Source organism: Prionailurus bengalensis, chromosome B1 (genome assembly GCF_016509475.1).
Source record: "Prionailurus bengalensis isolate Pbe53 chromosome B1, Fcat_Pben_1.1_paternal_pri, whole genome shotgun sequence".
Lineage (NCBI taxonomy): Eukaryota > Metazoa > Chordata > Mammalia > Carnivora > Felidae > Prionailurus > Prionailurus bengalensis.
The window spans coordinates 176015506-176155622 of NC_057344.1; the positions used below are offsets into that span (position 1 = coordinate 176015506).

A 140117-nucleotide genomic window follows, 5' to 3' on the forward strand; every position below is an offset into this window, starting at 1 on the left:
CACAAACTGGTATCGTCGGAGACAACATCAACAGTGTGTAAATGCTATGACTATGTTGATCATCATAGACTTCAAATAGGCTGTGACTGCAGCTTAGCTCCTTTGCTTCCTGGTTACTGGACCCTGATCAGTCCTGCTAAGCCTTACTTTTTTCATTCTAGAATTGTATAAAACTTGCCAAAAGAGAAACTATCTCAAAAGTTGTTATTAAGAAGAATAATAAATGTTTGTAAAAACCCAGCACACAATGTCCAGCACGGAGTAAGTCCTCCATAAACATAAGCTCAGTGCAGGCAGGAATTTTTATCTGCTTTGTTCATTAGTAAATCCTCAGCATCAGGCACTTAGTCAGCCTTTAAGATAATTAATTAATTAATGGCATCTGCTTGTATTGCTGTTTTGTATTTGTTGTGAATGTGAGGTGATGAGGTGGACAATATTCCTAAGGACAGATATCACATTTTTTTAAATTCTCAACCCACCTAGGTGTTTAAAGGAATTTAGAGGAGATAGATTTGCTGTTGGATTTTCGATATAACGGGGTCTCTACATTCTGAGTGGAGTCGGTCTTTCTTTTAGCATTCTTATTCCTCAAGAGCACTCCCCACCAAAAACCCTTCACATGAATGCTCTCTTAAAGCCTTGTGGTGGTCACTTTAGATTTTTACTTCTGACCTCGGGCACTGTAGCATCTCTTTGCTGAACAAAATGCTGTTATTTCCCAGCTCTCAGAAGCTATTTTATAACACTTGCAGTCATGTGTCATGCTGCCTTCTTTTTTTTCCTGTTAGCTCCTAGGAATAGCAAATGCCATCGTTGTTTCATGTTACCCTTGCAATATCTTGCATATAAAGTGGGGACAGAGTGTGCCATTCTAAAGGCTACAGCCATTTCTACAGTCTGGGGTGAATGTCAACATCCTCCCTTTGCCCTTATAGGGAGTGGTGAACTGAAAATGCACATGATTCTGATAGAGCTGTTGCTGTGTATGTAATCACGCAAAAGGCTCTGCTTAGTTTGAATTGAGTTAGTCTTTGCAGAGATTTTTCTGCTTTTAAGATACATGGATTCTCTCTGGTAAGGACAAGTAGTGAGGGTGAAATTAAAAGCTGAGAGAAAAATGAATTCACCCCAAAGAGAGAGTCAAGCCCCAAGTTGTTCCAAGTAATATGGAAATAAGCCAGCACCTGAGAAAGATGTGACTCATAGAAGAACTTGAATCAAAGAGAACAGCCAATACATTAGAGAAAGAACATTATCAGAGAGCCAATGTTTAACCTTTTCTTTTCTACATTACAGTTTCCTTCCGTTTAAGACAAACTCCCTGGTCAAACTGCCTGTTACAAAAGCCTGAATTAATCACTTATTAGTTATATGTCTTTGGGAGTTCATATATCCTCTCAATGCTTCAGTGTTTTATCTAGAAAATGGGGATAATAACGGCTATGTCATAGGATTGGTGGGATAATTAAGTGACTACACACACACACACACACACACACACGTGTCTCGTCCTAGCAAGTGCTGACTATGAGGTTGTTATTATTACCAGCAATGTGATTATCCCCAAGAGCTAATAAATTCTTAAACATGAGAGCATTGCTCTAGCTGTGTTTAGGCACCTTCGTCCATGTTTTGGGGTGAAGCATGCTCAGGAATAAGAAAGTAGTGAGAGACAGCTGGAGGTATTCTGTAAGGGAGAAAAAGCAGTGACAAGCAAGACAGGGTGGCTTTTGAGGACACATAAGGAGTGATCTCAAAAAAACTTGGGAAGAGAATTAGACTTTCTAGAATTAGACTCCTATATTCAGTATGGGAGTTCACATATTGTTGTATGTATATTTAAAGTAACAAATACACTAGAGGCCTAGAGAAGTTGGGACACTAAGGTTTTATTATTTTAATTAAGATTTATTTATGTCACAAACATTATTTATTGACCACCTGTGTGAGCCTGACACTTTAGTAAGTGTTGCACATACAGCTAGAACTTAGATTTGTTGGGGAGAAACATAATGAGCAAGTAAACAGATGTATAAGATATTTACAAATCATGATAAGGTCAATGAAAGTGCATAATGATAGAGAGTAATTTCTGAGTACATATTAAGGTTATCAGGAAAGGATTTTCCTTTTTTTTTAAACTTTTGTTCATTTTTGAGAGGGGGAGGGGCAGACAGAGGGGGACAGAGGATCCAAAGTAGGCTCCATTTTGACAGCAGAGAGCCCAGTGCAGGGCTCAAACTCAGGAACCATGAGATCATGACCTGAGCCAAAGTCAGATCCACCAGGTGCCCCTATCAGGAAAGGATTTTCTGGAAGGAAAAAAAAAAGACTTTAGCTGAAATGTAAAATATGTAAAAGAGAAAGTCAATAAAAAGCCAAGAAAATAGTTAACCAGGCAGAAGGAATAGCAGTGCAAGTTCCTGAAGCACAAGAAAAGCTCAGTTTCAGGATACAGAAAGGAAGCCAGTCTGGTTGGAGTTCGGTGTGGCAGGAAGGGTGGTAGGAGATGATGCAGCCAAGAAAGACAGAATCCAAGTCAGATTCAACCTGGAATATAAGGGTAAGGATTGTGGATTGTGTTCTAAAATAAAGAGAAATCATTCATAGGTTTTAAGTGGGGAAATGAAATAATAGGCTTTATGATGTAAAAATACTGTCGATGAATTTTACATATTTCTAAAGCAAATCTCTCCACCTTTGCCTTTGATCAAGATGTCAAGTTTTCCTCTCTAGTGGATTTTTCCAAGCAACACACAGATACACTGATTTTTTCCCCTTCCATCTTTAAAAAACAAACAAAAAAACTATCAACCCTTCTTCCTACTTCAGTTATCATATTTCCCTCATTTACTTTACATTATAAAGAAGGAAAATGACTGAATGGGAGAATATATTTGCAAATGATATATCTGCTAAAGGGTTAGTATCCAAAATATATTTTAAAAAACTTATGTAACTCAACACCAAGAAAAACAAAATCCCACTAAATTATGGGCAGAAGACATGAACAGACATTTCTCCAAAGACAGAGATGGCCAACAGACACATGAAAAGATGTTCAACATCACTTATCATTAGGGAAACACAAGTGCAAACTATAATGATATATATCACCTCACAACAGTCAAATGGATAAAATAAAAAAAAATACAAGAAATACATGTTGGTGATGATGTGGAGAAAAAGGAACAATCTGTCATTGTTGGTGGGAATGCAAACTGGTGCAGCCACTGTGGAAAATATTAGGGAGGTTCCTCATAAAATTAAAAATATAAATACCATATGATCTAATAATTCCACTACTGGATATTTAGCCAAAGAATATGAAAACACTAATTTGAGAAGATACATGCACCCCTATGTTTATAGCAGCATTATTTACAATAGCCAAATTATGGAAGCAGCCCAAGGGTCCATTGACAGATCAATGATAAAGAAGATGTGGTATATATACATATATATGTGTGTGTACACACACACACACACACACACACACACACACACACACACACAATGGAATATTACTCAGCCATAAAAAAGAAATGAAATCTTGCCATTTGTAATATCATTGATGGATCTAGAGGATATAATGCTAAATTAAATAAGTCAGAGAAAGAAAAATACCATATGGTTTCACTTACATGTAGAATTTAAGAAACAAAACAAAGAAAGAAGAGACAAACCAAAAAACACTCTTAATTATAGAGAACAAACTGATGGTTACCAGAGGGAAGGTAGGTGGGGATGAAATAGGTGATGGGAATTAAGATTGCCCTTTTCATGATAAGCACTGAGTAATGAATTACTGAATCAGTATATTGTATGCATGAAACTAATGTAACACTGTATGTTAACATGATAACTATACTAGAATTAAAATTAAAAAGAAAATGATTTGAAAGTTGTCTGTACTCTCTGCAGTTTAGCTACTTCCATTCTCTCTCTCTTTTTTAACCGAATCATGCATCACTGACACACAATGTTATATTAGTTTCAGGTGTATAACATAATGATCCAACAATTCTAGGAGTGCCTGGGTGGCTCAGTAAGTTAAGCATTTGACCTTTGATTTCAGTTCAGGTCATGATCTCATGGTTCCGGAAATTTTGCCCCATCGGGCTCTGTGCTCTGTCAGTATAGAGCCCGCTTGGATTCTCTCTCTTCCTCTCTCTCTGCCCCTCCCCTATTCTTTCTCTCTCAAAATAAATAAGCTTAAGAAAATAATGACACAACAATTCTATACATTACTCAGTGCTCACTATGTTAAGTATAGTCACCATACAACATTATTGCAATATTATTGACTATATTCTTTATGCTGTACTTTCCATTCCTGTGACTTATTTTATAACTGATAGTTTATACCTCTCAGTCCCCTTCACTCACCTTCTCTCAATCTCAATCTGAGTAGATTTTCAACTGCACAACTCTGCTCTTTGTCATGGTCGTCAATGACATCACTGAAGCTACTTTGTCTGTTCTCAGGCTTTGTCTCAGTTGACCTATTAGCATCCTTTGCCATTGTTTATGCCATCTCCTTCTAGAAACCTCTTCATCATTGGCTCCCAGGATACCACACTCTCCTGGTATCCCTCCCACTTTTCTGGATCTTCAGCCACTTTTGATGGTTCCTTCTCATTCTCTAAATGTTGGCATCTCCTGTACCATTTCTGTATTCTATATAGAGAATATATTCTCTATTCTGTTCTATATATTCTACCTTTTCTATTCAACACTCGTTTCATTATTTGATCCATTCTCATGGTTTTTAAATATCATCTGTATTCTGAGGTCTCTCACATTTATATCTCCATCTTGGACCTCTAACCCTGAACTTTAGACCCTCATTTATAACTGTCTACTTCACAACTGTGATGTCTAATAGGCATCTGAAACTTAATATGTTACAAACATTGCTCCTACTGTCCATCCCCCTCAAAAGAAACAGCCTCATTATTTCAGTTGTGTGAGCCAAAAACTCGAGGTCATTTTTGATACCTTTTCTCTTTCTTCATCCAATTTATTGGCAAAATATATTCACGGTTTCACTAGTTATTACCTACACTGCTACTACCCTAAAAAAATCACCATCATCTCTTTCTTGCCTGATTACAACTAGCTCCTAACAGATATCTCTAGTTTTGTTTGTGTCCTCCTAAATATATTCCAAATACAGCAGCCACAGTGGTACTTTTTAAACAAAACTCATGTCATATCAATCCTCTCGTGACTTTAGTGGCTTCAGTGGCTTCCCTTAGCACTAAAAAGCCAAAGTTCTTTGTTTTCCTGTAAGTTAGAATGCCATGCGTGATCTGACCTTTTTGGAAATCTCTAAATACTTGTTCCTCATTTACTTTTCTCCAACCATTATGAGTCCCTTGCAGTTTTTCAAATATTCCAGGCAATGTTTATACTTTAAGGGCTTTGTACCCACTCTTTGCACTGAGTGGACAGTTCTTCACATAGACATTCACATGGATAGTTCACTAGCTTGATACAGACAGTTATCAGTCAGAAAACTTAAGAATATTAAATGAAATGTCTTGATGAAAGACATTAAGCCTTTTAACAGAGAATATTCAATGTAGAATTGGTGAAGCAGGTGTTGAAGGACAGGAACAGCCAAAGGCAACAGTAAGGTTAACACTAGATATAAAGGCAGGAGGCAGCTAATACCTCTACAACTAGAAGAAACAAATGCAAGGGTGCAGAGTTCTCAGAATCTAATAGCTCAGGGGAGTGGACATGGAGTCAAGGCTCAGACATCTGAAGAGGGGACACAGATCAGGTGGCTTGGGGACCTTGGGAGTTCAGAGGAGTCCTATAAGGCTTGGTCTCATATCTCAGAGGAAGAACTGTTGCCTATCTGCATTGATGCCTCAGAGGATCGATCCAATGAAGTACCTGGAGAACTGAGACCTGGTTCTCTGAGATGGGAGCTCTCAGGAATCAGAATGAGACTGATTCTAAAAGTGCCAATAAAAGTTAAGGACTGGAATCAACTATTTCTTCCAGGGTGAAAGGGCCATTTCTAGAGTGATGCTGACAGGAGCAGAAAGCAACTAGGAAAGAAAGAAACCCCCCTTTCCTACGGCCACATTTCAGTCTCTTCCTAGTGAACTCTACTGGAAGAAATGGTAAGAAACCAGCTGACAATGGAAAAAAATATAGCTTGCAGAGTCCCAAACATCATATGCAGCATATAGAATCAGAATCACTTATTTCTGGACTCTGTGGAATGTCTGATTCAGTGGACCTCAAATAAACACCAAAAATCTATGTTTTTAAGGCATCCAATTGAAGTTCAGCTACATTTGGAAAACACCGATCGGGAACAAACATTTTGTTTTGTAATGAGGAAACTGAGCAAGAGAAACGGGTGTTAGGGTCTGTGATGTTTATTTTATGTGTCAGTCTCACCGGGCTATGGGGTTCCCAGATATTTCTGGATGTTTCTGTGAGGATGTTTTGGGATGAGTTTAATACTGAAATTGGTAGCCTGAGTGAAGCAGACGGGCCTCAGCAATGTGGATGTGCCACGTCCACTCAGTTGTTCTATTCAGGCCCAGATATAACAGAAAGGCTGACCTCTCCTCAAATAAGAGGAAAATCCTCCTTCCTGAGTGCCTTTGAGTGGGGACATTGGCTTTTTCCTGCCTTTAAACCATAACTGAAACAACAGTTCTTCCTGAGTCTCGAGCCTGAAGGGTTTGGGACTAAATCTATACCATTGGCTCTCCTAGTTGTCGGTTCTTTATACTTGGACTAGAACTACACCATGAGCTCTCTTGCAGCTCCAGCTAGCTAAATGCAGATATTGGGACATGTCAGTCTCCATACATGTATGATCTGATTCTCGTAGTACATCTTTCTGTATATACATCCTATTGGTTCTGTCTCCCTGGAAAATCCTGACTAATAAATGGTCTGTAACTCTGACATTCTGACTAAATGCAATATATATAATATATTAATTATTAATTAATAATAATTAAATATTAATTAATATTAAATATTTATTAGATATTGATGCTAATAATATTAAATATTAATTATTAATATATTATATATTAAATATATAATATATGTATGAAGACCTAATAAGAATACTATCCTAAAAATTTGCCATCAACAGTCACTGCTTGCTTAGCATGGAGCATTTGGTCTTCCATTATTGGTTTATTGACCCACTGAATATAAACTCTGTGTTTCACATTAGCTTGAATGAAAACATAATCACATATATTAGATCATAGTGATGCATTTTTTCCCCAAATATTTAGGAGATGGCCAATAAGGTAACACAAAACCTAGTTCTTAACCCAATGATGTCTATCAAGTTGCTAAGGATCTTGAAGAGAAAGGTAATAGTAAACTGCTAAACTATGGGAATGATGTAAAGCTTATAAATAATGTAGCTGACAGCAAAGGGGAAAAATGGATTAAACATAATCTTCAGGGAGGTGGGGTGGGAATTTATTCAGAACGAACAATGTAGGATTCAATATGAAAAAAAGTCCCTAATGAATGTAGTATTAAATGAAGAAAAAAAATCCAGTAAGATATGAGCAACCTTAGACCAGGAAGTGACTGTCCTTTTCCATGTGTCTGTGGAAAAGCTTCTCTTTCTGAAGTTTTGTTGGGGAATAATAGCATTTCTTCTGTATAAACCACATGTCATAAATCTATATGATTTATTTTTTTAAATACCCAGACCATTAATCAAACAAACAAAATCGATGCCAATGAAAGCCATCCTAAATTTATCCTGTCCTCCATACATAGCATACTTACTAAACTATAAAGGCTAGCATACCAATGGAGAATAATTAGAACAACTATATATTTTTTTTAATTTTTTTTTCTTTTTTTTCAACGTTTTTATTTATTTTTGGGACAGAGAGAGACAGAGCATGAACGGGGGAGGGGCAGAGAGAGAGGGAAACACAGAATCAGAAACAGGCTCCAGGCTCCGAGCCATCCGCCCAGAGCCTGACGCGGGGCTTGAACTCACGGACCGCGAGATCGTGACCTGGCTGAAGTCGGACGCTTAACCGACTGCGCCACCCAGGTGCCCCAGAACAACTATATTTTAAGGTTAAGATACAAATGTAGGAATATCTGTTTACTTCTCTTCCTGATTGCTTCTCTTCTCCTAAAGGTATTATATATCTGATCCCTTCTCTTTCCCTTGAGTATATTAAAATATTAACTATTTTTATTAAACTTGTTATTTCTTAAAAAAAATGTAGGTGCTTCTTAGTGTTATAAGCCTTTTGGAATTTTTCTTTGAGTTTCATACACTATTGTTATTCTACTGACAACAATAAGCAGAAAAACACATGCACAGGACTTTGCATGACATCTGCTGGTTAAGAGTGTACATGATACAAATGTTCATTTTTTTTTTTCCAAATACATCAATGGTAACTTCCCCAAGGCTACCCATGTAAGGACAGTTCTCACAGGACTGGGAGGCTCCCTTTCACCCAAAGTGTCCCATAGACACATTCTTTATTTTTTTTAAGTTTCTTTTTTTTTTTTTTTTTTTTAGAGGGAGAGAGCACAAGCATTGAGGGAACAGAGAGAGAGAGAGAGAGAGAGAGAGAGAGAGAGAAATCCCAAGAAGGTCTGTACTGGCAGAGCCCAAAGAGGCTCAATCTCAAGAACTGTGAGATCATGACCTGAGCTGAAATCAAGAGTTGAACGCTTAACTGACTAAGCCACCTAGGCACCCCCACCTAGATCCAGTCTTTATACCACAGTTTCATTTTACACAAATAAATATTAATAAATAAGGAAAGAGAGTTTGATTGGGACATCCTAATGGCACTTATCTCATTATTTTCTGAACACTATGGCATTTATTCTGAAATATTAACCTATCTAACTGGCAAATGAAGCTGGCTTAAAAGTTAGTGAATGACCTGGGTACCTGGGTGGCTCAGTTGGTCCACTGTCTGATTTTGGCTCAGGTCATGATTTCATGGCTGGTGGATTCGAGCCCCACATCAGGCTCTGTGCTGACAGCTTAGAGCCTGGAGGCTGCTCCAGATTCTGTATCTGCCGCCCCCCCCCCCGCCCCTTCCCTGCTCACACTCTGTCTCTCTGTATCTTAAAAATAAATAAACATTAAAAAAATTTTAAATAAAAAAGTTAGTGAATGACTGAATGCAGGCAGTGAGTTCTAGTAACACAGGAATGTGGGAGGGTTGATAACTTGGAAGAGATCAACAGTGATCTGTAGCCCTCATCAGCCCAATGTGTTTAACATTACCTTTCATTTTACTACTAGAAGATTATATCTTCCCTCTATTAATATGTAAATAATATAATGGATACATTTGCAACGTAATTTGAATTATTTTTATGCTGGTAACTCTCCATTTGCCTCAGATCCAGTCCCTGAACTCTGCAGTCCCAGGTATTGATCACAGCAGTCTGTATCAGTCAGGCTCCCTTGCTGGCTGGCTTCTTAGTCTGGCCAATGGGAGGCACCAGCATGAGAACAGGTGACAGGAGGAGGTAGATCATCATGGTCTTTTTCCTTACTGCCTCCCTGCTTGGGTTCTGGGTCTTTGGCAGGAGCTGCGTCTCTCCATGAGCATAGCTCCTTATCCAAAGCCTCTTCCTTTAGGATTCAGGAACTTGTCATTGTTAGTTCTGAATTCCCCCACCATCCTTGGTTATGCCCGTAGCTTTAATCATGCCTCTTTAAGTAGTGGCTTCAATAATGGCTGTTTATTTAAACCCTATCTTTATTTGCCTGGACCTTGAATAATCTCTTTTTAAAAGAGACCCACTTTACATGAAGGGGAAGAAGCATAAGAACGATAAGAGGAATATAAGAAGGAAGAAGGGCAATAAAAGGTCAAGAGGCTACAAAGGTGGAAACAATACTGATTTTATTTGGCCATGGGCTTTCCCAAAATGGCGACATTTGGTTATGTGAAAGTCTCTACCCTTCAAATTAATGTTTTGTGCCTGGAATAATTTTTCTGTATTGCTCTATTAGCACTTAAGCTCTATGAGAGCCTGGTAGTTTTAGGGTTTTTTTGTTGTTGCTTTTTTGATTGTTTTGTCCACTAATAACCAACTGTCTAGAGCTGAGCTCATAGTAGCTCATCAGTATGTATTTATTAAATTGAAGAAGTAACTATTATTTTTTGAATGCATAAATTAATAAATGGATGGATGGATGAATAATCACTGACTGACTCTCTATTTTCTTCAAATGGCCTGCATATCCTTGGATACCATCCTACTTCTTGAGGACACAGTGGTATACACTAAGGTCGTGCTGAAGAAAAACAGGGGACTCTGAAGAAATGAGCTGTAATAAGCAAGGGTTCTATGTAAATACATTTAACCTAGTAAATACATTATTTTTTTTAATTTTTTTTCAACGTTTATTTATTTTTGAGACAGAGAGAGACAGAGCATGAATGGGGGAGAGTCAGAGAGAGGGAGACACAGAATCCAAAACAGGCTCCAGGCTCTGAGCTGTAAGCACAGAGCCCGACGCGGGGCTCGAACTCACGGACCGTGAGATCATGACCTGAGCCAAAGTCGGCAGCTTAACTGACTGAGCCACCCAGGTGCCCCCCTAGTAAATACATTATACAGCAATAAAGCAATAAATTAAACTTCCTGGTTACTGCAAAGATTAAAAACATGCTTATTTATTAATTACAATGGAAAGTTTTATGAAGATAATTGAATCTCCTGTCTTTTGGTTAAGTTACTTCTCTATGTTTCTATTCATGTATTTAACAGGATACAGCAGAATATAATGGTTATGAACAGTGATGTGCTAATAAGTGTTTAACACAGTCTCTCCAAGAGCAAAACATGAAAGCCAATTTATTCCATTAACTGATTTCTGTAGTGTGAATACTGCCACTAAACTCTTACTTTTACATTGCTGCCATAGCAATTTCTTTCCCATACTGCATCTCATTGGCCCTACTTTTGTTTTTACTTCTCTTTCTTTGACTACAGGTGGGAAAGATTCTTCACTTTTAAAGATTCACACAATTAGATAATTTGCCTGGGTAAACTAGGATAATCTCCCCAGTGTCCTTAACTTTAATGACATCTACAAATTCCACTTTGCCATGTAAAGTAAGGCATTTACAAATTTCAGGGATTAGGATATGGACAACTTTGGGAGACCATTATTCTGTCTAAAACACCCATCATAGCCAGATTCAAGTTACCAATTGGCTCACAAAATTCCTGGTAATCTAACAATGAGCTTGTAAACCAAAAAGAACTAGTTTTTGCTATCAGAACTTTATTATCAGAGCATGAGCTCTAGAGTCAAATGCCTGGATTTGAATCTTGATCCTGCAGTATACCAACTATGTAACTGAGCAAGTTACTTCTACATATCTCTATCCCTATCTGCATAATTACAATAAAAAGGTAGTATTTCATTGCATATTTGTGAGAATTTATAACAACAAAGATAATACATGTAAAGTATGTAATTAGAAAATTTAAGTACAGTACTTGATATATGTTAACTATTGTTATATTTGTATAATTTTTTTTTCATTTCATCATTGAGATTAAGAGAATAAATATTCCTTATTGCAGTATACTAAAATAGTAAAGCCCCATATATATAGTGATCAAAAACTTGGAGACTCAAAGCACTTGTTTTCTTCCCAAAGAACATGTAATTTATGTTCATAATAATTATTCTAAAATTTATCAAGAGGTTCATGGACCTTCTGAAATTTCAAAGAAAGATGCAATCAATTTGGCAGTGTTGAGTTCCTTCCACTTTATGCTAGACAAGTTCTTGGATACACCGTTATTAAAATTTTCTAGTAACTACACTATCAAGACTCAAGAAGAAAAAAGGACCCTAAAGTAGACAGTAAAATTAGAGTAAAATGGTAGTTTAGCTAGTTTCTTCCTTGGAAGAAAGAACTAGTTCAATATACTAGAGTTTATTCCTCTCAGTTTAGACATGGTGAAATAGGAGGGAGAGGCTGAAGGAGGCAGGGAAGAATACTCTTCCAGGTTCTACAAAATTCTGACAAAACATTATCTTGAGCAAAAGCTGAATTACAACATTTTGCATATTTGACAAGAAGTCAGGGAAATCACCTTCTGTTTCTTGCAAGACTTCTGACCAAATAAAGTTTCCTTAAGGATTTTCCTCAAATATCCAAAATATTTTGTGTCTTTGGAGCCATCACAAGACTTCCAGATGAGGTAAAATTCATTTATTTAATTGTTTAACAAGTACATATTATGAAGATGCAGAAATTATTCATTAAAAAAGCCAGAATAGGACACGGGATGTATGAGGCTCAGATGGAATATGCAAGTGTGCTTACATTCCAGCTGGATCCTAAATCTATTTGACCTAAATGTGGAGAGTGGTTTCTCAGTTACCCAAGGTCATGGAGCGGCATTTATTCTCTGTTCATTCCATGTGACAGATATAGAAATATGTGGAAGAGCTCCCTCTCTCTCTACCCCTCCCCCACTCATGCTCTGTCTCTCTCTCTCTGTCTCTCTGTCTCTCTCTCTCTCTCTCTCTGTCAAAAATAAATAAACATTAAAAAAGGTGTGGCGGGGCGCGCCTGGGTGATTCAGTCAGTTGAGTATCTGACTTTAGCTCAGGTCATGATCTTGCAGTCCATGAGTTTGAGCCCCGCATCGGGCTCTGTGCTGATAGCTCAGAGCCTGGAGCCTGCTTCGGATTCTGTGTCTCACTCTCTCTCTCCCCATCCACTACTTGTGCTCTGTCTCTCTCTCCCAAAAATAAATAAACATAAAAAATAAATAAATAAATACATGGGAGAAGCATCCCTGATGCCTTAAAGTTTATGACTGACGTGGGAAACGTATGAAAAATGTACTCTTGGGAGATCTAAGTCATGTTAAAGGAAAAGTCCAACAATCATAAAATTAGAAAGATCTAGTAAACTTCATTCACTGATTCATGAATTGAGAAGCATCCAGTCTAGAAAATTAAAAAGAGCTTCCGAGGGTTGTATAAAGTGAGAGAATGTTATAGTGCAATGTGAGAAGGAACCAGGAAGTTATAGTGGTCATTTGCTGATTGGTTAAAGGAAGGTCACTTTCCTTATATGGCACTCACATGGAGGTCTTGGAGCAGGTCAGGTAACCTGTGCTAAGCAGATAAGCCTAGGCTTTCCTTTTTAGGGGAGAGCAGAACATAGAAATTTAACTAATTTCCTCTGGTCTGTGATGTAGGGCTTAGCATAAGTGACTCTATCTTGAGTCCAGTCTGGACACTAAGAGTAATAACAAAGACGTGGTCCAAAAAGTCACAAAGTGGCATAGGATTAAATGGAGAAACGGGTGATAGAAACAAGTATGAGTTCAGAGGAGATCACTGTGGTTGGAAAAGCCATAAAGGAGGGAAGATTTGAAAAATAGGTCGGAAGGGAAGAGTTTATTTTAGGTAGAGATGATTAGCATGTGCAACAGACCAATGCTGTATGTGACATGTTTGCAGGACAGTGAGGAGAACAATTGGAAGACCTCTCCTTTTATTAAGAATTTTCCCCTTTCAACCCAGTTTAATAGATTTTCATTTCAATTGTCTCAACCATACTTTCCAACTTTTCTTCTGGAAAAAAAATCAGAAATAGTTATAAAAACCAGCCATAGTTTTTATTTTTCTCATGTCACTTTCTTGATATGTCCTCTACTAAAATATGTTATTATTATTTTTAAATTTCTATCTTCTATGAACAGTGTAAGATAAAGAAACCCTAATTCTAACTTCCTGCTCAGATTTTTAGGAATGCCAAATGTCACAGAACAATCCAGTCTGCTGGCGGGAGGTTTCCATGTAAAAAACCTAGCTGTATCACTGTTCTATTTCCTTTTAGTCCCTTTGTCCTGTTTAATGTCATTTCAGTGTAAAAAACAAGTATCTTATTTTTTTTTTCCAACGTTTATTTATTTTTGGGACAGAGAGAGACAAAGCATGAATGGGAGAGGGGCAGAGAGAGAGGGAGACACAGAATCAGAAACAAGCTCCAGGCTCTGAGCCATCAGCCCAGAGCCCGACGCGGGGCTCGAACTCACGGACCGCGAGATCGTGACCTGGCTGAAGTCGGACGCTTAACCGACTGTGCCACCCAGGCGCCCCAAAACAAGTATCTTAAAAACAATATTTATTAAAGAGACTGTTTTCCATTGGATATTCTTTCCTGCTTTGTCAAAGATTAGTTGGCCATACTTTTGTGGGTCTAATTTTGGGGTTTCTATTCTATTCCATTGGTCTGTGTGTCTGTTTTTGTGCTAATACCATGCTGTCTTGATGATTACAGCTTTGTAGTAGAGGCTAAAGTCTGGGATTGTGATGCCTCCCGCTTTGGTCTTCTTCAAAATTACTTTAGCTATTCAGGGTCTTTTGTAGTTCCATACAAATTTTAGGATTGCTTGCTTGTTCTAACTTTAAGAAGAATGCTGGTGCAATTTTGATTGAGATTGTATTGAATGTGTAGATTGCTTTGGGTAGTATTGACATTTTAACAATATTTATTCTTCCAATCCATGAGCATGGAATATTTTTCCATTTCTTTATATCTTCTTCAATTTCCTTCATAAGCTTTCTATAGTTTTCAGCATACAGATCTTTTACATCTTTGGTTAGGTTTATTCCTAAGTATTTTATGCTTCTTGGTGCGATTGTGAATAGGATCAGTTTCTTTATTTGTCTTTCTGTTGCTTCATTATTAGTGTATAAGAATGCAACTGATTTCTGTACATTGATTTTGTATCCTGTGACTTTGCTGAATTCATGTATCAGTTCTAGCAGAATTTTGGTGGAGTCTATCAGGTTTTCCATGTATAATATCATGTCATCTGCAAAAAGTGAAAGCTTGACTTCATCTTTGCCAATTTTGATGCCTTTGATTTCCTTTTGTTGTCTGATTGCTGATGCTAGAACTTCCAACACTATGTTAAACAACAGCAGTGAGAGTGGACATCCCTGTCATATTCCTGATCTCAGGGGGAAAGCTTTCAGTTTTTCCCCATTGAGGATGATATTAGCTGTGGGCTTTTCATAAATGGCTTTTATGATTTTTAAGTATGTTCCTTCTATCCTGACTTTCTTGAGGGTTTTCATTAAGAAAGGATGCTGAATTTTGTCAAATGCTCTGCTAGGAATTTACCCAAGGGATACAGGAGTGCTGATGCATAGGGGCACTTGTATCTCAATGTTTATAGTAGCACTTTCAACAATAGCCAAATTATGGAAAGAGCCTAAATGTCCATCAACTGATGAATGGATAAAGAAATTGTGGTTTATATATACACAACGGAATACTATGTGGCAATGAGAAAGAATGAAATATGGCCTTTTGTAGCAACGTGGATGGAACTGGAGAGTGTTATGCTAAGTGGAATAAGTCATACAGAGAAAGACAGATATCATATGTTTTCACTCCTATGTAGATCCTGAGAAACTTAACAGAAGACCATGGGGAAGGGGAAGGAAAAAAAAAAGATTAGAGAGGGAGGGAGCCAAAACATATGAGACTCTTAAAAACTGAGAACAAATTGAGGGTTGATGGGGGGTGAGAGGGAGGGGAGGATGGGTGAGGAGTACTGAGGCGGGCACCTGTTGGGATGAGCACTGGGTGTTGTATGGAAACCAATTTGACAATAAATTTTATATTAAAAATATTTAAATAAAGAGGGTTTAAAATATTTATTACTGTGTCTCTGAGTTTTTCCATCAGTTTTATATCTATAATTATACTTTCCAGAACTCATTCTGCATTGAACCTAATATATGTCTCAGCATAACATAACTGATAATGGTAAATATATATCAGATTAGTCAGTTTACCCAACAACCTTAATTTCCAAGGCAAAGATTGTGATTCTTCTCCCATGTAGTAAAGAGGTCCTTCCTTCCTTCTCTCCCTGATTAGTTGTTGTTTTTATTTTTGTTATTTGAGTATAGTTGACACACAGTGTTACCTTATGTTTCAAGTGTACAATATGGTGAATGGACAAATTTATAAGTTATGCTCTGCTCACCACAAACGTAGCTACCATCTGTCACCATACAACATTATTACAGTACCATTGACTGTATTCCTCATGCTGTGCCATTCTTTTAAAGTTTATTTGTTTAGTTTGAGAGAGAGAGTGCATGAGAACAGGGGAAGGGCAGAGAAAGAAGGGGAGACAGAGTATATCAAGCAGGCTCCATACTGTCATTGCAGAACCTGATGCAGGGCTCGAACTCAGGGAGATCATGACCTGAGCTAAAATCAAGAGTTGAACGCTTAACCGCTTAACTGACTGAGCCACCCAGGTGCCTCAATGCTGTGCCTTTTATACCTCATGACATTTCATTCCATAACCTAGGATCCTGTACCTCCCAGGATCCCTTTTTTCCACCCATTTTTTCCATCCTTCCCCGCCCCTCTGGTAACCATCAGTTTGTTCTCTGTATTTGTAGGTCTGATCCTGCTTTTTATTTTTTTATTCATTTTTTTTAGGTTCCACATATAAGTGAAATAATATGCTATTTGTTTTGCTCAGTCTGACTTATTTCACTTAGTGTAATACCCTCTAGGTCCATCCATGTTGTCTCAAATGGCAACATCTCATCCTTTTTTATGGCTGCATAATATTCCTCTGTGTGTGTGTGTGTGTGTGTGTGTGTGTGTGTGTGTGTTCCATATCTTTATCCATTTGTCTATTGATGGACACTTGGGTTGCTTCCATTTCTTGGCTATTGTAAATAATGCTGCAGTAAACATAGAGATGCATATATCTTTTCAAATTAATGATTTTATTTGGGTAAATGATTTGGGTAAATTAATGAAATAACTAGATCACACAGTATTGATATTTTTAATTTTTTGAGGAAACACCATACTCTTTTCAACAGTGGCTCTACCCATATACATTCTAACCAACAGTGTATGAGGGTTTCTTTTTCTCAACATTCTTTCCAACACTTGTTATTTCTTGTCTTTTTGATTTTGAACATTCTGACAGGTGTGAGGTGATATTTGTGGTTTTGATTTACATTTCCCTGATGATGAGTGGGATTGAATATCTTTTCCTATGTCTATTGGCCATCTCTATGTCTTCTTTGGAGAAAGGTCTGTTTCAGTCCCCTACCCATTTTTAAAAATAGTTATTTATTTTAAGAAAGAGAGAGAGTGTGTGAGGATGGGACGGGCAGAGAGAAAGAATGAGAGAGAATCCCAAACAGGCTCAGTGCTGTCAGCACGGAACCCAACATGGGGCTTGATCTCAGGAACCACAAGATCATGACCTGAACCAGTATCAAGAGTCGGATGCTTAACCAACCAACTGAACCACCCAGGTATCCCTGCACATTTTTTAATAAGATTGTTTGAGATTCTTTTGGTGTTATGTTGTAAGAAATTGTTTTGGTTTTTGGTTTTTGGTGTTTTTTTTTTATTTGTTTGTTTGTTTGCTTGCTTTGGATATTGATCCCATTTGCAAAAATCTTCTCCCATTCAGTAGGTTGTCTTTTGTTGTTGTTATTGATGGTTTCCCTTGTTTTGCAAAAGCTTTTTTACTTTGATTTAGTCCCAGTAGTTTATTTCTACTTTGTTTTCCTTGCCTTAGGAGACATATCTAGAAAAATTTTCCTACAGCCAATGTCAGAGTAATTACTGCCTGTTCTCTCATCTGGGATTTTAATGGTTTAAGGTCTCACATTTAGGTCCTTAATCTATTTTGAGTTTATTTTGTGTATGATATATTTTTAAAAAATGATCGTATTTCATTCTTTAACATGTAGCTCTCCAATTTTTCCCAGCACCATTTACTGAAGAGACTGTCTTTCTCTCCCTGATTCTTTAGTTCTAAAAGAGTGAGTTACCTTGCGGGCAGCATCTAGTCTCCTTCCCCAACTGCAAGCCACAGGCAGAGAACTTGATAGATTTTATTATTATTCTTGGTGAAATATTAAAAGAAAACTCCAAAATAATGGGGGAGAGGTCTAGTCACCTCTGGCTTTGCTTACTGTCCTATCCTCAGAACCTAGCATTGATTACTTGTAGTAGACATTCAAATAATATATGCTGAATGAAACAATTAATGATGAAAGCTTCTTGGGAAAAGGAACTTTTTCAAAATGTTGAAGTCACAACATCTAGTACTGCATCTGACTCTGAACTCGTTGGCATTTGATGATTAATTTAATGAAAAAAAATCAGTTATTGACGAATGAATAAAATTATCTCCATTGAAAAAATGCACAGCTGTTCAAAAGTCATGGATACTACCTCTGTTTTCTTCCGATATTTTGTCTAATAGAAAAATATCCAAAAATTTTAATATATTTGTGGGCCCTATCATCCTAATATATCCAAATAAATACATTCCCATTTGCCTGGTGGCCAGAGTGCTACAGAAGTCCCAGGCTGCAAACTGATGAATGGAGTACTTCCCATTGACGCTCACAAACTACCCATGGCAAGATTGACTCTGCATCTGTTACTATTGCTCATGGGGCCAGTGTCATCACAGGTACACTCATTGACTTCAGCAGCCAAGGAAAGTATGTTTGCAGATTCCAGGGAGAGATGGATATGTTTTCAAGCATGTCTCTGGTGTTCAATTGTTAGATTAATGAATGGAGCAGCTATGTCTTCTAAGAAAGAAAAAAATGATAGAGTGGGTATCCTTCTCCAAAGCAAGGACTATGTCCATCCATGTCATGCTTCTGCTAGAGCTCAGGGCAAGGCATGCTCCTATTCCTATCTACTTGGCCTCAAAATTGATCTAAGTGCTTCCTACTGGATAGGAATCATCATTCAGTTGGAACACCCTTCATAGTTAGCCATAAGTTCTCTGTACTTTGACTCCCAATTTCTAGGCAGATCCTGCCCAGAAGTAATGTTTCTTATAAAAGCATTGACATCTAGACATCTTTCCCTGATCCCTGGGCAGACACGAATTGCACTCCCCTATCTGCAAAAAGCTGAAGTAGAGGTATTATAATTCTCCCATACTAGAATGTGATCTTCTTGAAGACAAAAACTGATGTATTCATCTCTTTGTGCCTGAAAATAATAGATGCTCAATAAATGATTCATTAGTGTGATGGATAGGGAGATGGACAGATGGACAGATGAGAGGGAACCTGCAAAGACCAGAGCTAAGGAGCCCTCCGTATGGAGACAGTGTGAGAATAAATCTCATTTATTTGCCTTAGGTCCCAGAGATGTAGAGATAAATAAAACATCTCTCCAATTCTCAAAGAACTCACAATCTAGCTGATAAGTGACACAATGGAGAGTTTGCTCACTCATTCACCTTCTGCAAATACTTCCTATAAATGGAAATTCTAAAAGTCTTTTGGAGAGTTGCACCTGGTTGGTGATCACAGCAAAATCCTTCTCAGTCAGGAATAAGCAGGGTGGTAGGTGAAGTGAGATAGGGAAGTAATTGACTGCTGTTGGCCTCGGTTAAGATGAACCATACTTAAATTGTCATGCATGCTAAGTCACAGGTGATTCAGAGCTTTCCCAGAAATCAGGCCTGGGATCATTGCCAGGCTAACCAGAAAATGTTTTTGTTTGTTTGTTTGTTTGTTTGTTTTAATTTGAAAGAATCACATTTGGTCTCTCTTTTCCAATAAAAAATGTACTGTACTATATAATAGAAATTTTTTCTCTTTGTTCATCTAAATTTTTTGTCTTTTTCCATCAGTAATGATAATGGTAATATGTTTCACTCATAATTTTTATCTAATTGAATTTTATATATGTATCATAAAAGATTTTGGTGAAAATATATGAAAAACCACCAAAACGGGTAGCCCTACCATCTGCCACCTGCCAAAGTGTCTGAATTTGCCCATAGAAATCTATATATTTTAATATTATTAAGTTTTTCAAGCTTTCAGAGGCTCCTTTTGAGAGTGGTAACATTTGTTAGTGTCAGTCTTCAAAATGAATTTGCCAGGTATGTGACACATGAGCCATCATGGCATTATCATTCTTTCTCCTTCACCCTTAAGCCCATCACAGCTCACATGGCCTCAGACTCCTCAGGACAGATTCCTGGGCAGCCATCATGAAAGGACTGGTATTGGTCTGCAAAATGATACCTATTTGTTCTCCCAGCTCTAAGCAGATTTAGTAAGAGCTGACAGAGATCAAGAGATTGACCTGCCTTGGTCTTGAAATAAGACAATGACAATTTTGTGATTGTTAATGTTCAAAATCTTAAAGTCGCTCTAAAAAAATAAGCTGTAATACGAGTTTCTTAACACTTGAGAGAAATCAGTAGTGTAAAAATAAAGAAAAGCACAAAGAAGCATTTATCTTCATATGAATCAATTTTGTGAATAAATGTTTCGTTTCCATTTTGAACATTGTCATACAAAATCCCAAGGGAATTGAAGACAGGCATAGGCTCTGCCCTAATGAAGCTTCTAATCATAGAGAAAGTTCTGCTATTGAGCTACAGGACCATAAAGCACCACTAAGGAACTCTGTACTAATATAGACTCAGAAAAATTCAATTTTTTTCTCATATAAATTGGCAAATAGCATGGCATGGTATGAACACTTAATTGTTTTAATGAAGTGTTTCCCAAACCTGAGTTATTCTCATACTCCCTTCACAATGTTTTTATCATTTATGCATATATTACATATTATTTGAGGTTTAAAACAAAATTGTTTAAGGTATTTCATTTTAGAATAGTTTTAGATTTAGAAGAAAATTGTGAAGATAGTACAGAGTTCCCATATACCTCATACTCAGTGTCCCTCTTATTGACATCTTTCATTAGTATGATACAATTCATGAACTGTTACTCATATATTATTAACTAAAGACCATAGTTTATTTTAAAATTATTAGTTTTTATTTAACATTGTTTTTATGCTGCAATGCCCCATCCACAACCCCACCTTATGTTTAATCATATATCCCCCCAGGCTGCTCCTCTTGGCTACTACAATTTCTCAGAATTCCTTATTTTTGAGGACATTGACATTTTGGGAAAGTATGATCCAGGTATTTTGTGGAGTGTCAATTTGTCTGATGTTTTTCTTATGATTATAGGCTTTTGTGAGGAAATAGGATTATTATTGGCTTTTGTGAGGTTATAGGCTTTTGTGAGGAAAACCACCGAGGCAAAGTGCCCATTCTCATCACTTAATATAATCATATTAAGATTATATAATTTCAATATGATGTCTCTGTTAATATTAACTTACTTACTTTTCACTGCAACCTTATCTAACTAGTAGAATTAAGATAACACATTTAGCTAGCTGTTTATGTTTTTCTAATCCATTTTTCACTCTATTTTTGGTGTTTCAATTTGGGCAATTTCTGTTGATGTCTTCTCAAGTTTATGGATTTTTTTCCTCAGCTGTGTCAGCTCTATCAATGAGCCCATGGAAGGCATTCTTGTCCCTGCTACTGTAATTTTATTTCTAGCATTTCCATTTGACTTTTTCCTCTACTTTTCATCTCTCTGCTGAAATTCTCCATTTATTCATCCATATTGCCTGACCTTTCCACTAGAACCTTTAATATATTATTTAAAATTATTTTTTGATATATTATTTAAAATTGCTGTCTGATAGTTCCAAGTTCAGGGTTATATGTGAATATGATTTTATTTATTGCCTTGTCCATTAACAGTGTGTTATTTGTTGTTTACATCTTTGTGTGTCTTGTAATTTTGGTTGAAAATTTAACATTGTTATAGGACAGTAGAAACTGAAGTAGATAGTATTTATTCCTGGAATAATACTATAATAAGAAGGGCACACCTCTTCTTCTGCTAGTCTTTTAGTGAGTAGAACCAGGAAAAGGATTTTATTATTGCAGTGGTACACTTTCAGTACATTGCTGGCTTCAATTTCCTCTCCTGTCACCTTGTGCTTATAGTGTGGGTTAGCTTGCTGGAGGGGTTCACACAATTCTCCTGTTCCACCTTCAACTTTAGGTCTTCCGTATACACCTATATTTCAGAGAGGCTCTCTCTCCAAACTTTTGTCCTTCCTCCAACAGAATATTGCAATAGCATGTTACTAAGTGCTTGCTAGTCTAATGGGCAAGGGAAGCAGAGTCTACTCTTCACTTGATTCAGCCTCAGTCTGAGACAGACTATGTATCACTGCATCTCAGGTCTTTCTCAATGATCCTTTCCCTCCCTCGGGGGGAAGAGATTTCTTATGGTCTTGGCCTATGAGATTTCCTGCCCCTGCCAAGATATAGAGAGTGTTTTTCTTTTCTGCTTTCTAAGCCGTGAAGAGCCGTGGCCTGTGTGATAGGATTTACTGCCCTCCCTCAATAACATAGGGATACCCCCCCCCCACACACACACACACAGGGAATAGCATCTAGGTGGAGTTTCTGCCTTTCTTATGGTTGTCACTCCTCCATTTTTCCATACTGGACCATGAGGAATGATTTTTCTCTTTTCCCAATTGCCCTTAATCTTTTCATCTTTCTTGTGAGTGCCCAGTGGAGAGCTGTGGAGAAGAACATCTGAGCGGGTGCAAATTCCCCTTGCATCTTTGTTTCTAGGGGTTCTATACTCTCACACTTGCCCAAACTCCATCTTTAGCAACTTTTCATTAAAATTTATTTTATTTGTGGCTGAATTCTTCCTGAAAACTTGCATGGAAGTCCCATCTTCCACCCATGATATTTCACTTGGGTCAGTGCATATGACATATATCTCTTTGAAGCTACCTGTTGTTCCTTTAACTTCAGACTAGTTGATGTACCGGTAAACTCATCTCTCTTATGGATGTAAGAATATTTATGATTTTGTAGATTATTGTGCATTTTCTGATTTTGGGGTTATAAGCAATGCCTTTCCCAGATTTTTATATCCTAAGCAGAATCCAGAAGTCCCTAATCATTTGAAAGTGAATGCATAGTAATTTTTTAATGTTTATCCATATCCACCTGGAATCATCTACTTTGCCACCAGCATTATAAGAATCAGACTTTGAAAAAGGCTACTATACTGTCAGATAAATGAACTGGATATCAAGAAACCTGGGTTCTACCCCCTGCCTGGTCGATAATTAGGTTGTACAGGTTGTGAAAAGTTATTTAAATACTTGGAACTGTAGTAATCTCATATGCAAAATAAAGATATCATATTACATTGATCTCTAAGATTCTTTCCAGTTCCAACTTCTGTTGTATTTCATATTTTTGGTAGCAAAACATGTATTTTTATTTGCTTATAATTGAACGTACATTGTTTACTGAATAGGGAGTTAAAGTTAGACTTCAGAAAGACAAATCTTTCCCATAAGCAAACTACTCCTGGAAGCAAGTTAGGTACTTGATAAATTGCACTGAATCCTAAGTGTTACTTTAAGAAGTAAAGATATTAAGCAGACCATAAAAAGTGCCTGTGCTTTACTGGCTGAGGAGTCCATTAATTTCAACAATTGACTATATTTTTGGCAAAATGTAGGCAACAGTAATTCCACAAATGAAAAATTTAGTAAAAAGTAAGTTTTCCCTGGACATTATCCATAGAATTGTACCTCAGATTTCCAAGAGGAAGGTGAGTTTATATTTCACATGAAAGATCACATTATCCAGAATCTGAATACTTTCATGAAATATACGTATTTATGTGTTCCCTTTATTACCATTTTTCATACTAAAGGGAGTATTCAAATAAATACTACACTTAGTTAAGTGTTAATATTAATCTTCAAGATTTCAATTTAAGTCTTGATTTCAAGCATAAGTAAAAATGATTTTTTGAAGCTCTCCTAAAATAGGAAAACACAAGATTTAATATAATTTATCATAGTAGAAAGTATGTGCTAGCATATTTTTTCCTTAGCTTGCTGTTTCACTGGTTATCTCCAGAAGCAATATCACATTTTAAATCTACATTGAGTCTTATTCTCTAACTTTATTTGATAAATGTTAACATAGAATTTATGTGAATGCCATATAATATATGTGAGAAAATATTTTCATTTATGCAGGTAAAATACAGGTTTTTAACTGACCATATCGCTGTCTTGTCATAGTGAGCATTCCTTAATTATCTGAAAGAGCAGTGATCCTGATTAATCTACAGAGTGGGTTCTGGGTAAAATGTGAAGCAATATCGCTTTGTTACTGAAAGCAGATGAATCTTCCAGATGTGCTGGTCTTAACCCCCTTTGTGGTGTTATGTCAAACTCAATCAAATTTGTTGAGTGCACATTATTCACAAAATGTCAAGCATGATGATACGTGAGGCATACACAAACAGAAGTGAAACAGCTTTTGCTTTTGACATGCTAACAATTTTAGGAAAAGCAAAGAGAAGCATGTACCCAGTATTGTAAGGATGACTATCTGACCCGATACAAACATGCTCTGTGGTTTCAAATATTTTACCATACTTTTTTTTTTTTTTGCTGTGCTTTTTAAGCAATGATTCTGAAACCTACCTGATTGTCAGAATTAACTGAGGAACCACCTAAATCATAGTCACCAGCTCTGGGCCTAGGAATCTGGATTTTTAGAAAACTCAACAATGATTCTGATGATTGGCTGGGTTTGGCAGCCAGAATTTAACCAACTGGAAAGGACTGTGTTTAACCTATTCTTTTCTTCTGGTAACATAACTATAACAGTGTGGAGGGAAATTCCTTTCATAATGCTTAAGTGGAGGAGAAAGGTGAATCTCTTACCCAAGGCTGGGCTGGATGTTACCAGAACTCTAAGGGAGAAGAGGTGATGGTCAGCATTAGAGTGGGTGATGTGTTGATTGCTTTGTTCCTTGTCACGAAGTGCCGCAGAACCTGGCACTCTCCTGGTCATGAGAATATGTTCAGGATGGTTCAAATACTGTGAGATGAAGGTTTTTTTATCATTGCTTTGGAGTGAGATTCCTTCCCTTCAGATACATGTGAAAGAAGCTAGTATGCTACAACCATGGGTAAAGACAGCCTGTGGACAAAGATAACTCATTAATAAAAGTAGGTTTGAGAGAATCACCGAGAATCAGTATAAGAACTCTAAAGATCTCCTTTATAGGAGAGGATGCTCTAAATCTCTCCCAATCTATGCACTTATCAGTATGAGAACTAATAAATTCACTCTACTGTCTAATCTCGCTTGAGTTAAATTTTGTGTTATTTGCAATCTAAACTGACTTAATCAATTATTCATTCATTAAATATTGAACAGTTATCAGTTATGCACTGCTTTCAGCACTTGGGAAATATGAATGAACAAAAAGAGAGAACTCTCTGGGTTTTGGTAACCAGTTGTCCACAGCTATACCACAAGTTATTAATAACAGGAAATAGTTATCTAGTTGCTTCTCTGAGGATGAAGCTGCTATAGTGTTTGTACCTGGCTAATAAGTTTAGTCATTGGATTAATAGGATAATTCATTCAATAATGATTTATGGGAGTCTAATGAACCAATTGTATTAATTAATCCATTTTAATGTACTTTTTAGGTAATGTGCTCCTTTTACCAAATAATAGATTATTGTAACACAGTTCAAATACCTCTGCTTCCAGGAGGAACTTCGAATGAGGATAAAGAGTTTTACGTATTTCAACTTCCTACAGAAGATTTCCTCCTATATTATAAAAGGACAGACATTATTTTAACTCTTCGTCATGATTTTAGATTTGCCAGTGTTTGCAGAAAACATTTTGAAGCAGATACAGGTTGTGTTGGACTCTGCTCTTTCCCACTGGCTGGCTTTCCCCTAATGGGAATTACATCATCTTCTACTCAATTCTATCAGAACTTCCTCAAGAGGAAGGATCGTTAAGATGCATTGCTCCCTGGGAAGACTGTAGCCAGGGCCCTTTGTGCTTGGGCAGCATCTGAACGAGGTCCAATCTGCTCACACCCCTGTATGTCCATCACCACGAGGACTTGCCCTTCCATATTCCCTGCTGGCTCCTCAGGTGTGTGGCTTTCCACTGCCCAAAGATAATGACTTAATGACAATTATTCATACGTTAGTGAGAAATTTTTTCAATGTATTTCATGTCTGGAATGTTTGTACTCTGTCTTATTTCATCTCCAATAATAATAGCAAGCAGGTAAAAGAGACTCGCAGGGCAGGAAAGCATCCTGGGATGCTGGCTCACACCCCAGGTGTGGCCACCAACTCACCCTGTATGTTCCAACCCTGCTTCCATTTAACCCTCATATCTCCTACAGGTTTTCTAAAACTTCTTTCAATCATTAATGTTCACTGTTTGATCTTTTTCTTTGTTTTTCATATTAGTTCTTGTCAGTGTAGATGGTCTTAGTACATTCCAAAGGACCTGGCAACATAGTCACTAAAAGGCTCTTTGATATTTTAATAATTATATTCTTTGGGCTACAAATTCTCTAAGGAAAAATGTTTTGGTTCAAGACCTCTTTCCAGTCTTTTTAAAAATTTTTTAAGTTTATTTATTTATTTTTAGAGAGCAAGTAAGCACAAGCAGGAGAGGAACAGAGAGAGAGGGAGAGACACAGAATCCCAAGCAGGCTCTTCAGAACCTGATGCAGGGCTCAAACTCACAACCGTGAGATCATGACCTGAGCTGAAATCAAGAGCCAGATGCTTAACCGAGTGGGTCACCCAGGTGCTCCTACCCCTTCCACTCTTAAGAATGAATGACCTCAAAGTGCTTTTTTCAATGTTGGTTTTATCTAGCTGTATTGACCATATTATAAATTAAAACAAATTTTTGATACATTTACTGATTAATTCATCTCAAAAAAGGCAATTATAAATCCATTCTATGTTAACCTAAATAACATTTTCATTAAAAATAACTATCCCCCCCTCCCCAAATATAGAAAGCTGGCATTGTTTAAATTATAGCAAATCTTTTAAATATCTGGTATGATTTGAAAAAATATACCTGGAGTCTCCTATGTACTTTTGCATTCAATCATCACACATGATGTACCCTCTGGAAAACTCCACTGCATACTAATTGGAGAAAGGACAAATAAAATATTAGTTACATTGTAATGAATTTTTACTTCTTCTTCTCAGATCCCCTGAGAGAGTTTCAGGGACCCCACCCCCACTACCACATTTTGAGAACCATTATTCTAAGTGATAATTAAACAGAAAGAAATATCAGTGGTATTTCACTGTAGAGCCATCTACAATAGCAAGAATGGCATGGAAAAAGCAAAATTTAATGTATGGTGTCATTTGCTCAGTGATGTAGCTTGATATTTTTCTGCTCAGGTGCAAAGATGATTAGAGACAGACTTCACCCAGCACCTCCAGTTCTGTTGCTACCAGATCCTTAAATGGTGTTTGCACCACCAGAAGGTTCTGGTAGATGGACTATGACTTGATCCTCTTAAAGTCTTTATTATATCCATCATTTAGGAAGGGAGTTCATGTCTTCTGCCAAGGATGCTTCAGGCAGATAAAGTCTATAAATTCCATTCAAGGTGATGTTTTCCACATTTAAAATAAAATACATAAAATTACAAAGGAGAAAATATATTGAAATATAGGCATCAATATATTTTATGTTGGGATATAATAGTCCTTTAGTAGCCCGTAAAGTAACAAAATCTAAGGAGAGGAAAATAACAATATCACGTCAAAGTCATCATGTGCACAAACCATATTTCAAGAGATCTGAAACAATGGTAAGGTGGTATGAAAATATCTCTGATTTCTACTGGGACAAAGTCTGGTGCTACTACTGTTTTTGTGGTTTGCTGGCTTCATTCAGAGTGGCTTAGTAAAAATGTGACTGCTGTTCTTTAATCCATATTTTATAAATTTTTAATTTATTTTTTTAAGTTTATTTATTTTGAGAGAGAGAGAGAACGTGTGCTAGTAGGGTAGGGGCAGAGAGAAGAACAGAGAGAGAATCCTAAGCAGGCCCCACTCTGTCAGCACAGAGCCAGGGCTAGGGTTCCATCTCATGAACCACAAGATCATGACTTGAGCTGAAACCAAGAGTCTGAGACTTAACCGACTGAGCCACTAAGGTGCCCTTTTTAACCCATCTTTAATAAACTCTCTGAATTCTATCTATAGATGCCATTGCGTCTATGAACGCTAGGTTAAGGAATGTTCTTCTAAATTTTTTTTTCAACGTTTATTTATTTTTGGGACAGAGAGAGACAGAGCATGAACGGGGGAGGGGCAGAGAGAGAGGGAGACACAGAATCGGAAACAGGCTCCAGGCTCTGAGCCATCAGCCCAGAGCCCGACGCGGGGCTCGAACTCACGGACCGCGAGATCGTGACCTGAGCTGAAGTCGGACGCTTAACGGACTGCGCCACCCAGGAGCCCCAAGGAATGTTCTTCTAAAGAACAATGTTTCTCAAAACGTGATCCTAAGACCAGAAGCATCACAGTCACCTGGAACCTTGTTAGAAATGCAAAATTCTTGGGTCCTACCTCAGACCTACTGAATCAGAACTGGGGGTGAGGTCCAGTAATCTGTGTTTCAACAGATACTGATGCACACTAATGTCCTAGCAGTTCGTTTTCCTCAGGAGCAAAGTATATCAAGGAAAGTGGAGGCAAGCAAGGTACACAGTCAAGACCTGGAGAAAAATGGAACCTTTGTTAAGGTCAAGTAAAATTCCTTGCACAGAAAGATGCATGCAAGACTCATGGAACACTAGAAAAAGGGAAGAGGACTGAGAGCATCCATTCCAGGAGTGGTATATTGTCTCATGCTAAATGGTAATTTCGCTGGGTTAATAAGTACTTTGAAAACTGCTGAGTTTGAACATGAGGATTTTGGTTGAATTTTGAACAAATGAATGAATGAACCATGTTACCATAACTATCTGTTATGGATATACATAGGGATGGGAGAAAAATAACAACCCTCAAGTAATATATATGTTATCCCTAATATATCCAATCTTTTCATCTTTAAAGTGGAAAAAAAATGACACAGATATTAAGGGACTTGCCAAAAGTCAACGGTGAATTCGTCTCAGAGCCTGAATAGGGACTCAGGACATCTGATCTGTTGTCTAATATGGATGCTCTCATATGTCAGAGGTTAGTAGCTTCACAGCCTGTAGTAGGCAACTTTTATATACTCTAATCCAGAGTAATTAGCAAATGTCAGTTTGCAATCTCTGGAGCTTGCCAGGTAAAATCTGAAACCAGAATTCCCCCCTGTGGACATAGGGCAAGGAGAGACTGCAGAAAGAGGCAGGCCACTCCATATTGGTATGTGGCAGGTTTAAAAAGCAAGGGAACTTACATAGGAGGCTTGTCTTGGGAGGTGCAATGGGAGTAGATCTCTGCACACGCCCACCAAGTCTGAAAAGTTTACACAGAGGCCTTAACTGGGTGCAGTCATGCATACCATCCAGATGGCCTCAACCACACATTTCTATCTCAAGGCGGCATCCTTGGGCAGCTTCAAGCAGGGAGAAGGTAAACAGAACATAAATTCTAAAAACCAAGGAAGGAGTGAGGAACCTCCAGATGTTGGGTCCAGATCACAGATCTACTTGCTGTCACATCCTCTCAATGACCTCCTCCAGCAGCAAGATTTTATACACTCGGTGAATAACTTTAGAGCTGCTTACGGTATTCTATTCACTGACTTAGGACTGGCAATTGAAATTCTTCATATGCTAAAGAGAGAAAACCCCCAAACAGACAAGACATGAACAATTCTCTTCTAGAAAGACATCATGGGACATTAATTGAAACAATGTTACTGAATCCAAAGATAATTACATTCTCAAACATAGAAGAAGAAGCAAGAAGGAGATTGTTTTCTTGAACTGAGACACATAACTCAATGGGACAAGTTAAAATGGAAGAAAGGAAAGTGAACCTGGAGGGAGGGCAGTAAATACTAATGAATAATGAAGTGCTCTTCAGGGAAGACACTAGAAGATCCATTACTTAGGAAACAGAATAGTTTTCTCATGGCCAGATTTTATTTCATAAAATTGTAGGTCAGATGACCCATTTGCAGCTTTTGTATCTTATTTGTGAACTTGGTAAACTTTTTTTTTAATTTTTAAATGTTTATTTATTCTTAAGACGGAGAGAGACAGAGCACAAGTGGGGGAGGGGCAGAGACACAGCATCTGAAACAGGCTCCAGGCTCTGAGCTGTCAGCACAGAGCCCGATGCAGAGCTCAAACGCACGAACCACGAGATCATGACCTGAGCCGAAGTTGGATGCTCAACCGACTGAGCCACCCAGGTGCCCCAAACTTGGTAAACTTGTAAGATCATGTTATTTAAACCCTTTAAGATAGCATGTTGTTCAAACCCCTCTAGTAATACCAAGTAACATTTAACATAGGTCTTCAAATAGGGAAAGAACTGTTTTAAAGGTCATTGATTTCCATAGATTTTATTTAAATGATATTTTCTTACAGATACATATTATGAGTAGGGAAAATTAAAATTATTCATGAAGACTTTGCCACAGAAGAATACTAAGGTTAAATTAAAAAGGATCCTGCACGAGAATTAAGGGGACTTGTCAAAAATATCTCAAATGGTCAAAGAATATTTAACCTTTGCTACATAAATAAGAACAGAGGAAAAGCACAGTGGGGAGAGGTAAGGTTAGTGTAGGAAATATGTGCATTGAAATAAAAGACTATAACAATGAAAGTGCCCTTATATTTGTTCATATTATTCTCATGAGAAAGGCTTTTGAATAGATTTTTGAATCTCATATAAAAGAAAGAATTAAGAAGTTTCATCCAACTGCAGTCATAACAATTTTTTTAAATGGAAAAGTCTAAATTAAATGAATCATGACCCTGAAAAATATCTCAAGTTCATAGTCATTATATTTTGAATGGACCACAACTGCCACAAACCTTCCCCTAGAGTCAGCAAATAACTCAATTAGAATCTCTGGCAAAATTAGTCAAACCCATCACATAACTTTGAAAAGAAAGGACTTGAGTAGTCATGAAATCATAGAAAATATAATCATAATCTCTGGATTTAGAAGGGAGCTTAGTGATCCAGTATTATAATAATTTCTTATCACTTTTTTTCTTTTTTTCTTTTTTTTGCCTTGCTTTCTATTGTCTAAGGGTATTTCTAAACTCTACCATCATACCTGCCTACCTTCTAAACTAGATAAATCTGAACATAAATTGTATTTTTATTAATGACTCAAACTTGTCAACCTAAAGATGAGTGCATTGGTTGTCTATTGCTGTGTAACAAATTATCACATACTTAGTGACCTGTAAAGCACTGATTTATATGCTTATAGTTTCCATGGGTCAGGAGTTATCACATTTTAGTTAGTCCTTGGTGCAAACTTGGTTTCAGAAGGCTGAATTCAAAGTGTTGGCTGACTGTATTCTCATCTGGAGCTATGATTAGGAATATTCTGTCAACTAACTAGCTGCTGGTAGAATTCACTTTCTTGTGATTATAGGACTGATGTCCCCAATGTCTTGCTGGCTGTCTTCACAGACTGCTTTCTTCTCCAGAGACTACACTTGGGTCGTTGCCATGTGGTCCCCTCTATTTCAGGGATTGAGAACGGTTTGCATCTCAAATCTCTTTCATGCTTTAATTCTTTCTAACTTCCCTCCAAAACCAGCTCAGGAGATTAGGTCAAACCCACTTGAATAATCTTATTTTAAAGCCAACTGTGTCTTATAGCATAGCCTATTCCTGAGAATTAAATCCACTATATTCATCACATTCATAGAGTGTTTATGACAGGAGAGTGGGAAATCTTTTTTTTTTTCATTTTTTTTTTTACATTTTTATTTATTTTTGAGAGACAGAGAGACAGTGTGAGTCGGGGAGGGCCAGAAAGAGAGGGAGACACAGAATCCGAAGCAGGCCCCAGGCTCTGAGCTGTCAGCACAGAGCCCAACGCGGGGCTTGAACCCACGAACTGTGAGATCATGACCTGAGCCGAAGTTGGACACCCAACCAACTGAGCCACTCAGACGCCCCAGGAGAGTGGGAAATCTTGAGGGTCATCTTAGAATTCTGCCTACCACAGAGTTGTAGGGAACAGTAAGAACATAGACTTTGAAGTCAGATAGGAAAGGGTTTGAAAAACCTAACTTCATGATCTGGTACGTAATAGGTGTTTAATAAATGCTTGTTGATTGAATTATGACTATGTGAATAAATGCACAAATAAACAAGGAAATGTGCAAATAAATGAACTTAACTTTTCAAAACCTGTTTCGCCCTCTAGGAAAGGAAAGTAATGGCATCTAATTGAAGAACACTTACAAAAATGAAATGAAATTATACATAAAAAGCTCTTGGTACATAGTTGGCACTCAATAAATCAGTATCTATTCTTAATCTTTCTACAGTGACATAATATCTGGGCTTACCATTTCTGTAATGACTTCTAATTTCCCCCATTTGCTGTGGCAGTCTGCTGTTAAGATCAATAGGGATGCCAAGTTCTGAATTTTTGCTGACCTTCTAATCACTTTTTCTTCTTTTGCTTTGTTTATAGACCCTATGGTTCAACGACTTTTATTAAAGTCTCATAGCATTAACAGCCAATCATATTGTTTTCTTTTTTATGCTTGGGAAATTAATTATATAAATCAGATGATGGGAAGTTACAGCAAAAATATATATTTTTCATCTCTAGTTTTCATGCAATGTGTTGCAAGTAGGCTGTGGGTCTCATCCATGAATCAGGATCCAGACTGATGGAAGAGATTTCACTGGGACAATGCTGATCTCAAGGTAGAGAAAGGAGAAACATGGTACGACAACTCAATGGCTCTTAAGCTTCTGCTCAAACATGGCACTCAGATTTCCTTGGGGACTCTAAATCACACCATCAAGGGTAACGTCAATGGGATAGGAATATGTAGTCCTTCCACAACGAGGAGAAGCAAACGTTTAATATACTCATCACATTTCAGTGTCATTTTTGTGTATTTGACTATTTTCAGTTGTGCTGTTCATTTTTGCTATATATTCAGGGGCTGTTCTGTTGCCATCACAATATCATTGGTGCATGTGTGTTTGTGATGCTTTGTGGAAGTAGTAATATTGAGCTTATTTTAGAATTTACCTCAGGAAATATATTTTTTTAATAAAAATCACAGCTAACACAAATATTCTGAAAAATATCACTTGATTATTTTTAAATAATAATCAATTTAGAGATTTATTTTTAAAGCATGCTAGCCACTTTTGTTCACTGACAAACCAAAGCAACACTCCATTCAAAACCTTTCAAAAATGAGAAGGCAATTCTTCAGAAATCACATTCGTCAATAACATATATTGGAAAGTAAAGTGAGTCAAAAGTACATTTGTTCCATGGTACTATCAATAGTTTATACTCTCAATTTCTATTTCCTGATAATTTCAACAATATTACACACATCAGTTCCAATGATCAATAATAGATTGCATTGTTATTTCTATTGCATTGATTGAAGAAACAGAAGGTATGATATAACATAGAGACCTGGATAAATGCAGAAATTTCTATATACTTTCTTTCTTCATATCAAAAGGGAATCAGATGGGGGTGCCTGGGTGGCTCAGTCAGTTAAGCGTCAGATTTCAGCTCAGGTCTTGATCTCATGGTCAGTGAGTTTGAGCCACACGTAGGTCTCTATGCTGATGATGCGGAGCCTGCTTGGGATTCTTCCTCTCCCTCTCTCTCTGCCCCTCCCCTACTTTCTCTCTCTCTCTCTCTCTCTCTCTCTCTCTCTCTCTCTCAAAATAAATAAACTTAAACAAAAAGAATCAGAGGTTTCTGAATATTAGAGAAGTTAGCCACAAAATGATGTATTATTACGTTAACAATATATTGACCATAGATCAAATTACACCCTCTACCCTAAAATAACTTTAGTTTTTTAAATCATGCAAAACACTTGTTTGGCAACATAAAGGATTTTTCTCCATAAAGTTTTAAATGATTCCTTAATTTTATCTGAAACACAGAGGCCCTCTTGTGGCCATCTCTAGGCATTTGCACTAACAATTTCTAAAGAACAGTTTGACTTTGCAGGAAGCACAGGGCCATTCAGGTGGAGCATAGCCTGGGGCACGTTGAATTTCTGAGGTCCTCAGTGTCTGCAAAAAATTACCAAAAAAGAAATCTAAAAATATATAATATATGATATGATATAATATAATACAGTGCATTTTAAATTCTTTAGCACACACAAACAAAAATACAATGGAATATAGTTTCACTCTTTAAAATGAGAGAAGAGATTAAAAAGAACTATTAATTCACAATGTATGATTGGTGTGCAGTCTGTTAATAGGATCAAATTTAAAGGTGTATGAGAATCAGCTTCCAGAGAAGTCAGTCCATCTTTGTGATTGCGGCACAGCTCTTTTCATTGAGACTTTTAAAACTTCTATATTTGGGGGCGTCTGGGTGGCTCAGTTGGTTAAGTGTCCAACTTGTGGTTTTAGCTCAGGCCATGGTCTCATGGTTCGTGGGTTTGAGCCGGGTTTGAACCCTGTGTCAGATTCCATACTGCAGAGCCTGCTTGGGTTTCTCTCTCTCTCCCTCTCTCTTTGCCTCTCTCTCTCTCTCTTTTCTTTCTCTCACTGTAAAAATAAATAAATAAACTTAAAATAAATAAAGCTCCCATATTTATGTTCCTCTGTTCTTATGAAGCCTGGGTCAAGTGCTCCTCCCTCCTAACTATCCCAATTCCTTGCCTCAGCTCCCAACCCCACCCTGCTTAGTCTTGTGAACAGATAAATTGTCTCAAAATGCAACCATAAACGGAGAGAAAAAGTCTTGTATATTCAACACAGAACAGAGCCTTCTCTGTTCCTTTCCCTTTTCCCTCTCCCCCGCTATGTTACTCTTGATTCTGTGCTAATCCTGAAAAACAAAAATAGAAATGGATAGTGCTCTGGACAGGAAATAAATAGTAGGCGTTGTCCTTAAACTTCCATGTCCACTAAGAATACAGATTCCTCCGTTCTGCAGCCAAAGACCCTGATTTACGGGGCTGACTTGTGGTTCTGTGAAACTGGATTTTAACATCCCTTCCAAGTTTTTCTGGGGCCAGTTAGCTAGACAAAATGATTCTTTGCCCCGGCTGCAGAATCCACTGGAGACCTTTGAAATTCTCATGCCCAGGACCCACCACAGACCACTTCAATCAGAATTTCTCAGGATGGGTCCGGGCACCCCCCCCCCCCCCCACTGACTCTAATGTGCAGCCAATTTGAGAACTACTGGGCCACAGCACAGAAGGATGGATGTCAGACTGCAATCTGCCTCAAACTACCAGAGATGCACCTGAAGTTCCACACAGTCAGGTTTACGGACTCATTGCAGTGAGGGGGATGGCATGCCAAAGGAACAGTGGTGTCCCACAGAACAAACGCAAATTGAGTTATTTTAAGACACAGAAGTAGGGCCGGGTTGAGTGTCTGAATGGGCTCGAAGCAAAGCAGAGCGTGTGCAAAGGAACCAACATGGGCCTGCACTGCAAAGTGGACCCCAAGTCCTGCTCCCTTGAAGACAATAATGTCAAGATAGATGTGCAGTGCTGTATCCAGACACCCTTCCTCTGAAGCTCTGCACCCTGACTGTCAGTGAGGACTGCTTTTCTGTGTCAAAGTGTGTTAGATCCTCCAGGCAAGAGAGGAATATCTCTTTCTCACTGATAGGATTCCAAATGGCAAAGTTTGTGATAGACCGTGATTTTGAAGAACAAAGTTTTTTCAGTGTGTAAAAAAGCAGCTGTCACTCAAAGAGAGGGAAGAGACACTTTACAGATGCAGTATGTCCTTGGGAGAAATATTGAATCCTGTTAATTTTGTAGCCGGCTTCCTCTCTATTATTCTAGCCTCATAAATGGCAGGGCAGTGTTTACGTTCCAAGCTAATTTTTAGTTTTTTAGAAATGGCATCTGCCCCACGGGGTTGCTTCCAGAAGGAAAATGGAACAGGAAAAGAGGGTCATAGCATGTCAGCATGTAGATGTCACCCATGCATTAATTCAGCAAGACTTATTGAGTGGCTACTTTGTGTTGGGACCTTGGCAGCATCGGGAAACTTAACAATGAACAATACTCAGTACTTGCCCTTGAGATACTTACATGCTGGTTGGAGAAAAACACATACAAGCAATTGCAACAGAGTATGGAAGAGCTGTAACTAGACTTTAGAATATCCATGAACAATGAACCCAGTCTTGGGTATTTAGGGAACTGGAAAAAAAATGTTACCTGAGATTATAGAAGATGGACGATTATGGGGGTGGGAGTGGGGGGTGGAACCAGGACCAGAAAGTGGTAGTAGATGGAACAAGACTTTGAAAACAGAATTATCTGGCCTCTAATCCACTGATTGGGTATCACTCTAGCTCTGAGTTGCAGCTTCTCATCTGGGAAGTAAGGGTAACAAAACAGAGGAACGTTCACTGAGTGCCAGACAGAGTTCTAAGTAATAGGATTCCATCAACGAACAAGAGACAAGCTCTCTGCCCCTTACAGAGCATGCACTAAGGTGCAGGGTTACCAAAAATAAATAATAACCATCATTGAGATGTAAATTTTTTGGTATGTTAGGTCATAAATGCAGAGTGAAGGAAGTTGGACATACCAGTAGAGAAAACCTAGGAGAAGAGGCAGGTTGAGGATTCAATGATATGACGTCCGTACAAATGCCTAGACATTACACAGGGACATTCTCATGATATTAAGTCACACAAGTTATGTTTGCCTCGGTGAAAGGGGAAACCCTACACCTGCACATCACTTAGCCACGACTTTGACCTCACCCCAGTATTTCCCTTTTCTTGTGAACTACCACTATTCTAACTTTAGGGAGCCTGAATTTGTACCTTAGCAAAACTCTCATTTTACAGCATAACCCTGGGGTACAACTCAGAGGAGATTCCTCTCTGAGAATATTTCTGGGCAAGCTACCAGACAACAGTTGACAATTCTCGTAAACACTGGTACCAGTTGGAGGATTTCAAGTTGGGCCTTTTTTTTTTTTTTTTTTTTTTTTTTTTGCTTATAATGCTCTAAATTGCCCTTGGCTTATTCTGCCCCCTTTCTTTGATTCTCTGCTTCAAGCCAAAAATTTGACTGAAACAGTGGTTCTCAACATGCTCCCTTAAGGTCTATAGCACTCTATTCTTGAGTTCAGTAATGGCATTTCTGTACCCTCCCAATACCCGCCCCATGACTCAAACTGTGTGGAAGGAATTTTACTTCTCACATTTACTAAGGTGAGGGAGTGCTCTGTGCATTTGGTGGACAGAGGTCAGGGATGCCAAATGGACATGAGCCAGTTCAAGTCACTTAAAAAAATATATATTCCATTCAAAATGTCAATAACACCTCCTTAACAAATACTGGGTTAGGAAAATAGAACTTTCTCCACAAAATTTGGATATTTCTAAAATTGGATTATGATACCCTCAAAGTCTACTTAACTTAGTTGTTATGATGTTTCTATTTTACCTTCAAAATAGGGGCACCTGGGTGGCTGAGTTGGTTGAGCATCCAACTCTTGATTTCAGTTCGGGTTGTGATGCCAGGGTCATGGGATTGAGCCCTGTGACAGGCTCTGCACTGAGCGTGGGACCTTCTTAGGATTCTCTCTTTATCTCCCTCTGCCCCTCTACACCATTCTCACTCTCCCTCTCTCTAAAAAATAAAAATAAAAATAAATAAACTTAAATAAAATACTTTAGAATATACAATGTGATATTGCCTATGTGTTCATTTAAGCTACATTTTTTTTAGAAATAATCAATTGCTATAATCATGAATGAATAAGCATTTGATTAAGATAACTATGGTTAACATTGTACGTTTTGTTAAATAGAATAATAAATGTTAGAATTTTTTATTTGAAATATTTAGTGCTTAATAGTTAGCAAATTGATGGATATAATGGGCTTTCCTTAATGAAATTGATGTTATTCAAGATAAGGTAAGATTGGTCTGAATTATAAAATTTTATAATTTTATAAAATTATGAAAATAATTTTATACCACAGAGGGGTAAGAATTTTAATAATAATTAATAATTATTATTAACATTAATAATTATTTATTATTAATTGCTAAATAAATGGTCCTGTTTTGCAGCCACTACTCTGAAGCGTTCTTGATGTTCTTGGGTAGCTAAATTGTGGCAAAGTAGCTCTAATTATAACTCAATATTTATGCATCACCAATTTGTGTTTGATCAATTTGCAGTATTATCCTAAACTGTCAGTCTCTTAAACAAGAATAAGAGAACATTTAACTAATTGAGCTGGGACAAATATCAATGAAGTCAACATCACACTTCCCTCCCACCTCCTGCTCTTTTCCCCATCCCTGTTCTTAAAACTCATGTCTATTTGTATTAGATATGAATTAGAAATTTTGTTTCGCAAAATAAGAAATAAGATAATGGAGAAATAGATACGTCCATTCCCTTCCTTTCTTCTCCGTAGGTTGGTAGCAACATGGTATGGTGGGAGCCAAGCCAACATTCTACATTTGAATCCTGGCTATGTCACTCACTTGTGACATTAAGCAAGGTACTCACTCTTTCTTTTTTTTTTTTTTTAATTTTTTTTTTCAACGTTTATTTTATTTTTTGGGACAGAGAGAGACAGAGCATGAACGGGGGAGGGGCAGAGAGAGAGGGAGACACAGAATCGGAAACAGGCTCCAGGCTCTGAGCCATCAGCCCAGAGCCCGACGCAGGGCTCGAACTCACGGACCGCGAGATCGTGACCTGGCTGAAGTCGGACGCTTAACCGACTGCGTCACCCAGGCGCCCCTGTACTCACTCTTTCAACACTCCAGTTTCCTCTCATAAATTGGGGACAATGTGCCTACCCCACAGAGCAGTGAGAGGATTCAATAATTCAGTGCTTATAAGGGCTAAGCATAAAAAGCCTGGTTCATTCTAGGCGATAAACTAGATGTTGATCTCATTTATTTTCCCTTTTTGTATGCAGAAAACATAACCCTAGAGAACTGGCTCCTACTCTCTTTTGTGCTTGTACCATTTAACAGACTGCTAGACCCAGAGTTCGTGTTCAATGTATACCTATTGAATTTAACGTTATTTTCATTGGAATTTGGCTATAGTTTGACACTAGAAACTGACATTTTGGAATCTGTCCAGATGTCTGCTGTATTATTTCTCTTTCTGATGCTTTTTAAAAGAGCAATGTCAATGGAATATACTCTCTTAATTAGTAAAGGAATTACTGTAAAGATTTAAGCCAATGTCTTTTTTTTTTTTCAATAGAGCAATTGAAGACAGTCCAGGCTTACCCAGGATGTAGAGTTTCATGTTATGTGCCTCAAGTTAATTCATTTTTATGTATTCTTAAAAGTACCATTTTCCTAAGAATCTTCATGACCTAGTGATTATAAGATGGCAATTTGGCAATGTGTATCAAGAGCCTTAAAAATGCTTTCAGTAAGTAATCTCTTTTTTTATTTAAATTTTTAAAGTTTATGTGTTTATTTTGTGAGAGAGAGAGAAAGAGCACACGAGGCACGTGCTACACCCAGACTGATTCCTTTGATAACCTAGGTGAGAGGCCACACCCAAGACGTGACCCATTTTTTCTATATACACTTTTATATTGTTTGACTATTGCAATAATGTATGCTATTTTTTTTTTTAATTCTGGAAAGGTCAGAGAGTGTGTGGGGGTGAAGGGATGGGTGCCTGTGAGGGTAGGTACATGAAGCATGTGAATGAATTCATGCGTGAGAAGAAAGTGTGTGCGTGATGGTGTATGCATGCATGTGAGGATGTACACGCGGAGGTAAGACTGTGTGGGGATTTGCAAGATGTGCGTGGGAGGGTGTGTGTATGCGTGGGGGTGCCTGGGGGGCAGGGTAGGAGGACACGGTGGGGTGAGAAGATGTGTGTAAGTAAGGAGATGGGTGAGTGTGCAGCATGTGTGGATTTATAGATAGTGTGTGGGTGCCTGTGAGCACATAGGTGAGTGTGTTTATAGATATCTATACACGGAGAAATAGAAATATTTCCTTCCAGGAGCAAAAGAAAAACTGGGAGAAAATACTCCAAAATGTTCAGAACAGTATTCTCTAGTGTTGGAACAAGAATCCTGGCTATGTCACTCACTTACGACATGAGGCAAGGAACTCAATCTTCTGAATCTCCTTTCCTTTCTTGTAAATTGCGGGGAGCGTACCTACCTCACAGAGCAGTTGGGAGGACTAAACAAGTCAGTGCTTGTAAAGGACTAAGCATAAAGCATTACAGGCGAATAAACTTCACTTTTCTCTTACTTTGTAGTTCGAAAAACTGGATATTCCAATCTGTTTTCTTCATTCCAAGGACACCTGGAAAATATCGTACCTTTCCGGAAACATGTAAAAATAGTACAAAATTGACTAAGTGTTTCTTAACAGGAATGTGTTTGAAAATTGGAATCCTCTTTTTCAATGTGTAACCAAATGGGAATCTAACTCCTCGGTTAATTTGTAGAAGGAAATCTGGTCTTTGAAATTCAGAGCCCTGTAAGTGTTCAACTTTTTGTGTGATTTCATTAATTCTTCTGGTATTTAATAATCAAAGCTAATCACTACTGATGCTGACAAGCCCAGGCCGTGATGCTTTTGTATGAATGAAATGGTAATACTCATGTCATACTCCATTCATATCACGTTGTTTTGGCTAAAGCTAAAGCCTCAGGTTTCCCAAAGTCTCAAAGCTTATGCACTAGACATCAACAGGGTTCATCAATGATGGAGGGGCTTTGGTAATTGTTATTTTTTTTTTCTTTTAGTTTTGTGGTTTTTTACAGCTTTTTTTAAACGATGAGTCTTACTTAAGGGCTTACTTAATAAGACTTCTGTGAAACCTGGGGCACCTGGGTGGCTCAGTCAGTTGAGCGTCCAGCTTCGGCTCAGGTCATGATCTCACAGTTTGTGAGTTCGAGCCCCGCGACGGGCTCTGTGCCGACAGTTCAGAGCCTGGAGCTTGTTTCGGATTCTGTGTTTCCCTCTCTCTCTGCTCCTTCCCCCGCTCGTGCTTTCTCTGTCTCTCTCTCACAAAAAAAAGATAAACATTAAAAAAAAATTAAAAAAAAAAAAGATTTCCGTGAAAACTGATTTAAGAGTAGGTTGTTTTCCAAAGGTAAAAAGGCCCTGAATTCTTCCAGTGCTACTTCATGTTCTCTGCACTGCCTCATTTCACTACTAATAAAACACGAGATTTTCCCTATTTCAAGATACCTTTTTAAGAAAAGAAAAGTTGGTGGCAGCGGATGGTGGATGTTATTCTATTTTTAATTTATTCCAAGCTTCTCTGTTTTCTTACTGATTTGCTATCATCAGCATCAGGTCGCTGCAACCCAGTTTATTTTGTATTGTTAGCTGCAGGCTCTACAGCATGTGCATAATGTGAATTTGTTGCTTGGAGTCTGGCACAACTAGTTTACTTTTATGTAGATAATGATAAAAAGGGGGGTTCTGTATAGCCTATCTTTCCTTTCCACTTAGAAAACGACCTCAACTGTTAACATGTAAACAGAGCAAACTCTATCACAAATGCTATTAAATTTGGCTGAACTCAAGACAATAATTCTTGCAGAATGTATATCTCTGAACCACAGAGGAGCCCTCAAACCCAAGAATGCCTTTTATGATCTGCTTCATGCTTTTCCACCTGTCTCAAATAGCACATCTATCAAAAAGACGCCCTTCAAACAACTTTACTTGGAAACCGCCAGTAAAATGTTGGCAGAAAAAGCCTTAAAACCTACCATGACCCCTCTCTAGGGCAAAAGAAAGAGTGACCCGGCTTTACTAGGTTGTATCAAACCAGTGCTGTGGCTCAGGGAACACCTATTATCCCACTTGAATCTGAGCTCTTCAGAAAGATCATTCCTGCCGATCTTGCGGAGATGACGAGACAGCAGGCGAAGTTTATCGGTGGAATTTGGGAGTGATTTTTTCCAGAAGCAAAGGAGTTCATGGATCTGTTCTGTGAGGTCACCAGGGGTCTTCAGTTTGATGAGCTGGACGGTGCTGTGGCGAAGAGGGAGGGAGGAGGAGAGGCGGGTAGCATTTTCTTCAGAGAGTTCCTCTGCCAGCCAGTACAGCAAGTTATCCCATAGGGCTTCTGTCAGGCACACAGGGACACGCAGGGTTAGGACACTTTCTCGGGCCGTGCGCTTATCTAACCGTCCACACCTGTGCACGGGAAGTCTAAGGGCTTTCTGCTTTGGCCTCTGAACAGTGGAAAGATTTGGAAACTCCCCGGCCCACTGTTGAAAGCCTTTCGATCCCTGCCATTTCGGGGGTCTTCTCCCCGAGGGAATCACCTATTGCAGGGGGACTAGAAATGCTCCTCAGGTTTTAACTCCCCTGAGATCCAGGAGGCCTTGTTGAGATGGATTTTAGGCACTGCCCCAGAGACTCTTATGAAGTAAAACTAGGGTAGGGGTAAAACTTGGCATTTTTAACAAGTTCCCAGGTGATGCTGGCACTGGGGTCCCCAACCATACTTTGAGTAAGTAGCACCATGGTAAAGGATACTTCTAGGTTCAAAACTATTTTTCTTAATTAGTACCGATCTGATACATAACTTATACCAGCAGAGGAGCGCTTGGGAGGTTCAGACAGTTAAGTGTCTGACTCTTGATTTGGGCTCAGGTCATGATCTCACAGTTTGGGAGATCGAGCCCGGTATTGGGCGCTGCTCTGACAAAGCCTACTTGGGATTCTCTCTCCCCCTCTCTTTCTCTGCCCCTCCTCTACTCACACTCTAAATAAATAAGCAAACAAACTTAAAAAAAACTTATACCCGCTACACAGTCCTCTCATCACCACCCAACTATACACACACACAAACTCCCCAAGATTCAACCCAAAAAGCAGTTCTGTGGAAGGTCCTTTATGCCAACATTTCCCCTGACCTTTGAACTATTTGGAACCACAAACATCTCCTCTGAATACATCCTGGAAGATGGTTAGGTCTACCACCTAAACTCATGATTCCATTTTTCTATTGTTTGGTTGTTATCTTTTTTTTTTCCATTGTGTTACTCCCAGTTATCACTCCCAGTGAAACCCCTAAGTCCTCCTATCTTCCTGCCTCTGTGCCCCAGCCCAGGCCCATACCACTATCCCAACTCTTGTCTGGTCTGATGTCAGTAAGCATTCTGCATGTGTACCTTTCACTCAACGATTCCTTTGTGAGTAGATACCTACTCACATACACTACACTTAACACACTGTGAATCATGCCACTTTGGTGTGAAAACTACTCAGGAAACAGAGCCAACACATCCTCGCTCTCCATTGTCACTTTCGAACCAACATTCTGCTTCCCTCATGCAATATACTCAGGCTACATGGGTAGGCCTTCCTCTCCCCGTCTGCTAAAACTCTGCGGAATCCTTTCTTTCTGGTCTTCCTAGTGCTCTCCTAATTACATCTCACAGCAAATGATTCTCAGTCTGCACCTTCTCTGATTTCCAGAAAGCATTTCACTCCTTCCCCCGGGTTCCGTGGGCTGCCCTCGTTCTCTGCACCTCTCCTTCCCTTTCGTTGACTCTCTTCCTCCTGATTCTGCTGAATTACTACTTCCTCTATCTGGCCTTTTCTTTTTCTGTCCTCTCCCCTGAATGAATTCATCAACATTCACTTTCATAACCATTTCCTCTAATGTGAAATATCCCAGCCCTGGTATATCTTCATCCTCGGCTTTGTTTCCCTAAACCCTGGGACAATTCATCTCCTAATTATCTTTACCAGTATATATCACAGCCAACCCAAGCTCCGTATTTCTCAAGTCACAATCAGCTTTGGGCTTTTTCTGTCTGCACCTGATCCTTCTTCACTCTGTGCACTTGTTAGTGAATATGACCACTCAGCTGAGTAAGCTGAAACATGTAACATTATTCAAATTTCTCAATGCCTATTTCTTAACCCCCACACCCATGTCCTAACTCTAAATATAGCTCAGATATTTCCCCTCCTGACCAGCCTTACTGACAATCTCAGTCACGTCCCACCTCTCTTTTTCTGGAGTATTGCAGGCACCAGGAGTCTAAATCCCTGCTACCCGTGCTGACCCACCTTAGTCCTCCATCAACTCCTAGACGGTTGCAAAGTCTAATCTGATTTTACCCATTTCTTGTTAATACGTGTCACATAGCTTCCTCCTATTGCTTGAACTTCTTAACTTGGCATTTAAAGCTTCTAGTTTTAGCCTGCTGTAACCTCATCTGCTGCCATCCTTCCCGCAGCAGCTTGGTTTTGAGAGATGGCGCACTGTTGCAACCTAGGACTTCCTAGTACACATAGGAAAGATAATAGCCTTGTGGTCTCTGGCGGTTGTTGACAATAGTAGAGGGAACGCTTTTCTGTGGGGATCAAACTCTTCAAACATTAACAACGCTACTAAACTTGCCAGGCTTTCATCTACCACTGTTGCTTTTTTAGATTTGTTGTTGGGTTTTCTTGGTTTTGGCTTTGGTACGTTTACTTTTGTTTTTGCCACATCATCTGCTCTTTCTTTGAAAACGGTTTTTATTGCCTCTGCGATGGTGCATAACACTAAGGTGTATGCCCATCCTCACTTTGAAAGTAATTCAGCAAAGCCTGCACATTTTCTGTACAAATTCACAAAGGTGACCCCTGAATGGAATGCTATGCCATCAGCCGTGGGCCTGACACACAGTAGTTGAAAGATACTCAAGTTTTGAAGGCCAATAAAGTATTGCCTTAGTGACCATTAACATTATAAAATGAATTGTTTCAAAGCCTAAAGCAGAATAAAAATGTTAAATTCTACCCTGAAGCCTTTATCACTGTTATGTAACTGAATGATGCATAACCATGATCAACTCCTAGATGTTTCTTTCCTTTTTGTGGTTTCATACCAATATACCTCTCTTGAAAATCTACTGGCCTTGGGGCTCCTGGGTGGCTCAGTTGGTTAAGTGTCCAACTTCGGCTCAGGTCATGATCTCACGGTTGGTGAGTTCGAGCCCCATGTCGGGCTCTGTGCTGACAGCTCGGGGCCTGGAGCCTGCTTCGGATTGTGCCTCCTCTCTATGCCCCTTCCCAGCTTGTGCTCTGTCTCTCTATGTCTCTCAAAAATAAGTAAATATTAAAAAAAAATTGAAATCTACTGGCCTCAAATGTAGAATTGAAGTGACCACATCTTAACTCACAATTTAATAGAAAACATTTCAGAACAAACTGTAGTTATTTACCAAACTAAGCAATTACTAGGTATCTTTGTAAAATAATACTTAGCAGGTTCATATTTCTTGTAGATTTTAACCATTTTAATTACATTCACATTTGAGAATGTTTTGTGCACATGGTTTATGTGCACATGACTTCCAAAGGAAAACTCATTTATTTGTTGTTTATGATTGTTTGTGCAAAGTCACTCCTTCTATCCTTTTGTGTACAATGATTCATATACATATAAAATATAAGAGGAAAAATAGCACCACTGTAATGAGGACAAAGCAAATATTTCTTACCTACAGGATCTGTAGAAATTCTTTTGGTACTCTGTGGACGGCTGATTAATTTTTTATGCTATTGGAGGAAAGGAACACAGAATAAGCAGAAGAAATCATTAATTTGTGAACAAGCTACAAGTAAAAATCCATCTGACCCTCACCTCTATTTGAAAGGAGTACTGAACTGCACACTTTGCAAAAATAGATTCTGTATTTAGGCATGCATGCTCAGAATTGCTTTCCAATGATAAAGCAAAATATATTAACCCAGATCTTTCAGCAAATTTAAAACTACATATTTAAATATTATTATAGCAGTCACATTAACTCTGAATAAATATTTTCCAGTTTCAAATTTGAAGCTGTTAAAAAATAAAATTAGAATAGAATATAACATAGTATAGTATAATATAATATAATATAATGAAATAAAATTTGAAACTCTTAAAAGCAGCAAACATAAAGCAAGCTACCTCTGTGCAACAAATGCAGTATTTTGTAAAAGCCCTCATGGGGAGGGCACCTTGCCCCAGCACTCAGCACAGGGCCTGAGTACTCAAACAGTAATTTTTGTAAATGAATGAATGAATCAATGTGCATACACGATGCTAAAAATAATCATGTTTTTGAGCAGATATTATTCTAAAACCAATATTTTTTTCAAGAATATTCAAATATATAATCATTACTTTTCTCCACTGTCTGCAGAATGGTTTGTTCTCCGTTAACAGGGGATCACGGAAATAGCACAGGAGATAAACTAACAATGCCTGGGTTTGGAAAATTTCTCAGTGCTCTGGACAATTTATTTGCCTCTCCTATCTCAGCTCTGAAAGGTGATTTATTAAAAAAAAAAAAATCTCAAATACCTGTCTACAAATGTTCAGAGCAGCTTTATTTGTGTCAGTCCCAAACTGGAAACACCTAAAAGTTTCTGCAGTAGTGAACGGACAGACTAAGGCCCATCCACACTACGGGATGCTATTCCATAATAAAAGGGACAGAGCATTGATACAGGCAACAGCTTTCATGGACCACAGGGAATTATGCTGAGTGAAAAACTCCAGTCTTAAAAGGTCACATATTCTGTGATTCCATCTGTATGAAATTTTTGAAATTACAGAATTACAGAAATGCAGGATAGATTAGCAATTGCCAGGAGTTACAGATGGTGGAAGACAACCATAAAGGGGGTTGCACAAAGGAGATCTTTGTGGTGAGAAAATAGTTGCGTGTCTTGAATGCAGTGGTTACACAACCTACACATGTGATAAAATGTGTCTAGAACAGTGTCTAGAACTGTACACACACACTGGATCAATGTGAACTTCTGGGTTTTGACATTGTGCTATAGTTACGTAAAATGTAACCACCGAGGAAAACCAGACTTCTCTGTACTGTATTCTCCAACTTCCTATGGATCCATAATTTTTGCAATAAAAACCTTTTTTCCAAGGAGCAAGTTTAACTACCTTTTACTTATTTGGAACATACAGATAATACTGAAGGAAAAAATACCTTCTACAAATAGTTTTCCAAGTTTCATGTAGGTTTTTAGAAGGCGGTCTGTAAAACCTGACATAGATTTACATACACGCATAAGCATTCGTGACAGAAACTGCTACCGTAATGATTTACAATGGAAACAAGTTTTGCATGCGTTCACTGTAAAGAATATTTCAGGGGCGCCTGGGTGGCTTAGTTGGTTAAGTGTCCGACTTCAGCTCAGGTCATGATCTCACTATCCATGAGTTCGAGCCCCATGTCAGGCTCTGTGCTGACAGCTTGGAGCCTGGAGCCTGCCTCAGATTCTGTGTCTCCCTCTCTCTCCGCCCCTCCCCTGCTCATGCTCTCTGTCTGTTTCTCAAAAATAAATAAATGTAAAAAAAAAATTAAAAAAAAAGAATATTTCAGTGATCCTACCTAAGGTACTGGTATGAACAATGAAGTTGTTGATAAGCTAGTATTTCTCATTGATACCGTCCAAATGGTCAAAATAACACACGTATAAAAGCATACACACTAATAGGTTAAAGAATTTCAGAAAATTAAGACCTGTAATCAAAGTTAATTTTTAATGACGATGTATTCATACAATATTTAATGCCACCAATTTTTATTGTGAAAATGTCATTAGCTATAAATGCCTCACTCCTGTAAGAACGCGCTCAAGGCAAATGGCTTCTACCATTTAATGTAAGAGTTGAAATTTTTCTTATATTTGAATATTTTCCTCTCTAAACTACTGAATTGCCAAGTGCCTGGTCAAAGGCAATCCTCATATATCTTCAAAATAAAAACTTTTTTTAAAGCGCTTACTTCACAGCAATGATACAAGGGTAATCTAAGTGTGTTATGCTAACACATAGCACACTGGTTCACAGGAAGATTTCAGTACAAGTGGATTAAATGTGAATGTCACATTTTGTGAGTATTCCTGTCATATACATCATATAAACATGTATATGAATTTTCCTTTAAGAAGTTTTTTTCTTTTTAATTTTTTTTCAACGTCTATTTATTTTTGAGACAGAGAGAGACAGAGCATGAACAGGGGAGGGGCAGAGAGAGAGGGAGACACAGAATCCGAAACAGGCTGCAGCCTCTGAGCGGTCAGCACAGAGCCCGACGTGGGGCTCGAACTCACGGACCGCGAGATCATGACCTGAGCCGAAGTCGGACGCTCAACCGACCAAGCCACCCAGGCGCCCCTCCTTTAAGACGTTTTAATGGGAGGGGTGCCTGAGTGGTTCAGTCAGTTAGGCGTCCAACTTTGGCTCAGGTCATGATCTCATGGTTCGTGTGTTGGAGCCCCATGTCGGACTCTGTGCTGACAGCTCGGGGCCTGGAGCCTGTTTCATGTTTGGTGTCTCTGTCTCTCTCTGACCTCCCTGCTTGCACCCCCCCCCCCAAAATAAATAAACATTAAAAAAAATTTAAGTTTTAATGGGAGGAAATTAGGAAATAACATAAGAACAGCAAAAGTTCAAGTATATTAATACTACAGAATTGCAAGATAAGCAGACATAACTTTCGAAACATCAACTATATGCTTAAACCTCTCAAAAAAATTGAGAAATAGCAACTTAAATAGTGAAACAGATTCTATCTTTCCCATCAAAGGGCATATGGCCTGCATTGAGCCTGGGACAAGAGATACTGTTTTTTCTTTGTATAAATAATGACCTCCTACCCCTGTCCTTCTTGCTTCAGAAATGTCTCATAGCATCTTGATGCACTGAGAGTGATTCTAGTGTTTAAATATATGTATTTTCCCATACGTGAAAATTCAAGCCAAGTCCTTCTTTTGGGGCTCAACCTTAGAAAGAGTGGATTGTAGCAGCATGGAAATCTTGGGCTCTTGGACACTTGAAGGCACTCTGCTGGGTCTCCCACTTGGCCCCTTCATCAGGGATTTTTAGTGTTCCCTTCTCTTTCCCTCCATTTCCCTTCCTTTTTTTTTTTTCTTTTGTTTGCATGATTTTTGTCTCTGCACTATTTTTGCCTTGCTCGCCATCTTCCAAATCTCACTGGTGCTCAAGGTCAGGTCCCGGCTGAAAGGGGAGTCTCTGCTTGTCCCACGTAGTGTTCCCTCCCACAGATCCCCAGTATCTACGTATGGATCCCTGGATGCCTTCCTTGGTGGCAGTGACTCTAATTTTTTCCTACTTTTCTCTCTTCCCTGTTCCAATCCACAGGTGTCATTCTGTTGCATTTTCTCAGGTTTTACTATTTGCTAAAGGAAGGTTTGCTATATATGTTAATATTGTGTATTTTATTTTGCTGAATGCAATTTCTTAAATGCCATCTTCAACTTGTCACTGCTCAGGAAGATGGATGGCAAAATCTAAACCTGTCTCCCAAGCTATCCCTAGTACACATCTACCTTGTAAAAGGGTGTAGTCGGGTGTGGGTAGCAGTTTTCCCTTCCCTATGAACCTCTCAAAGCCATCAATGTAAAATTATTAGTAACTCAAATATATACAGATGTGTCTTATTTATACTGCTAGGTGAAACACAGGCCTCATGAAATTAAAAGTGGTTAAAATTTTTTTGGAACCAAAGAAAAGTATTCAAACCTGAAATGGGTGTTAGGTCTAGTTTTATAGGCCACTGTTGTTAAGACTCAGTTGCTGACTATTCTTTCCATGTTGCCTAAATACAACCCTGGTACTAACTCTTGAAACTAGGCATACCATTTATTTATTTGTTTGTTTATTATTTTACCCCACATTATTTCCCATAGCACCTTCAAAAGTTTCCCTTCATTGTGCTTTTCACCACTCCAAGAACTTGCCATGATCAGTCTGGGCTCTATTTGTTAGATTGTAATGTCTTTGGGAACCAATAAGGTATCTTGTTCCTATATTAATTCTTCACAGTGCTGTAAATGGTATTGCATGCATGGGGCAGTATAAACTGTTTATGTGATGATATCTTCTCTTGACTTGAATGATCTCCTCCTACAAATCCTACCATATTTTTAAGGCACCAAATGCCACCTATTTTATCAGCTACTCTAGTGCCTGGTTTCTTATTGGAGAATTTATACACTATTACTCAATTTATCTTTTAACTTAATATTGTCCTGTGGTGTTGTTAATGCCATTCATAAATGCCTGTTTTCCCTCCCCCAATGAGGCTTTCAATACTTTATTGTATCCTTTTTCTTTTTCAAGCAAATGAATAGTTTTATTAACAGGGCAACAGTTTTTTCCCCTCATGGTAGGGTTTCGACCCCAAAAAGCTGTCATCTGCTCCATAAATTAACTTATGGCTGGACTACTTATGGAACCTTGAAGATACCTATTCCCTCTCCATTGTAGGGTCCAATGTAGACAGTCCTCATTTTTCCCCCAACCCTTCAAGGGCCTTTATAAATACTTCTTTCATTTGATGCCCAGAATCCCCAAAAATGCACCAGGGTATTCCATCAACTTGTAGAGAATACCAAGACCTTGTGTTCTATTCCAGTCTCTATCTCAAAGAAAGCTGAGTCAGGCTATCCAAACAAACTGACCAAACAGTTACCTCAGTTAGTGAGTCACATGAAACTAAAATTTTGGACAAAACACGTCTCTCCTTCTTTGGCCTCACACAGAATTTTAAGTCTCAATATATCGATAATACTATCTTCTGCTCCTTCGTCTGAGCCATCCATTCTTGCCATATCAGCCCCATTCACACCCCCCAGCTGAAGTCTGGTCCCTTGTTCAGCTTTTTTAGCAGTCGTTACATGGAGTTGGCTTCTAGAAATAATGTAGCTCCTTGAGCACCTCCAGAGCTGGAGAAATCCAATTCTAAGTATCATGTGTTACACACAGACCCAAAATTCCAGGAAGCTATTCAGTCACATGAGAAAGAGCAAAGCACCTCAACACAGACTAGGTTGATCAATACCTCACTGCCATCTTTAGAATCTCCTCGGCCTTATTTTTGGCCTTTGCATCGTTTAGTCACTCAATCCTCAACTCCATCATTTGGATTCTAAAGATGATTCAGAGTGCTTTCCTCTGAGGCCTTAGTTGGGTTTTTATTCGGATGAGTAGACTGCCCATTTTCAACAACTAACTCTGCACATAAGCTCTCCACTGCACTCTAGTGCAAGATGTAATACGCTCTTGCATCTTGCTGATGACTGGAAGCAGAAATTGCTTGACATCTTCCTTAGACTCCAGCACATCCACTCTCTCTGGTTCTGAGAGTTTGATGATGACCAACGGTTGCATTTTTCTTGCTACTCAAGAACTATAGTATCAATGTGAGTAGAGAAGCGTCAACAAAATGGAGACTTCGCTGTCAATCCAAGCTCTGCATGTTGGGGCCTCTTTCAATACATGACTTGTGCCTCTGTTTAAATACATTTTTAGACCCTTGATGGAGGTGCTTCTTCCCAGGGTCAGAAACTACTATGTCAGAAAACCAAAACTGAGATAATTTTTGTGTCCCTATAAATGTTCTGCTTGACTGGAAATGCACTATATCCAGCTAGCCAATCCCCAAAGATCAAGCCAACTCTGGGCCTCTTACCTTAAACCAGATTGACCCCATGGCTCCAGCCAATCAGATATTTTCCATTTATTTCTCCTTGTTTTTTTATTCATCCTATAAAAGCTTCTTGCCTTCCACCCCATTTTGTAGTTCTCTGAGACTGTCTACTTCATGAAGTATTAAATAAGGTTTATATCACCTCAATTGTCTTCTTCAATCATTTTTAACACCTCTTCATAGACGCCCTGCTCATAGAAACTATTATATACTTTTCTGTATCCTCTTTTATATCAATTCTCATATTACCAAATGGTTGCCACACTATGCCCTCAATAAATACATGATAACCATGAAGACGCTTTGCGGACAATCCATGAGGATTATTATCATCATAAATGTAAGGTCTGCAGTTTCAGCTGGACCAGGGTTGCTCCGCCACGTTTTTATGTATCCCTGAAGATTTATCCCGTGTTCCCTACAGAGGATACTTCAAACTTTTACCAGTCTTTGCAAGACCTCTACTTCTCCCCTAATTTCCACTCTCTCAGCTAGGAGATTTATCTTCTCACTGAGAAAATAAAGCAATAGTTCTCAAACCTTAGTGTTCATGAAAATTACTCTGAAGAAAAAGGCAAAAAGAAGTAAGTATACAGCTTGATTCAGTTTGTCTCATATAAGGCCATATTTGTAACAAGTGAACTGGGTGTTTCTGACACTAAAGTATGGTGGCTGCACTTAGAAAAACACTATCAAGTAGGACCTACATCACTTATCAACTTGTCCCCCAAATATATCCTAATGGATTCCCAGAAGAATGAAAGAACTACCTTTATCCAAAAAGTGATGAAGATTTCTCATATCATATCAGGACCAAAGTGAAATTCTGATTGTTTCTTACCTACAGAACACTATAAGAAGACAGCAATAATAATAATTTCTAATTCATAAATTACCTTGCAGGTCTCACACAGATGACCTAGCTCTGGTGCCCATCTCCTCATCCAGAAACTCTAGCTTCTGACACAGGCCACTCTAAGTATTTCTGGCAGTTCCATAGGCTTTATTCTCTTGGTAGCTACAGTGTTGTCCTAGTAACCCCACAATGTCAGGCAATGTAGCCCATCCATGTTCCTCTTATAGGCATAACTGTTTCCCTTCCTGGGCCTACCAGGTAGTGTGCCATGATGGCTTCTACCCATACTGTACTTGTGCTCCATAGGTATCATATGGACACATTGTTGGACATCAGTGGTGACCATGGGTTTTTTCTACTGCTATCCTGCCATTGTTCTGCCGGATCCCAGCTTGCTCCACATGCAGCTCATGGTTTTCCCTAGTTTTCTCCTAAGCAAAGCAATTCTCCACTAGTGGCCACCCTGACCCCTCCTGGTACGTACGTTGTGTGGTAAAATGTGACAGGATGAAGAAAGTGGTTCCCTACCCATCGTGTTACATGACAGTAGAGTGATGTTGGTTGTGCCCTGATGTGTCACAGAGGTCAGTAAAATAGGTCTTCTGTTTTTAAATTAAAATCTTTCCCTTTAGGACACAATCTTGAATCCAAGATTCAAGGGGCTGAACTGAGGAAGAGATTTCACTAATAGCTACAGCACTCTATTCTGATAACATCTGATGCTTTAAATATATATCAATATGCTATGTATTTAGCATAGAGTATCTAACATATAGTTATATGTATTTAATAAGATATATTTGTATAATTAATATACAGTTGACCCTTGAACAATGCAGGTTTGAATTGCATGGGTCCATTTGTACGTGGGCTTTTTCGATAAATATAGCACAGCATAGTAAATGTATTTTCTCTTCAGAAAATGTATTTTCTTAGTAACATTTGCCTTTCCCTAGCCCTCTTTATTGTAAGAATACAGTATGTAATATATATTGCATACAAAATATGTGTTAATCTACTGTTTATATTATCAGTAAGGCTTCTGATCAACAGTGGGCTATTAGTAGTTAAGTTTGGGGCACCTAGGTGGCACAGTTGGTTAAGCATCTGATTCTTGATTTTGGCTCAAGTCATGATCTCAAAGTTCTGTGGGATCAAGCTCCATGTTGGGATCTGTGCTGATAGCATAGAACCTGCTTGGCTCTCTCTCTCTCTCTCTCTCTCTCCCTCTCTCTCTGCCCCTCCCCTGCTTGCATGGGCTCTCTCTCTCTCTCTCTCGCTCTCTCTCTCTCTCTCTCATCTCTCGCTCAAAATAAATACACAAACATTTAAAAAAAAAGTTTCACGTGGATTCTCAACTGTGCAGGGGGCAGCACCCCTAATTCCCATATTGTTCAAGGGCCAACCTTATATGAAGATGTATGTGTGTTTTTAAGCAAATTTACCCTGACCCCTGCAAATAGAATTCTATCAAGTCATATCTCGTTTACTTCGTTACTTCAGACCCAATGAACAAGGTCAATTTCTTACCCAGAAATTACCTCAACACTCACATAAACAATCTTCTGGGCTGGTAAGCCCTCAGTACCCATTTATCAGGCAAGGCTGAAACTCTCAGAATTGAGTCTGCTTCAAAGTTATTTACAAATTCTTTTCTTCTTGATTATCTGATCTATCTTTTCCAAAAGCGCTGTGAGGAAAATGAAGGAGCTCTTACTGGTTTCCTCTGTGATCTGTGAGGATAGCAAAGACTCCAGAGTGGTTGAGGTCTCATGGCTGAGACCTCAGAGAGAGTGAGTGGAGGGCTGAACCCAGCTGTGATTAACTCTAAAGCTGGTGCCTTTTTTCCCTAATACGAGGCTGCTCCAGCACACGAGCTCTCAGGTAAGACTGGACAACCTCTGTAATTGTTGGCTCCTGAGAGTTAATCCATGCCTTAGTTTCCTAAACTTTAAATTTATTGTCATTATCTTATCTATTTCTTAGGTTTGTAATGAATTTTAAGTGAAATAAAATAATAAACTTTAGTTGAAATAAAATGGAATAGCTTGGCTGGGTTCCTTGAACATAGTGGGACACAAAAGTTACTTGTTTTTGTCAGACCTCTCTTGGCAGAACTAGAGACCCATTTTGGAGGCAGAGAGGCTTTATATACCTCCAAAATTCCAATACAGAGATGATTGCCCCAAAATCCATTTCTAACTAAAACTAATCCTGTAAGTATAGCTTTTTTTGTATATACTTGATCTATACTTATAACACTTGATCTGAGTGTTACAGCTTTTTGTATAGCAAGCCTTGATCTGAGTGTTACCATGACATAAAAACACTGGAGACCATCCCTTTCCCTGTGGTCTCACAGCCAATCTGGGCTCAGCCACTGCTGACCATCTAGTCTTTGACAGGACTTAGAAAGAAGCATAATGTTTCAATCTTGGCCAGGATTAACCCTCATTATATTGTGGTTTCAGGATGCTTAGGATGGTGGTCGTGTTCACTAAGTTAACCTCAGTCTAGAAACGTGTGCATGAAAAGCAGAGTGACAGACAATGCAGAGCAAACAACTGCCAGGTTGGGTTGGCTTTAGGACTGATTTGTTTGATAACTTAAGTCACCACTGTGCACCCACTTCCCAGCCTAGGACAAACTTGCATCAAATTAGGAAGTTCATTCAGTAAGGACACTGGGAGGGAAATTCCTACAGGGATCACCACAATAATCCACAAAACCTAATGTGAAATTTTAAAAAGGGGGGTAGTCAGAACAACTATGGATCCTTCCCACTATTTCACACATATTTTGAAGTGCTAGGTGGAAACTGTGACATAATATGATGGTATCTTTGAATCCTATAGCAATATCCTATTTGCAATTGTATCCTATTTAAATTGGGGTGCCAATGATAGGGCACCCACAATAATACCATTGTTATTGGGAAGATATAGAAATGATAAGAGGTAGAAAAAAAAAAGAAATAATAAGAGGTAGAGATTTTCTCTTTAATTTCTACCTGTCTGCTAGTTTGGAGGGTGGGGGGAGGGTCCCTATGGTACAACGAGTTCTTACGTAAAGTAATGTGAAAACTTTCTGACATTTGAAGCTCCATCTCATGTGGATGCCAGCGAGCACCGCAGATCAATGTGAGTCAGTGAAATATGGCAAACAAACAAAAATGCCATGCTGATATTATTTTTTTATTTACTCTAAGACACTTTTGCATAAAGAGACTTTCACTGGTTAATTATCATGACATCTTGGGCAACAACTCCTCCATCCAGCCTTAACCTCCACAACCTTCCCACCCCCATAGACATATTGCAGACGTTTCTGGTAAATTGGTCATTTATTTTGTAGTTAGAAGATATGCAAGTGAAAGTATGTGAATACTAATAGATCAAGGAAGTATATATAATTAGAATGTTTTTGTGTATCTTTAGCACAGATTTAATCAGAAGCCTTTAAGATAATATAACTAAGTACTGGTTTTCACTGCCTACTCTTACTCTGTATTTATCTTGCATAGAGGTCTCTGCAACTAAGTAATTACTGCCATTTGCTTAACTTGAGTTCCTTTATTGCATCATAATAATAAACTGTATATTCTCAACCTTTATAATGTACAACTTCTATAAAGTTCTTAATGGCTTTGCTTTGTAAATAACTTAGAATATTGATCAAAGAAGTAATCTGGTACAAAAGATTAACGTTAGCAAAAAACTTTGTGCCGCAGTTATGGGTCCAACATTATTACAAATCAAATCGGAGCTAATACCAGGGTTGAGCAAGGATGTACTCGTGTAAAGAACTGGGCTAAACTTCCAGTTTCCAATCAGTCATGTAAGAAGCTGGAAGTTGCCACTCTGTCCTAACACATAAAAAACGCTGAACAAACTAAAAAGTCAACAACTCTTTTTAGATCCATCAGACAAGTGAGGTCACAGGACGAACCTCTGTCCCCATACCTGAGGAGACTGACAGCTGAGTACAGAATGTTACAACTTACCAGAGAAAAACCCATCAGTAGAAACTGCCGCTAGATCAGTGCCAGGTAAGGAAGCCTGAACTCTACTTGACAAATTGCTGGAGGCTTAATGTGAACAAATTTAAGAGTCAAAAACTTCACAGGGACCCAGTCAAGGGAGACTGACACACTTTTGTGAATTTTACCTCCAGGAGCTCAGCCAGGTTCTCATAGTGAAAGCTAAGAAAAATCCCCCTTACTTCCAGCAGGGATAGGGGGAAATGAACCGCTTTGAAACATACCAGAGAGTTCTGTTCTTCTTAACAATGTCTATCCTTAGTAGAAACTGTATAACCAGAGCCTGATCTGCTGGGGTTTTATTAGAGCCTAACTGACCCTAGAGAAGGGAAATACCCAAATCTAGGTCCCTCTAACTTTCTTTTTTTTTTTAACTGTTTATTGTTTTAATTTTAAATTTTAATTCTTTATTTAGTTTCATTTCAGGAGTAGAATTTAGTGATTCATCATTACATATAACATCCAGCGCCCATCCCAACAAGTACCCTCCTTAATGCCCATCACGCATTTAGCCCATCCCTCCACCCAACACCCCTCCAGCACCCCTCAGTTTGTTCTTTGTATTTTGGAGTCTCTTATGGTTTGCCTCCCTGGTCCCTCTAACACTTTCCATGGGGGAAGGGAACTACTCAACTCCAATGCCCTGTAGCCATCCTGTTCCACAGGCTGGGGAAGTTAGGAAGTGGGCTAAGAGGCACATGTGAAGTTCATAGACAGAGGTACAGGCTCATTGAACACTGAGACCTCATCATAAGACTATTGAACAGCTCCCCTACCCCACACTTATTATCACATTACTCAAGGCCTATTTAAAGTAGTTCCTTTTACCCAGTACATCAGGATCACTTATCAAGTAAAAATGATAAGATCTACTAAAAGGCAAAACCACAAATTGAGGAAACAAAAGTGTCAGAGCCAGACCCAGATACGTCAAGGATGTTAGAATTATCAAGCCAAAAAGTTTAGAAAACTTGGAGTAATGTGGTAAGGGCTCTAATGGAAAAAGTGAACAGCATGTACGAACAGATGGGGAATATAAGCAGAGAGATGGAATTTCTGAGAAAGAACCGAAAAGGAATGCTAGAGATCCAAAGCAATGTAAGAGGAATTGGGCTAAACAGGTAACTATTATCATTTCATTCCAAACGCATGACAAGAGTTTGAATAACTGTCATCCCCCTTTCACAGATGTCACTTCTCTGGGGTAACATGGTCTTAAAACCTGGGTCTGTCTAAAGCCCTAACCCAAACAGTAAATAATGTTGCCTCCAGATAATGATATCAGCTACTATTTTGTGCTATTTATCATGTACCGGTAATTACCGCAGCCATTTAAAGTATATCATATGACCTTGGTATAGTCTACTGTATCCATAACCTTGTGAGGTAGTTGTTAGGTACAACTACAATGAGGTACTTTACAATGAGAAAACTGAGGTGTAGAGAGGTAAAATAGTTTGACCAAAAATGTACACACTAAGAGATGGATATCATATGTAAAATAACATTTGTAAGAATACAGGTCATTTATTTTTAACCTGTAAGTTAAAACATGTATGGAACGTGAAGGTTGTAAGGCAAGATGTTCTCTGAACGATTCTAGTACTTCTTGTGTTACACTCACCATTTACATATATCTACTTTACTGCTCCGACTGGGAGCCAGTATTAGGTGAAGGGAAAGAGCTCTGCTCAGCTCCTAACCCTACTACTTATTAAACTTGTGATCTGAAAGTATTCCTTCGTGCCTCGCTTTCCTCACTTACCACATGATAATAGGACCTGCTTCGTAGTGTCATTGACAGAAACATTGAATTCTTTTTTTTCTTTATTTTAAGTAATCTCTAAAGTCATCATGGGGCTGAAACTCACAACCCCAAGATGAAGAATCATACACTCTACTGACTGAGCCAGGCAGGCACCCTGAAAACACTGGGTTCTATCAGGTAACTTAAAGCAGGACATTGTATATAATACGTGCTCAAAATAATAGCTGTCATTACTTAATTTTTTTCTTTAGAAGTACTGCTTTTAACCTACAAAATACAGTTTTTTTTTAACGTTTATTTACTTATTTTTGAGAGAGAGAGAGCAAGTATAAGCAGAGAAGGGGCAGAGAGAGAGGGAGACACAGAATCCAAAGCAGGCTCCAGGCTCTGAGCTGTCATCACAGAGCCCACTGTGGGGCTTGAACCCACAAACTGCGAGATCATGACCTGAGCTGAAGTTGGACACTTAACTAACTGAGCCACCGAAGCACCCAACCTACAAAATACAGCTTTAAAAGGAACCCATATTTGAATCATAAGTGGAAAAAACATTTCACTTAAATAACCACATGAAAATCTTAAAAATAAATACAATTAAACAATATTGTTGAATTCTGCTGCCAGCCAAGATTTCTGAGCCTAAGAATTATTCTCTGCTTGTTAACAGGGGAGATTTTGTGTTAGAGAGATGTGAAAATATGCTAACACTAACCTGAGATCTACTCAGAAGATCAGGGAAAGGAATAACTCCCTCACCATGTGAATCCATTTTATTTAAAGCTGGTATGTTATCGTCCTTCAAAAAGAAAAGTTCTTGCAATTCCAAAATTTAGAAAAAAGCAGTATAACTGAACACTCCCTTTTATTTGCTAGGAACCATCTTTTGCTATAAACGTATATGTAACGTATTTTTGTTCTTTTAAAACTGTAGAGGATATTTGGAGGGTATCTGAGTTATAAATCATCAACAAAAAGCAAGGAATGTGAACTCACGACCTAAGCCAGAGAAAGCTGGAGCCTTCATCATATTAAAAGGACAGAGATGATCTCTGCTCTGGAAAGGAGGTTCTGTGAACTGATGTCACCACGTGAGTTAAACAGAAGACCTTTTTGAGCTGTTCAGAAGTGACTGCGCATTTCACACCAAGTTGACAGAGAAAATCTGCTTCTGAAAAATTCCAAATAGCAAAGGAAACCACCATCATAGTCTATGGCTGCTCTATTCCAAAACTCAGTTTCAACAAAAGGTACAGCCAGTCTGGCTCTTTGAAAAGTCTGGAATTGCCAAACACCCTGAAGGGGCAGAGGGTATGAGAGGCAGCATGACATCGTAATAAAAGTGGCAGATGTAATGTAAGCAAGGATCTGGCTTGCTCAGGGGAAAAGGGACATGGGACTACATGAAACAGGAATGACTTTGAAGTGGGTCCTGACACAGCCTCTGGCCCTGTGAGGTCGTGCAAGTTGAGGCAAGTCATTGAAATTCGCTTACTACACTCTCTGAGACAGACACGATGGTTCCTACCCGCAAAGTATGCTGGGAGGGTAGCTTGAAATCAAGCACACGAGCTACGCTGAAAATTCAACCAATTGTGGCAGAGACACAGACAAATGCAATGTGTGGACATTTCTTGAACCTTGTTTTTGAACAAATTAACTATAAAAAGAGAAAATTATAAAAAGAGAAAATCAAGTAAGAATTGCTAATATTGTTGGGGGTAGCAATGGTATTGTGGTCTTTTTTAAAGTCCTTACCTCTTAGGAAACAGAGAGGGTTATTTACAAGTAAAGTGACATAGTATCTGTGATTTGCTTTAAAATATCCAAACAAACAAAAAAACCCACAAAAAACCAAAAAACAAAAAAAAAACAGGGATATTAGAGGAAACAAGAATGACAGAAGATGATGGGTCGATGTAAATTCATTATTATTTTCTCTATTTTTGTGTGCTTTTGAAAATCCCCGCCACTTGCTTTTTGATGATGACTTATAACTCAGATACCCTCAAAATATTCTCTACACAGGCTTTTAAAATAAATAAATTAAAAGACACCAATATCAGCCAATACATATCCTCTTGCTGTTTTCATCGTGATATTGTTGTAACAGCACAGTCAGTGTAGAACTTCCTGAAAGCTTAGGCAGAGTGCTTGGCCCAAACAATAAAAGGAAGTGCCTTTATGTAGAGGAATCTGAAGACCAGCATAAACCCATAGAGAAGTAAGATTAAAGTGAAAGAGAGAAAGAGAGAGAAAGAACCGAAATCAGAACAAGAAGAGCTGACCAAGAGTGGTCTAACTTAGAGATAAATCTAGAAATTAAGTTTCTTCAGAATGAAATCAGACCACTACCAATCCCAGAAGAAACCCGAATCCGTACCTTTGTTTAAGCTCAGGTCTTTCTTAGTCTTAAAACCGTGCATATTTTGCTTGTTGCCAAGCTTATGTTTTATTTTCATTATTTTTTTTTTCAATTGCTCCTTGGAAAATGGCTCTTTTTAAGGCTTTAATTTGATTGTGGCTTTGTCAAGAGGAAGAGATTAAATATCTCTCAGCCTTTGAAGGAGTCAGTCACAAAAGGAGACAGCTTCAGGACCCTGGTCACCAGAAAGACAAATTCAGGAAACCCCAACTGATTTAAGGATCTTGGACAGATAGAAGGAAGAGGCTTTCAGAGATGGCTACAGATAGGCCGAGAAAGGTTCTGGATAATTCAGAAGATATATGTAGTATATACATTGAGTCAATAAAGAAAAGTTGTCAAAATCAGTCTGGAATGGATAAATATAATTTAGAAATTAATGTTTCCGTGTTCATTTTTTGTATCTACCAATAGGCAAAGCGGTACCTGTACCCTAACTACGGTGAGGTTTCAGTGACACAAAATATACAGAGCACTTCAAATATGCCTGGAACATAGCAAACACTGGGTAAATGGTAACTACTCTTAATATGCTTAAAACTTTGCCCACTATTCCAAGCAATTCTGGGAAAAGCAGACGCCTTTGATCTATAAATGCAGCTACGTGGGAGACACTATTCATTTTAAAAGCAGCCGAACAAGTCAAAGATACACAGCACTGTTAACACTTTTATGAAGTTCTACCTCCTCTCTCTATTATTCCACTTTTAAATTACAATCCCAGAGAGCTTTGGTCAATCCTCAAGACCTGTCAAAGTGCCTGTTCAACTCTGAGCATTATTTTTCTCTAGTGTGTTCTGATTTCAAGATTCTAGAATTAGATTCTAATATCCAATTTCAAATTTGTTTTCTAACTTCCTGATGATTTTTTGTTTTGCTTTTTCTCTTTTTCTTTTCTTTTCTGTTCTTTCTTTCTTTTTCTTTTCTTTTCTTTTTTTTTTGGGGGGGGGGGTTATAGATAGGAGTAGACTTTCTATCAGAAAGAGTGATACGAATGTTACCAGGAAAGACCTGGATAGCCACAAACATCTTCCAGGTCTGACCACAGCTGTAAAATCCCCATATTAGTCATTCCTTTGAGGGCATGACAGGCTTTTGCTAAATGTTAACTGTTAGCTGGGAAAGGAAACAGGTAAAGCTTTAGTCAGCCGTTAAGGCTCCTTCATTTGTCTTATCAATTTCCCCAGCATTCATTTATTTAATAAATGCGTTCACTTATAGTTGGACAAAACATTATTGAATGCATACCAGATGGGTTTACAAAATTAAGCGAGTTATGCCTCCAGCCCCGAGGAGGCCCACTACCTAATTGTGCTCTTCTGAAGAGATGATTGTAGAGCTAAATGTGGAGTCAGTGCTGTCCCAAGGGCAGCTGTGGGAAGAGCCTCTGAGGTAGTTAAGACCATAATGTGTAAAAGAAATGAGACTTTAAGTGGCATTGGAGCAAAAAATGTCACTTGAGTAAATGTAATATGAAGTGGTTGAAGGGTAAGTTGTGGTGATTTGTGAAGGGCTTTATATGCTATGTATAAGACTGATAAAACCACATTTGTCTTTGAGAAAACCACCCTGCCAGGGTGTGATGTAGGGCAGTAAAGGGAGCTGGTGGTAAGCCTTCAAAAAGGAAGTAACAACCATCTATTGTTTAGGGCAATATTAGGGGGAACGGAAATGAAATGCAAGTTTGAACGCAATTCCAAACTAAAGTCAGTGAAACTCTATGTTGTATCACAGGACCATCACTCAAACTGGTGTCCTAGGAGGCACCCTAGGAAGCACCCCCCCACACACAACTTTCTCTGGCTCCTAATGTCCTGCTACCTCCCAATCCCCACACAAATTCACTCTACGACCAAGTCCAGTTGGTCCCAAATCCTTGCTCTCTGACTCTGTTCTCTGCCTGCCATCCTTAACCACCATGGTCTTAATATCAGGCCATCTCTCCCATGGACTATTTCGTTAGCCCTTTATTTTACTGTTGCTAAACTCGTCTCTTTCATAGTTGTTCTTATACCCTGTCACAATGATATGCTAATGAAATTTGATCATGTCACCCTCCTGGTTAACATTTTCCAATTATTTATAGGATAAAAGATTGGCTTAGTTATAAATTAATAAGATACCTAGTCTCCATCCTCAGTGGCCAAGGGATATTTTTGTTTGCTTATACGCTAAGGATTTCTGGTTTGAATCTCTACTTCACACATGTCTTTTGTATCATGAAACCAATCACATTCTTTTGACAAATTTTGACAAATTGTGTAAAAATTTCACGGAGACATTTGATTGACTTATCAAGGCATTCAAAGCCCTCCATAATCTTTCCCCAATTTATTTCCAATGTGATTTTTCCAAATCTTCCACTCAAACCACACAGATCTACACATTGTCCTTTCATAAAACACATCATCTGCTTTGCCACTTCAAAGTTTCAGCTCAAGCTATCCTTCTTGTGTGGAACTTGCTGCTTTTTTCTCTGTCCTTTCCAGGACCTAAACATTCTCTACATCTGTCTTGCTCTGTGAAGTGTCCCAGGTTACCTCGGCCACAGAAATCACTCCCTTCTCTGAAATGTCCTGGCACTTAACGTCTCCACCATTCATTTGCAGTTAATCACCAGTTTCTGTCCTGTGATATTACTAGATTGTTGTATTCTATTATTATCTATCTCTTGCATTGTTTTATAATGTTTAAAGTGTTTGTGTTTTATTTCCTGAACTGGACTGTAATTTCCTAATGCTAGGACTTTGACCAATATTACTATTATCTTTTAGGCCCTACATAGTATCTCATATATAGTTGGTATTTAATTAGTATTTGACATGTTGACTGACATTTCTACACAAAAACATTATGGTTGGAGTTCATGAGCTAGAAATTGTTTGAATTAATGAACATCATCTTTTACTTAGTAAACATTATTTTAGGAGAATAAGTGCAAACACATCAATTACTTTTTTTGTTAAATTTTCCCAGAGAGACAAGAATATATGAGTTTGCTTTATAAAACAATTCTTGGGCACAAGAATTGTAGGGCACAATTCCTGGTTTAATTATACTGCCTGCTGAGCACAGAAGACCTTTCCTTGTATGAACAGACCATGAGGGAGGAAGAATGAGGAGGAAGGGTCAAGATGGACAGATAAAGAGAAAGGGGAAGATAGAGAAGAGTAAGGGAGAAGAGGAGGAGAGGGAAGAGGACAAAGAAAAGGGAAGGGGTAGATGAATAGGAAGGAGAAGGGCAAGAGAAGGGAAAGGTGCTCTTCTGATTAAGTTGGTGGGCAAAGCTGCTTCCAGAAAAGGATCCTGTTTCTAACTAAACCAGTTTTGATCATTTTCACCCTCAAACATCTCATGTACAATATAAACTGGATTTTTCAGTGACATAGTCAAGACTGTCTTTGAAGGCCATTCTGATGGCTCAGAGGAAGGTAAGACTGCAGTCACAGAGGGCATGTCAGCAAAGAGCCAAGGAGAGCCAGAATTACAACACTGGAAAGAGAGGGCTTTGTAAACGTTTCACAGGTTAAGAAAGAAAATTGATGTGATATCTCTCCTTACCAAGATTTTAATGACTTCTTTCCATAATTGACAGGGGTGGTGCATAAAGCAACATAAATGTTATTATAATTAACTATAATATAGAAAGCATGAAACTAAGTTACAGAAAATTCCAAAATCACCATTAGGTTTACAATGTCTCCGCTCCACTACACCCCCCCCGCCCAAACACTCACATGCAAAAGCCAACAAACTCTGATTCCTCTTGCACAGTTTTATTTTAAAAGCAGACACCTTTCAAAATCTGCTTTCTTCAGGGCTCCTGGGTGGCTCAGTCAGTTAAGTGTCTGACTCTTGATTTCTGCTCATGTTATGATTTCATGGTTCATGAATTTGAGTCCCATCTTGGGCTCTGTGCTGACAGTGCAGAGCCTGCTTGGAATTCTCTCTCTCCCTCTCTCTCTTCTTTTCCCCACTCATACTGTTCTCTCTCTCTCAAAATAAACAAACTTTTAAAAAAAATCTGCTTTATTCATAGCTGGCAATGGACTATTAAGTCCCATTCCATTCTTGAGCCTTAATCCAACTTTGTAAATTATTACAACTAAAAGCCTAAGTAGAATTGAAGAGGCTGTGAGTGTAAAGATGTTCAATAGCTTGGGGTCTTCACAGTTTTGTAGTTGAGATCATCTCTTAGTGTCTCATATGCCTAGAAAAAAATCACTGAAAAACATGTCATTCCTGAAAGGACAGGGAGATGGCAATCCGAAGTGGTGAGAAGGTGAAGTATATCACTTCTAATGAGGTAAATGGTGCACCTGCCTCTGCCTGCTTCCTCTCTTTGACAACGCAAGTTACTTCATGTGGTGAGAAAGCAAGTGTTGAAGCAGTATCATTATTTACTAGAAATCACATGTCATGAGTTCAGTTTTTTTTTTTTTTAAAGAGGAAGTTCAGACTAGGCAAAACTTGGGTCAACAGATGGCTTACGTAAATATGTAGGGTAGATATGACTAGAAAACTACGGCCCTGACAGCCTCCCACAGAAAACAGCCACCAGACCCGGAGCCCCCCCTCTCCTTCAAAGCAAAGCCTCCCAGCAGACAAACAAGAATGAAAGGCAGTCACAACTCAACCTAGCACAAATAACCAAATGGCACAGTTACCTTTGTGACGTGATTTCAGAAGTACATACGCACACACCACTTCCTTCCACCTAAAAAAGAATCTTTGACAGTTTTTTGAAATTGCCCTGTTTCTGCCAAAGCACACATAGACATAGTGTGAACTGAGTTTCCTTGAATATTTTGTAAAAGAAGAAAGTTTGAAGCACAACTTAGGAAAGATGTAGAGACCAATCCTTACTCTTTTCCTTCATACATTTTCACATGTATTGATTATGTGACCATTTTCAGAAGATTAGATTGAAATGGAATTATCATGAAGATCCTCTTTATCTCTCAAACCTAATCACCTCTCTCTGATCCTCCCATGAGCATTTGCCACAGAGTCCTTGGTTAAAATCTCATGCCCATGGCAGTCTGGGAACATGTTGTTTCCCTCACTGTGGTGCTCTCTTGGCCACGCAGGCAGATGAGCTTCCTGTCACTGTTACTCTTCGGCCCAGAAGGGGTCCACACTGAAGCCTGTGCTGGCTATCACATCTGTAAGCATACATTACAAATTCTGCCAACCCTCTGATGCTAATTCATTTTCCTTCTCGGCACTTCTCACTTTGCTCTTCACACTTTGGGTATTGAAAATACAAGCTCTGTTTGAAAGTTAATTCAACCAATGTATCTGAGCACCTAACCTATGCCAGGCACTATTCTAGGGCCCTGTGGTGAGGCAATGGACAACAGATAAAGGTCCTTGCCCTCAAGAAGCTCACATTCTAGTGGTGAAGTAATAGTGTTCCTATGATAAACATAATCAACAAGGAAATAAATGTTAGGAGGTATCGATGCTTTAGAGGAAAGCAAAACTACAGAGCAAGTTAAAGAGGACCAGGATTGTTGGTTTGTGTGGGTAGGAGTACATTGCAATAAGAAATAGAATCAGAGTAAGCCTCAGAGAGAAAGTGAAATTTGATCGAAGAACTGAAGGAGGTGAGGGTGTTGGCCACGTAGGTATCTGATGGATGGAAGGACATTCCAGGCCAGGGAACCACTAACATAAGGACCTGAGGCAGAAGCATGTGTGGCAAGTTCCAAGAACATCAAGAGGGTGTTGTGGCGAGAGTTGAACAAGTGAAGAGTGGGGGAGAGAAGGTCTTAGCATCAATGGGAGTCAAGTTCAGACACAGTCTTTTACTCTGAGTGAAACCAGGAGCCTTTGCAAGGTTTGGAGCAAAGTCAGAAAATGATCTGACTGATGGTTTAGAGGCTCATTCTGCCCTCTGGGTTGACAATAATCTGTGGGGAGGTAAGAGGAAGAGACCGTACCTAAAGGAACACTGTTGTATGTCTGGTCCATGGGATACAAAAGTGTTTGTTGAATGAATTAATATATGCATGAATGGAATTTGGAGGCTAAAGGAGGAGACAGAGTCCTTCACAAGCATGAAGTAATGGGTCCTATGTTTTCACATCTTTGGGAATCAGGCAGTACATTAAGATCACAGATTATAATTATGTGTATGGGAATGTGTATGTTTATATACATACATCTAAATAGTTGCTGCTTATCTTCTGTGTGAAAAGCACTTTTAATTTTGACAAATGCCTTCATGTAATTTATGCTACATGTACAAATGTGAGCATAATGTAGTGTTCATTAATGCCAAGCTCCATATAATAGGGATATTTTCATTTCCTGAAAAAGAGGATATTCTACTACTGTGAAGCTGAGGTCAATTTTTTTTTTTTAATTATGAACTTTTTGGAAGAAATCTGTCCTCACAGACTAAAGGTCTGGTTTCAATTCCCATTTGGGTATATTACTTTGAAAAGAGAGAAAAGCTTGTATAGCCACAGATTTTTTCTGAACCCAAGAAACTTCTAGTAAAGATTTAAGCATGTAAAAGGACCAAAAGGGTGAATCTGGATAGCCCTATACAAACCCATCTGGAAGAAAAAGGAAGGACCAAAGGCTATGAGCAGTAGATTCATATATGAAGATCAGTGGAGTAAAATGTACTATGTTTAAGCAAGCCAGGGACGCCTGGGTGGCTCAGTCTGTTGAGGGCCAGACTCTTGATTTCGACTCAGGTCGTGATCTTGAGGTTGTGCAATCAAGCCCAGCAACAGGCTCTCACTGAGCATGGAGCCTACTTGGGATTCTCTCTCTATACCTCTCCCTCTGCCCCTCCCCTGCTCTCTTTCCCTCTCTCAAAATAAATAAATAAACATCCTTTTTAAATGTCCATATAGTTTCAAGATTCACAGTGTCAAAACTGGGCAGTCTTAAGATTTGAAGAAATCGTCTCATCCCTCTAGTTATTCACAAATATTTATCAGGCATGTACTGTATGCCTGACACTGGCAATGCAAATTGAAAGAAAATTAGCTCTTGGGCAAGATGAAAATGTTTTACACTTTTAGTTTATAAAATACAAATATGCATACTCTGTATCTGTGATATTAAAATTTAGTGGGGAGGGTTGATTAGAGGAAAAGATATCTAGAGAGGCACTTTAGGAGGGCAAAAACAAACAAAAAGACCGAGAAATATATATCTACTGAGAAACAAGTGATGATAATACAATATGGTAACTGCAGCAGTAGGGGAAGTACAGGTGTGGAAACCAAGCACATCAAAGTCAATATGAAAGGGGAAATCAAGGAAGGCTTCCTGGGAGAAGTCACACCTCAACAGAGCTGTAAAGGATGACCACTAGGATTTGTTCAGGCAAGCAGAATCAAGGCAGAGGAAGAACTTGTGCAAAAGACCTGGACAATCACTCACACAGACTTTTACTGAGCAAAATCCATATAAAACCCTAAATTGTATGGTTTGGCTAATTTGGCCAGTTGATTCATGAAATCAGAGAAAATACCGAAAACTGAGAGCTGAATTTGTATCACATTTTGGACTTCAAGTCTGTCCTCTCTTACATAAGGGGCTTTCTTTCCATTGTTTGCCACTATCACAGTGAGGCCTTCACCACCTCCTGCCAGAAAATTCTAAGCCTCCTTATTTGTCTCCCACCGATCTCCCTATAGCAGCTGAACAACATAGTGACCTTAGGAGGTAATGTGTTAAGTGGAGCTACCTGGAGAAGGCCCCCAGCGTCCCCTTCCTCTCTTCCTCTGCTCCCAAATCTTCGTGTTGATCCAAATCAACTCCTTGGCTCACCAGCTAAGTGTTTATAAATGAGGCTGTGAACCACTGGACAAGAGAATTGGAGTATTAAGTCCATAGTTCTTAAAATCTAATTTTAATTCTAATTTTTAGAACCTAACAAATGGTACAGACCTTTCCTCTTTGATCCAGTCACAAATATTTAAAGTTCCTGTGATGTGCCAGGCACTGTTCTAGTCACCGACGGTATAGCCAGAACAAGGAGACAAGGTCTTTCACTCGCGGAGCTTGCTTTCTCAAGGAGCAAAGGCAAATGGAAAGTTCATGAACAAATACATGACTCTATTACTTTCAATTAATAGTAAGTGTTATGAAGTAAGTTTTAAAGGGCTAATGGGTTAAAGAGTGGCTTTAGATAAGGAGATGGGGGGGGGATAATTATAGGAGGTGATTTATGAGCTGAGCCTGAATGATAAAGAACCAGCTACTCGACTGAGGGAAGAGAGCCCTAAGCATAGTGAACAAGTACAAAGGCCCTAAGATTGAAGTGAAAATGCACAGAGGAAAAACTGATGGTGGGTACACACCTATATAGATACACTGTTCTTAAATATAATTTTAAGTATAAATGGTTTAGTAGACTCTGCTACCCTGCAAATGCCTCCGAGGAACCCCAGAATCTCGCCCAAACCAGCAAGTAAAGAGTTAATGTCTCTATAACCCAGCACCTCTGTTGACATGGCTACTTTCAATGTGACTGACCAGAATTCATGCCATATCAGTTTTTAATTTTAATATCACCTTTATACTAAGGCATAATACACATAAAATTATTGTACAACTTCAGGGGTGAACATGGAAGTCCTAAAATCCATCTTATATCCTGGAAGTTATGTAAATCCTAGTTTTATCTGCTCAAGAGACAAGAGCAGACGGTGGTTGCACATGTGGGAAGCAGATGTTGTGGGTTTGAATCCTAGCTCAGACACTTCCTTAGCTACGGGACCAGGGGCTAGTTGACTAAAATTTCTGTGCCTCAGTTTCCTATAAAATGAGAACAGTGGTAAAGCCTCATTTGTGAATTTAGTAATATAGGGCATGTAAAGCACTTGAAAGACTTTTGGGACATTATGAATTATTATAATGGTTATTACATGAATTATGAATTCATGCTAAGCTACGCCTACCACCGAAAGTCCAACTCATTCCATTCCATCATCATAACATATTTTTTCTTCGTTTCCATCGGCTAAATTTCTACCAACTTACAAAGCTCAGATAACATGCCATAACCACCATGAATTTCCTATTGGTACCAGCTTCCAGAAAAGCTATTTTCCTCCTCTGAACAACTATTAGTACACCGTTTTTCCCATTAGTTTAATCATTTACTATCTTACAAGGTGATTTTATATACAGCTGACCCTTGAAGAACACAGGTTTGAAATGCTTGGGTCAACTTATACACTGATTTTTATTTATAAATACATCACATTACTGCAAATGCATTTTCCTTATGATTTTCTTTTTTTGCCAAAGGGAAAAAAATAAGATATAATAAAATAAAGCTACAAAGGTTTAAACCACAAATACTAGTTGACTTGTCCTTTACAGCAATTTTACTTTTCTTCCAAACATGAATATTAGTGAAATTAAGTTAAAATAGAGTTATATCTACAGAAAGATAATTTTCTATCAAGGAGCAGATTTCTGAAAAATGCTGAGAAAATAACATCTAGAAAGAGTGAAAATTACTATGAAATGGAAAACAGATTCTTACAGCAGCTTTAGGATTAACACAACTGGAAATAGACAACAGAATGAAGTTGTCAGGTTTGAAATAGCACCTTGGCTATTTAATCCCACACCCCCACGTCGTGCCCCACCCCCCTCCCAGACTTTGGTCTCAATCACTGATATGACTCTAAACAGAAAAGTAAATTATTTGAATAGTCTGGGACATGGCCCACAACTACGCTTTACAACTCTCATTAGAGGGTCTAACTCCCGTTTTCTAGCATATTCAAGTCACAAAATTCGTTCCAATCTGGATAATCTTAAACAGGCTCCCTTCTGTCTCAGTTTTATTTTAAAAGTTGATAATAGGGTAAAAATATTAAACTGCACCTTCTTCTGCTGATTTGTATATAAGAGGGAGCTATTTCCCACCTACTAAAATATAGTATTTGGATATATCCGTTATGATTTTCTTAATAATGTTATTTTCTCATTTATTGTAAGAATGCAGTATATTAAACATGTAATATACAATATGGGTCAATCAACTGTTTATGTCATCAGTAAGGCTTTTAATCAACTATTGGCGAATAATAGTTAAGTTTTGGGAGAGTCAAAGTTATACTCAGATTTTTGATTATGCAGGGGTTGGTGCCCTTAACCTCGAAGTTGTTCAAGGGTCAACTGTACAGATTTTACATACTTTGCTGGATTGTAAATCATTTAGAGCAATACTGTGCCATAAAAATATGGTTTCACACAGACAAGTAATTTGAAATGTTCTAGTTAGCCACATAAAAAAATGTTTTTTAAATGGGTGAAATTAACTTTATGGAGTAAGTAATAATATGTTTTATTATATTATTTATATCTATATTTTATTATTATATATTTTGTTTGACTCCATAACCAAATATTATAATTTCTATAAAATCAACATAAACAAATGATTAATGAGTTATTTTATATTTTTTATCTGTGTTTTCATAAGTTCTTTCCCAGTTATTCTTATGCAGTTACAGAAAATGAATGACATTATTTCTATAATCATTAAGAACATGTTGTCAAGACCGGATCAACTTGAATTGTTGCTATTAGAAAGTTGAGGTGCACCTGGGTAGATCCTGGAGCACCTGGGTGGCTCAGTCAGTTAAGCATCTGACTTTGGCTCAGGTCATGATCTCACAGTTCATGGGTCCAGTCCCACATCAGGCTCTGTACTGACAGCTCAGAGCCTGGAGCCTGCTTCGAATTCTGGGTCTCCCTCTCTCTCTGCCCTTCCCCTGCTGGTACTCTGTCTCTCTCTGTCTCTCAAAAAATAAATAAATGTTAAAAAAATTTTTTTAAAGAAAGTTGATATGAAAGGAAGTGAAAATCCTGATCTGTATTCCACCACTCTAAAATTATATGACCACTCCTTCCTTATCAACTTTATTCCTGCCTTGCCTTTTCACCTTGTGTATCCATGTGCCTGAAGTATAGATTGTGGTGGAGAATCACAAAGAGTTAACAAAATATGGTAATTAGAGAAGTAAAATAACTTACCTTTGGCAACTTCAATGGCAATTTGCAAACTGGCAACTGACAAAGGTTTTCATCCAGTATAGGAGATTGATCCAAGTTGTGGACTATCTTTTCTTTAGGTACTTTATAAACTACAATGGTGCCCTTATAATGAGGGCAGCTATAGTTTCCAAATTCATCCACCTCTTTGATTTGGAGTTCCAGCCTGGGTTTTCTTTGTAAATGAAAAATAAGCTTGTAATCTTTTCCATAATCCTTTCCATTGCCTAAAAAGAAGTGAAATGCATTTGTTACTACTAAGATATACCACTTTGCCTTATTTAAATTTTTAAAATCCTATTATTCCATTTTTAATACAATTTAAGCTTTTTTGGTATCACTGACCCTTGCCAAAATATTAGCAGCAATAGACTGAAACTGTAGATTACTAAAAAGACTTCTTTTTTTTTTTTATGTGTTTATTTATTTTTGAGAGAGAGCCTGAGTGGGGAAGGGGCAGAGAGAGAGGGGGAGACAGAATCCCAAGCAGGCTCTGTGCTGTCAGCAGAGCTCGACACAGGGCTGAAACTCAAGAACCTATGAGATATGACCTGAACCAAAATCAAGAGTCGGATGTTTAACTGACTAAGCCACCCAGGTACCCCAAAGATTTCTTATCTGTAATTGGACCAGGTGTTGTCTGGCTGCTTCTAGACCTAATAATCTTCAATTTTCTCTTTCCATTCCATTTTACTCTAACAAAAAAGTATTGAAAATATTCCGTTCTTTCTATGGTTAGAAAATTACATTTATCTTTCAATAATTGTCTTTTGTCTCTCCTCTAACTATTCATAGCATATTGTACCCTATCATGACCTCACAATAGGCATTCTAGATATGTGGTAGCCACTAGCAGCATGTGGCTTTTAAAATTAACGGTGAAACTAATTAAAATTAAATAAATTGGAAATTAACTCCTCAGTCACTCTAGCCACATTTCAAATATTTATTTCATAGCAACATATGCACCTTATGGACAGTGCAGCTACAAAACATGTCCAGGATCACAGAAATAGAGATGTTCTAGGGGCACCTGAGTGGTTCAGTGGCTTTAGAGTCCAAGTCTTGATTTCAGCTCAGGTCATGATTTCACAGTTTAAGTTCATGAGATCGAGCCCTGCGTTGGGTCCACACTGACAGTGAGGATCCTGCTTGGGGTTCTCTCTCTTCCTCTCTCTCTCTCTCTCTCTCTCTGCCCCTCCACCACTTGTGCTCACTCCCTCTCTCTAAAAATAAATAAATGGAAAGAAAAATAGAGGTGTTCTAGCTAAACTTCAAAATGAAATAGCTACTAGATTCATGTTACTGAAATTTTTATTGAAACCTGATTAATTCCCCAAAATAAGGGTATATCTTCTCAACTGCTCACTGAAAATACAAGAGCTCTAGGGAAGATAACCTTTCACTCATCGGGTTTTACCATGACAGTTTTACCTTGCCATTCCAATAGCGATGCCATTTTCCCTAAGACATGTCGCATTACCCTTAGCAAAATTTAAATGTAAGCTACATTGTAGCAGTCAAGATAAGAGTGTTTCAAATGTTGAGATCCAGATCCAGCTGGGGCCAGCCCCAGCTACTTATCTACACTGTAATATTTATCTGGTTCTTTCCCATCTCTGAACTTATTGGAGGCTTAACTTTCTTATCTTTAAACCAAGAGAAATAAAACTTACCTTCTGGGATTGTTCTGAGAACAAAAAGAAATAACATGGATAAAATGACTGGCACAAGGCGTAGCACATAATAAGTGCTCAGCAAATGATAGTAATAATAGCAAATGATAAGAAAGAAGCAGGACCCTTCAACTGTTTTTGAATTTGTATGGTAAAAACAAAAAAACAAAAAAACACATTTTTTTCAAATGTATCAATGTGAAGCTTTTATATCTAAGTTGCAGCTTCCTCCTATACCTAGAAGCCTGAACATTGACGACCCAGAGCTCTTTCTCGTGAAAAGCTTTCCCACTTTGAGAAAACTTTCCCAATGAAATCAGAGTTCAATAAGGGATGTAGATGACACCAATATTTTTCTCCATGTTGGACTGCTAGAGGTCATTTTGGTGAATCTCTAAAGCACACAGTTAAATCTAGAATTTGAATAACTCCAGGTTAGGAAAGGTGCTAGAGTATGTCTCTGCAAAAGTTTGTATTTAAGAGACAACCTGGCTACTTGAATAGAATGATCCCTAGGATGTCCTAGGAAAGGAATGACAAGCCATGGCTTGCCTTCTTGAATGTTTCCTGCTGGTAAAAAAAAAAAAAAAAAAAAAAGATAAATTTTTGAAGTCACCAAAATGTCATCTAGTAAATTAGATAAATTAGAATTTTTAGATCACTAGAGTAACACCTGGCAAACTTCTCCGTGCTACTGGAGTTGCTACTTTGGTCCCAATAGAATACAACTTAATAAATCTCTCCTTCTGTCCTTTGAAAGATAGTCCCTGCCGTGTACACAATTATTCATGAAGAGTATTTATATGCAGGATATAAAGACTGAAGGTGAAGCAGAGCTACATTGATTCAATTTAGATCTTAAATTTATCTGCCTCTCACTGCCAGTTAATTTTTTAAACTAAAGATCTGTAATGTAAATATGAAATGAAGATGAAAGTTGAGGATTTAGAGTAATAAATAGCATGATTTTAGTGTTATAAATAGAAACCTTACATTTTTTTAAGTTGGAATTTCATTGTTGCCAAGACATAGCACTATATTTTGAATACCCCTGTCACAGCGGGTGGGGGGCAGGGGGGGACAAGCAGCACAAAGAAATTGCACTATTCTTCTTTTTTTTAACTTTATTTATTTTGAGAGAGAGAGAGACAGAGACAGAGACAGAGAGCGCATAGCAGGTGAGGGGCAGAGAGAAATAGAAACCCAAGCAGGATCCATGCTGTCAGTGGAGCAGCCCAACACGGGGCTCAAATTCACAAAACATGAGATCATGATGTGAGCAGAGATCAAGGGTTGGACACTTAACTGACTAAGCCACCCAGGCACCCCGAAGTTGCACTATTCTACTTTTTTTTTCCTCCCACATTGGCATATTTAGAGGAGAAGTAAAAACAAAATCCATTTACTGCATTCCAAAATTATGAAATCAACCATTAGCTGACCTTTTGAGAACCTCTTTCTCCTCAGCATATTATGTATACAGTTCCTAGAAGAACTTGGAACAGTAGCTGTTCAATAAATATTTGTCATATGAAGAAATACAAAACTTATTTATATTTTACGAGCTACTAGGCATACCTCATAGAGATATCGTTTCTTCTCAATGAGGGGAATTGGAATATTTTTCAAAGATGACATAGAAAGTAAAAATGTAGAGATATATGCTTTTGCTTAGAAACATCAGATGAGTAAGTGATAAGTGAAAGGTAGCAAAATGGGGAACCAAATGAATCTAAAAGAACCATTGGTTCAGGGCATTTCTGTATTCTAACACGTCTCTACCACCTCTACCCCTAAGCCACCATCATTCCTTGCTTAATGGCTCATTAACTCGTCTCCCCAATCCTTCCTTTGCCTCTGAGATTATAACTGTTTGAAAATCTATTCTATGATCTAACTCAGATCATGTGACTCTTCTGTTAACAAGATGGCTGCCCATTTCACTTAGAATGAAAGTCAAACTCGTTGCCTTCAAGGAATGATCAGTACTCATCTCCTCTCCTACAACTGTGCTCTTACACCCTGTCTACCACCCATTTCAGCCTTCTTGCTGTTCCTCACACATGTCAGGTACACATCTGCCGCTGCTAAGTAGCACTTGTACTCCCTCTGCCTGGGACAGACTCCCCTGCTATAGGATTATGGCTTCCTTTCTCACCTTCTTCAAGTCTCTGTCCAAACGTCACTTTCTCAAAGATGGCTTCCTTCATGAGTCTATTGAAAATTGCAATTCTGCCACTCTCTGTGAGACTCTTGATATCCTTTCCTTCCTTTATTCTTCTATAAGGCACTTTTCCTCCCACCACACTGCACATTTTATTTCCTTATTTGCTTCTCTGTCTCTCCCTAGTAGAATATAATGCACACAAGTGTAAGGAATTTCCATTGAATGAATAAAAGGGTGGTTATCCCAACATCCTACACATTTATGGGAAAGTCACTTCTCTGGGCTAAAGGGCATTCAGGGCCACTTTGACACACACAAACCTCTTTAGGGCATTAGTAGATGTTACAGGTCATGCTAGAGTGTCATTATATAAAATTTTCTGTTTATTTCCCAGCATTCTCTGGATTCTGGGTTTAGGTGACATGTAGTGGAAAGTTTAAGTCTGAATCAACAGCTCTAACCTGGAGAATGAAGGCATACTCTAGCTTATGTTCAGAAGAATGCCAAAGGCTGATGTAAAAAGCAAGGGGATCACCTATCTTAGTTTTTCGTAGAAGTAAAGTAAATGGTGCATGACCTCACTCAAAAGAATTATATGTATTCTATATAAATAAATATAAAATTTTTAACATTTCTCAAAGGGCAGATGTCTGGATCCATTAATTAAAATTTTAAATATTTTTAATACTTTTAAAATTTTAAATAATTTTAATCTTTCCCAATTTTTTGTCTTCATTCTTCCAACAAATACTTCTAGCTGTCAGGTACCACACTAGGTGCTGGGAATTGAATGGTGCCCACTAACAGGACAAGACCTGTTCTCATGGGACAGTAGTCAGAGAAACTGACATCCATCAAACAATTAAATGAATAAAGACTGTATCTATGGCCATGTCCACAAAAGAGTAAGATAAGAACTGACATAATCAGAAAAGATGGGGAACACTTTTCTAAACATGATCATCAAGGTGAGATATGAAAGTACAGTAGGAGGTAACTGGAGGTGGGTGGGGTAGATGGGTGGGGTGGAGAACCCTCCAGGCAGGCATTATCTGATTGTATGCCTTTTTGAGATTCACACCAGGCTCTAATGAAAGGATGAGGTGTCATTTTTTTCCTGAGAATCTTGCTCCCCTTAGATGGAGAAAAATCCAGTGAGGCCACAGATCCGAGCATAGGTCTCTAGGAAAGGCAAAGCAGAAACAAACCTGGCATCGTGCCTGATTCATTTCCCTTGAGTGAAAATGAGTTCTTCCCCATTCCTTACATGGAGGAATTTGCACACAGGCTGGCTAACCTCAAGAACTCTTACCCTCGGTACCACTGCCTGTGAGAAGCATAGCAACTCACTCCTGTTTATGGCACTAGGTAAACACAGCTGCTGTCCTAAATATTACAGGAAAATCATTGGCATCTTTAGTTTGGGTGGGACACTTCCAGTTTTTTACTGTCTCCTAGAGAGATTGTTCCAGGGTGGACACTGTGGTTTCTGCTTCAGAAGCCCAGTACTTTCCTTCCTTCATCTCTTCACCCTTCTCTTTCCCTTTTTCTGATACCCTCGTTACTCACTCACTAAGTCCTGCCAGCTGACTCAGACGGCTGGGACTCCGCATGCGCAAGTGGAAGAAGACAGTTCACGTTGGGACACTTTGGGTCTCGTTTCTTAGATACAGAAAAAGGGCAGCCTCAGCTTCAAGCTGCATCATTTTTGTGACAACAAAGAGCCAACAGAGCTTGGATTAATTTCCAGAATCAGAGAGAAAATAGGCACCATTAAAAATCAATGAGATCTGTGTTGATTTATAAGTGAACAGAGAATATTACTTCAAGTCAACTCTACTGCAAGATTCCTGGGCCAGAAATCCCCATAAACCCCAAGCCTGAATTCTCCCCTACACTTCACCTTTACATACATTACCTGTTAGATTCTATTCCATCCCAAGGAAATAAGTTACAGAGAAGCAGTTGAATTAAAAAAAAAAAAAAATGGGGGGGGGGATGGCAACTTCTCCAAAAATCTTTCTCTTTCTTCTCTCACACAGCTGTTTTCTCTCTGTGTTCTCCTTTTTTTCTTCCTCTTCTCTTTCTTTTATCTCCTTTTCTGATCTCTTCCCTCATTTCTCCTACCTTATCCTGCAACCTCCCATATTCATTCACCCCGTTTGTTGGTCTTAGTATTTCCATAGGTTCACTCATTCACTACATTCCTATTGAAAGCTTTTCCTGGGCCAGGCATTCTTCTAAGCTCAGGGATCCACAGCAGGAAAGACATAGCCAGTACCTTCCTGAATTTACATTCCGGGGAAGAACATAAGTGTATGAGCAAAGAGTAAGTAAACAAATAAAATAATTTCACATTGTGGTATGATTTATAATGGAAGCAAAAAAAAAAAGCCCTAGAAAAATATGAGGATGAGAGGTAAGCAAGGTATGTCATCTACCTCAGAGGTTCTTAGCCACTGTTGTGCCATGAACCCTTTTGGAGTTTGGTGAAACCTATTAATTGTTTCTCAGAGTGGACTTTTAAATACATAAAATAAAATGTGTGGAAGTATAAATAAGACAATCATACTGGAATATAGTTCTAGATACACATCTCTTGGGAGTCGTGATCAGTCCGCTGATCCCAGATTAGATTCTTTGTAGGACATAAGAAAGAGTTTGGATATTATGTTAAGTAGAATAAGAGATAATTGTCAAGTGCTTAATGTGGGGGGAGGGCAATAAGGCATGATTTGTATTTTTAAAGGATCACTATTGTTCCTGTGTAGAAATAGACTTCACATGGCTCTTAGTGGAGACAGAGGAGCATTTAGGAGGCAATTGCAAGGGTGTATGAAAGAGATGATCCTCGCTCAGATTCAGGAGTATTCACAGAGAAGACTGTTTCTAGAAGAGTGTCACCTTCTAGAGTCAGCCTGTAAGGGAAGATGCATCCCTAATAAGCGAAGAAAGAGATTGAAGCAAAAAGCAAATAAGTCTTTTTCTTTCCCTACTTTTCATAAGCCTCCCCTCAGTTCTCTGAAGTTTTCCTTGGTGATACAAGTTTAACGAAGGCCTCCAGAAGCTTGTGGCTGCTAGCCCATAGAGCATACCAAAAGGTGTACTTGTACTTACTTGAAGCAAATATATTTCCAGTAAATCTTAAAAGAATTTGTTCTCCTTCTTTGACTTGGAAGCAGCGTGAAGACTCTGGAGGGCCACTGAACGATTCCAAGCGCAAGTTCCGAAGCACCTGGTTTAAATCTTTAGAAGGAACCACTAGAATGACTACTTTATGTGGATTGTCTTTCTGGTGACAGAGCACAACACAGGCAGTGGTGCTGAGCATAGCTTCTTCTAGAGCTTTCACAAAAGAAACCAAAAGGCTATTTTCCACAACGGAAGAAAGGTGTAGCACAATAAACCTGCACGGGAGCAAAGAGGCATGACGTGAGGGAAACATACAGTCTCAGAAATATCACTGATAACAAATAACACCCATTATCATCCAAGCTTTTGTTAAAAAACAAAAACATCATGGGACCCCTGGGTAACTCAATCGGTTAAGTGTCTGACTTCGGCTCAGGTCATGATCTCGCAGTTTGTGGGTTCGAGTCCTGCATCAGGCTCTGTGCTGACAGCTCAGAGCCTGGAGCCCGCTTCAGAATCTGTCTCTATCTCTCTCTGCCCCTCCCCTGCTTGTGCTCTGTCTCACTCTCTCTCTCTCTCTCAAAAATAAGTAAACATTAGAATTAAAATTTAAAAAAAATAAAATCAAGCGTTCTAATAACCAACTAGTTAGATTCCTGAATGACTTTAATGAACCTCCTAGCAGTCAGGAAACGATTCAAACCAAACCAAGTTCTAAACAGATGTTCACATGGGGCGCCTGGGTGGCGCAGTCGGTTAAGCGTCGGACTTCAGCCAGGTCACGATCTCGCGGCCCGTGAGTTTGAGCCCCAGCGTCAGGCTCTGGGTTGATGGCTCGGAGCCTGGAGCCTGTTTCCCATTCTGTGTCTCCCTCTCTCTGCCCCTCCCCCATTCATGCTCTGTCTCTCTCTGTCCCAAAAAATAAATAAACGTTGGAAAAAAAATTTTTAAACAGATGTTCACAAAGAAATCCCCCAGGGTCAGATCAGCTCTAAATATGGCAGCATATTTTGAATTGTATTTTAACTAGCATCACCAAGGGTTATAATTTCCAACTATAGAAGAGAAAGATAATCAAGATAATTCATTTACTACCAACAGGATAAAGAATAGATATCATAATTAAGTAGAGATTAAAATATTTTCTCTGTCACTGTGGTGTCAGAATCGTTATGAATAGACCTGTTGTGAGATGAGTCTTGTCCACTCTACCCAAATTTACATGTTGGAGGCCTAATCCCCAGTACCTCAGAATGTGACCTTATTTCAACATGGGGTCTTGACAGGTGTAATCCATTTAATGTGAGGGCATTAGATATACACTAATCCAATATGACTGGTGTCATAAAAAGGGGAACTTTGGGTACAGAAATGTGCATACATGGAGAATGTCACGTGAACATAGAAATGGACACTTTCAAGCCAAGAAGAGAAGCCTGGAACAGATCCTTCCCTCACAGTCCTCAGAAGGAATGAATCTTGCTGACATCTTGATCTTGGACTTTTAGCCTCCAGAGCTATGAGACAATACATTTCTGTTGTTTAAGCCACCTAGCTTGTGGGACTTTATTATGGCAGCCTGGAAGACTAATATAGACATCCCTCTCTGGGCTGGATCCTTACCCCCTCACACACATCCCCCAACTCTTCTCCACAAAATTGCCTTACATGATCGCCCTCAGCCAGAGAATCCTTGTCTGCACCCACAGACAAGGATTGACTGATGCAGGGGTGTATACCAGCCTCCTTGGTACTCAGACTCCTGAGCTTCCCGGAGGTACCAGGCTGAGGTAAAACTTCTGCTGAAACCATAGGTTTTCTCAGCTTATTCCCTTGCCTTACTCATTTCTTTCATTCCCTTACAGGATTCACCTAAGCGTTCTCCCTCAATAAATCAATAAATTCTCATATTAAACTCTGCTTCTGACCCGAGACAACTGTAGATGTAAGATCTTCCATTTTGAAATAAAAGCTATCTTTAGACATATGATTGCCTTCTCTTTATGAGTGTCTGCTCCTCGTGAGCCTTAAAACTGTCTAAAACTCTTCTCATAATTAGCTGTCTAGAAAACATGGAAATGAGGAAGGCAAAATAAGGGCACGGAAATAACAAATTCAGTTTACATATACATGCTTATGAGATTAGCATAGTATGAACAGTTAATTACTGTCTTCATGGAATTTCATAAATGTGCTGTTTTCAAACTATTTTGGAGTTAAAGGAAATCTCTAAAAATAAATCTAAGTTATGAGTGATTTCCAAAAGCACTTATTAAACTATCATGAATGAAATTATAGATAGCATATTCATATCAATTCTGGTTTGTATTTTCAGCACACCCTGAAGAACTATTTATATTCCTATATGAGGCATAAAAACCTAATCCTATAATTTCATTTCAGTAAGCATCACTTATAATTCATCAGGATATAATACCGTCAACTTGTATTGTTTACAGGTATTGTATTACCTCTCTAAATGTTCGCGCAATTCAAATGATATCAAGCCACTCTGCATGGTTCTCACTACAACATTATCAAGCCCAAACCAACCACTGTCTCCACTTCTGAATCCCAGTAATCTCAAAGATTCACAGGCATTGTTCCCAGGTTTCCTTATGGAAGTGCTTTTTGTCCTGTACAATGGTAGGAGAGGAGAAACTGGTAAAATTTGTGTAGCATGAATCTTATTTAATGCATTAATTCTTTCAGTAAGCAAATAATCCAATAACAGTACATTAAATGTATTCTATGTGCCAGTAATTCCTCTATGCACCGGGAACACAAAGATAAGAAACATATACCCCTTGCTCTACTGAAGAGTACAGTATTATAGTATTACCCAAATACGGGGCAAGGTGATCGGTGTGATAATTAAGGGAATGCGCAAGGTGGTTTAGAAAACAGAAGGAAGGTGCTCAGGGAAGCTTGCAAAGTGAAAATGTTAATATTTGACGTGAACTTTGGAAAATGAGAAGCATTTTATTACTGGCAAGAGAGTTAAGGGAACACCCCAAAAACATTAATGAAGTCACTGGTGAAAACCCAGATGCTTCAGGGGAGCCAAGAATAGTGGGGGCACCTAACAGGTAAGACCATAGATTCTGGAGCAAGACTTTCTACTTTCAAATCCTGGGTGGATCTGAATCTTATTAACTATATGACCAATGGGAAAGTTATTTGATCTCTCTGTTTCAGTTTCCTTATTTATAGTATGAGAGTAACAATAGTATCTGCATCATAGAGTTAAATAGTATCTACATCAATTGAATTAATATTGTTATCCTAATTCCTACAGCAGACATAGCCAATTAGCTTTCTTGCACAGTCCCCCTTCCTTTTGAACCTGCATTTGAATGTACCATGTGATACCTTCCACCAACCAGAGCTGAATTTACTCACAGTAGACCAAGTTTCAACACTCAGCAAATTTTATCTTTTTTCTTCGGAACTTGACTAAGAGGACCAGAGATTATAACTTGTCACTGCTGTCATTTAGCTATGGCACCCTGGGCTATAAAAATAATTAGCACAGAGAGTATTAATAAAGGAAAAAAATAGAGGAGATGCTAAGGGAGAAAAGGAGAAAAATCAAAATGAAAGAATCCATGTAGTCCTAGAGATGGAATAGCCTTACAATAAACTCTTTTCTTGAATTCATTTAAATGGATACCTGTTCCTCAGAAAGGAAGAAAAGTCCTTGATACTGAACATAGTGGGGAGGGGGGGTGGGGGGGGAAAGGTCTAATGATAGTACAAGTCACAAGAGGTAAAAACCATGTTAGCTAGTTACTAAGAATGAAGACCCAAGTGTGAATCCCACATCCTTATTTGTGAATACGATTAGTTATGGCTCTAAAACCACCTTAGTTTTTACAGGTTGAGCTGTCCAATAAGTCATAAATTAGGAACTAAACTTGATTTAAAATGTCTACACTGAAATTTTTAGATTCTATTGATTCCTTCAGGGAATCAGCCAGTTTAAAATATGGAGAATAGGGGAAGAAATAACATTTAATTTTTGGCTTTTGGTTTAAAACCACAAATAGAGTAAATTTTGTAACACTTGGAAGTTAATTATTTTTTATGGGGTTTTTAAAAATTTATTTATTTTATTTTGAGAGAGACAGAGACAGAACAAGTGGGTTAGGGTCAGAGAGAAGGAGAGAGACAGAATCCCAGGCAGGCTCTGTTCTATCAGCACAGAGCCCGATGGGGGGAGGGGAGAGCTGATCTCAGGAACCACGAGAAAGCAACAATAGGAAGCCTAACCAACCAACTGAGCCACCCAGGCACGCCAGAAGTTAATAATTTATTAACACAGGAAAATACACTGACACTGAATCCAAAACTCTGGTCATTTACTAGAAAATTACTTAATTAAATGCATGATTGATTTTTTTTTTTTTTCTGATGACAACTCCTAACTTTTTTCTCCCAATGGTCTATACATTTCTGGGGACCTACAGGTTCTCAGCAGTAGCGGAACTGAACCCTACTCTCAGGTCCAGGCGAGTCTAAAACCTGAAGCATATAGTGCATTTGGCATTCATTAACAAAGTTTGCTTTATAAAAAAATCCCATTTTTTCTGATTTCTGAGCATGTGATAGGATCGCACTTCCTTTCCCCAGTGATTGAGTGGGGGCCATATGACTAGTTCTAGTTAATAAACAGTGAATGTCACTTGGAGACCAAGCATTTAATTGCTCATGTGCATCTACTCAAAGCTTTTTCTTCTGCTACCCATGACAGCAGCCAGAAAGTGGTTGCCTTTCAGCCTGGGTACTGGAGTGAGGATAACCAAGAGACAGCCTGCCTTTGAGGACAACACAGCATGTGTGAGATATGGATTGTTGTCATCAGCCCTGGGTGAATTCAAGTTTTTGTTAGCCTAGCCTACCCTGTAGAGTGCATCTTCCTCCCAGTCCTAGTGATCTGTTCAGTGATGGGTTTGTAACTGATTTAGGGTGAGAATAACTCTCAGGGCCTTTATGCATATCCATGGGGAGCTTCACCTTCTACTGAACTTGGAATAGCAAGATGGAACTGTCTTGCCAGCATGAAGGACAAGCATGTCAAAGAATGGAATTGGCACAGAGGAGGGCAGAAAGAGAAGAGAGAGACTAGGTTCTTTCTGGTTGAAGAAGAATATAAAGATAAATATATCCCCAGACTTTTTGTTTACATGAACCAAAGAATTCCTTTTTCCTTAAAACTTTGGGCTTGCTTTTCTGACACTCAAAATCAAAAGAGTCCTCAATGATATAAAGATCAAATTTAGATTTCATGACATATAACATTGTGTAAGTTTAAGGTGTAAAATGTAATGGTTTAATACATGGATATGTTACAAAATGATTATTACCGTATAGTTAACGCATCCATAATCTCACATTTAGACTTTAGTATGATAATAGATTATACCTCCTCTTGAAATTAAATGATTTGCAAACATCCTTATCTATCCCAGCTGTTCTTGACAACTCTGCAAATAAACTCTTCCTTTTATATATGCTATTAGCAAACTTTCACATCTCCTGTTGTCTAGCAATGGCTAGCATTTGATCACAGTTCACAGAGAATTCTGATGTACTAAGAGTTCCATAAAATATAATCTTCATTAAATAAATTTGTTTATTCAAGAATTACTGATTTTGCTTTTTTCTTGAGGTGAAACTTTTTCCGTACCCAAAATTCCAGGCATTGGGGCAATTATAATTGGCCCATTTTGGGTCAAGTGCTCAATTATAATTAACAAGGACATTAAAAAACATGGAAACTCCCATTAGATCCACATGGATGGAAAGAACACTTTCCAGAATTTGTGGTACAATTTCCAAAAATTAAAGTGGCTGGGTAGACAAAGCAACAGGTGTCCACTCCAAGCTGCCTTTCTCAGGTCTAACAGTGCCCTGGTATGTTGTTCTGAGATAAATGCCTTAATGCCACACCACTGAAAGACACTCAGAAGATTTTTTCCAAGATAAAAAAGATCTATCTGTCAAGGGGGCACCCAGGTGGCTCAGTCAGTTAAGCGTTGGACTCTTGATTTCGGCTCAGGTCATGATCTCAAGGCTCGTGAGTTTAAGCCCTGTGTGGGGCTCTGCACTGTCAGCTTATGATTCTCTCTTTCTTGTCTCTCTCTGCCCCTCCCCTGCTTGTGCTCCCTCTCTCTTTCAAAATAAATAAACTTTAAAGAAAAGAAGTTATATCCCAAGGTTCTACAAGTAGAAATAGGCATTACTGGAAACTTTTCAAGGATAGTTTCTTTCTTTCTTTCTTTTTCTTTCCTTTTTCTTTCCTTTTTCTTTCTTTCTTTCTTTCTCTCTTTCTTTCTCTCTTTCTTTCTTTCTTTCTTTCTTTCTTTCTCTTTCTTCTTTCTTTCTATAGCAGTTTTAGGTTCACAGCAAAATTGAGAGGAAGATGCACAGGTTTCCCATTTACCTCCTGTTTCCACATATGCATAGCCTCCTCCATTATCAATATCCCCCATCAAAGTGGTACCTTTGTTACAATTGGTGGACCTACATTGATACATCATGATCACCCAAAGACCATAGTTTATATTAGAGTTAACTCTGTGTTGTACATTATGTAGGTTTGAACAAATGTAGAATGACATGTAGCCATCATAATAGTATCATACAAAGTATTTTCACCACTATAAAAACCTTCTATATTCTGCCTATTTGTCCCTGCTTCACTCCAATGTCTGGCAACCACTGATGTTTTTACTGTCTTCATAGTTTTGCCTTTTACAGAATGTTATACTGTATACATCATACAGTAGGTAGCCTTTTCAGATTGTTTTCTTTCACTTAGCAATATGCATTTAAGATTCCTCCATGTATTTTTGGTTTGATAGCTCATTTCTTTTTGGCACTGAGTAATTTTCTATTGTACGGATGTTATTTATTCATTCTTGACATCTTTATTGCTTCCAATTTTTGACAGTTGAGAATAAATCTTATATGACATCTATATGCAGGTGTTTGTGTGGACATGTTTTCAACTCCTTTCAATAAATATCAAGAAGTGCTATTGCTGGATAGTATGATAAGAGTATGTTTAGTTTTGTAAGAAACCACAAGTTTCCCAAAATAGCTGTACCATTTTGCATTCCCACAAACAATGAATAAGAATTCCTGCTTCTTCACATCCTCACCAGCATTTAAGGTTGTAAGTGTTCTGGATTTTGGCCATCCTAATAGATGTGTATTTGTATGATTTTTGTTTTAATTTGCATCTCAGTGATGACATACGCTGTGGAACATCTTTTCAGATTCTTATTTGCCAATCATACATCTTCTTTGCTAAGGTGTCTGTTAAGGTCTTTGGCCCATTTTTTAATCAAGTTTTTTGTTTCTTATTGTTAAGTTTTAAGAGTTCTTTCTGTATTTTGGATAACATTTCTTTACCAGATGTACCTTTTGTAAATATTTTCTCCTACTCTGGGGCTCATCTTCTTATTCTCTTAATATTCTCTTTCCCAGAGCAGAAGCTTTTAATTTTATGAAGTCCAGCATATCAGTTATTTCTAACGTGGATTGTGCCTTTAGTGTTGTATCTAAAAGTCATTGCCATACACGAGGTCATCTAGATTTTCACCTATTAGGTGCAATTAGGTGAAAACACCTTCTAGGAGTTTTGTAGCTTTTCATTTTACATTTATGCCTATAATCCAATTTGGGTTAATTTGTGAAAGGCATAAGTGTTGTCTACATTTTTTTTTAATGTGGACCTCTACTTGTTCCAGCACTATTTGTTGAAAAGACTGTCTTTATTGTATTGCATTGCCTTTTCTTCTTTGTCAAAAATCAGTTGACTATATTTATGTAGATCTATTTCTGGGCTCTCTATTCTGTTCCACTGGTCTATTTGCCTATTCTTTCACCAATACTACACTGTTGATACTGTGGTTTTGTAGTAAGTCTTGAAGTCACATAGTGTCAGTCTTCCAATTCTGTTCTTCTGTGATGGTTTCTTTTTGATTTCTTAAGTTATATGGTAGTTTTACCAACGTGTTCATTTTATTATCATGCCATATGATGCATATATTTTACAGATATTGTCATATAAAACTCACATATTACATTTGAACATAATAATCTTAAAACCAATGACAATATGTAGAAATAGTATTTTTCATGAGCAAAAATATTTACCCATCTGACTCTCTAAAGTATTTCTTATATACTATGGAATAAGTTTTTATTTAACAAATTAATTTCACCTTTCACTACTGTTAAGAAATCTTTTCTGGTTCATAATTAAATGACTCTCATCTTTTCCCCAGAAACCGTTCAGACATAGAGGAATGTAATGTAATAAAGACCGCTAATTCTTCAGATTTAGACCATGTTTTGGCCTCACCTAGTTTTTACCATTTTTTTTATTTTATGAAGCATGGAGTGTTTCACTGTGTTCCTATTTCCATAGAAAATGTTCAACTGTTTTCACCCTTTGATGTGAGAATGTTAGTATATGTGCTGCCAAAGCAAGCACATGAAAGAATGTTAAGTAAATAGTTGACACAGGTTCTCATTTTATTGTTTAATGCTCCACTGGATAGAGAAATGCATCCACCATATCTAGCACTAATAGCAACAGCATAGTATAAAATACTAATTCAGTGTTGTTACAAAGCATAGGATTACTAATACTATTTACATTTCCATAAATTTATTCATTAATTTATTTAACTCACACAACTGTTTTTTTTAGCACCTACAATGTTATACTTATGCTGAGTGATGATAAATGGAAAGGAGAATGATACTATAGTATGACATAGGATGTGCGCAAAGAATGTGGCTGACGCAAAGAGAGGAAAAATCAATCCCTCCTAGAGATCTTAGAATGTCTTGACAGATACGGACACAGTTAAGCTACTACTTACAGAATAAACCAGAGTTCTTCACCTAAACATGACAGAAAAAGAATTTTCTAGCAGAAAGACCATACACTAGAGCAAAGAGATGGAGAAAAAAAAAGAAATTAGTACTTTGGCCAACTGAATTGATGACAAATGGCCATCTTCCCACTACACAGGAATGCTGGACAAAATCTCTGTCTCTCTCTCTGTCTCTCTCTCTGTCTCTCTGTCTCTCTCTCTCTCTGTCTCTGTCTCTCTCTCTCTCTCTCTCTCACACACACACACACAGGAAAGTAGAGTAACTCAAAAGCTGGAAAAAAAAATCCCTTAGATCTGGAAACAAACAAACAAACAAACAAACACACTTCAAAAAGTTGGAATTCTCTTCTCTCCCCACAGAACATGACCAACTGGTTCTATGGAAGCTCCCACCCTCATCAGTCTCCTCCACATGCACACCCTGCCCCACTAACTGTGCATACACACCAGGTGTGTGGGGGCTGGAGCTTAATATATTATCGGGTACATCAGATACAGCCTCTAGCTATTAGCTGGAACTAACTCAGTCATAAAGCTGGAATCCCAAAAGGGCAGCACTGGCCATAAAATGAGAAACAATAAAACCAACCCAAATCTCTTTGAATATTGGCTCAAGAAAGCAACAAACACACAAAGCTGCTCTGGCAGGAGGGAGGGGGAAAAGAAAAGTTGATCTAAAAATCATAATCAATACTTGGAAATGAATTTCTAAGGACGGAATTAGCATACAGACAAGGTACTAGATTACACCAGGCTAATAGATAATCTTAAACATCATGCTAATAGGTAGGTGATAGAATAATCTCAATAAAGCTGTAAAATGAGTATGTTTACAATGATTAAGGGGGTAACGAAAGAAATAGAAAGCATAGTGAAAAAACAGAGCATCTTAGAACAAAAGATTTTTAAAATATATCGATATCTTTTTTTTTCTTTTTTTAGAAATGAGAGTTACAATGATTGAAATGAACAGTTGAAACTACTGATTAAAAAAAAAAACAAACAGTAAAAATGTAAGGGTGCCTGGTTGGCTCAGTCAGTTGAGTGTCTGACTCTTGAGTTTGGCTCAGGTCATGATCCCAGGATCTCTCTTTCTCTCTTAAGATTCTCTCTCTCTCTCTCTCTCTATCTCTCTCTCTCTCATTGCCCCTCTCTCCCGCCCTTTCTCTCTCTACTCCTCTCTCCCACTTGCGCTCTCTCTCTCTGAAAAAAATAAAAAAGAAAACCTAATTTACTTTAATAAATAAATAAATAAATAATAGCAAAATATAAAAAAGGTAAAATATATGAGGAAATCATCTCAAATACAGCATAGAAGCTTTTAAAAAATATTAAAGGTTTGTGTAAGATGAACAACAGTATAAATTATGTTTACTCCGTTTATATTTGTTTAATATAACTGATGATTTTATTTATATCATCTTTTCTCTTTAATATCACCATGCTGTCTTCTTGTTTTCCTTCTGTTATCCTTTTGCCATATAAACTTTTCTTTTTTACTTTTTGAATGAGATTGAGGCAAGACTGATTTTATTCCTTTTTACTTTTATGAATGAGATTGAGGCAAGACTGATTTTATTCCTTTTTACTTAGTCTGCTTCTGCTAAACAGATTGTTAAAGAATTATGTTTTATTTAAATGTGCATTTCAAATCTTCCATGTTATGCCTAAGTATGGGTTTTGTTTTTTGTTTTTTGTTTTTTTGTTTTTCATAAATTGTGTCTAGTAATCAATCAGCACTTTCTAAGTCAAGGCTTTAATCAACGTCAGAAAATCAAATTCAACTATGCCTTTGATTATTGCTTCTTTTATGGTTGTTTTGGTTGCTCCTTTGATGATACCTGTAATTATTAGGTGACATCACTTCAAATGACTCCTTATCAAACACTGGTCCCTTTTCATCTCTGCTTGTTATCTTTGTATCTTATCCTGTTGTCCTCTTGTCTTTTTCTAGTCTATCCTGATGGCTTTCTGTTTCTCAGAAATTTTGCTTACTGGATCATACTACACTTACAAAACAGATTTCTTTTTTTTTTTAATTTTTTTTTCAACGTTTATTTATTTTTGGGACAGAGAGAGACAGAGCATGAACGGGGGAGGGGCAGAGAGAGAGGGAGACACAGAATCGGAAACAGGCTCCAGGCTCTGAGCCATCAGCCCAGAGCCTGACGCGGGGCTCGAACTCACGGACCGCGAGACCGTGACCTGGCTGAAGTCGGACGCTTAACCGACTGCGCCACCCAGGCGCCCCACAAAACAGATTTCTAAAATACTCTGCAGGTAACCGTGATTCTCATTATTCAAGTTACTGTGAAATGTCAGAATGATGCTCTCTTTCTTTATTTCCATAGTATGTTCTTTGGTGTTTTTATTCCGCTTTTCAAATCTTTTTGATTAATATTACAATTTTTTCCTTAGGAAATCATGCAGGATTTTGTATTTTTTCCCTTAATCTTGAATGAATATTTGTCCACTCGCTTTGGTAGCCACTTGAATCTCTTTCTCAGATCTGGAAAGCAGATCCATGTGTATAATTTATAAATCAATTTTCAGTGTCTAATCGTTTTTCCTGAGTATAATTTATCTGGAGTACCACTATGTAATCTTCTACCTGAAAAAAACTGGATTTCAAATGTTTCGAATCAATTAAGTGTATGAAAATGTGCCACCCTCAGCATGATTTCTACTGGGGCTCCTCTCGCCTCTGCTCTTATCTCTATACCTGTGGGAATTCCATTTTTGACAATGCAGTATGCTGCTTCCAATTTCTCTTTGCATTCTGCTCTGTCATTTCTGAGGCATGTGCAAATATAGCAAAAGAGGGGCAAAGGAACACTGATCTAATCAGATCCAAAAATGGTATCTGTGTGTTACAGGGATGAATTTCTATTTCTCAGACTAGGGGATTAGACCGTCAGGGACAAGCTAATTATTTTTCTATCATATTTATTGCAAATGGAGCTGCTTTGTTTTATGATGGAAAATACATATCAGTCACAAATTATTTTTATTAATCCTTTGCCATCCACCCTCTATATATAGTAGAAATACTAGGTTCCAGCAACAGGTTACTGGTAAGAATCCATTCTTCGGATTAAGTTCTTATCTTTAAAACTATATATGGGGGCATCTGGGTGGCTCAGTCGGTTAAGCATCCAACTTCAGCTCACTTCATAACCTCATGGTAAATGAGTTCGAGCCCCACATTGGACTCTGTGCCGACAGCTTAGAGTCTGGAGCCTGCTTTGGATTCTGTGTCTCCCTCTCTCTCTGCCCCCTCCCCCACTCATGCTCTGTCTCTGTCTCTCAAAAATGAATAAATGTTTAAAAAATTAATAAAAACAAATAAAAATATATATGTATCTCAGGGGATATTTAAAATAGCATGTCTTTAATCTATTAGACTGGTACATTTTAAATTTGAAGCTTCAGGATATTTCTGGTTTTAAATCTTACTTTATATTGGTACACAGGAACATGGATTAACTAAACTGCCATTTGGAAGATTATATATCTATATCTGTATAGATATAAATGAATGGATGGATGGATGGATGGATGGTTGGATAGATAGACAGACAGACAGACAGATAGATAGATAAATAGATCTCCATCCCAAGTAGCAAAAGTATATATAACTGGATCATGTCTGTATTTTTATGTTCTCTCACTTAATCTAACACAAGGGAAAGTTTAATTTCCTCTCCCAGCCTCAACCTAATATTCTACTATTGCCCTAAATTGCAAACATTGTAGGAAAAGACAAATAATCCACATCTCAATTTCCAGCCTTGCAGTTTCAAACTTAATAAAGGATGGCTACATAGAGTCATAAATAAATCTAGAGATATGCAAGGGTGTCCAAGATTGTGTCACTTGGTAGGTATAGTGAATTATACATGTTATTAATATCACTGAGTCTCAGTCTTCTCACCAATAAAATGGAGATAAAGTGGGGTGGGGGAAACTGGATAAGACCATATACACAGGAAACCTGGTACACAGTAGATTCTCAATTAATAGTAGATAGTATTTCAATTAAGTCTCTGAAGTTGTTTCTCCCTCTTCGTTTTTCAAAGAAAAAAAATATTTCCTTCAGAAGTGAAGAACAGAAACATTCCCTTCTACATTTTTCATTAGAAAAGAAAAAATAAGCATTAAATGAAAGAATAGGAATTAAGATCGAGATTATTCTGTGTAACCTATTTGTTGTTAGCATTTCATCTCCAATGTCATTTCTGAAATAGGTTAGCATTTCATTTCCAATGTCATTTCTGACAAGTAACTCAATATGTATATTTGTCTCATTGGTGGGGATTTTGCGTAATCACAAAAATTAAGGGATTATCCACCTGTATTCCACCGATATGGTGAATACAAACTCAAATTTAATTTTGTTTTAGAAAAGTTCAGGTTAGTCTTTTTCCTACGTTAAGAGCATACTATTAAATACAGAAGTTAAAATCACTGTACCACTTCTTTATAATTAACCATGTTATAATTTCTTTGAAAGCAAAGATTAATTTTACCTCTTCTGTGTCTACCCTACCACACAGCATACATTTGGGCCTTTTGTGGGTCTAAAATCATTACCTTTCATGGGTCTACAATATTTTATATCTATAGTAAAATGTTGCATGATATTTCAATAATGATTTTTAAATATATGACATCAAATTACATTTTTAAATTATTTACATTTCTTTGTTTATCATCAACTCAGAGATACAAGGATTTAGCTCACCGGTTGAGGTACAGTGGTATGATCCTTTTTGTAGTGGCACTAGCCATTCTTTTATGATCTATCTCAGATGCAAGATTTTTTTTATCAGGGTGTGGAGAACAAGGTAGGAATACAGTGACTGGCTTCTGGAAAGGATGTACCAAAGGGTGCTTCATGTGGATCAGCGGGCTTGTTGATATCACCGGGTAGGAAGTATCTTGCTGTGTTTTTAAATATGCCACCAAAGATGGGTCAACTGGTTGGACCTAAATAAGGAAAAAAATGCATATATTCCTATATTTTGATAGCAAAAGATGCAAAGTATCAGCACATTTCTAAGCCAATTTTCTGAAAATTTGACAGAATCTAGTTTTATATATTTCTCTATGTGTTGTTGACTGGAAGCAACACTGAATTAATTTATTAAAAAACACAGCATTTGGCCCGCCTTTTACAAAGTCTTTCTGAATTTAGATTCCTTGTCCAATGTTATAAATAACTGAGAAATACTCATTGTAGGCAACAAAATGACCTAGAAAACAAAATAGACATTTTACGTAATTTCTAATTAGAACTGTTGTTAGATCAACAAGAAACTAGAAACTAGAAAATAAGACTATATCTGTTTCCTCTCACACAAGAGTGGCTAATAAAAATAGCTAGCATAATTCTAAAATTTCAAAGTTTATGGAAAATACTTATGAATACATAGTTCATAATATGGGTTTTTCCCCTAATTTTTCTTCTTCGTTAACCACTTACAATAACTGAGAGAAACAGGAGAACATGAGGGGAGAGTCTAGACTGGAAGGACAGAAAATATTGAGAAAGCATGTCTTCTAAAATGTGCACTGATGCTCTATCATATCTTGTGTATACTTTGCAAATGGTGTTTGTATATATTAAATCCTCATTCCCGAAAAGGGATGTTTTATAATTAAATATAACCAAATATTCATAATCATAAATATTTAAATTGGTTAGCCTCTTTTTTTGCCATCCTCTCAGATGCAAATTTTGAATCATATGAATGTCCCAAATTCTGGCATCAATCCTATCATAGATACTCAACATATGTTTTTGTTAATAAATATCAAGACACACACACACACATACACACACACACAGCTAAAAAAGCTTTCAAATAAAGCAGGGATGTACTTTGGAATGAGATTCATTATGCTCCAAATCCTCACTTTATCACTGATAACACTGTATGTTAGGTCATTAAAAATATAAGAAGAGCACCTGGGTGGCTCAGTCGGTTAAGCGTCCAGCTCTTCCTTTTGGCTCAGGTCATGATCTCACAGTTCGTGAGTTGAAGCCCTACATTGGGCTCTGTGCTGAACATGAAGCCTACATGAGATTCCGTATTTCCCTCTCTCTCTGCCCTATCCCTTTCATGCTCTTTCTCTCTCAATAAACAAACAAACAAACAAACAAACATTAAAAAAAAAATCTGGACCACTTTCTTACACCATACACAAAAATAAACTCAAAATGGATGAAAGAGCTAAATGTAACACAGGAAGCCATCAAAATCCTGCAGGAGAAAACAGGCAACAACCTCAGCCACAGCAACTTCTTAGTAGACATGTCTCCAGAGGCAAGGGAAACTAGAAACAAAAATAAACTATTGGGACCTCATCAAAATAAAAAGCTTCTGCACAGCAAAGGAAACAATCTACAAAACTAAAAGGCAACTGACAGAATGGGAGAAGATATTTGCAAATGACATATCAGATAAAGGGTTACTATCCAAAATCTATAGAGAACTTATCAAACTCAACACCCCCAAAAATAAATAATCCAGTGAAGAAATGGGCAAAAACATGAACAGACAATTTTTGAAAGAAGACATACAAATGACTAATAAACACATGAAAAGATGCTCAACATCACTCAATATCAGGGAAATACAAACCAAAACCACAATGCGATGCCACCTCACACCTGTCAGAATGGCTAAAATTAACAACTCAGGCAACAACAGATGTTGACTAGGATGTGGAGAAAGGGGAAAACTTTTGCACTGATGGTGGGAATGCAAACTGGTGCAGCCACTCTGGAAAACAGTATAGAGTTTCCCCAAAAAATTAAAAATAGAACTACCCTATAACCCAGCACTTAAACCAGTAGGTATTTATCCAAAGGATACAAAAATGCTGATTTGAAGGGGCACATTCATATATATATATATATATATATATATATATATAAATATGTATATGTGTATATATGTATATATATGTGAATATTACTTGGCAAACAAAAACAATGAAATATTGCCATTTGCAACAGCATGAATGGAACTAGAGTGTATTATGCTAAGCAACATAGTCAGAGAAAGATAAATATCATATGATTTCACCATGTGGAATTTAATAAACAAAACAGATGAGCATAGGGGAAGGGAATAAAAAGTAAGATAAAAAGAGAGGGAGGAAAACCATAAGAGACTCTTAAATATAGAGAACAAATTGAAGGTTGCTGGAGGGGTATTGAGTAGGACAATGGGATAAATGGGTAATGGGCATTAAGGAGGGCATTTGTTAGGATGAGCCCTGGGTGTTATATTTAAGTGATGAATCATTAATTCTATTATTGAAATAAATTAATAAATAAAATTTAAATAAAAGACAAAAAGGATAAAAAAGAAAAGTATAAGAGAAGAATTCATTTACTGTTATATTAAATAGTGGTATCTTCTTTATCCTTTTGGGACTATGTTTGATGACCCACAAAATCTATGAGAAGAAACTTACCAGCTTTTAGCATTTACCTTTAATTGTACCAGTACTGATGAGCCAAAAACTCCTGGAGGGTAATTTAAGGACACTCGGGAATCCATGCTTGGCTTAAGAGTATGGCCTTTCTTTGTTACTGTGAAGGACTCTTTCTTTAAACAAGACACAACAGAAAAGATACCCAACTTGTACACTTTGACTTCGGCACAGGTCCCCTGTATGGATTGAGGGCATGAAAGGACATTAATGCGGCACTGTTCAGGGAGTATCTGCTGTACATACTCTGCTGTGGGGAAAAAAAAAAAAGGAAGAAAAAAGAAAAAGAGTCTATCTGCTGTCCCTGTAATCTCTCACAATTGAGAAAGATTTCATTAACACCAAAGGGTTGGTCATTTCATGAGATGAGGTGGAAGTCGATATTAGTTTCTCAAATTTGGACTACGTGATAGAAAAGAGAGAAATAAATATATTTTTAAATTTAAATTAAATCCCCCCCCAAGATGTATAGTGAATGAACAGTCCCATTTAGTGTTTTCATAAATATTAACTATTTTTGGAATCCTATGTTCCTTTATCAGAATAAACTTTAAATATTGGCCTTTAGGGGCACCTGGTTGGCTCATTTGGTTAAGCATCCAACTCTTGGTTTCAACTCATGTTATTTCATGGTTTGTGAGTTTGAGCCCCCCACTGGGCTCTGTGCTGACAGCCCAGAGCCTGCTTGGTATTCTCTCTCTCTCTCTCTCTCTCTCTCTGCCCCTCCCCTGCTCTCTCTCTCTCTCTCTCTCAAAATAAAGAAATAGACTTAAAAAAATTAATAGATATTGGCCTTTATCCAGAAAATTCAACACTTTTTTAGGAAATTCCAAATTTCATTATTTGGGTAGTTTATGCAAACACTAAAGCACCTGTACCGTCAGCAAATTCTTCCTTCTGACAGCTCACAATCTCTTAGCAAAGTCATTTTTTCTATTCTTCCCCTTCATGCAGTGGGAACAAAAAAACCCCAAAAAAACTGGAAAGAGACATTTGTGTTTATTTTTTATATACTGACATTTACATTTGTAATGCATATATGCAGTCACATATTGAAGCTTTTTTTATCATACAAAAGGGAACTGAGCACATGAAGGAAAGCAAAATGATCTATTCGTGTAACCACCAAAGCTTAAAATGTGGAGGAAGGCTCTATTGGTCTATTGGTAATTTGATCTATTCATGTGTCCCCCCAGTCCGGCTCCACCCCAGCAGGAGTGGATAATATGCAGACACACACACATAAGCAAACATTTCAGGGACACTCACAACGGAAAATAATCTATCGTTTAAAAACTGAGGAAGACATTTCACAATATCACGTCATGAAACCGTCATCGGGAAACTTCAGGGCGAGATGAATGGTCTTCATTGGCTGAAGGGAAAATGGTGAGAAGTAAGAAAGAAAAGTCTTCCCAGAGCTGGTGGTGGTGGCTGTGCATTTTCTGCACATTTGGCAGATGCTGGGAACCAGAAGTGTTTTTAAGCATGGGAGTTGCCATGAACAGAAGTCTGATGATGGTTTGTTTATCTGACTCTAGAATTAGCATTCTTAAATGTTGGATGAACCACATAAAATTTTGGAAGGACTCCAGAGTTTAAAATTTTTGAGCTAAGAATGGGGATAACTACCCTTGGAAAATTATAAAAAGCATATGCTTTTTTATTTTTAGTAGAGGACGGACCTCTTATTTTGTTTTCCTTTTTGCTTTGATTATCCATTTACTAAACATCTTGCCTGCCCATTTTGTGAAAGTCACATGTACTATCAACAGTTTTGCTTTTATAATGTCAGTCACGTAGACTGGTCAAGATGAAAAAGCCACAATCAAGGGCAATGCTGATCAGACTATTATACATGCAGTCTTCCTAGACTAAATATAAAATGTATCAGGGACATGAATTGGAATAAATAATTAGAACAAGCTTAGCTTTCATATTCTACTGTATAACCTTGTTTGTAACTCAGAAAAGTCCCAAATCAGAAAAAGAAGAGATGTATTATAAAGAATTTCTTGTTTTGTGGAATTTTTAAACGTTGACTCCTTGCCCTCGTCTTCAAATAATGATGACTTACTTAAAGCTAAGAAGAAAAATATTTTGTTTAATGGTAAATTCGGTGGCCCACAGAAAAATCTTTAACCTTAGTTCCCGTCAACTTTACGCTAATTTAATAATTGTTATATTCTGTCTTCAAAACAAGAATTTGTGACAGTAGAGAAGTTCAGAGTTATTACAATAAAGTCTAATTTATTAACTCCTAACACATGTTTATAGGCTACTTTTATCTTAAGTGCGTTTACTCATTTGATCCCTATGACCCTATCAGGTAGACACTATTATTGTGTTCATTTTCAGATAAAGAAATAGAGTCTTGGCAAGGTTACATAATTTACCCACGCTAACACAGCAAGAAAGTATAGGACCCCTTCTGCAAACCCATCCGGTCTTCCTCCACAACCCACATCCTAACTACCACATATACTGTCTTCTGTGTATAAACAAAACACAATTTATAGACTTAATAACTATCGCCAGGCACGCGTGCGCACACACACACAATTGTTCATTTTTTTAAACATATTTTCCCAACTCATGAATGATAAAAATAAAACTAGTATTATCTGGGGATACCAATCTTCTTAAATTTAGACAGAGGTCCGTCACGTTAGAAATGTTAGTCTAATGCTAGTCTAGGGCAGGAAGCTGAGTAAGCCATGATTTTGGTTTTGTTTTCCAGGTGAAAATACATTTGCTGGGTCCTAGACACAAGTTCTTCATTCCTAAGTTTGGTCAATAACTTCTGCTCTTTGATCTTTATAGATAGCAAAAAATAAATAAAAATTGTGAATTCACTGGTGTTAACCTAATCAGCCTTATTACACAATCTATCTATATCTATACACAATCTGGTAGCCTGACTAATATTTAGTAGAGGAGTCAAACAGCAAACGTAGATATAGCCAATGTTTTACCAACCTTGTAACTTCTTCTCATTCCTTCCAGTGAATTTGGAGTTAGGTAACTTGATCCAAGGTTTACGTCAGACACTTTCACCATGATGTCTCTGTAATTTCCCCTGTAACGTGCAGTAAATGGAATTGCAATGCATATTGGAAATGGAATTTCCTTTTCCATATCTGAGCACTCAACAGTGATGACATTACTGACCAACTCTTCATTATCACTCACTACTAAAGAACTCATGCTATTAATAATCCGGCATTCTAGATGCTGGAGAACATTTGATGGTGCTGTAATATAACAAGACACTTGGGGGCTGGTATCACTCAGTGTATCAAAATACCTGCAGGGAAAAAAAAGGCAATTATTTAGTTTGTGTACTGTATAGCTAAATGCATAAGAGCACAAGCTCGAGAGCCACGTTGTTTTGGTGTGGATCCCAATTCTTCCACTTAGTAACTCTGTAACCTTTGGCAAGATACTCCACCTCTCTGTGCCTCAGTTTATTCAACTGTAAGACAATTCAACTCAGTTTATTCTCACAGACTGTCTCATGAGAAGGCTGTGAGAATTAAATAAACTAGCGTATGTTAAGTAAGTAGAAAGCTATGCCTGACATAGTTGGTATTGTATATTACATATATTAGCTATTGTTACTATTGACATTACCACTATTATTTAGGTGGTTGATTTTTCAGTTTTGTTCACTTTACAAAATGAATCTGAAGACTGCTAATGCTTTTTGATAAACCAAGAACTTATACCTGAATCATTTACTAAATTTAAGGGAAGGAGACAAATATATATATATAATACATATCTGGTATTGGAATTATCCAAACACATTACATCAAATGATGATGTTTATTATGTTTTTGCAAAACACTGAGAAAGGTACAAAAATACTGTGAATTTATGATTAATCAAGGTAATTAGAAGCAGAATATTTATAATCCTCAAAGAATCAATACAAACACTTATTCTGACCGTTTGTTATACTCTTGCTTATTATGACTATCACTTTTGCCAAAGATTTTAGAGTCTTAAACATTTAAATTCAGGGGCGCCTGGGTGGCGCAGTCAGTTAAGCGTCCGACTTCAACCAGGTCACGATCTCGCGGCCCGTGAGTTCGAGCCCCGCGTCGGGCTCTGGGCTGATGGCTCAGAGCCTGGAGCCTGTTTCCGATTCTGTGTCTCCCTCTCTCTCTGCCCCTCCCCCGTTCATGTTCTGTCTCTCTCTGTCCCAAAAATAAATAAATGTTGAAAAAAAATAAAAAAAAACATTTAAATTCAGATTTGAGATCGGTCAGTCCCTTACTATTTGCTTGACCTTAAATATCAATAATTATTTTTTTAAATGTTTATTTATTTTGAGGGCCAGAGGGAGAGACAGAGAAAGAATCCCAAGTGGGTTCTGCATTGACAGCACAGATATGGCTATGGTGCTTGAACCCAGAAACTGAGATGTGGGCTGAGCCAAAACCAAGAGTCTGATGCTTAACCAACTGAGCCACTCAGGTTCCCCAAATACCAATAATAATTATTAAAATAGCTAATATGTCAACTCTCTCTATGGACCAGATTTTAGGCTACACATTGTTTCTTTTTTTTTATTTCAAGATTTTATTATTTTTCAATAATATTTACACTCAACATGGGGCTTGAACTCACAACCCTGAGATCAAGAGTTGCATGTTTTACCTGCTGAGCCAGCCAGGGGTCCCCACGTTGTTTCATTTAATCCTTACACTAGGGTGTCAGGCAGGTACTACTGTCATCACCTTTCACAGGTAAGGAATCCATACAAGAATCCATCTGTCTTTAGTACAAATGCCCACATGTTCTAACATAATATTCTCAAATCACTCCAAAGCACTGGCTTCTTTGTCCATTACAAACTGAAACTAATGCCTAATTCACAATGGTGTGAACATGGAATGAGATAAAATATTTAAACTTCTCATAATAAGGGGTTAGCATAAAATATGTGCTCGGTAAACGTTAGATCTCTACATTAAAATTACCAGCTGTAGTTTCTCCTCTTCTGGTTACTTCACATTTCTCACCAGTGAAATGACTGAAATGTTGGCAATGCGAAAATATATAAGACGATCAGTATAAAATGCAGCATTCATACCCAGCTCTAGAATAATAAGGTTTTAACCATTTTTCAATTATTAGTAGATTAGATTTAATAGTGCCCTTTAACATAGATATCAAAAACAAAACAAAACAAAACAAAACATGTTGAAATTGTAGGGAGGGTCATTTATATTGATACTTCTGAACCTGTAAATTTAGAAAGAAAATTACCCAGTACATTGGTCTGTTTTTATATTCTCTGATGACAGTAATAATGGTACTTCAGAAAATGAGAGACAATTTTGGAATTGTTTAATAGAGAATACACTGACTCAGCGTTGTATAACTTCAAAAATGATTCTCTTCTGTGCCCTGGAAATGATCTGCATACACTCTTCTAAAAGACAGATGAAATGAGTGAAGAGACCTATAAATGCTTCCATTTCCTCTAGGCTTAATCAAATAGATCTAGTCCAGCAGCTAAAATAATCAGATTGGTTTATTTTAGTCTTGTTTCCCTTTGAGTCTATACATACTAGGACAACAGTAGAAGAGATAGGTTTCTTACAGAAAACTATCCAGCAAGGAATCACAACAGATTCCCAGCAAGATTTTGTTCATGACATGCATATTTTAAGTGATCTGATGGTGTTCTAGCCTGAGGGATTTAAAGGAGTCATCATCTTTATAAATATGCAAGCCAAGCGCAATTGGTTTGGATGCTATGAAGAGGAAATCACTAACCAGGGAACACCTAGGGAGGTGTTAGAGGGAGTGGTTCAGCAGTGACTCATTAGTTGATGCTTTGAGTCATTTCTGAATATAAGAATATGAAGTGTTAATATTTTTCTCCAGTAAAGTGGGTAACTACATATTAACTAACTTAATAGTTGTTTTGCAGGGGCAGTAGTTCTTTGAAACTATGGGGGTCTTTCATGCATTGAATGCACTCCTATGACATCTACAAAATTCACTAGATTCTCAGCCATGTAGGGACCTCACTGCTAACCTAACTCAACCTGTTCATTTTACTGATGAGATAGGTAAGGTCAAAGTAGCAAAATGAGTTTCTTGAGGTCGTTGACTCAGTTGTGGTGCTGTCCTGGAAATGGTATCGTACACCTGAAAACAACACCACACGTCATGGCAGAGAGGGGTTAAATGAAGTTTGGAAGTGTGTGGAGTTTGGAAGTGTGTGGGAGGTAGAGAAAGTGAGGGTTGTTGAGAGTGAAATCAATTATATACTAACATGAAGGCCAGCGTGAGCAGCTACAAAGCGATGCAGTGCTAGGCCCTTTACGTGATTTTCCCATTTGACCTTACCAAATAATCCCAGCAAGTATATACAATTTCTACAAAGCAGAAAATAGGGCTAAGAGATGAAGCAAGCTGCCCAGGGTCACAGAACTATTATGTAATAAAACAGGATATAAAATGTTAAGTCTTTCTGATTCCCAAAGCAATGATTGTTTTCATTCTTCTCCATTGCCTTCCAAGGGTGTGATATTTGCTAGAAAACTATGGCTTGTGAATATTTTTTTTATTTGGACAAATAGGGATTATTATTCCCTTGTATAGGGGAGATAATTCCTGAAGTATATCAGTCAATTTCCACTTTTATTCTTTCACATGTCATGGGCTCTTCGGGAATCTGGTAAAAGTTTTGAACCATCTTCAAAGATAAAATAGGTATGAAAATACACATTTAGTTTTAAAAACTGCTTAAAGCTTACCCATGCCCCCTAGAGACTACAGATACAGGTTAAGAATTTATGATAATTCATAAATAAAATAAATGTGAGGATTTATTTGAGGATATAACTAAAACAAATCTGAGGCTAGAAAATGCGTTTCTGGTATATGAACTCTCTGTAATCTCCTAGTTTCTTTTTATTATAATGGAAAGAGAAGTGATTTAGAATACCATTCAGGTTCTGGACAATTGCTCATTTAAACTGCTTCCATATATAGTCAATTCCTCTCCCTCTAGAGAAACATTGAGTGTTTGTTTCCTAAAACTATAAAAAAAATTAGTAATAGCTGCCATATAAATTTTGCTAAGAGTAATTTAAGCTGAATTATTGATTTGTAATATTTTGGGGGGATGATCTGAAAGGGAAATGTAAAATTCTAGTCATGTATAAATACTACGTATAAATCACTATAGAAACACACATATCAGTAGGCATTGTATAAGCACCACTCACATTACATTTACTTACTCCTTTTCCATTATGTTATTCTTTTGCTTTAGACTCTCTGAATCATTGGAAAGGAGACTATTCAGATATCTGCTGGAGATATCACATGTTATTGAGGATGTGGTAATCTCTTCTCTTTGGTTCTCTGAGGTCTCTTGTATTTCTCTTTCTGTTGCCTGGATTATGTCATGCGTCTCTTCCCTGTTGCCATTTACGTTCTCAACAGTCATGTGTTCTGTTTGTTTATCATCTTCATTTTCTACATTATCTGGGAACATTTTGTTCTCTGTTTCCTCTTGCTCTGTTATATCTTCATTCAATGATGTATTGTCTTCTTTTTCCACTAAGTCTGAATTCATATGTGCTTTATTTCTTTTTAACTGGACCTGGTTCGTATAATGACTTTGCTCCCCATTTGTGGAAGAAACAGTAGCTGTTTCTATGACATTCTGTTCCCCTCTTGCAGCAATGTCTGTTTCTTTGATATCGTGAATGGTGGACATTGTCTGCAGTGGGGTACATTCATCATGCATGCCGCATAAATTACACATCTCCTTTTCTTCTTTCTTTAGAAGTGTAGCAGTGCTCCCCAAATATTCATTTATTTTCATGAGGCAGTCTATGAAAGTAGTCATTTCTACACACACACACACACACACACACACACACAGATACATAAAAAGAATAAAATACAAAGCTGAAACAAATTATATTTCTCCACTGAGGTATGGCAAGATAACCTTACAAGCCTACCAAGACCCTTACCAGTCATTTAAGCCCATCTCCCTCCTGAAGGAGAAGTCATTTCTACAACTGTCATTCTTTTAACATGTCTAGGAATTGGGGACAAATTGTTTTTTACTGTAGAGGCAGAGAGTAAGTCTAATACCTTCTTCACATGAAAATACTTTGAATATTTGCAGGCAGATACCATGATCTCCCCTACACAGCCACAAAACTATTCAACTGAACTCAACATTTCCCTCAATCATTCCTTGATGATTTAGTATGACTTTGAGACTTGTTCCTTATCCTTTTAAGGTACTATATTGTTTATCAGTGATCCACTTAAAGTATTTCCCTGAAATTCAGCAAGACACTTCAGAGGAGACTTGAGTAGCAGGCATACCATAGCTACATTATTTTTACTGGTGTAGAAACTATACTTTTTTAGGTACTTTTCTGGCTGCTATGAGAATTAAATTAAGTTTATACTATTCTTCCTGCTGAGCTTGTGATCATTTACAGTTTTCTAATCAGCCTTCCAAAGAGTAGCTTTAATTGTACAGCTTCTGATTCTCTGATTAGAACCTGCATTAGCTACTCAAGGACTATTAAACCAAGTCAAACCTCTTCACGCTAGTGAAGATCCTCGTGATCTTATTTGAAATAATATTTTACTCCATCCCCATGTCCTACCATTCTCTTCTTTGTTCATCCCTCCTCTGAGGTCATAGCTCATAGCTCAGGTCATTTGATCACTTCTTGCAGGCTTAGCAATTCTCCAATCTTTAGAATTCAATTCTGAACTAAGGAATGTGTAATTTAGGGCCCCATACATAGGTCAGTATTTTAAGAATCATCATTAAATCATCCTTTTACAAGTCTAGGTTTATCTTTGGGCTCCAATTCTCACAACTTGTGTTTTTGTCTTGTACCCAAGACCACCTTTATTTTGATCTCCTATTCTGGTAGCTGTGACCTTATCATTTTCCATGAATAAGGTTTTGTCTTGATATGTTGCCTAAGACCATATTCAACTCGCTCCAGAGACTAGAGTCCTAGGTATGAGCTCCAGCTGCCATTGTCTGGATCATGCTGCCTCTGGGCAGATTTCCCCAATGCCTACCATCTGCCTTCTAGATAATTTCTTAACATTTTCTGCCCTGGATGCCTGATTGATGAGACCTGCCCACTTACCTTGACACTATATTATTTAGAGTTCGATTTCATGATACCACCCATCTTCTTATCTAGAGTAACTGTTGTCTGAGATCATATTCATCAGATACAATATTCTTCCTGTCATACTTCTCAGCACCCATAATTGGGACTATTCCCAAGAACCTGCTCCCCTCTCAGTGTGTGTGTAAGGGAGTGTCCAATTCTATAGCCCAGCCCACCCCAGTCTTTCTACTGTTTTTTTATAATTAATGGATTCAAGCTCAAATAATTCTACAAATAGAACTTCATCATATTCCAATATAGAAAAACTGCTTGTTCTGTCTCAAAACAGGAATATTTTTCTGCTTAAAATTTTTTTTTCTTACTGTTTATTTTTGAGAGAGAGAGAGAGAGAGAGAGAGAGAGAGAGAGCATGAGTGGGGGAGGGACAGAGAGAGAGGGAGACACAGAATCCAAAATAAGCTCCACACTCTGAGCTGTCAGCACAGAGCCCGACATGGGGCTCAACCTTCAGACCATGAGATCATGACCTGAGCCGAAGTTGGTTGCTTAACCAACTGAGCTACCCAGGTACGCCAATTTTCCTACTCTTAATTGTGGATCCTGCTAATAATACCCTTGCCTGGAATGCTTTTTCAAGATTCCTAATTTCCAGCTGCATGAATCCAATTCATTCCTTAAGATTCAGCTTATTTATTTTAAAAAAAAATTTTTTTTAATGTTTATTTCTGAGACAGAGAGAGACAGAGTATGAGTGGGGGAGGGACAGAGAGAGAAGGAGACACAGAATCTGAAGCAGGCTTCAGGCTCTGAGCTGCCAGCACAGAGCCCGACGCTGGGCTCAAACTCACAAACTGTGATATCATGACCTGAGCCGAAGTCAGTCGCTCAACTGACTGAGCCACCCAGGCACCCCACTTAAGCTTCAGCTTAAAATACAACATTTGATCTAGCAAAATTCCCAATTTCCCATTCTAAAAATGGAATCATTCTTGCTTCTGAACTCTTAATGTACTTTCTTTCTATTTCTCGAATGGAACTAGTTTTGATATCTCTTGCACTATTGTGCATTTGTCTTACCTTATCTCCCCGAATAGTCCTTTATGGACAAGACTCCATCTTAGCCTTCTTCGCATGCTCCTTAGTACCTCTTAAAGTGACTACTCAATCAACATTTCTTAGAGAAAGAATAAAAAGAAATACTTGCCTTGTTTCCAGATACACTGATTCTCCTTGTCAAGCAATACATACAGCTGCTGGCAGGTAGAGCGCAGAGTCTCTGCAGTGTGCTCCAAGAGTTGGTGAAGGGCCCCACTGAGCTCTTGCCCCAGAAAGACCACTGTGGCTATCCAAGTGGCCCCGCCAGCCCCTTCACAATGGCTATCTCCCAGGAGGGCCTGTTTTAGCATCAGATTTTGTCTCCAAATCTGCTTCAATATTTGGCCTAGTTTACCTGAGCCCATGTCTTCTGAATCCATTTGTGCTCCAAGAGTGGAACGCTTCTTTTCTGCCAGCAAAGCCTTGAAGGTTTAGCGAATTCAAACTTGGCAATGGAACTTCTCTTAAAATCTAGGAGATGATCCAAGTCAGCTAGCCAAGCACTTTCTCGCAACATAATAGTTTATTCAGCTTCTTGTTGACCAGTGAAAAGTTACTAGGTGACCAAAGGAGGGGCGTTCCCACACCCTGGGTGCCATTGTGTACAGAGTACATTAATCACAGGGATAGAGCTAGCTCACACAATCCCACTCTCCATGGAAGTTTTACACATTCAATATGTATATGAGAAGCCCTATGTGCCTTTCGAGTTTTGAGGCAACAAAATATAGATTCTATGGTGGGATGAGAACTTTATTAATCAAAGGTAAACTGTTTAACAGTATTGTCAATAAGATTCCTATGTGATAATTAAAAATATTTATGAATGAAATAATATGATGTTTGAATTGTTGCAAAACAATCAGGAAGTGTTGGAGTGGTGTTGAGATGAGTTAAGATGGGCTGCTACTTAATTGTTGGAGCTGGATGTGGTTACAGGGATGGTCTTTATGATTTTCTCTAATTAGCATATATTTATAATTCTTTTATAATAAAGAGCTTTAAAAACAGAGTCCTCTGCTAGAGTACATCTATTACCATTGGTTAGGTAAGTCAAATTAGTACCTTTTTATACAGCAAGCCTGCAGTGGGATTGAGACAGGTGCCTGGCCACTTTCCTCTGTGATAATTTCTCTCTAATTAGATATAATGCCCCTTCACTAAAATAAAGCAAACGTGAAGAATGGCTCTCTCTGAACTAGCAAGGACTCTTCACCATGTATAATTAAAATTCACATACAACAGTTTCTCGCCACTACTGATGTTTCAGGTAGCACATTATATGAGGCCATTGCAATACAGGACTTGATACAAGAGAAACTTTGGGGGGGAGGTGCCAAGGAATCCCCCCTCCCCCCGCTTCCTCCTCTCCAATCCCCCTCCCCTGATTAGAGAGAACATAGCACCTGGAGAGGGCAGTGAATTCCAGATTCATATTCTTTCAGAGATACTGGGATGAAGTGAAAGCTTTCCAAAGGGAGGACCAGACTGCTTCTCCCCAAGCCATCACATTTTCTCATTTGACACTGCGATTCTTAGAGCCACACTCATGATGCCTGGATGACAAGATAGGGAAAGAAAACCCAGTGAATAAAGAATAAAGAATGAACCACAGGCCTCATTACTGCCCACGCTGCCTGTGGTTTGAAGAGTCTTCAGGAAAAGAAAGGGAACGGCATGAAGCATGGTGGCAGGGTGGCCGAGAGAGGAGGGCCTCTGTGAACCTCGGTTCACTGAAAAGGTGATTTCTTTTTGAGATATTAGTTCATACATCATGGGCCACTTTGTTTTAATATTTTTCACCATCTTCTCAATACTAAACACTTTCTGCTTCAATTTTCTTTTCTTTTCTTTACTTTTTTTCCCTTTAACTCCTGAAATATGTATGTAATCCTCAGTAATAGTGTATATAATGGCTTTCAGTCAATGCCAATTCTGAAAACTTTCTATAGCATTTTCTGTGGGCTGGGCTTAAGGGCTAGGCAAGAGGGCCTTTTTGGACTTGGGAGAGAGGTTGACACCTAGCAGATTATGAAAATGCAACTCAGACTTTGTGAGAGATAGAGCAGACATATACATAAAAAGGTCATGCAAGCTTTGAGGAGTAAAAAAGTAAGTCCATCTAGAGGCCTGGGAGGTTTTGGATTAAGAGCTATAGGATGGTCTGGATTTGAGCAGGCTAGAAGATAGAGAAAAGGAACATTCTAGGGTAGGAAATAATCACATGATCAAAGGCATGGAGGCACGAAATGACCCAGTGCAATCAAACATGGGAAAGCCTGGCTTTACAGGAAAATTCAAAAACAAGTCGGAGGAAGTGATGTAAGAAGGATCTAATAACTGAGGAGAGTCGGGGGAAGAAGTTGGAATTTTGTTTGGCAGGCAAAAGAGAGAAATTAAGTATTTCTAAACTAAGTTGAAAATATGACCAAAGTTGTGCTGCAGTTTAGATGGTAGAGACCCAGGGGGCAGAAGGCTTGAGGGCCCGTATTAGAGCAGCAACCGTACAGGCAGGGAAGGAGATGTCTTGAGAAAGGAGTTGAAATCAAGTGACTAGAACTCACTAAGTCATTAGAGGAAGAGGAATCAAAAGCATTGAAAATCCATTCATTGGTTTAAGAAATATTTATTGGCCATTGGTGGAATCACTGTGCACGGAGAGAGCATGAGACTAAAACGTTTTAGTTGAGATGAGCAAATAAATGACAGAACAATTCAATGAACTAAGGAATTTAGGAAGAACGTTAGAATAGGTGAGTAGATAATTTGATTAATTTTGGATTTGCTGAGTTTGAGATAGCTTAGGACAGTTCTTTGAAATGTACTATAAATTAAAAACAAAGAATAATATTGGCATATTTGAATGTCATCAGCAAATAGGTGATGGATGAGTCCCTGGAAGTAGAAGAGATCAATGGAGATTTATACTATGCACGTTTTAATTGTTGAATAAAACTGATAGTGAAATGCGGAATATTGGACCAATACACCAATACATTTTTTTTTCCTTCTAGATATGTGGTAAATTTCTTTCTCGGGGCAGGGGGGATTAAAAAATCACCCAAAAACATTTCTCTTCAGCCTCATTGACATTTGCTATCCTCAAGTCCAAACTTGTTCTCTGTCTGACTTCCCAAGTACATGTAATATTTGCAAAGTCAGACCTACCACTGGCCATTGCTACATTTACTTGTTAAAACAAGCATCTGCATGTTCCTGCATCTTGTTTCCAGTTAATTGAAGTCACTAACCATGGAAAGAACTGACATTTGCAATCAAGATTTGTGACATCCACAGACACTAGCTCCTAACATTTATCTTGGTGGGTTGAACATTTGATTAGCATCTTCACTGTGGCTACTAGCTCTTATCACTACTAAAACTATCTTTTACTTTCTTTACTGAGAATCTTTGCTTCCACTGACATTAAAGCAACTAGCAGGCAGCCTTCAATTCCTATGCAACATTGTATGGTTGAAAAACAACAGTTCTCCTTAACAGGAAAAGCATCACGGTGAGTAGAGATGAAATTCGAGTGAAGTGGATGGTCACTTGTGTACTACAGGAGAAAGAAACTTCTGCAATGGACTGAACAACCTGTTGATACTAGTCAGGAGGTGAGGACAACATAGTTTGAAGTGTGATAAAGTATGCTACTTTCCATGGAAATTAGAGTGAGCCAGGGTTGATAAGTCAGATGTAAGCAAAGGGGTTACATAGGCATAAGGTACTATGAGTCACTGTTACAAGTCCTGTTATCTGATTTTGTTATTTTCTTTGAGTGCCTGTAGCTGGCTCCATCAGAGAGTTGGGTACAGTGAGCACAGACTAAATTTGCCCCATTCGAAAACTCTTGTTGAATTTCTGTTCATCTTTTATCTGATTAGGACAAGCTCATACAACTGAATGATGTGTGGAAGGAAAAAGGAAAAGTAGTTGTTTTGTTTTTGTTTCCCCCAATCCTTTGTTACAGAATTCCCAGTGTGCTTATCAATTTTTAAGAGTATTTAGAGAATAAGTAGTAAAATTCGAAGCTTAGGCTCCTGGTTAAACAATGTAGGCTAGATATATATTCTATCTCTGCTTCTCCCAAAATGCCACTGAAGAGGGTAAGAGAATGTATAATCCCTAAAGGACAGAGAGAATGGGTGATACTGTGACAGACAAAAGATGTCAACAAACTTTGGGAACATCAAAAGCAGCTGGACTAAGTAAAGGACTTAACAGGCAAAGAGAGCATGTATAGGGACGAAAATAGGCCAGTTCATGCCACACAATCTCAGAAGGTACCAGGAATTAGAGACATCTAGTACCTCTGACAGTGAGAGTGAAGGGGGGAGCATAAGCCAGTTTTTACTGGAACTCAGTTTGGGGAGCAGGTAGATTCCTAAATCCCTTCCTCTGTTCCAAATAGCCAGATAAGTCTCTCTCCTACACAGCAGAAGCTAGAGACTTTCTCTATGAAGAAACTGCAGCAGGAAGGTAGGAGGCCTGGACCTCGCCAAGAACTAGAAGGAAGTGCTATGATGGCATGGGTTAAGAGAAATCTGACAATGTTAAATAGTGAGGTCCCACGCGACCGTGACCGTTCTGCTCAGTTCCAAGAACAGGGGCCTGCAGGCATAACCTCTCAGGCAGAAGATTAGAAGTTTCCTCTCTAGAGTAATTGAACATCCAAAGAGAAAAATCTATTAATAGTGAAACTTTTGGTGCTCCTCCCCACCCCCCATCCCTGACCCCATGCCCCATCAACAGTGAAGGACCCAGTCTGTCATAAACCCCATCTAAAGCATAAGAAGTTACTGAAAGTTTCTCCTAATGCCTCACTTTTAAGAATGGAGTAAGAGTGCTGTTTCGAAGGGACACAGGCACCCCAATGTTTATAGCAGCACTATCAACAATAGCCAAAGATGGAAAGAGCCCAAGTGTCCATTGATGGATGAATGGATAAAGAAGATGTGGTATACACACACACACACACACACACACACACACACACACACAATGGAGTATTACTCTGCAATCAAAAAGAATGAAATCATGCCATTTGCAACTACGTGGATGGAACTGGAGGGTATTATGCTAAGTGAAATTAGTCAGAGAAAGACAAAAATCATATGACTTCACTCATATGAGGACTTTAAGAGACAAAACAGATGAACACAAGGGAAGGGAAACAAAAATAATATAAAAACAGGGAGAGGGACAAAACAGAAGAGACTCATAAATATGGAAAACAAACTGAGGGTTACTGGAGGGGTTGTGGGAAGGGGGATGGGCTAAATGGGTAAGGGGTACTAAGGAATCTACTCCTGAAATCATTATTGCACTATATGCTAATTTGGATGTAAATTTAAAAAAAAAAAGAATGGAGTAATAGACAAGTGAGTCAGGCGTTTGAAAAAGCCTCTGTTATGACATTAGACACTGAAGCAAACATGAATAAAAAATTTGAGAAAATAGAGCTAACATAGGAAAGAGGAGAAAATATCAAATAAATCTATAATTAGCATCCTTAGAGTCTAGGATTAGAGAACATAATGCATCTACAAAACAAAACAAAAAGATTTTCTAAAAAAAGGAACATTTGGACAAGGGGAAAGAACTCACAGAAATTAAAATAGGATAACAAACAGAAATTTTTCAAACTGGTATATGGGTAGAAATAAATAGTTGAGGAAATTGCCCAGAAGATCAAACAAAAAGACAAAGAGACAAGAGGGAAAAAAGGAGGTTAAGGTCATTCATCCAGGTGGTCCAAATAATAAGTCTTTTCCCTGGAGAGAAAAGACTGAAGGAAATAAATTATCAAAGAAATAATACAAGACAGTTTCCCAGAACTGAAGAACTTCATATTCTGGATTGAAAGGGCAATACATGCAAACAATACATGCAAAAAAAAAAAAACATGCAAAATACATGCAAAAAAAAAGGGCATAGCTAGTCATGTCATAATGAATATTCAAAACACCAAGGACAAAGATCCTAATAGCCTCCGAAGAAGGAAAAAGGCTCACGTTTAAATCAAAAGGCACTGGATTTCTCAACAGCAACATGAAGACCTAGAAAATAACAGATTTGTGACTTTAATATTCAGAGGAAAACCTCTTTGTAATTTAGAATTCTGTTTCCCCCAAACTATCATGCAAGTATGCAGTGACACGAAAAAGAAATGGTAATTAATGGGATGGGATGGAAGGATTTGCTAACGCTATGGTGAAAATCATGTAGCCATATTGTGATATTGTGATTTATAATAAGAAATGTATGTTAGGATTTAGACCTCATTTCTTGACAGGAGCTACTAAAACTTTGGGAATTTCCTAAGCGGTGAGAGCAATAGGGTGGCCATTGTTATATTAATGAAGTGGCTATAGGATAGCCCTTTGGAAGAGGGCTGGTTGTCAGGGGTTGAACCAGGAGACTGGAGGGTTGTGTCAGTCCCACCCTCATAATCCTACCATCAGAGAGGCTAGAAGGGCTGGAGTTTAAATCAATCACTACTGGCCAATGATTTCATCACTTATGCCTACATAATGAAGCCTCCTATCAATTATATTTTAATAAAACTGGAAAAAAATAAGAAAATATTTTTTAAAGTGTTCAGGGGGCAGGGTGGGCATTTTCAGGTATGCACATATAAAAAAATTTGCTTCCTGTATACACTTTCTTGGGAAGTTACTAGGGGTTGTGTCCATCAAAAACAGCAGAGTGAACAGACAGAAAACAGCTTGGGAAATAGAAAAGCCAGCAAAGAGAGGAACAAATTAAATGCTTAAAAGGAAGTCGCAATGTTACAGCAATGTGATAGGCTTCAAGAGCTCCTAGTCCAAGGGCGCCTGGCTGGATCTGTTGGTGTAGCATACAACTCTCAATCTTGGGGTTATAAATTCAGGCCTCATGTTGAGTGTAGAGATTAATTAAAAAAAAATAGCTCCAGGGTCCTTCAGTCATCTGAGCGTTCAGGAGGGCTGTTTATAAGAGGAAAATGGAACCGAAGAACTATCTGATGTTTTAACCATTCAAAGAAAAGTTTTGCAATTCTACTGGAAAATTTAGGGGAAGAATTATTGGTAACTGAGCAAATCAAATCAAATAAGACAATTAATAAAATTAAATTCTAAAGGAAAGGATATATAATCATAGTATTCTGTACAGTACTCCTCTGGATAATATTTTCATAGCCATAAAAACAAAAATAACTATAATTACTTTTAAGTAATACTGGTGATATCAGCACATACCAGGATGGCGACAGGAGGCATGTATGTAGAGAATGAGTATAAATGGGATAGATAAGAGACCAAAAGGCTTCTTTCTTTTATTTTTTACAATTTTTTTAACGTTTATTTTATTTTTTGAGAGACAGAGCACAAGTGGGGGAGGGGCAGGGAGAGAGGGAATCAGAAGCAGGCTCCAGGCTCTGAGCTGTCAGCACAGAGCATGATGCGGGGCTCGAACTCATGGACTGTGAGATCATGCCCTGAGCAGAAGTCAGAGGCCCAACTGACTGAGCCACCTAGGTGCCCCCCAAAAAGCTTATTTCTATAGCAGGAAGTCAAATATTTAAAAATAAATCAAAACTTTAAGAATAAGAGGAAAGTAGTACTTAAGAATCTGGAGGTAATTTCCAGAAGAAACTGCTAAAAAATTGAATGTGATGTGGAAGAGAGGAAAGCCACTCCTGACCCACAGGGGCTAGTCCAGGGCTATCTGCTGGGCCGTAGTGTTGCTAGGGACCCGCCTGACATTCACTGCTAGGCTCTGGTGTTCTCCTGTTGAACATAAAACATTTCACAGAACGTCAATATCATACAAGGACACTCTGTGACTATAATGAATCAAGACACAATGAAGACCACTTTATAATCATGTCTAAACACAGACAAGATACGAACACTGACCTAGCCACAAAATACCCAACATGTCCCTATTTCAGCTCATGTGGCTGAGGCTTCTTCTTACCAACTAAGCTTTAGTATTTCTCTGGTCTTCCATCCCTATAGAGAAGATTTAGTGGAATATCCAATCATAGAATTGTTCCCATTTCTTTTTTTTATCCATTATTTATTTGTTTGTTTGTTTGTTTATTTATTTATATTTGAAACAGAGAAAGTGTGCACAAGCGGGGGTGGGGCAGAGAAAGAGGGAGACACAGATTCGGAAGCAGGCTCCAGGCTCTAAGCTTTCAGTGCAGAGTCTCATGAGGGGCTCAAACCCATAAACTGTGAGATCATGACCGGAACTGAGATCAGATGCTTAACGGACTGAGCCACCCAGGTGCCCTGCATTGTTCCCATGTCTAAACAAATTCTTATGCAGAGCAAGAAATTCCCCCCAAACCCAATCCTATAATTCTCTTTAACTTAGATACCCCACGGCTCCCTGTGATGTGAGTTCTCCGTTGCTGAAATGAGTAATTAGCTCTATCTATTCGATGATAGGTGTGTTCTGGTGGCCTTTGACTGTAGATCATTGACAGATTCTTGGGTATTTCAGGTGGGAGGTGGGAAAGGAGCAAGTGCTGTTGCTTTTCTTTAAAGTTGTTGTCATGTTATTGATTCTTAAGAACTATATACATATCGGGGCGTTTGGGTGGCTCAATTGGTTAAGTGTCTGACTCTTCATTTCAGTTCAGGTCATGATCTCATAGTTCCTAAAATTGAGCCCAGCGTTGGGAGTCTGGGATTCTCTCTCTTCCTCGCTCTCTGCCCCTCCCCCGCTCACGTGCTAGCAGAGACACACACATGCTCTCTCTTGCTCCCCCCTCAAAATAAATAAATAAACTTAAAAGAAAGAATTATATACATGTATTACTTTATATATATATATACATATATATACATATATATACATATATATACATATATATTTATATAATATATAAATGAAATATATATATTAAAAAAGAACTAAGGCCAAATGTTGCATTCACTACGAGGTCCTTTGGTGATGATATTAAAGTTGCATAACATATTCACATCAAGTGAGTTACTGCAAAACAACAAACACATATTCTAATTGACTTTATAAAGAGTATATTTTGACATTCAAATATGCTTGGAATACAATGGCAGGTGTTCAAGAATGAACTTAAAAGTAGTCAGTTGAGCTTGGCATGATCTTCAAACAGAGGTGGAATAATTACCACCTGGTAATGACCCAATATCAACTACTTTATCTGGAGCACAGAGCTCTAGATATAGCAGATGATAAACAAATGTTCGATGATTAAGACGATGATGAAATGTAATAAACCGTCCACGCATTCTTCTTTTTTTAAAAAAATCATACTATTCTTCTTTAAAAATTCCATAATAATGTCAAATACTTGCTTAGGGTTCACTTTCCCAATTAACTCATCAAAATCACAGACACCTTATTTTTCACACAAGTTTTAAAAATTAGGCTCCAAATAAAGGCCACATAGACAACTAACTCTTTGTTATTGATTTTCATATGAATTTAAACAACTGAAAAACTCATTAAAAAGTATGCCAATAAAAATGGTGACAGAGCAATTTAATTATAGATTTGAAACTTATCTTTCATTTGTGCCATTTTTATGTGTTGATGAGAAGTAGAAGAGTTGATTTAATTTTTTAATGTTTATTTATTTTTGAGGGGGAGATAAAGTATGAGCAGGGGAAGGGGCAGAGAGAGAGGGAAACACAGAATCCAAAGGAGGCTCCAGGATCTGAGCTGTCAGCACAGAGCCCCACATGGGGCTCGAACTCACTAACCGTGAGGCCATGACCTGATCCAACGCTTAAACAACTGAGCCACCCAGGAGCCCTAAAAGAGTTGATTTAAACTAAGTCACCAGATTTGTAAAGCTACAGAGCTACAGCAGACATGTAACACATAGTTACATTCCTTTATAAGTAAATTCTCTATCTTTACCATTCAATTGCAGTAATAACTGAATTTGAGATGTCTTGTCATACCTGGGAGTTTAATACTTAAAGTCTTTGTTGCCAAGTTCTATGGTCACTTTACATAAGGAAATAAAATGGTCTGTTCAGGGTGTCAGGGACTGTATTTGAACTGAAAAGTAATTAAGGGCATTCCATTATTTGGTTAGCAAAAGTTCCTTTTTTAATAGCATTAATGGCCTCCGAAATTAATACCAGTGTTTGGACTACAGCTTTGCAACACTTCCCTGTTGAGTCACTGATGTGTTTGTCAAGATTATGACTCTTTATACAGTCATGGGCCTATGACATGAAACCAATGAAGCAAAATTTTGTGAAATAAAAACTGGATGGTTTCCTCTCTGCCAAAGTTTTAGGAGACAGTTTCAAATGAGGGTGTGACAGATGCATTGCTACTGTGTACTTCATGGTATCCTAGTATTTAGAATGTGTTTGTATAGCTTCCTCATGACTTGACTTCTTCCAGGGTGTGATTAAAGTTTGGAAGGTAGTTCTGGCAAAGAGAAAGAAGAAATAACGAAGGAAAAGTCTAGAAAGGAGAAAAAGGAAGAGTCTGATATCAACTACATATTTCTCCAAGTTTGCTTCCAGTTTCCCTCCTTTCCTGTGGACAATCGTAACATAATGTGCCAGTGGAAAATGACTGTGGTGTCCTAGATCTCAGCTCCACAACATGACCTTTCACCTATATGATATCTCTGAGAGACCTATTCCTAGTCATGTCATACAAGGACTCATGTCTTTGAAAGTGGAATTGACACCTTGTTCCTCGCACTGAAAAAATAAATTTGCAAGAAACAAATTCTTCGGCATGAGCCACACCCTCAGTATCATGGGAACTTGTTTTTAAAGTGAGGACAGGATACTGAGGGATGTGTGATGTGCTACTTTTCAGAAATACTACGACTCTTCAAGTTGGATGTGGATGGGCTAGGACCACCTCAGGACACCACAGTATTGTCATTGCCAGGAGAACAATATTACACACGTTCAATCCTCAAGTATCTTTGCTGCTCAGAAATAAAATCCACTATATAAATAGAAAGTACTAAGCTCCTCAGCACCGCGACTTTCTCCCCTCTTTGACCATTGTTATCTTGATGCATTGATCAGATGCATTCAGCTGCTGTCTTCAGTTTATGTCCATCCACTACAGATACTAACCGTATCCAATATCAGAAAAGAAAATGTCATCAATCTTTTCCTTTTGTGTCACTTTCCTCCTTATTGTTCTCATCTCCAGGTTCTGGGTCACTCTAAGATCTCAGTGAATGGCAATAGGTGGGAGGAAGACAGCCATAACCGGCCCTCGGCAAGCATTTGTATTATGAAATTATCACGGGCATCTCCTTTCTGGAATGGCGTCCCACCTACCTCTCCCTTTCAGCGTATCTTCCCTATTCTTTCTCTCTTGCTGCCTTGAATCAACTGCCAAAAATCACTTGGATAAATGCATTTGCACTAGAGTCTTGGCAGGTCTGTGAGTTTCCTCACCAGCATTACCTAATTTTTTTTTTTTTTTAATGGATCTGCAATAGTACCTCTCAGCCTCTGCGTTAGGTCTGCACATCAAGAACTTTTTTTTCTGTCATTTTGAGCACTGTTAGCAATGCATGATTTTTCTACTGTTTTATTTCTTAATTCAGAATTAAGCTATACAATTTTAAGCGAACTTTATTTAACTGTCAAATACTAAGGGGGTGCCTGGATGGCTCAGTAGGTTAAGCGCCTACTGGATTTCGGCTCAGGTCATTATCTTGCGGTTTTGTGTGTTCAAGACGCACGCCGGGCCCTGTGCTAGCAGCGTGGAGCCTGCTTGGGATTCTCTGTCTCCCTCTCCCTCTCTTCTCCTCCCCCACTCGCACCGTCTTTGTCTCTCTCAAAATAAGCTTTAAAAATTTTTTTAAATACTAAGAACCAGAGTAAATTAATTTCTGGGATACCTGGGTGGCTCAGTTAGTTAAATGTCTGACTCTTGATTTTAGCTCAGGTCGTGGTCTCACGGTTTGTGGCACCGCTCTGAGCCTCTGCTGTCAGCACAGAACCTACTTGGGATTTTCTCTCTCCGTCTCTTTCTGCCCCTCCCCCGCTCATGCGCTTGCTCTCTCTCAAAATAAATAAGTGAATAAACAAACAAACGTTTTTTAAAAAGGAGTAAATTAATTTCTGTTCTCCTGAGGACTCATTTTTTGTTAGGACAGGACACTGGCGATCCAAGATCGTGCCACCTTGTAAAGATGCTTTTACAATTATTGATAGACCCAGATAACAGCTCCACTGTAATCCCAGGTTCCCATATTGAATTAAATCTGCTTTGGGTTATTTAGGTCACATACTGCATAAACGCCCTCTCTGTGTCATTTCTCTGTAAATAGTGAGTGTGCTTCAGTTTTCTCTATAATATACATTTATTTTTGGACCTCATTAAACAGGTTAAGGAAATTTAAATAGGTCTAGCCAGTAGACAGAAGCTAAGGCTGAAGTTAGAAGTACTCTCTGTGGTATTATCTAACACCAAGATGAGGGGCGTTTTTAACTCTGGCTGCTACTTACAAAGAAACTAAGAGCATTATTTGAAAATCAGGTCTGAAAATCAGGCCTACGCTTTTTAAAATATGCTATTATTGCTTAAGCAATATTAGTGTTGTTTTAAACGCAATAGATAGTGATTGCTATAAGCCATCCTTGTCGGGTGGGGGTGGGAATGAGAAAATTGTAGTTTAAATAGCACAGTTCAATTTGTCTTCATACTCCTTTTGCTGCAAATACATTGTTGTAATCCCACCTTACTCTTAAAACAAATTTTTTTAATGTTTTATTTTATTTTTGAGACAGAGTATGAGTCGGCGGGGGGCGGGGTGAGGGGGCCAAGAGAGAGAGGGAGGGAGACACAGAATCCAAAGCAGGCTCCAGGCTCTGAGCTGTCAGCACTGAGCTGGACGTGAGGCTCCAACTCCCTGACCGTGAGATCATGACCTGAGCCGAAGTCAGACGATTAACTGACTGAGCCACCCAGGCGTCCCCATCCTCTTTAATCTTAAGCTGGTTTGTAATTTTCTAAAGTCTAAGATCATTCCTGGAAAAAAAAAAATAGACTAGGTGGTTAGGCATTAATTATTTAACTGCATTTTAGTAAAGGTGCCATATGAATTCATTTGATTTTACAGGAGGGCATAGTAAGTCAATGCCTCTGTATGGGAAACTTCCTTATGTTCTGAAAGAGTTAACCCCTCTGTGCCTCATTTATGTCCTAAGAGGGACTGATGATACCAGGAGAAATATATCAGTATGTTCAACACTAGAGGACGTTTCTTATTTCAGAAGTACAAGAGAAATAATGTATTCATCCACGGGAAGAGCAGACTCCTCTGTTTGGGTATTTTTGAAAACCACAATTTTATTAATTAAATCTTCAAAAGTTTAACGATAGAATAGTAAAAGGGAGCAATTTCTAAAGAACTGACAATTACTAATTCAATTACTGGAAATGCAAGGAACCTTCAGCTTTACCCTGTGGGATAAGTTACAAGATTTTAAATATACATTTTCAATATATTCAAAGTATGCTCATTAAGAAATTCTATGTTTTTAAAAAGCACCAGACTCCCAAATATTTTATTGTACTTTATTTGTTCTCACCTCAGCAACATGCTCAAAGCTTAATACCTGAAAAACAATCTCAACATTCTTAAGAACCCAGAAAGTAGAGCACTTCAAGGAAAGATAGCACGGAACATGTTAGGAACTAGAAAAAAAACACACACACACACACACACACACACACAAAGAACAAGGCAATACTTTCAATATGCCTTTTGAGAGGAAGAGATGATCCATGGGAGGACTATTCAGGTGAGCATGTAAGTGTATTTTGAGGATTTTTGCAGCAGTTGAAATCCTTGTTCAAAGGAAGAAATAGCAGTGTGTTTGCGTGACCTTGTAGACTGATATTTTGAGCCATTACTTAATCCAGCAGCTGTGGCAATGCCCTTTTGTATGATACAAAATAAACAAAGAAGCAGAATATAATAAGGCAAGTGAATTCTTGAGCAAGTCGACTATGTGCATACAGCTTCAGCTTCTATACAGTGTGGACTGTTTCAATGTGAGAATGGCGATCTCCTCCTTACAGCTTAGTTGTGAGATTCGGGCCAGTCATAGACATTGCAACCTATTTGGGGACGACTTTAATCATCACCCTCGAGCCATGACTTGCACAAAGAGCAAGACAAGCTAATCAGCAATAATCCACTTGAGAGAAGCTAGGTGTTTATCAACAAACCTCTGCTGGTAAAAATGAGGACGATTAACCTGTACATCTACATATTACAGAGACTAGGAGCCTGGCAGTGAGATATTTGCCTATCAGTCAAAATATATTGTGGGTATATCGTGTGCCGAGCATTCTCCTCATCCTGTATGTGGTTTAAAAAAAATAGTTCTTGTCCTAGTGGATCTTAAAAATCTAGCAAAAATGGGGCGCCTGGGTGACTCAGTTGGTTAAGCATCCGACTTCAGCTCAAGTCCTGATCTTGCGGTCCGTGGGTTTGAGCCCTGTGTTGGGCTCTGTGCTGACAGCTCAGAGCCTGGAGCCTGCTTCAGATTATGTGTCTCCCTCTCTGCCTACCCTTCCCCCGTTTGCACTCTGTCTCTTTCAAAAATAAATCAACCTTTTTTTTTAAAAGTCTAGCAAAAATGGCCAAACATTGCATTTAACAAGAATCAAAGAAAACCAAAAATTTACATCAAAAGAACAAATAAGCCATGTGTTAAACAGGGGTTTAGAAGAATGAATGCTATAGACTAGACCCAGGAGAGGAAGGGGAAGAAATGACAAACAGCACGGGCAGGCCAGTGAAGTAGAGGATGCTACATACAAATGACTTTAGACTGAACAGTGGACCCACAGATGAACCAAGAGTGCAGCAATCAGGAGAACTTCATGGTGAAACCGTCCCCAGGGATGCAGCCTAGCAACCACACTGTTGCCCCACTCATCACCTAGATAGACCAAGCACATCCTGTTTCCGTGGGGACAAGAAGTGTGACACAGCTAGTGTCCTGAACGTGAAAACAACTTCTTCTAACTTACATACCAACGTTTTTCAGTGATGACAGTCTTCTGCTCAGTCCTCAAGTCTCTCAGGCTGGTGGATGAATGAATTTGGTTGGTCCAGAGAAAACTCTGTGGATGTGAGTTTGAATGAAAACGTAAGCATTGGTATGTGGGTTTTTGTTTTGTTTTGTTTTGTTTTTTGTTTTTTGTTTTGTTTTGGGTTTGTTTTTGTTTTTTGTGGTTTTTTTTGTTTTGTTTGTTTGTTTGTTTGTTTGTTGACCTACAATAGGTAAGGCACTGGAAGAAACAATTTTACTCACACCTTCTCCAGAGGATCCTGGGATTTCTACTACTCCTCTATGGTAATTGCCAGCATGACTTTTCCGCCATGTTTACTCTCAAATGATTTTCTAGGATACAAAACTGGTAAACCTATGGAAGTATATAATATAAGGTAATTCATTTCAGCCCCTTTGAGTTGAATCTTGAGATTCACAGCATTTGGATCTCTCATAAGCCTTCCAAAAAGTGCTGTTTTTGTGCTGTGGCTGATTGCATCTGTTGCATAAAATAGTTTCCTTTGAGGTTTTGAATGATACATCCTTTGGGGAGCCTCAATACCAAGATAAAATAGAGCTTATAGCACTTTGTAAGCTCAGATTCAAGGGATTTCCTACAAATAGGGAGTTCCTTTTCAATTTTTTACAAGAAAACAGCACCCACCTTCAAACAACTGTGTAAGATTCCAGAAATACAACTAGCATCTAAATATACATATATACTTACACACACATTCTAAAATGTGTCCCATGTGCTATGGAGAAATAAAATCCAGCCATTTTGCTGAATATCAATAACTTCAGTTTTAAACCCTCAAGCAAGATAACCCATGAGCAAGATAACCTACAAATATGTTCACTCACTACAAATGTTTACTAAGCATCTACTATGTGTCAAATATTCTGTTATGCGCTGGGGATACAAGTCCCATTCCTTATGGAACTGAAAGGAACCTAGAAAGACTTGCATCCTGTTGTGTAGTTCAGCCTACCAGGAGAGGCTAACTAGCTGACTAAGGTAGACTTAAAGAAACAATTGCTAATGCTGTGTATTCTGCCTCTCTTATGTATTTTTGTTTAGAGTTTATCTTAGTGCTACAGGTAAAAGGACAGTTCTCAACCTGTTGCAGCCTGTAAAAATTATCTGATTACTTCACAATAAAGTTAATACCAAATTCTTTCAGATCTGACTGTTTCGTTTATCTTGAATGCTAGAATAAAGTAATTGTGCACAGTTGTGCTTGAAACAAAACAAATCACAATTTCAAAATAATTATAGGGTGTTCTCCTTTGTTGTCAAGCATAGTCTCTGATTTGCGTGATATGTACCAAAAAGTGTGTTTTTATCCTGGTTATCGTTTCACAGAACTACTATAATGACTAAGAAATTGTAAATATATTTAGTACCATTGTTTTCCCCATCATGAACTTGTTCTTTTGACTGGTGAAAAGTCCATTTTCACGATGTCAGATCACTGAATGGAATTTTGAGTTCTCGGAACTTCAAAAGGCTCATTATGTAATATAACATTCAAATCTAATATGAAAGGAAACACTTCACTAGAGTCCACTTCCTGAGTGTGTCTTGTAAGTAGATGCACGTTTGGACACTTCCTCTTGCTAACGCCACCTCTTCTTGTCATTCCTGTACGTGTTCTCTTAGGATAATTAGACATTTGAATGTTGAAATCCATAGAGCTTAAACTTGAAAGGAATTCTACACTTCCCGAGCTGGAAGTAATCTCTTAGGTGCCCCTGGTTCTACCTTCTTCTTTTATGATGAGGACACTCAGGAAACAACTATCTGCAGTGCGTGAAGTTTTGCTACAGAGCTTGTCTGCTGCCGGTTAGCTACATTTTCCAGTTCTGGTACCTGGCAGGTGAAAAAGATTTGTCCTTTGAACAAACAAACATGAATTATAAACTTCACGCACTTCCTTGAATTAGAATTATTAAATTATTCGTAACTCCTTTAAGTGTCATTTATTTCTTGGCTCAGGTCATGATCTCACAGCTTGGGAGTTCAAGTCCCATGTGGGTCTCTGCACTGACAGCTCAGAGCCCGGAGCCTGCTTTGGATTCTGTGTCTCCCTCTCTCTCTGCCCGTCCCCTGATCGTGCTCCATCTCCCACTCTCTCCCAAAAATAAACAAACATGACAAAAAATTTTAAGCATCATTTATTTCTAAAATTTGGTCAGTAATTTGTAATCATGGTTTGAATAGAGTAAGCATGTATATATAATATATATATTATATATAATTTAAAATGTTATAGCTTTTTTATTCCTCTCCCATCCAAAACAAATATAAATATTTTATGGTTCTTAAAATAAACTCATAAACATTATTATTGTTACAAATAAAACCAGAAAGATCAGAAATCATACAAAGAGAAAGGGGGAAAATTACTAGAAAAGATTATGATTGTTACTAATAAAAACAGATCAGAAATCATACAAAGAAAAAGGGGGGGGAATTACTAGAAAAGAGGCAAATTGACTCTTTTTTTTAAGTTTATGTATTTCTTTGGGGGGGGGGGGCGGACAGAGAGACAGGGAAAGACAGAATCCCAAGCAGGCTCCATGTGCAACACAAATCCCTAACGTGGGTCTTGATCTCATGAACTAGCGAGATCATGACCTGAGCTGAAATTAAGAATGGGAGGCTTATTAACCGACTCAGCCACCCAGGTGCCCCTTTTTGGTCTTATTTTTAGATGAAGAGAGGTAGGAAACATTTCTGGTACTGAATTATAGGTCATTTTAGCATACATATCTTTATGTAGAGAACACTAAAATAATGAACGAGGCCTCTGCAAGAAGCTTTGCAAAATCATTGAACTTTCCTCGTGGTTCTTGCATTGAGTTCAGTGAAGGCATTTGAACATTAAATTGCATTACTGGGAAAGAATTTTCTTTAGCACAAAAGAGTTTTAACTTAGATATGTGTATTGCTGATAACCTCAACTGAAGCAGGAATGGAGTTTAAAGCAATTGAAGAAATGATTAGCTTACCCCATTCAATTACTTAAACAAGGAGGCCATTAGATCGATGTGACTGTAATGCTATAGTGGCCTATATAAACAAACCAAAATCTAAGCTTGTAAATGCCTCAAGATTATGAAATGGAAATGCTATGGACAACCAATCACAAATAGCCAACTAAGCTTCAAGCTCTAGCTAATCAAATAATCTTTCTTTGTTTCTGCACTTCATATAAGATTCTTCCCCAGCTCCTGACTGGGTTGTGTTCTGGACCACTGTGGTTTAGGTGCTGCCTGATTTGAATGTTTTGTTTTGTTTTGTTTTTTTGCTCAAAGAAATCCTTAAATTGTTTTTATTAAAATTTTTTTGATGTTTATTTTTGAGAGAGAGAGAGAGAGACAGAGACAGAGCGTGAGTGGGGGAGGGGCAGAGAGTGAAGGAGACACACAATTCAAAGTAGGCTCCAGGCTCTGAGCTGTCAGCACAGAGTTGGACCCAGGGCTCCAACCCACAAACTGTGAAGCCATGACCTGAGTCGAAGTCGGACGCTTAGCCTACTGAGCCACCCAGGCACCCCAGTCCTTAAAAATTGTTAATATGGGCCTCTGTTTATCTTTTAACATCCCTTACAGTCTCATTCAAATATGATATCAACTATGTTTTGGGTAGAATAGATGCCAGCTCGATCAATGTTGCATTGTAAACAGAAGAAGGAAGTATATATCCACCTGCTTGGATTACCTGGGACTGTGTAGGGAAACTTGATACTCTTCCCAGGATATTCTTCCAATGTTGGCTTCATTCCAGCCAAAGTCCTGGTATGGAGGCATGAAAAGGGAGTGGCTTCCATGGGTTTTCATCAGTGTGGTCTCAAGAAAACAGGATTTTCTCCTTCTAACTATAGGACTGTCTAGTCATAGTGTGGCTGTTGTCAGGGAGGGCAGGTTATGTAAACCACATAAATTTTACATTAAAAAAAATACATATATGTGTTGAAGAGAAGAAGAAAGAAAGAAAGAAAGAAAGAAAGAAAGGGAGAAAGAAAGAAATAAAAGGAAAGAAAAGAAAGGTGGGCACTCTAGAATCAATATGCAGGCAGTTTTTATTGGTGATATAATCCAATCATGAAGGTCGGTTTTTCTAAATTAATCATCACTTTTTTAATTTCCCCTTTTTGCTGCTAGACCTTACTTTCTTAGGGTGATGTTATTTTTCTTTTGCACTCATGTTAGTCTATGTCCTCCAAGAAGCAAACACCAGTACCAGATTAAACATGCTAGAAATTTATTAGGGGAACTGCCAGTGAGAGACAAGGGTAGGGAGCTGGAAGAGGCCTCATCCTGAACTTGGGTGAAGGAGAGAAGGAAGGAAGGAAGGAAGGAAGGAAGGAAGGAAGGATTCTAGATGGGACTTGCAGTTCTAAAGAAAGTCGAGCATGGCAGTCTGGGAGGTCTTGAGCTAAAGGTTCTATGGCCAGAGGAATCCCCAGTCTCCCAGGAACAGACCTGCCTTAGGATCACCGCCACACCCAGTCATTGGCTGCCGGCCAGCGGTGAGGCGTGGCCAGCACTTGGCCAGGGCCAGCATTGCTTTTACTCGCAGCAGAGATCCAAGAGACACACTCCCAGGGCTGCCATAGCAGCCCTAGTTTACCTTAAGCAGAGTTGTTTATACTACTTTCCATTTTTGTTTATTTAATATACAATAATAATCACTTTCTGAGCGTTCACCATGTGGCAGACACTGTTAAAACTTTTATGTGCATTATGTCATTTCATCCTCACAACCACCCTGTTATTATTCCCATTTTACAGAAGATTACTTAATAAGTTTCTTGCACGGACAGGCTGTGATGAACTATTATGTCATCTTCATTAAGTGGAGAACTATTTCCCAGAAACCCCTCATCTATATGGTCCCCCTGCTGATAGTTTGCCAAAAGAAGAACTTGAAAGAGATTTGAAAATTGGAAGTGATGCAGCAAACATTATTCTCTGAAGGTTGTTTTGCAGCCAGATGAAATGATGGACAGAGGAGGCTGTGATCAGTAGGTTTCGAGTGCTTTTCTTCCTCCTCTGCTTTGCCAGTAGGTTTTCTTACAGCCAACTAGCCCTGACGATCAACAGTGACCTCAGGTATGCCTCAAAGCACTTGACTGTGGACCCATAGAGTTGGTCTCCACAGAAAGAGCAACTCTCCATAAAGCTCTCCATGGGAACCCCTTTTATGGTTCCAATTTAGCAACCGGCTGTACTTGGCTTCTCAGATTGGCTGCTTGCTAACTACTGTGATCTAAACTCTGCCTTCTAGACTTTCACTTCTCCAGCTCCTCCCTCAATTGTAAAGTCTAATTCCTATAATAAATCCTTTTTCCCAGAACACAGAGTTACTCTCCTCCCCTGCCAGAACCCTGACTGATAGAGTAACCGTGCAAACATCTGTTGAATGAATGGGCGATTTCGGCCTAGCCCAGGGATTAAGACATATGTAGTCAGTCTTCACAGTCCAGTATCCTTTGTTTTAGATTAAAGTAAGAACAATTCATTTGTTTAAAATACCAAATATGCAAGAAGAAAGTGTGACCATAAATTATTGAAGTCGAAGTCTGTCACTGGCAGTGTCCCATATAGAAGTTCATCCTATAATCTCACAATGTGTCATGTGCAGGGCCAAATTTTTGCCCCTCTCAAATAAAATAAATACGAAAACCTATAAATGTACCTACCTGAGACTCTAGACTTTTGTGTCCTAAAAAGCAGAGGATAACGTTCTAGCCAAGAAAATTTTAGGGGTGCCTGGGTGGCTCAGTTGGTTAAGCCTCTGACTTCGGTTTAGGTCATGATCTCGTGATTCATAGGTTCAAGCCCTGTGGTGGGCCCTGTGGTAACAGCTCAGAGCCTGGAGCCTGCTTCATGCATTCTGTGTCTCCCTCTCTCTCTGCCCCTCCCCTGCTCGTACTCTTTCTCTCTCTCTCAAAAATAAGTAAAACATTAAACAAATTTTTAAAAATACAAAAAATAAAATTTTTAAGAGCAGGCATTATCAGTCAGGCCTCTAATATTAAAAATGTCTAACGTGTCTACAATTGTCTGCAAAATATATCCCCAAGACACTGAATGGCGTTAGTTTAATAATACTATGTCAATATATAAAATTGAGTGTTGAAAAATATCTGGCAAAAATAAGGGCTTTGCCATAATTTCTATCAAACTCTTTTTTTTCTGAGAGTAATTTTACAGTACATTTATCTCTTTTATGCTTTTCCCCTCTAATGTTTGAACAATACAGAATCAAAATTTTAACAATATATGTATCACCAAAGGTACTATCACACCAACCTGGGAGAAAAAAATATGGGGCTGTAGTAAGAGTTGCACACAGTTCTTTTCTGTGCTTCCTGTATTTATCTATTGTGTCTGCCCCACATGTGTCTTTCTGCAAGCCTGAGGTTGGTACAGCTTTGCTAGCTACTGTCCTATTACATTCTGCCAAAAGGAGTCACTAGAGGGAGTTTAGAAACAAAGGAGGGGGAGGGGAAGGGCAGAAAGAACCTTTCTCTTCTTTCTTATTTTATCTTTCAGCACTGCCCAGCAAAAGTGACTGTTTATTCTCACTCCGTTTGGCACTTCTAGGACAGGATTCATCATTTGCCTTAGAGAAACCAGCACCAGCCAGGTGGGTGCCCCTGATCAGAGGTCTGAGTCTGAGCTCTATGAGGTTCCTCCTCTAAGCTGCTGCTCTGGTAACTTCCATCTTTTGCCTTTTGTTCCCATAGCTCTTGGGGCAATACCTGCTAGTTCTTATTAGCTCAGAGTTTACCCTCGTGTCTCCCTCTTGCTCTGAAAGCTCCAATACCTGCGTCACTGTTCCTTATTATTCAATCTTCCTTATTGAAGCCCTGAATGTGAATTCTGTTTTCCTGACTGGACGCTGTCTGATACCTTCATTTTTATACAGCTTCTAGCAAATAAAGGGGGTTTAGATGGCCTTCCTTACCTCCTTCTTCCCCTCCCCTATTTAAGAGTGTTTTAAAGGGTTGCCTTACATGTCCTCAAGAAACACCCTGTCAGCTACTATGGGGTACCTGCAGTTTCCTCTACTTCTCAGGTTTTTTGTGATGTCTATTGCCCAAGCCTTGAAAGCTGTGATGAAACTTTGGTCCTGCTGATAAGCGTCAAAGGTGAGGTCTTCCTCGAAGGTCCAAATGGCGATCCATCCTACTTATTTTGCTGCTCAGTAGACTGTGGCCATTCTTTGCTCCAGAAATTTCCGGCATAATACAACCTTCATTCTCCAGGGCTGCTTTCTTTAATGTACTTTACATGTCATTTTTGTGTTGGGTTCTCAGTATCTTTTAGATTGTACAGCACAGCTTTCACTTTTAGTGTCTATTTTATGACAAGTCCTACCGTATGGCAGAGGTCTGAGTCATGGGCTGAGCTGAAGGGCAATCTGTGTCACTGGTAGAGTGAAGTACTTAGAATTACCCACGCTTCCACGGAGGGGAAGAGCTCCCACCCCCATGCCTTCCCTCCTTCAACCAGATTATCATCAATTTTATTTGTTTCATTTTCATTTCCTCTGAAGATTTCGTTTGGACAAAGGAGTCTTCTGCTACAAAAAGATTTTCAAAACTGGCATTGAACCTCCAGAGGCACCCAAGCTTATCCAAATACAAAGATAAAAATACCTAGGTTCCAAGCAGAGGCCACCACTATAAATGTAAAAAATGTATATATTTACATGGTCTATGATTCTTAGGATTTAATACAAAAATTTCGCCCAAGTTTTATAATATTGAAAGAAGAGTAAATGTGCCCTTTATTTGTTGAAGAATATTGCTGTGGGTACCTGGTCTCCCAGGAAACACAAAACCTACTTTCCTTGAAATGATATTTATGGCACCGAAGAACTTAGAAAAGGTGTGGAGTAACATTTAATGCTTTGGAGGCTCCAGAGTACATGAAGAACTTCCATACAATTAAAATGATCATAAATCAGAACCTCTGGATTTCACTAGTTAAATAAGAGAAAATTAAGAAATGTATTGAGCTTCAGATATCTCTAATAAGATATTGTACTTTGCATTAATATGCATTAGTTCCAAAGAGTAAATGAAAATTGCATATGAAAGGAATTTGAAATCTGTGAATTTCTAACAAAAAATGACATGTAGCTATTTGCAGTGCTCTTCTCAATAAAAGTGAATGCCTGGGAAAATATTTGAAAAGATAAAAAAAGAAAAGAAAGGTAAATGAAAATACAGAAATTTAAAAGATATCAGAACTCTGTATAGGTGAGAGCTATATAAAGACAAGATTTTAAAAATTGACTTAATTTGTTCAAAGTGGTAAATTCACTATGCATTAGTGTTTATTAGTTCTAATAAGCAAAATGTGGGAAAATTTTGGTATTTAAACATTGAGCCATTTACTTGTGATAGTTGCAATAATTTCTGTGTGGTTCCAGAGATTTTTTTTTAAATACTTTTTTTCCAAAGGAAAATGATCAATTATAGAAATTTCTATGAGTTTTTTTAAAGATTTTATTTTTAAGTAATCTCTACACCCAATGTGGGGCTCGAACTTACAACCCTGAGATCCAGAGTCACATGCTCCACCAACTGAGCCAGGAAGGCACCTCTCTGTGAGATTTTTTTGATGCGTTCTATCCTCACAGATTTTAGAATGGATTGCTGTAATATAGATTTATCTCTCACACATTGTCCATAGGTAATCTCATAGAAAGCCTGATGGTTTTCATATGTGTGTTTAGCTAGCATAAGTATTCTTTATTGCCTATGATGTCACCTCTATTTAGTATTTAGTATCACTTGTATTCCATTTTCTTCTTTATGACGCATTTAATCCAGTAGGAATAAATGAGACTATCAGTAGTTTAAGTGACTATTCCTTGACCCTTATAAACATGTATCATTCATGGACTCATCTGCATGAGTTTAATGTTGATCTTTTATGCTTTAACACCATCTATATCTTAATAACACTATAGAGACATAGCAAGTATTTTTTTATCTCTAGGTGGATCCAACAATAATTTCTAACAACTTTATAATACTTTTGAAGATGTTTGATGTATCTTCCATCATGCCAGAAAGATCCACCCTCTCCCATCCATATGAAGAAAGAATTTTTGTTGACTCAGACTTCACACCATTCCAGCCAACTGGCTCTGCTATTCAATTTCTAGCAGAAAAGATTGCCTAACATAAACTGTTCTAAACCTAAAATACAGTTTTGGGTAGGGATCCATAATTAAATAGCTTGTAGCTAATGACTGTGACAAAAAGTGCTAGTTTTCCCCAAATAGTCATTCTCCCCTTATTCATTTAGTAAAAAGAATGATGCAATTTTAATTGAGCACATGGATACCCAGCATAAGGATTTCATTTCTTTGCCTCCCATAAGCTAGACATAACTATTTCATTAAGTTTTAGGCCATAGGTTATGGGTAGAAATAATGTACAGTTTCTAGGTCTGGCCTATAAAAAAGGACACTGTGCATTTTCTTCTCCCCTTCTCACCAGCTGGGATGTGGATGTGATGATGAGAACTAGAGCAGCCATAATTGGCTATGAGATAAATTCCAAATGTTGATCAAGAGCTTGATCCAGTTCTGAAATACTTTTATGTGAACTAAGAGAGGAAGAAGCTTCTGTATTATTTAGGGAACTGTTATTTTGTCTCTTGTTGTTACATCCAAAGAAGCATAAAACCCAAACATGTAAAAATCCTATACTGGGCTTTTGAATAGAGTGCGTAATTCTGACTCAACTACTTATCGCCACTATGAATTTGAGCAAATTCCTTAATGTCTCTTATCCTCAGGTTCCCTTCCCTTCTATAAAATGTGGGCTTCTATGAGGATCAACATACTTAATCCATGGAAGTGCTCACCTCTGTAATCGACTCAAATTAAGCCTTCAAAAATATTATCTAGTCTGATTGTTAGACCTGTATGTCAACCCATTCAATTATATTGGTTATTTTTGGCAAATAACTATTTCAAGAATTTCTCTATAAGTTATGTCACTAATTAACGTAGTTAAATTAGTTATAAGTCATAAGGTACTTTACTAGCTCTTTTAGGGCTTATATCAGCATTTGCTACCATCCACTCACAAATTTTCTAGGTTAAATTTTTCTGTGGCATAAACTTTGTGATATTCACCCTCAGCTGTGAGTAGAATTGGATTCCAGAATTGATTTTTAGTCATAAGGATATCTTATTTCATTTCCATGAAGAGGTAGACAGACCTTCAACTGAGGCCCATATCCTGGAGGCCCTATGATTTTCATTTGAGTTTGTCGCCCTTGTTTCCAGCTTGAGGTCCTCGGATCTTGAGCAGACATTTAGAATAGCTGTACACTGGAAATATTTTAAAGATCATTTCCTTTAACTCATTTTGACCAAAGAATTCTCAATAGTTTTGTTGTAAGAAGCAACAGTCAATAATGTTCTTCGAGCTTTACCTATAAGATGTGGGGTTCCCTTAATTAACTGTACCAGCTTTACTGAAAGTGTGGTTCAGCAAACTAAAGGTGTTATACAAAAAAGATGGTCTCTTGATCTGACAGACCTGGGAAATGATAAATTAGGCAAGATTAAACAGGTTTGGTCTTGTGTGTGTGTGTGTGTGTGTGTGTGTGTGTTGCAGGATTCCCATAAAGACTTTACTATGATAATGTATGTCATAAATCTCTAGGAGAGAGTATTGATGAAACCATTTTTCAAACTTGAACAAATACTCTAGTTTTCATAAAGTATTATGTAGACCTAATACAAAACCTTAGTCTGGATTTGCTAATTTTATGACTGACTTAAGCAGGGCCTTTGGAGAACTGCATGGGTTCTCTGCTGGCATAACCATCCCATGAGATTAAGTCAATAGTCAAATGCTTTCTGGGATCTATCTTTACTCCTTTCACCCTTTTAGACATTATATGTTAAAATAATGACCATTCCCTGGGTCTGTCCTCAGGCCAAATTCTGGTTTTCTCTTTTTCCATTGAATCTTGCCACTGAGACCCCTGTAGGCCTAATAGCCAAGAACCATAATGTTTTCAAAGTCTTGGTATGCTCTCCTGCCTATGAAGCAAATCTATGTGCTCTGAACTCACCATGATATTCATGTTCTTGTGGATGACCTGCCTAATAATGTTATGACCTGAACCCATTTTTTCTCACAAGCTACTGTGAATAATATGATTATGTCCAATGTTCAGAGATGCCACAAAGAACCTATAAACTGGAATTTAAAATGCATAGCTAGATTCCTAGAAATCATAACTAAGTAAACTATAAATTTCATTAACTATGAGAAGAAATTTTAATCAGAACACTGTTGAGTAGATTATTGATGCTATATGCAAGAAGTTGTGTGAGGGGGTAGATGGATGACTTTGAAGTCTTGGGTCTTGTTATTGTTTTGCATTGTTTAATTGGAAGATTACAGTCATGTATAGGCCTGTACCCAGGAAACACCTCACTCAGTGAAAGATTTCTATCCATAACACAGAGATGACAACTGCTGTCAAAGTCTGTTATCTGGGCAAACCTTTGGCAATGGATACAAGAATCCATTTAAATATCCCAGCTCTAGTCACTACTTAAACTAATCACAGTCCGGTCCCAAGGGTAGGTGGCCTGATGTGGTAATTGTGGTGAGCAAGACCTATGCATCTGACAATGGTACTAAGCTGAGTTCCAGCTCTACAATTTATAAGGTATGTGACCTTGGGTAAGTTAAACTCTTAAACCTTTAAGTACCCTCATCTATCAAATGAGGCTAATAATAGAATCCAATTCATAGAGCTGGTATGAGGATTATGAGAGACAGTTTATGCACTGAACTTGCATGTGGATAGTTAATAAAGATGACCCCAGCACTAATAAATATGGGTAATATTTAATAAGTATGACCACCCACACATGCACAGATGCCTAGGCTCCTGTAAAAAATGAAAGACTCCAGCCTTGTGGATGTAGTGACGTGTTCTTACAACTTGTCTCTCTCAAATGATACACTTGTCCACTGACTCTTCCCTACTATTCTTAGCCATGTTTAATATAGTATGGGCAGCAGTTTGAGCTTCAGCTTTGAAAAAAGGACAAGAGTTCACATATCTGTAGTAAATGTCATCTGTGTATCTTAAAATTTGCTGAAGACTGTGGACTGTATGAAAGGTCTGAAGTAGGCACTCAGTCTAGTGGAAGAAACTTAATGTACCAGGAAGGGCCTGACGAGAGGTGTCAAAAGCTGCTGGCTGAGAGGAAATATTTCCAGCATCTCTGGAGCATCCATTAGAATCCTGACTCCAGCAGTGGTTATGGGGTGGGGGTGGTGGTGGAGTGGGAGAGAGTTAGGAAAAACTAGGAGAGGAAAAGCCAGAAAATTACAGCTGCACCCACCATTTAAGAGACAACCTTTCCTCTCAATCTCCTTTCCCTATCGACCTGATCCTTGAGGGGTCTGATGCAGCAGTTAGCAGATGAGGGAAAAGGTGAGCAACTGAGAGAAATGCGTCTAGTCCTCTAATCCTTCCCTCCCCACCACCCCAAGGAAGCATGATAGAACTGAAGCAGGCTTGTGGGAAAGAGGGTGGTAATGGAGAACAGTATGTTTTATATTGAATGAAATAGATTGGAGTTAGTTTGTTGTGCTAGAGCACATAAATTAGACTATTCTTTTCAATGACACAGATCAGAAAATCTAAGGAATCCACCCTGTATTTCATTCATGAGTAGAGTAAATCTGAAAGCACAGTTTGGAAGGGACAATGAAAGAGAAACTAAAGTTCTTTATGTTTAATTATTGCCTATTGAATTCAGCCAATTCAATAAAAATATTTACCCATTTGATAGTTGTACAAATGTGCTTTTTATTTGAAAATGCACTTGGCACTTTATGAAGATATTCTAATGCATTAAATTGGTGTCTTTTTAAAAATTATAGGTTTAGTAGAAATCGTCCCTAGTTGGGGCATAAAGACAAGTGACTGATTCCATCCAGTACTGTGTTATTTTTTCTTTCTTTCTTTCTTTTCTTCTTTCTTTCTTTCTTTCTTTCCTTCTTTCTTTCTTCTTTCTTTCTTTCAGAGATGAATGAAAAATAAAAACAAAAAACTCCTTTTTCAGTGTCCTAGTTACTATAATAAAAAAGCCAAGCATTCATGGCTGAATGAATGCATGAGTAGTAGTTCCTTTGCAAGTGAAAGAAGAGAAGTTCAACCAAGCATGACTGCCATGGTCTCCTTAATATGCTTGCAAAATGTACTGAGCAGACACCCTGTATTCTGATCGCTAAACCAGATTGAAGCTGAAGTAGTGCGGGTTGGAGAGTTTCCACAGGAAAAAATACAAAACCATTACACAGGATGCTGCAGAAGCCATGTGGAGTGAAGGAAATGCAAAGTTGAGAGTTAGGTCTTTGAAGGTCTGCGCACCTGCTGTTTGGTATAACTGAGATGGTATGTCATATTTCACACAGAGAAAATGATCAAATGGCAGATAGATATCTTTTCTAAAAAATGTGTTTTAAAGAAACTGAGAATACTACCTTTTCAGACAGAGAAACAGGATATACGGATTTTTGTGTGTTTTTTTTGTAGAGTAAGAACAGCAGATGCTGATAGCATAGAAGTTGCTAGTAACCAGACTGTACAAACTGTACATGAGGTCAGTGATGAATGAAGCTTTAAATCACATGTCCATTTGTGACACTCTTAGATGTAGAGAGAGTAACTCAGTGTCTTCATTGTCCAATCTACCTACCAACACTCCTTCATGAAGTGCTCAGACATTCTTATCCTCTGTTCCCCTTCCTCCAATCTATGTTGAATTACCTGTTTTGGGGGGAAATGATTGAACTTGCTTATGTAACACAAAAGGGGCACCTTGCAGTTAAAAAGATTAAATCTTCCCTAACGTTAGAATTCTGTAGAAACTGGAAGGATGAATCGACTCATTTGTCCATTTTGTTTCCCCAAACTTAGAGGTATGAAATTATAAATACCAAACGTTCTTTATAAATCCCTCAACAAGCTGGTGAATTCATTAGTCATATCTGTTACAGGTAAGTTAAAGTCTACAAATGCACATACATCCTGAAATTTCTGCTGATTAGACTGTGTACTTCTTTTGGACAGAAGGAACAGAAGGGCAATTAAAAGAGTGGTCCCTGGAATCATACGTGTGTGCTGTCAAACAGTATAACCTTTCTGCAGTTTAACTTTCTGCAGTTTCTTGCAGTTTAACCTTTCTGCATCTCATTGTATTCAGCCGATAGATGGCCATCCCAATGACTTCTGATAAGATCCCCAAACTTAGACATGGTGTGAAAGGCCATATACAATGCGTGTGCCTGTCCCTCCAACTTCATCCTGTCTAATTTGCTCACTATCTAGCTGAAAGAACTTATTTCAGTTCCTCCAAAGTTCCTGCTTTTGGTGCATCTGAGGTTTTACAAATGCTCTTCTCTGCCTGGAGCCTATCTCTGTACTCTCCCACACACAAGCTGAGCACACATAGCTCACTCCCACCCAGCCTTTGCTTTTCAGTGTAAACGTCACTTGTTTAAAGAGGATTCTTCTGATAAACTGATCAAAAATTATTCCTTCTCCTTTTTATTTGCTTGCATGCTTGCATATAACCTTGTTCATTCCTAATACCACAAATGTCGGGGTGCTCTGTTTGAAATAAATGGGAAGATATACAGGAATCAGGCAGACAAGGAGTCAAATATTACTTTGAGACAACATGTCAGTTTCTGGAAGCTCTGAATATATTTAAACCTCCTATAGGTCTTACAGCTTGAAAGAGCAACACAGAATTCTGGCTCCCTGACGACAGCCCATGCTACAAGAAAGGGGATAAAGAAGCAGGGCTCATGTGGCCAGGCCCTTCTTCCAAAGACACCCAATAAATAGGGTACTCCACTATCATAGGGCAGCGTGTAGAGATGTGAAAATGGGAGCTAAGAGAGGCTGGGAGGGTTAGAAATTCCCTCTGCATGAAGGAAAGATTGGGAATAGGAGAAAAACATTTCTTCCAGTTTCAATTTAAATGTATTAATATAAACCCCATGCAGTGACCATTTCTGAGGTTAAATATAGACAAATATCAGCAGATTCATATGGTTCACACATAATCAAACATGTATATGTTATATATACATGTAAACATGTAAATGTGTATGTATGCATGCATAGATATACTAAGTAGTATATGTACCATATGTATACTATGTGTTATATATATCTATGTGTGTGTAATAGCATTTACATATGCCATATACATACATATATATTTGTGTAATAATTTGTGTAGTATCTGCCTCTGCTGTCATACTGAGAGTTCCCAAAAGATAGTGAAGTATGTCTATGTTTGTCTCGGCATCTGTGACTCATCATATCTTACAGCATCTACAAAAATTAGTTGAATGAATAATAGCTACAGCACATTTAACATGTTATTTGACTTACTTTAAGAACTCAATAGATACTAGCTATTTTGACGATCACACTGCTGCTGCTTCTGCTGATGAAACATTCTTAATATACTAACTTTTGACCTTGGCCGTATATTTCTAAGACTTCCATTTCAGAAATCCGTAAGTTTGTCACTCATACAGTCTGTCTTCCACAGCTCATAATTTCGGGCCATGTCCCATAGTTGCAACCTCCACAGCTCCGAAGTTATAACTTTAAGGAGAAACAGGGTGAATAGGACTATAGCAGATTAGAGAACATATGTCTTATCCAGAAAGGGCAGCCATTCTTCCAGTTGGTTCAGACTTGCTTTGTGGGAATAGGAGTTCAGTGTTATCAGACATTCTGATTTTTGAAGAGAAGCTGAAAATCCGTATTTTAATATAAAATCTTCTATATCTGGGAAACTAATTAAAAATTGCTAAGCTCTATGTGCTTCTGAAAGATACTTGGACTTCATGCTGCCCACAGCTAGTTTGTGACCTCTGCTTTTATGACAGTTGTCTTGTGGTAGGAGGTTTTATCAATCCTTTCCTTGTTTTTCATGTATCTTTTTAAAAATTTTTTTAAATTTTATTTATTTTTGAGAGAGAGAGAGAGAGAGAGAGAGAGAATGCCTGAGTGGAGGAGGGGAAGAGAGAAAGGAGAGAGAGAATCCCAAGAAGACTCTGTACTGTCAGTGTGGGGCTTAAAAGGAACCTTGAGATCATGACTCGAGCCAAAACCAAGAGTCTGTTGCTCAACTGACTGAGCCATCCAGGCGCTCCTTGTTTTCATCTTGTACATGGGTATTATTCTATGCTTTTCAAATTAGTTTTTTAATAGTTTAATTTCAATGCTTTATAGGGGATCTAGTTCTAGCTGTTGTTTTTGTATTTCTAACCTTTCTATCTTTTGCTTCTTTAAATCCCTCCCCCCTTTTGTTTCTTGATGTCAGAAGAGCTGTTGAGGTTAATTATCTACTACGAGGGTAGCATTTTTAGCAAAAGGGGAAAAAAAATGGAGGTATAGAGCATTTTCAAACTGTAGTACAAATATAATTTTTGGTGTGTTTAGTAAACTCAGTTTTGGAAATATATGTGAGAACAATTGACACAACAAAGTGGAAGTAATAATTTTACACCCTGGGAATGTATTTCATCTGCAAATCAATTTGACAATAATTAGGTTCTCTGGAACTTCTTTTAATAATCCTTTTTCCTTAATGAACTTTTTTCTATAGAAAAATAAAATTAGATATTTATGTTAGCAGTGGTGAAACTACTGGATGTCAAGAACCCAAAAAATGCAATGTATTTTAGAATACACGAATACTTTTTAAACCATGAGAAAAAAAAAATCACTGTGACCCAAACTGTGACATAACACAAATCACTTAGAATTTTTATTATATATGTATAAAAAATTCTCTTTGAGAATTAGATGTAGATTTTCATCTAATATCACATTGTTCTGTTTCCTTGACTTTTTGCAGAAACCTAGTGTAATCTTTCTAAAGACATTGTAAATGACAACTCAACATGTGTTGGACTATTGGATTGCCAGTGCAAGTAACTGAAATGACGACACATATAAACATGTGTGGTCAGGTTCACGAATATACAGGCAATGACAAATTATACTATGACTACTGCCTGGCCAGCAGCAATCCATCTTAAGATAAATCCCCATTTCAGAAGTAGTAAAGTATAAAATATGTATCAGCGTCAAAGAAATACTCTAATCTCTAGTACCTAAATAAGTTTCTGAAATACTAGTTTTATAGAAAAACTTTCTATTTTTTTTTTTACATCTCATCTTTTATATCTTTGAAATTTTCCAGTCTAAAAAGTAAGTGATGTACAGGGCAGCAGGAGAGACAAAATTCTCATCGAATGGTACATTCTCAAGTTGTATGAGTGAAGTTTTTTTTCACACAATTGATATCTTTAGTTAGATTTGGGTATCTGTGTTCTCTCCTGGGAGATGCAAACCCCTAGAGATTATGTACTCTTTTAGACCACAAGAGAATGATGAAGGCTTTGAGATCAGAATTTCGAGGTTCATGGGGCCCACTGATTTTAAAACTGGCCCCAAAATTTGCTTCCTTCATTCATCTTTTTTTTTCCCCTGCTGCCACCAGCCTAATTCTATCCTTTTGACAATTCATACCATGTTTTAAAATATTTAATAAGTTCTGGAAAAATATATATATAAATGTTTATTTATTTTTGAGAGAGAGCCAGAGTGTGAGAAGGGGAGGGGCAGAGAGAGAGGGAGACTCAGAATCTGAAGCAGGCTCCAGGCTCTGAGCCGTCAGCATAAGTGGCTCAAACTCACAAACTGTGAGATCAGGACCTGAATCAAGGTCATTTAGCTGACTGACCCACCGAGGTGTCCCCTATAGGACTCATCTTTTTTTTTTTATGTTTATTTATTTTTAAGAGAGAGAGACAGAGCACGAGCAGGGGAGAGGCAGAGAGAGAGGGAGATACAGAATATGAAGCAGGCTCCAGGCTCTGAGCTGTCAGCACAGAGCCTGATGAAGTCATGAACTGCAAGATCATGACCTGAGCTAAGTCAGACAATTAACCGACTGAGCCACACAGGCGCTCCTGGGAAACTTATATTTCAAAATAAATTATTTCCACAATCTTATAACCTTTTGGTAAAATTTAACTGACTGCGTATGTGACACTCCTCATTTCTCTGCCTTACTGTAGGCATCCACCAGGCTGCTCACTTGTAGTGAGAAAGTTAGTAAAACTTTCAAAGCAACTCTTAAAACTTTTAACAAAGTACCAAGTGTTTAACCTAATGAATGTGAGTACTTTAATTTAATGAAACAAAAATGTATCCAAGGCCCTATAATGGGCTCTTCAGGGAATTCATACCTCCAGAGAGGTAGTGGAACTTCAGGGAATAACAAAAGTAATAAGAAAAGTTTCTTAGTATCTGTAATGCAAAATCCCCTAACATAGCTACTCCAATAGTGGCGAAAACAAATGTCATTGGGGAAATCCAAGAGAGAGCCTGAAAATTAGGCACATCATTTCCCCCCAAAAATCGGCCTTAGAAAAGATATCTTTCCAGCCAAAACTTTAAAAGTTTTCTCTGAGGCACAGTGCTTAAGACATATATGGGATTTGAATCCACATTATCTGGGTTCAAATCCTTTCTCCCTTACTGTTCTTAGGTGAAATAAACTCTGTGTCCCCATTTCTTCACTGGTTAAGAAAGGAGCTAATGGTAGTACCTACCTTCCAAACCTGCTGAGAGGATTAGAAGTGTTAAAAATGTGTAATAGTGCCTGGTACCTGGAATCTATATATTCGAGGATCACTACCCTTCCAGAATTATTGTACATTAATCCAAACTGCAAAGTACTTGAACTACTGGAGTTGGGTGTAAGGCATGTGGCCTGAATATCTTCAATCAGTCTTGGTTCAGGATACGTACAGAGGTCATCTGATGGAATTGTCTTAAAAATCAAGAAGAAGATACTTAAAACAGATGAAGTAATTACTTATGGAAGTATGAACTCACAGTTAGTTGTACATGCTCTATGTTAGTGCAAGCATCCTTTTCAGAAGCATTAAAAAAACTGGTGGAGATTACAAATGTACATATTTGGATGAATGAGAAAATACAACTTCTTAATATAACACTGGCGGGAACTTGTGGTTTGTAAACATTCCCAGTGACAGAATCATAAAAGAATTCAGAAAGTTAAGTGTCTTCAAAAATTTAGACAGAAGTGAAACTCATATGCTCTAAAAGAAAAAAACCCAAAAACAAAACAAAAAACAAAATACAAAAAACCCAAAACAAAACACTGATGATTCAAAGTGTGGCTCTCCTGATGCAGTTACTGATATTAAAGTTGCATGCTAAAATGTGAATAGAATTAGTTTATAAAACATGAATGGAATAGGCAATGTTTATACATTAATATATAATTTTATTTTTATAAATATTTGCTTATCTAAAAGGAATTGAATTAAATACAGTTAACTAGACACAGGCCTATTTTATCTACATCCCTAAAGCTTTCTATTTGACAAAAACAATATGGGGTTTTCCTTTAGAGAAAAAATGATTGCTTTAAATTCTGTTGTGTATATAATTCTGGGTAGCAGAGATCTGGAAGGGCTTAAGAGGAAGATGAGGGTTGAACATTGTTTTGAAGAATAATTGGGGTAAAGAGAATAGAACTAAATGTATTAAGGGACTACTATTTTCTAGGGACCTTAGATAAGAAATCACATTAAATTCTCATAGGTATTATTATTCCCAGTTTACAGATGGGGAAATTGAGACTCAGAAA

At 38.0% G+C, this 140117-nt stretch overlaps 1 protein-coding gene across 1 annotated transcript; it reads right to left on the bottom strand.

Annotated features, from left to right (window-relative positions):
* Positions 1-41227: 41227 nt before the first annotated feature.
* Positions 41228-105735, bottom strand: DTHD1 (death domain containing 1). Its single transcript, XM_043572809.1, has 10 exons — positions 105376-105735; positions 102285-102900; positions 97996-98323; positions 95016-95195; positions 92255-92499; positions 81067-81231; positions 78581-78870; positions 71603-71847; positions 45463-45520; positions 41228-42080 (listed from the first exon to the last, which is right to left on the bottom strand). Exons 1-10 carry the CDS (start codon positions 105644-105646, stop codon positions 41734-41736), a joined length of 2745 nt encoding a protein of 914 aa, XP_043428744.1. The 5' UTR covers positions 105647-105735; the 3' UTR covers positions 41228-41733.
* Between the last annotated feature and the right edge of the window lie 34382 nt (positions 105736-140117).

Bases quoted from the DNA above. Each gene is read 5' to 3' on its own strand.
- DTHD1 (XM_043572809.1), bottom strand. From the start codon at position 105,646: ATGGATTCAGAAGACATGGGCTCAGGTAAACTAGGCCAAATATTGAAG. The intron at 92,500-95,015 runs GTAAATGCTAAA...TTCCTTATTTAG, and splicing joins CAGTACTGGTACAATTAAAG to GTCCAACCAGTTGACCCATC. The intron at 42,081-45,462 runs GTAAGAAATATT...TGTGCCTGACAG, and splicing joins AATTTCTACAGATCCTGTAG to AAGCCCTATGGGATAACTTG.